General features: G+C 47.4%; 3 protein-coding genes and 31 non-coding genes across 34 annotated transcripts; 14 read left to right on the top strand and 20 right to left on the bottom strand.

The window, feature by feature from the left end:
- Positions 1 to 3530: 3530 nt before the first annotated feature.
- Positions 3531 to 25286, bottom strand: Krba1 (KRAB-A domain containing 1). Its single transcript, XM_048340422.1, has 18 exons — positions 25013 to 25286; positions 17827 to 17966; positions 17370 to 17486; positions 16675 to 16824; positions 15924 to 16079; positions 14151 to 14282; positions 13815 to 13985; positions 12904 to 13059; positions 11767 to 11970; positions 11132 to 11305; positions 10698 to 10853; positions 8810 to 8962; positions 8117 to 8299; positions 7283 to 7483; positions 7054 to 7194; positions 6529 to 6636; positions 6131 to 6241; positions 3531 to 4458 (listed from the first exon to the last, which is right to left on the bottom strand). The coding sequence occupies exons 1-18, from the start codon at positions 25279 to 25281 to the stop codon at positions 3719 to 3721; spliced, it is 3462 nt and encodes a 1153-aa protein (XP_048196379.1). The 5' UTR covers positions 25282 to 25286; the 3' UTR covers positions 3531 to 3718.
- A 6292-nt stretch (positions 25287 to 31578) lies between these two features.
- Positions 31579 to 31650, bottom strand: Trnac-gca. The gene has a single exon. It is a non-coding gene; the product is annotated as a tRNA-Cys (tRNA).
- Positions 31651 to 35858: 4208 nt separating this feature from the next.
- Positions 35859 to 35930, top strand: Trnac-gca. Its single transcript has one exon. It is a non-coding gene; the product is annotated as a tRNA-Cys (tRNA).
- A 4797-nt stretch (positions 35931 to 40727) lies between these two features.
- Positions 40728 to 40799, top strand: Trnac-gca. The gene has a single exon. It is a non-coding gene; the product is annotated as a tRNA-Cys (tRNA).
- An 871-nt stretch (positions 40800 to 41670) lies between these two features.
- Positions 41671 to 41742, top strand: Trnac-gca. The gene has a single exon. It is a non-coding gene; the product is annotated as a tRNA-Cys (tRNA).
- Positions 41743 to 46636: 4894 nt separating this feature from the next.
- Positions 46637 to 46708, top strand: Trnac-gca. Its single transcript has one exon. It is a non-coding gene; the product is annotated as a tRNA-Cys (tRNA).
- A 646-nt stretch (positions 46709 to 47354) lies between these two features.
- On the top strand, positions 47355 to 47426 carry Trnac-gca. The gene has a single exon. It is a non-coding gene; the product is annotated as a tRNA-Cys (tRNA).
- A 2313-nt stretch (positions 47427 to 49739) lies between these two features.
- Positions 49740 to 49811, top strand: Trnac-gca. The gene has a single exon. It is a non-coding gene; the product is annotated as a tRNA-Cys (tRNA).
- An 847-nt stretch (positions 49812 to 50658) lies between these two features.
- Positions 50659 to 50730, top strand: Trnac-gca. Its single transcript has one exon. It is a non-coding gene; the product is annotated as a tRNA-Cys (tRNA).
- Positions 50731 to 55281: 4551 nt separating this feature from the next.
- Positions 55282 to 55353, top strand: Trnac-gca. Its single transcript has one exon. It is a non-coding gene; the product is annotated as a tRNA-Cys (tRNA).
- A 2468-nt stretch (positions 55354 to 57821) lies between these two features.
- Trnac-gca lies at positions 57822 to 57893 on the top strand. Its single transcript has one exon. It is a non-coding gene; the product is annotated as a tRNA-Cys (tRNA).
- A 4839-nt stretch (positions 57894 to 62732) lies between these two features.
- On the top strand, positions 62733 to 62804 carry Trnac-gca. The gene has a single exon. It is a non-coding gene; the product is annotated as a tRNA-Cys (tRNA).
- Positions 62805 to 63624: 820 nt separating this feature from the next.
- On the top strand, positions 63625 to 63696 carry Trnac-gca. The gene has a single exon. It is a non-coding gene; the product is annotated as a tRNA-Cys (tRNA).
- Positions 63697 to 66053: 2357 nt separating this feature from the next.
- Trnac-gca lies at positions 66054 to 66125 on the top strand. Its single transcript has one exon. It is a non-coding gene; the product is annotated as a tRNA-Cys (tRNA).
- A 3468-nt stretch (positions 66126 to 69593) lies between these two features.
- Positions 69594 to 69665, top strand: Trnac-gca. The gene has a single exon. It is a non-coding gene; the product is annotated as a tRNA-Cys (tRNA).
- A 1704-nt stretch (positions 69666 to 71369) lies between these two features.
- Trnac-gca lies at positions 71370 to 71441 on the bottom strand. The gene has a single exon. It is a non-coding gene; the product is annotated as a tRNA-Cys (tRNA).
- Positions 71442 to 73236: 1795 nt separating this feature from the next.
- LOC125347306 (heat shock factor-binding protein 1-like) lies at positions 73237 to 73465 on the top strand. The gene has a single exon (XM_048340455.1). It carries the CDS (start codon positions 73238 to 73240, stop codon positions 73463 to 73465), a length of 228 nt encoding a protein of 75 aa, XP_048196412.1. The 5' UTR covers position 73237.
- A 3222-nt stretch (positions 73466 to 76687) lies between these two features.
- On the bottom strand, positions 76688 to 76759 carry Trnac-gca. Its single transcript has one exon. It is a non-coding gene; the product is annotated as a tRNA-Cys (tRNA).
- Positions 76760 to 77639: 880 nt separating this feature from the next.
- On the bottom strand, positions 77640 to 77711 carry Trnac-gca. Its single transcript has one exon. It is a non-coding gene; the product is annotated as a tRNA-Cys (tRNA).
- Positions 77712 to 85244: 7533 nt separating this feature from the next.
- On the bottom strand, positions 85245 to 85316 carry Trnac-gca. Its single transcript has one exon. It is a non-coding gene; the product is annotated as a tRNA-Cys (tRNA).
- A 4458-nt stretch (positions 85317 to 89774) lies between these two features.
- On the bottom strand, positions 89775 to 89846 carry Trnac-gca. Its single transcript has one exon. It is a non-coding gene; the product is annotated as a tRNA-Cys (tRNA).
- Positions 89847 to 96224: 6378 nt separating this feature from the next.
- Positions 96225 to 96296, bottom strand: Trnac-gca. The gene has a single exon. It is a non-coding gene; the product is annotated as a tRNA-Cys (tRNA).
- A 437-nt stretch (positions 96297 to 96733) lies between these two features.
- On the bottom strand, positions 96734 to 97362 carry LOC125347299 (fatty acid-binding protein 5-like). Its single transcript, XM_048340450.1, has one exon. The coding sequence runs from the start codon at positions 97315 to 97317 to the stop codon at positions 96910 to 96912; it is 408 nt and encodes a 135-aa protein (XP_048196407.1). The 5' UTR covers positions 97318 to 97362; the 3' UTR covers positions 96734 to 96909.
- Positions 97363 to 103568: 6206 nt separating this feature from the next.
- Positions 103569 to 103640, bottom strand: Trnac-gca. Its single transcript has one exon. It is a non-coding gene; the product is annotated as a tRNA-Cys (tRNA).
- Positions 103641 to 104504: 864 nt separating this feature from the next.
- Positions 104505 to 104576, bottom strand: Trnac-gca. Its single transcript has one exon. It is a non-coding gene; the product is annotated as a tRNA-Cys (tRNA).
- A 2072-nt stretch (positions 104577 to 106648) lies between these two features.
- On the bottom strand, positions 106649 to 106720 carry Trnac-gca. The gene has a single exon. It is a non-coding gene; the product is annotated as a tRNA-Cys (tRNA).
- A 3726-nt stretch (positions 106721 to 110446) lies between these two features.
- Trnac-gca lies at positions 110447 to 110517 on the bottom strand. Its single transcript has one exon. It is a non-coding gene; the product is annotated as a tRNA-Cys (tRNA).
- An 887-nt stretch (positions 110518 to 111404) lies between these two features.
- Positions 111405 to 111476, bottom strand: Trnac-gca. The gene has a single exon. It is a non-coding gene; the product is annotated as a tRNA-Cys (tRNA).
- Positions 111477 to 113595: 2119 nt separating this feature from the next.
- On the bottom strand, positions 113596 to 113667 carry Trnac-gca. The gene has a single exon. It is a non-coding gene; the product is annotated as a tRNA-Cys (tRNA).
- Positions 113668 to 117424: 3757 nt separating this feature from the next.
- Trnac-gca lies at positions 117425 to 117496 on the bottom strand. Its single transcript has one exon. It is a non-coding gene; the product is annotated as a tRNA-Cys (tRNA).
- Positions 117497 to 118382: 886 nt separating this feature from the next.
- Trnac-gca lies at positions 118383 to 118454 on the bottom strand. Its single transcript has one exon. It is a non-coding gene; the product is annotated as a tRNA-Cys (tRNA).
- Positions 118455 to 121063: 2609 nt separating this feature from the next.
- Trnac-gca lies at positions 121064 to 121135 on the bottom strand. Its single transcript has one exon. It is a non-coding gene; the product is annotated as a tRNA-Cys (tRNA).
- A 3995-nt stretch (positions 121136 to 125130) lies between these two features.
- On the bottom strand, positions 125131 to 125202 carry Trnac-gca. Its single transcript has one exon. It is a non-coding gene; the product is annotated as a tRNA-Cys (tRNA).
- Positions 125203 to 126416: 1214 nt separating this feature from the next.
- Trnac-gca lies at positions 126417 to 126488 on the bottom strand. Its single transcript has one exon. It is a non-coding gene; the product is annotated as a tRNA-Cys (tRNA).
- Between the last annotated feature and the right edge of the window lie 9963 nt (positions 126489 to 136451).

The following is a 136451-nucleotide window of genomic DNA, read 5'->3' as shown; positions in this document are numbered from 1 at the left end:
CAAGTTTGTTAACTGACTTGTTCAAACCTTCTATTCCTTTCCTGTCTTGTTCTCATCAATTCTGAGACAAGTATGCTAAAAATTTCGCAGATACGAGCGTGAACTTGGATGTTTCTCCTTTCAGCCTTCTAAATTTTGAGGCTAAAAGGGAAAAAAGAGAAAATGTGTGAATAAAAAACAAACTCCAGAACACTACCAATGCATAAGGCAGAGAGAGAGAGAGAGAGAGAGAGAGAGAGAGAGAGAGAGAGAGAGAGAGAGAGAGAGAGAGAGAGAGAGAGAATAACCCCAACCCACAAAAGAAACCCAACAATCTGGAGCAGGTGAGAAACATAAAACACAAGGTAAGATAGTATGTTTGTTCAAACCCAGACATATCAATAACCATGTCACTTTTTTTGTTAATCGTGGGGCTTAAACTCAGGGCCTGGGTACTGTCCCTAAGCTCTATTTTTGCTAAAGGCTAGCGCTCTGCAGCTTTAAGCCACAGCACCACTTCTGGATTTTGAGTGGGTAAGTGAACGTAAGAATCTCACAGGGCGGGTGGGTGGTAATGTGGCTTGGTGGTAGAGTGACCTAGTTTTGATTCCTCAGCACCACATAAACAGAAAAAGCCGGAAGTGGCGCTGTGGCTTAAGTGGTAGAGTGCTAGCCTTGAGCAAAAGAAGCTCAGGTACAATGCTCAGGCCCTGAGTTCAAGTCCCAAGACTGGCAAAATAAAAAACAACAACAGAATCTCACAGGGACTTTTCTGCCCAGGCTGGCTTTGAGCCACAATTCTCAGACCCGAGTGGCTAGGGGGCCACCAGTGCCTGGCCTAATCACATCACTTTTAAATGGGTTTAAATGCTTCAAGAACAAAATCTGTCAGGTGAATTGTGGGATAAATCCAACTGTGGGTATTTATAGGAGCAATGTCTAAAATATGAAGACAAGAGTAAGTGTACTTAAGGACTGGAGATGAGGCTTAGTCCAGCAAGCGTGGGGCTGGGTTCAAACCCCAGTACAAGAGAGAGAGCGCGAGAGAGAGCGAGAGAGCAAGAGCGAGCGAGAGAGAGAGAGACAGAGTGGGGGGAGGGGGGAGAACAAGCCTGGTCCAGGCCTAGCTCCTTTAGGAATAGAAGTTACTGGATGTAACAGTTCCTGCCACATCCCTGTGTCAGAAGCCTCAGTGGCGGCCTGGGAAGTCCATTCACGTGGGAAGCAGGGTTTGCGCGGGCCCATGTCCCGGCCGCATGGAGGACGCAGGCTGCCGAGGGCAGGTGGAATTGGTGGGGGACTCCTTGACACAAGCCAGGTAGGGATGGAGGGAAGACTGGCACCCCGGTCTGGCCTGTGGCCACTTTTCAGGAGGGTGGCAGGCAGACTCCCCCTTCTGGGCTCCCAAGTTCTAGGCCTCTGTTAACAAAGGCACAATGTGCCTTGGATGATATAAAATCATACTGAACTCTTAAGAAACAGAAGCAAGGTTTCTCTGTCCTTGGCTCCGTGGGGGGCACAGAAAGGAAGCAGCCGCAGGGCTCACTAGACACTAGGTGGCAAATAAACTCTGTAACTTGTGGGTGGGGCTGGGAAGGAGACACTGGGAGAGGGGGTGACATTGTTCAGAGAGATGTTCTCTTTCCCTGACTTACATAACTGTAAGCCCTCTGCACATCACCTTTATCATACCAATTTTAAAAGCTCAATAAAAAAGCATAGAAAGAATACTTCAGGAATTAAATGCGAAAAAGTGGAATCTGAAAGCAAGCAAGCTTCCCAATTAACCTCTTCCAAACAACCCTGTGCAGGAGCGGCCGCAGCAAAGCCTCCGGCTGCAGCCTCGGCGGGCGTGCCGGCTAGCCGTTGGGGTAGCGGAGGGCCTGGAGCACCAGTGAGGCCGGACGCCGATGGAGCTTGGGGCCATTTAGGTACTCGGGCTCCGTAGCCTCGAACTTGTGGGAACTTGTGGGATGCACTGCCCAGTCCGGGCGGGGTAAGGATGCGCTGCGCCCCCGTCCCAGGGACTCCGGCTACTTCCTAGCTCAGCGCTGGGTGAGGCTGGGCTTGTGGGGCACGCACCCACCATGGGTGACGCCCGGGGCACCACCACTTCGTCATACAATGGGAGTGGGGAACCCAGGCCCGGGGAACAGCGCTCTCCTCCCAGCTTGGCGCCCCGCGCCCCGAGGGTTCCTACGGTATGTATGGAAGGGAGCAAGCTCTGCCCCTGCTCATCTGGAAAAGGAGCTGGGCCCGCTCAAGCCTCCCGGGGTGGGAGAGCTTGGCCTTCTGTTCTTTCCCAGCCAGAGTCAGTCGGCGTCCTGCTCATCCCGTCGGCATTCGTAAGGGGCGGTGTGGCTCGAGTGGCGGAGCACCAGCCATGAGCAATGCCACCAAGGGAGAGTGCAAGGTCTGAGTTCAAGACCAAGTACCAGCATATCACACACACTCACACTGAATACCCATTTCCAGGCGGTCGCGGGCCCTTCTCTCTGCTCTAACCCTGGAGACACTCCGCCTGCCCGAGGGCGGGCTCCCGCCTCTCTGAGCTGCTTTGGAGGCGGCACTGGGCACTGGGCGAGGCAGCCATGGGGGCTGCTTGGGTGGTCCCGGGAGACAGACCCAGCGGTGCCCTGGGTCCCGAGGGCAAGGCTCACCGTGCCTTCTCAGGGGCTGTGCGCATGGGCACGGTTCCAGAAGCTCCTGATTAAACAGGGAACGCAATCCATCCGACAGGCTGAACTCCGGCTCCGGGAAGCACAAGTGAGTCAACAGGCCGGCCAGCCGCCGTGGGTACCGAACACGGGGCGCCGGGGCCGGCGGCAGGCGCGTCCCTGGCATGGATGTCATCAGGGCAGGGGCAGCCCGGGCGCCCCGTGTGTGGCTGTGCCAAAGCCCCCGCGCGGGTGCTTCCGTGTGGGGCGGGGCGGGGGTGTCACCGAGCTCACCCGTGGGCCCCACCCGATGACGCCCGCGTCCTGCTACCAGGGGCGCTGGGGGCAAGTGTGGACAGGAAGCCGGCCATCGACAGGCACGGGGGCACGGGGCGGACCCCCGCCCCCACCGGCCCGCAGGCAGAACCCCTACGGTCCCTTCCCTCGAGGCTTCTAGTTCACGCCACCCATGCCGGTCGAGTCTGTAGCACTTTATACACAGCTCTAGGAGACGAATACAACGAGAGCACCTCCACGCCAGCGCGTGGCCCTGGGCACCGCCGCCTCCTCTGGAGGGGGTGTGTGTGCGTGTGCGTGTGCGTGTGCGTGTGCGTGCGGCACACACGGCCCTGCTCCCGCGGTCCTGCGACAATCCCGCCGGCCACGCCCCCGGGCGCTCTTGGATGAGAGCCAAAGGCCTTTCTTTAGTAGCTCATGTTCTAGAATCCATGAGTAGATCTGTTTTAGACCGGACTGGTTCTTCCAAAAGGAGATCGGTGCCGTGTTTACTCCAGGCAGGCGAGGGCCAGCCCCCCCTCCCCCCCCCCCCCCCGCCGCGGTGCTGAGCTGGGGGGGGCTGGTGGAGAGGGGCGCCTCAGGCCACCCACCCACTGCGGCGGGGGGGGGGGGGGGGGATGGCTCTGGGGAGGGCGGGGGAGCATGGGCTTGAACCTGAGCCAAGAAACCCTGAGGTGAGGCTGGAGGCGCCACGGGCCGTGCGCGCGGACACCGCCGGGGCCTGCCGTTCCGGGAGCAGCGGCGGGGGGGGGGGGGGCCCCCGCAGAGGAGCCGACGGAGAGCGGTCAATGGGCCCCCCACCTTGGGTCCCTGTGCTCAGTACTCCACAGGTCCTCCCGGAGGCCGCCCCCCGCAAGGCTGCTGGGCTCCTTGGGCCGGTTTGGGACCCTGATCTGCGACACCCCTGCCGTCAGCAGCTCTGCGTCTGGGCCGGTGGCGGGGGAGGCCACCAGGGGGGACAAGGCAGCGGGTACTAAAGGTGGGGGAGGGCTCTGGTGGCGCCCAGCGTGTCCGAGGAGGGGGTGCCCCGTCGGCGCAGGGTGGCAGCTGGGTGCCGAGGAGGGGGGCGGCTGGGCCGGGCCGCAGCCGGGCCTGGAAGGTTCTGCGGGAGGAGTGGCGGGAGACAGCGGCGGCACGAGGTAGGCCTTCCCTCTGGGGAGGGCCTGGAGGTCACCGGCCCGGCCGCCTTCCGCCTGGGCCCGCAGGATCTTTGGTTTCGGCCTGGTGGGGCCCTTCCGTCTCCAGTAGGGCAGGTGTCTGTGACCCAGACCGCTGGCCCAGCGAGGTCCCCGAGGGAGGGCCCAGGGCTTGGGCCCGGGGCCCCGGGGCCGCCGCCCCAGCCGGTCCACCTGGGTCCTCACGGTGGCCACTTCCTGAGTCAGGCCCGCCAGGGCCGTGGCGAGCCGGTCCAGCTTCGCCTCGAGGGCGGCGCCGAGGCTGCGCAGCTCCCGCTGCAGGGCTCCCCCGCAGAGACACGGCGGCGGGGGAGACGGGCGGGGGGGCCCCAGCGGGTCCTGGGAGGCATCTGAAACCAGAGCGAGGGCCAGGGAGAGTGCTTAGGCTCCGGGGACCTCCTCTCCCCCAACCCTGCGGGAAGACCCCTCGGCGGGGGCGCTCCGTCTCCTGTCCCCGCCAGCCCGCGTCCACCGACGCTGAAGAACACCGCTCACCGCCCTGCTGACAGCAGGACGGGCTGGTTCCCACGTCCTCCACACCAACGGGCTCCTCCCCAGCGGGGATTTCCATGGGGACCCAGCTATCTTTCCCAAGATGGTGGCTTCCTACCTCCCAGGAAGAGTGACTGAGTGCCACGTTCGAGCCCTGGGATTGAAGAACCCCCCGAGTATCTGCCCAGAGCAGACGGCCTTACAAGGCCCAGGCTACGTACCTAGGTGACAAGCCACAAGTTTCTTTGCGACCCCCACTCTTGGCTACAATGAAGCCATAGGGTTCTACCTGTCCTGCTTCCCTCTTCTCTTGAGACAAGGTCTCATTAACCTTGTAGCTCAGGTTCTCAAAATCTCGCCCCTCTTGTCCCAGCTTCCTGAGTATTGGCGTACAAGCCTGACTAGACTTAGACATGTAAGTCACTTTAAAACGATCATTTACCTACTCACCCCCAAATTGTCTTAGAACTGATCTTACCACCAGGCAAGCCACCCAGGAAGGACTTGGCCCCCGGCAGTCAACTCAGATCCCAGACTGGGCAGAGAAATCTGTTCTCCCATTTCCCTGAGCCCAGCGGAGTTCTGCCCTTGTCTAGTTTAGCATCACCCCGGGGGATGCAGATGGGGGAGGAAAGGTAATGGCCTGAATGGTCCAGGGACCCCAGCTCTGTGTGGCCAATGCCTCCAATTAATCAACGATCTGAAGCTGATGCAGAGCATCACGAGTTCAAGGTCATCCTGAGCGAACACAGAAAGACCTTCTCTCAAAAAGAAAAAAACTGAAAGCCAAAATACAAAATAAAGCACCTAAGGGGTAAGGCTCACCCCAGATTAGAGGTCTTCACAGAAGCCTGAAGCTTGAGGGGAGCCAAAGCTCCTCAAGGCAAGGGACTCCACACACACACAGTCGCCGCTGTTGAGGCCTGGCACCGGGAGCACAAGGGCCCTGTCTCCCCTCTGCCCTTGCCCCCCACACCCCCGCCCCTGGCCTGTCTCCACTGTGGCACCATAGAACATGGCGTGGCATGGAACCAAAGTGCTCTGAGCACCCTTGGCCAGGTCACTCGCCTGTGCTGGGGTTGGATCACCTCGTATATTCTCTCTCTCTCTCTCTGTAGGTGTGGGTGGGCCTGGGCGCTGTCCCTGAGCTTCTTTTAATCGAGGCTAGCACTCTACCCCTTGAGCCACCGTTCCATTTCTAGCTTTTTGGCAGTTTATGGAGGTAAAGAGCCTCAAGAACTTTCCTGCCCGGGCTGGCTTAAACTGCCATCCTCAGATCTCAGCCTCCTTGAGAAGTTAGCATGACCGGCCCGAGCCACCGCTTATTCCCTAAAGCTCCTTCAAACCCCCAACTCGGATGTGGAGAAAGTTCCTGGGATTTCTGTGACAAGCATGGAAGTGAAGCATGGCCCCAGGCGGCGTCTGGCAGCGTCCCTGACCCAGATGGTGGGCTGAAGGGTGGGTGCTTCCCCACGAGGGCCCCCCAGCGCGGCCCGGCACGGCGGGCGGGCGGGGGCAGCCCCGGCTCACCTGCGGCACTGGGTCTTCCGTGTCCTGGTTCCAGGCCCTGGGGTTCTTCCTCGTCTCTGGGCACAGGATGCTCCTCTGGCCGTGGGGCGGGACGAGGATGCCCCGTGGCCTCTGTGGACAGAGCAGGGTGAGCCTGGGACAGGGGTGCACACTGCCTGGCAGAGCCCCGTGACGGGAGGTGGGTGGGTGTTCTTAACGCGCTCCGTGGCGCGCGTATTTATCTTCTCGTGGTTAAGCGGTGATTACACGAGAGGCCACGTGGAAGGAGCCTCGCTGCTCTGGTGCCGCCTGGGTGCCCTTTCCCACGAGGCCCAGGGGGCCGGGCAGGGCAGGGCCCAGCCTGGGGTCAAGGCCTGTGAATGGAGCCGCGCGCCCGCCGCCATTTCCCCGGCCCCTACCTACTTCTCCAGCACCCAACCGAGGGCCGGGATGGCCGGGGCTCTCCGCTCCCTCTTCTCCCCTGGGTGACAGGGACCTGACTTCCGTTGTGCCCTCTTCTGCTTTTCCTGTTGGGAGAAAACACTGGGTCTCAGCCTGAGGAGAAACGAGGCGGCTTGGGGTGGCGGGCCGTGGCCCCTGGTGTTGAGGATGGGACACCCTGAAGCCTGTGCATGCCAGACAAGTGCCCTGGTGCTGAGAATTACCACTTTCGATATTTCTTTTATCGACTCCCAAGCTTAAAAAATGTTATATAGCAACCCAGTACATATATATATATATACATACATACGTACAACATATTAATAAGCACGTATGGTGTATATATGATGAGGTTTGCCAAGATCTCCCCGTGGGGACGCTAACAAGCCCTGTTCTGAGCCCTTCCTTCGCCCAGGGACCCAGGCTTCTGGCTCAGCCGCCTTATGGCTGGAGAAGGTTTTCGGGGAGCGCGGGGTGGGGACTGGTGGCAGTGCCAGGTTCACCTGTCCTGAGGCTGCCGTCGTCCCTGGGCTGTGACCCCTCAGGGGGTGCCCCCACGCAGCTGCCGCCGCTGCCTCCAGGATACCCTCCAGGGGCGAGGGACGGGGAGAGAGGACGCTTGCAGCTGGGAGGGCGGTCTCTCTCTACGTCACAAACAAGCTGTCGTCAGCGTGCTGACTGGGGCTCTGGCAAGAGCTCACCACCCCACCCCCCCCTTTCCAGCAGGCTTACCCTGGAGGGGCGGCTGCCAGGGCTCCGGTTCCAGCCTCAGGTCTTCTCCATCGGAGCTACTGAGACTCAAACTAGAGCAGGGGCTGGGGCTGGGGCCGGGGCCGGGGCCGGCCAAGCAGGTGAAGCGCAAGGGCTTCGCCGGCAAGATCCCCTTCAGCGAGCTCTCCAGGCAGTGCAGCGGGGAGGGGGCGGTGGCTGTCCCTGTGTGAATGACAAGAGCCTCCGCCCATCACCCGAGGGCCACCGTCACCCCCAGCAGCCGCAGCCCGCGCAGGTCCTGGGAGCCCCAACAGCTCACTTTCTGGCCCCATAGAGAGAAGGAAAGTCAGAGCCCGGCTAAGTCCCCGGGCCGTCTGGAAGGTACGCTGAGGAACTTTCTGGAGGTCTCAAAACCCCAGTAGAGGTCAAGTCAGTGGCGAAGTGCTAGCCAAATCCTGATCTTCTAGGCAAAGCAGCAGCTCCCTCTACCCACCCCCTCTGAGGTATCATCTACCCCCCCCAGCAGCTCCCTCTACCTTACACCCCAGTCCCTCACCACGCCCCCCCCCCAGCACCATGCCGGGAGGAGCAGGTTGGTGAGGGCCGATTGTAGCCCCTGGATCACACAGCTAGAGCTGTCTGCAACTGCAAGGGGCAGGGTCTGCTCTGGAGAGAGCCAGTGGATAGACAGAGCAGGGCTCCTCCTCGTCTGACTTGATATTTTTAGCCTCCCGTGGCTCATCGGGTTCCGGGCTTTGGTCTTCTCTGCAAGTGGTGTGAGACAGGAACGGGGTGGAGGCACCCGGAGGAGGGGCAGGAGGAGGGAAGTGTCGGGAAATACCGAGGGCAGCTCACCGTCTTGCAGCCACCTCCAGGGTCCTGGCCTGGTGGCCCCTGCGTCTTTGGGCCTTCGCTGGGGGCAGGCGGTCATGCAGCCGGAGGTGGAGGCCTGCGGGCTGGCTAGACGGAGGCTTCTGGTGGGCACTTCTCCCCCACCCTGTCTGAGACGGGCTGGCTCGCAGACCTCACCCCTCAGCCCTGTTTCAGTGGGACACCAAGAGCTCGTCAGGCCTATGGGGCCTTGGGGGGCCACAGAAGAAGGGACAGAGAATTCCCGTCACTGTTCACTGGTCGGGGACAGGCAAACGTCAGGCGTGGGAATGGCCGGCTCCGCAGCTCAGATCCTCCGGGACCTCTGTTCCCGACCCGGGAGCTGTGCAGCTCGGGGTCTGAGGTCTCGCACGAGGGGCCGGCAGCCAGGATGAAGACACTTGGTAACGGGGCTCTACCCCAGGGCGCCGTGGTGGAGGGCAGGTGGTGGCGCTGGAGGGCCCGCCTCCCGGGCTCCGCCCCCCCCACTCGGTTGCCAGCAAGTCTAAATGTGTGCTCAAGAGTCTATCTGGCTCTCTGCCCGGTGCGGTTTCTGCAGCTCCTTCTTGGCTCCCGTACACATCAGGCCCGCGGGATGATGGGAGCACAGCAGTTCCCAGGGTGCAGAAGGGGAGCCACCCAGTCCAAACATGGGTGTCCGTGGCCCCCCGGAGTTACCTTCCTTGTCTGCCGTCCAGCTCCTGGGCTCCATTCTTCTCAGGCCCCTGTCCGCGGCAGAGGAGCAGGGCCAGGCGGGCTGCAGCCGGGGCATGGGGATCTCTCGGAGACAGTTCTCCAGGCTCTGCAGCGGGGAGCTTCCCGGCAGGTACCCTGCGAGGGTCACACGCGGTAGTCGTGGAAGGCTGCGGTGGGCCTTGGGAGCCTCGCGCTGCCAGGTCCAGGCAGCAGGAGGGGGCAGAGCACCGGGCCCGGCGCGGTGGCTCAGGGACACCCAGATGGAGGCCCGGGTCAAACGCCTGTCAGCTCTGACTCTCGCGTGGCCCTCCGTGGGCTGGACGGGGGAAGCGGGGCCTGTGCCGGCCACCTACAGAAATCTGCCTGGTGATCCGACGGGGGTCTCACGATAGGCGGGGGCCCTAGGCTCCCCCAGCCACGCAGCCGCCACTATGGTGAGGGTGACCGGGCTTGTGTAGCACACAGGATGGCCTAACAAGCAGATGCGCCCTTCACGGGGTGCACTACGACTGGCTTCCTCGCCCCCAGCAGGACGCCGGACCACACAAGTCCGGATAGAAAGACACCAACAGCAGGCACTGGCCAGGCTGCGCTGCCAGGGCAGAGCCCTTCCCAGGTGAGCAGGCAGCACTGGCCGCATTCCATCCTGGGGCGGCGGCTGGTAGCCAGAGACGGCCCCGGGGAGCGGGGAGCAGCCGGGCTCTGGGGGCCCACCCGGAAGCTTCTCAAGGCAGTGTGGAGTCTCCCACAGCTTGGGTCACTTGGAACACCACGCCCGTCCACAGAGGGCCTCCTAACACTGCGCCCCGGGGCGGCGCTGCCCGCAACGCTGGTGGCCCAGGACTGTGAGGACCACGGGTGGAAAGCGGGCAAGGGCAAAGGCTCAAGACAGAAAGCGAGGTGGGGGCGTGCGGCGGGGAGACAGGGCCTGAGCACAGGCAAGGGCGGAAGCGGCGGGGGCGGGGAGGACAGGGACGCCGGGAGGGGAAGGAAGGGGACCTCACGTAACCTCCTGTAGCTCTTGAACAAAGTCATGTGGTTACATGACGTATGAAAAGCTAGAAACTGGTCAGGAGCCAGAGCCTTGTGCCTACAATCCTAGCTGCTGAGGAGGTGAGATCTGGAGGATTTCAGTTCAAGGTCAGCCTGGATGGAAAAGTTCCAAAGGAACCCGCAGAGAGTAGGCCCGGAGGCATGCCTCAAGGGGTAGAGCACCAAGGATAGCAAGCACGAGGCTTTGAGTTCAAACTCTGGTACACCTAACCCTCCTCCTCCACTGAGATGTGTCGGCTGTATTGGGGGAGGGGCTCCCTGTGGGGAGGGCTCAGGCGGGAGGAAGCCCGGGGCTGGCTCTCTGGACCTCACCCGCCCAACGAGAGACCTGGCCGAGGCCCTAGACTTGCTGATCCCAACGGCTGTGACAGGACACAAAGGAAAGCAGGTGTGCAGGTGGGACAAGATGGACCAGATTGTTCTACTGGGGGGAAAAAAAGACAGAAGCCAGGCTCAAGAGTGTCCTATAAGGCCCCAAGATCCAAAGTCCCCAGGAACAGCACAGCTCCTGCCCCCATGCACACTGCGGAAGGGGGTCCGGGAACCTCGCCACGCTCTCACTAGGTCAGAGGTCAGGCTTGTGCTACAGGCACTTCTCTAGGGCTGGGACAATGCAAAAGGAAATGTTAAAAGACCTCAGACGACGTCCCTTCTGACGTCCCTTCTGAGCCGAGTCACCCTGCCCAAGGCAAACCCCGCGCCTGCCTCAGTATCCCCCCCCGCTCTCCTCCTGGTGATGGGCAGCGGCCTGCCTGGGCTGGACAAGGCTTCCCATCCTTTCCCAGGGGGACTCCAGCCTCAGGCCAGCCCAGCTTACCTTTACCAAACTGCAGTCCCTGGCTGCACCCGGGGCTCCCCAGGTCCAGGTCGCCGTCGGTGCTGCTGGTGGAGGAGAAGCTGGTGGGGGTGCCCTGGGGGCCCTCTCGCACACAGCCCCGCAGGCCCAGGGGTGGAAGGGGGTCCCTCGCGGCCTCTGCGGGGGGCAGCAGAGCTATGTCACAGGGAGCCCGCTGGGCCCCCAAGTGGATGACACCAGGAGACTCGGCCCCCAAGTTCTGGGGCTCTCCATGACGCTGGTGAACCCTCTTCCCCCGCAAGCCCCCACACCCTCTGAGATCTCAGAAAAGGGTAGAGGGTGGAAGGAAACACTGCCTTCATCAAACTCGGGGAGCCATTTGGGGGGAAGAAGCGCCCACATCCCAGGAGACCCGGCCGCTCCACTGTCTGCACAAAGACCAGAGGCTCACATACCTTCACTGTGCGACCCTTGAGGCTGCAGCTCGGGCTTGTGAGGACCAGCATCTCCTGGCTGGGGGCTCCGGGACCAAGAATTAGCCACCAGCTGGGGAGGCGACGGTCCCGCGGAGGGAATGCCCTTCAGGCAGGCCTCCAGGGCTTCCAGGGGTGAGCTTGAGGCCCTGCTGGCTGGGATAGGAGAAGTTGCCCTCCCTCTTACCCTCTCTTGCAGGACCCGGGCTGGCCTATCAGTCGCCAGCCTGACCGCCCCCCCCCCGCCCCGCCCCAGCCCTGCTCCGCTTGCTGGCTGGCCACAGCTTGCTTTCTACAGAGGTGCTAAGACCTGCATTACGCTGGCAGGGACCCCGCCGGCAGGAAGTCCTCCTGGGGGGCTTCCAAGGGTCAAAGAAAGCTGTCCCCAGACCCCAGGGAAGAGCTGGAGGGGACATGTACATGCAGCAGCCAACTTCCCCCACGAGCACCTCAACGCAAAGGAAGGTCCTCAAGCCAGAGGCGGCCTGGGCAGGGGCCAGGCCGAGGGCGACGGCAGCAGTCACTGCTCAAGGGCCAGGCAGGAGCCTCTTCTCTGTAGGGCCTCTCTCTAGGGCCTGGTTCCCCCAGAAAATGAGGATGAACAGCCCAGGACTCACCTTGACCCGTGGGGCCCCAGAGGGGCACTCGGCCCCTTCTGGCGTCGGCGGTGGTGGAGGAGGAACCGTAGCCTTGCCTGCCAAGCTGGCATGATGCCGGCCCCAGGGGGCTCGGGGTCCAGCTGTCCTCCACCTTCACCATGGCGAGGGCGCTGCCAGCGCCGGGACCGGGGCGCGGAGGAGGGGTGTGGAGGCGTCTGTGACCTAGGGGAAGTCAGCCCTCGGGAACTGGGAAGCCCAGGCCGCAGGCCTGCAGGCCTTCCAGCGTCCCTGTGCCTCTACGGCAGTCATCGGCTCCGGGCCCCGGGCCAGCAAGCCGCTCACGCGCGCTCTTTCAGGCCGTGTCCTGAGAGGCTCAGTGCTTTGGGGAGCTGACAGTAACGGCAATGTGAGCCCAGTATGAACACACCTGCTGGGAACCCAAGTCCTGGAGCCCCCACCCAGCCCCCACCCAGCGGGGGACCCCACAAGGAGACCTCACCCAGCCTCCACACAGCGGGGGACCCCACAAGGAGACCCCACCCAGCCCCCACACAGCGGGGGACCCCACAAGGAGACCCCACCCAGCCCCCACACAGCGGGGGACCCCACAAGGAGACCTCACCCAGCCCCCACCCAGCGGGGGACCCCACAAGGAGACCTCACCCAGCCCCCACACAGCGGGGGACCCCACAAGGAGACCCCACCCAGCGGGGGACCCCACAAGGAGACCCCACCCAGCCCCCACCCAGCAGGGGACCCCACAAGGAGACCCCACACAGCGGGGGACCCCACAAGGAGACCCCACACAGCGGGGGACCCCACAAGGAGACCCCACCCAGCCCCAACAAGGGGGGGGACCCCACATGGCAATTAGGGCTGAAGGGTCAACGGGGCTACAATCTTCTTTGATTTCTTGGTGTTTTCCCTCTCCAATATCCTTCCTTTCCTTCTAGAACTTTCTCCATCTACTCTAAGAGCTGATCTGGAAAATTATGAGGTACAACAGCAATCATCTCCAACACTTGGTTCCCCTGACCCATACCCGGGGGCCAAGGCTGGGAGGTCTGTCGCAAAAGGTCGCCGACAGCCCCGCTTGAAGCAGAGAAACCAAACGGAGGGTATGTGGGTGCTCTCGGCCCAACAAATGACCTTTACCTCCAGGATTCCTCTTCCAGGCCCCTGCCTCCTCTGGCGGCCATGGGTCCCCTGCTCCCGAGGGGCTGGGCCGCTGCTCCGGGGCCTCTGGGATGTCCTTCAGACAGTTGAGCAGACCCTTGAGGGGACACTCCTCCGCCGCCGCCTCGGTCTTCACTATGGGAAGAGGCACACATTTCCCACTGCGCCAGGGACAAGGGCCCGCCCGTCTGCAGTTCGGGGAGCACAGGGCCACAAGTGCAGACGGGTGAGCCGTCCCGCGCCCCTGCAGCCTGGTGTGAGCCACTGTGTGCTCGGCGCTCTGCTTCAAAATGCCTTCCGCGTACTTCCTGGAGCCCGGCAGGATGCCTGGCGGGGTGCCGAGTGCCCCTCCAGCGTGTGTGGGCACCGCCTGAGGGGTGCGGATGGGCTGGCCTCACTGCCCTGCGCAGCTCCCTGGTCCCGAGCAGAGCTGACCTTCCAGGAGGGTCTGGCCCCGCCCTCTACCTGGCGTGCGCACACCCGGTCGGGCTTACCCTAACCCTGAATGGGGGGGTCCACCGACCCCTCCACAGAGGCTGAAAACATGGCTCACAGCTGTAGCAGGCTTTAGCAACTTCAGATGATGTTCCTGCCCTGCTGCACTGGCTAAACCTGAGGGGCCACTCTTACACTTCACCCAACGTGCACAGGAAAGGACACCTGAGTGTCACGGCTCTTCTTCAAGTCCCATACCGGGAAGGGTAAAGAACACAGAGGAGACCGAGGCGCATCTGAGTTTTCCTTCCCTCTTTAAACGCAGGCTTTGTAAGAGTCACCAGAGTGCACGAGTGGCAATGGGCCCGAGGGAGGCAGCGAGGAGCAGAGAAAGAGCCACCTTCCCAGGGGCTCCTGAGCCTCGTCCTGAGGAGGACAGCTGCCCCGGGACTCACCTGGCCAGGGAGGGTACCCGGGCACCTCCACCTGTGTGTGCTTCGAAGCACTCTGGGGAGGGAGAGAAGGCTGCGAGCTCAGAGCGGCCTCCGTGCGCTGGGGTGCAGGGACAAGGATTTCCTTCAGGCAGTTGACGAGGCCTTGCAAGGGGCTGTTTCTGGGAGAGAGTCCTGCGCAAGATAAGGCCACGGAAGTCAGGGGAGTCCTAAGGAACAGCCCAAGCGTTCAGCAGCCCGATGGCTGCTGGGTTGTCAGGGGGTCCCTTGCATGAACTACCCTCCTCCTCTCCCAATCACAGCCCCGCCCAGCTCCAGGGCACCCTCAGGACAGCTCACCTGGCCCTGGGGCTCCCCTCTCCAGTCTTCGCTGGCCCTTCCTATGGCTAGGGCTACAGGTGGGAGGGCTGGGCTCCTCACCTGGGGCTCTTGGGCCTTCCTTTCCAGAAGGCTGCAGTTTGTCAGCAGTTCCTATTGTAGAGAACAAGGAAGGCTTGTCAGCCAGGGATTAGTGGCTCACGCCTGCAATCTTAGCTACTGGAGAGGCTGAGATCTGAGGATCACGGTTCAAAGTCAGCCTGAGCAGCAAGTCCCTGAGACTCTTATCTCCAATTAACTAGCAAAAAGCCAGAAGCGGAGCTGTGGCTCATGTGGTAGAATGCCAGCCTTGAGCAAAATAGCTAAGGAACAGGACTCAGGCCCCGAGTTTCAGTCCTAGGACCTACACCAAAAAAAGAAAAACGAGGAAGAAGGCCTTTCTAGCCTGGGCTCCAGACTCTGATCACCCTGGATCTGGTCTCCATGAGGATGGACCTCTCTGGTATCCCGACTTCTTCATGTGAAGACAGGTCCTCGGAACCTGGGCCTGTGTGCGGCTGGCTTCACAGGACTTCCCCTGGCTCTGTGTCCATCCAGTTTAACCGCAGACACAAGTGATGTCTGTGGCCTCAACCGCAATCTTACACTCACATTTCTCAAACCAATGTCCGTAGAACCCCGAGTGTAAGGACAAGACAACACATGAAGCCACGGGCTAAGGAGGGGCACGTTTTTGGGAATACCGATTTTAGGCCATATGGTACTGGAGTTTGGACTCATGGCCTTGAACTTGCTAGGCTGGTGCTCTACCACTTAAGCCACATCTCCAATCCTTCAGGCTATAGGTTGTTTTTCAGATAGGGTCTCTGAACCCAGGCAGGCTTCAGACCAACATCCTCCCACACAGCTAGGATTAAAGTCATGTGACACTATATCCAGCTTGTCTACGGGGAATGTTTCTGCCTGGGGTTGGTCTATGAACCACGATCCGCCCAGTCTCTCGGATAGCAAGGCTTACAGGTGTGAGCCATCGTGCCTCGCTCAAAGTATTTTTAGTAAAAATATATTTAGGCAAGTGTAAACTTTGCAGGAAATTTTCAAGATAAAATTGTAAGGTCCACCCCCAGGAGGGCTCCATGCAGATGCCCTGCACCTGTTCAAGTCTGCGCCCGTGCCTGAGTTACCTAGGTAACTGCCACACCTGGAGGCAGTTACCATCTCCTTCTGAGACCACATCCAATCCACCTGGCCATACTTCCCACCTTTCCCTATATAATCCAGCTCAACACAACCCCTGCTCTCTTTCCTTTTCTCTTACTCTGCCTTCCCTTCTTCCTTCCCCTCTGTCTCCCCACGCCTCCATCTTGTGTGGGCTGGCAGTTTGCTTTCCCCTCAATAAACTCCTTTCTGCCTGAACCACGTGGCGGGTTTCCTTTCCTTTCTGGTGAGCCTTACAAAAATGAAACCCCAGATAAATCCTCCTGGCTACCCTTGCCCCCCATGCGGCCCCAGCTGCTCTGAGGAGGCCTGAGGATGAGGCCAGGTGCGCCCAAGCAAGCGGCCTTCCGGGCCCCCATGTCAGAAATCCCCCAGCACTCCCGGAGCGAGGTGGGAGGCGCCCGGGGACTAAGCACCACACCTCTTTGGTCTGCAGACTTGAGGCCAGGCTTCTTGTCTCATCCCAGGGGCCAAGTGCTAGAAACCAAAACGGGGAGTGCACAGGTTCAAGACCTCCGATTCTAGGGCTGGAGCTTTACGATGCAAAGCGCTCCCGTTCAACTTAGTCAGACTCACTGAGGGGGAGGGGGCTCCCCTGCCCCCGCTCTCCGGGAGGGCCACTGGAGGACGAGCTGCCTGCAGGTGTGGTGGCCGGGTCCGCTTGGGTCGGGGGGCTCTCTGGAAGGCAGGTGAGCACGCCCGGAGGAGGGCAGGCCTCTGCCGCCACAGCTGCTGTTGGGGGAGGAAGACACCGACGCCGTCGCGGACTGGGTCCTTCCACAACACGTCTCACCTGCAGGGACTGCCCTCAGTGGCCTCTTGAGTGCCGCTGCAGAGCTCCCAAGCCCAGAGAGTCCTGCGTGTGTCCGATAAAGTACAGGGACGCAGCTCTAAAGCTGTGTGCGGCGGAGCCTCTGCCCCCTTCCTCTTTCAATTCAGTCTCCTGAGGGGGTCAAAAGGTGGACTCCAGGGGGAGATGGGATCTTGGCTGGGCGGAGCCTCTGCCCCCTTCCTCTTTCAATTCAGTCTCCTGAGGGGGTCAAAAGGCGGACTCCAGGGGGAGATGGGATCTTGGCTGAGCGGGGCCTGGGGAAGGATGCCCGCTTGTGAGGTGGGCAGAGTATGTGACGGCAGGGTGGCTGTTCCACGTAGAAGGCCCCCTGTCCCAGGAGCTAAGGAGGCAGGCCTATTACTGGGCATTGGCAACCACGAGCGACAGCCTCCCTTCCCGGGGTGGGGGTGGGGTGCTGTGGGCCAGACCTCCCCACGTGGGGGTGGGGGCAGGGAGGCTCTGTGGGCCCACAGGACACCCGCGTGTGTGACTCACCCCGGGGGCTCGCTCGCTCTCCGTCCAGGCTGGCTCCCCGACTCTCGGGGCCGTCTTCGGGGCCCCTGACTTCTCTGAACAGGAACTCTGGGATCTCCTTCACCAGCTGCACGAGGGCCGTGAGGTGCAGGCTGTGCTGGGGCTGTCCTCCTGTAGAGGGGCCGCCGTGAGCCCCGCGCCCCGCGCCCAGGCAGCCCTCCCGGGCACGGGAGGCACAGCCGACACCCTGGGACATCGGGGGACTCGGGCTCCGGCCAGGTGATCGGTCCAAGGGCACAGCCCGTGTGGGCTGGGCGGAAGGAAGGGGTTTCCCGCAGTGTCACCACGAGCCCCGGCTCTGGGCTCCTGTCCTCCAAGGGCAGAGGGCTGTCTCCCCCGCCTGCCGGGCCACCCACCTTTCCTGGAACGTCCCTTCACCCCCCACCACGTCCACCGGCTGAGGAGGGGGCAGGCTGGTTGTGCAGGGTGGCTGAGATGAGTTGGGTGGGCCGAAGGGAGGCCTGGGGCAAGGGATTCTCTCCAGTTATCTCAGCTCCTTCTGCGAACTGCGCTGGGAAACCGACACGCTACAGGCCCGCGGGCCATTGTCGGGACTGTGTCGGGGCGAGAGTCAGGAGGGAAGGGCGGAGGGGCAGAGCCTGCGAGCGAAGGACAGTGAGTGGGGGGGACTCCCAAGGCTTGCCGGGAGGACCTACCGAGGGGGCCGGCCCCTGCGGGAGGCCCCTGCCCCGCCGCGCAGCTCTCGGCCCCCGCGGCTCTTCCAGGCTCTGTGGGTGACAGGAAAGCGGAGAGGGGAAGCAGCTCCGCGGTCCCTGGGAAGGAACAGGGGACGTCACTCTGGAATCCGCCTTCCCAGTCGCGTGGCGTCCCGGGGTTCTGGCACATTCATCAGGTCACCCTGCGCGGAGAGCTGAAAAGGCCCCTACGGAACCCCACCAACCCATCCGCAGAGCCCTGCTCTGGATCACACAAATAGCAGCCGGGAAGCACGTGAGGCTGGGGCCGGACCAGGCCGCCCCCAACGCTCCAGAAACCGCTCATTCGCGAGCAGGAAGCCTGCGGCCTGCCGCGGGCCTGGGGTCCCACGGAGACTCGAGCCCCGGCCCCTCCACTCTCTCCCCAGCCTTGGCTCCGGAGGCCTGGGTCACTTACCCACGGAGACCAGCGTCTCGTAGTTCTCCCGCATCACGTCTCGGTAGAACTCCCTCTCGCCCTCCTGCAGGAGCCGCCACTCTTCCTCCGAGAACCGCACGGCCAGGTCCTTAAAGCTGATGGGCGCCTGTGGGCACAGTCTGTGGAGGCGGGCGGATCCCATGCCGGCCGGACCCGGCCCACCGCCCCTCAGCTCGGTGACTCACTCCTCTGTCGGGGGAGGAATGCGGGGGGGGGGGGGGACCTCGGCACAAGGAACAGCAGGAATCGGCTAAAGAGACCAGGCTGGGATCACCAGGAAGACAGGTGGAAGCCCTAACTCCTGACACCTGTGAATGTGACCGTTCTGAAAACAAGGTCACTGCAGGTGGGAGTAGATGAGACTACGTTCTTATGAAGGTACTGTGGTCAATAAATGCAGATGATTAGTGTCCTTATATGAAAAGGAGAGACAGGCAGGCAGACATGCCATGTGCGAGGGCGCGCACACGCAAGCACACACACACAGAGCCGAAGATGGAGAGCTTGGAGTGATGTCACCACAAGCCAAGGAAAGCTTGGGGCCCCCAAAAGTTGGAAGAGGCAGGAACACTGGATCCTTCAGAGGGAATGTGGCCTGCTGACACCTGGTGTTGGGCTTTGGGCCTCCAGAACTGTGAGAGTAAAATGTCTGTGTCTCTAAGCGCCTCGTTTGGGGTCCCGGATTGTGGCTGACTGAAGACGGTTTCAGGGCCACAGCGACGGGCTGAGCCAACATCAAACCTAGGATGGGAACCTCAACCAGCCTAAATTTACCGTTTCAGATTCACTTCAGTTACTAAGCAAACTTCCCCGTAAATGTGCAAAACCTGGAATCCTAACACTGTGGCATTAAGAAAGAGTTCACTAAGAAAGCCAATCCGTTACCATGCTTGAGGATTTCCTACCCCCAAATCCTTGGGACCACAAATATTTTGGATTTCTGATTTGGGAATGTGTGCATATACATCAGCTATTGGGGGGGAATGGGACTCAGTTCTAAACACAAAATTCGTGTGTATTTCATACTATTTACACCTGGTACTATTTTTAGTGCAACTGCCTTTAACCGCGACCCATCGTAAGAACTCAGGCGTGGCTTTTTCCACATACAGCATCATGATGCTCAAAAGTTCTAGATTGGGGGGCGTTTTAGAGCTCAGATGTTTAGACTAAAGGTGTTTAACCTATATAAAGAAAAAAGCCCCCGCATTTAAAAAAAATCAGGGATGATGTAGCAATAAGGAATTTAGGAAGTAAAACCTTTGTGTTGTGCCTCAGACACATCACAGAAAGACTCAGGGGATGGGGGATGCAAAATTCACCCGGTCCTGTAAGTCTAGGAGGCTGATTTTCCTCCGCCGGGCTCGCCCGCCAGCTGGGCAGAAGGTGAAGCAGAACTCACGAGCCTGGCCTGTGGTCTGAGCTCAGCCCTTGACCTTCAGACTCCCATCTTACAGCCAAGCGCTTCACACAGGTCCTCTGGCTTGCTGGGCTGGGTTGAGGTTCTCAGGGCGGGGGACCCCGGGCCTTTGCTGGGCAGAGTCCACTTTCAGTTTCCGGCCACTCAAAGGCCCACCTCTCTACTGCCCCTCCCCCCATGCCAGCGACGGTCATCTCGCTGCCGCTATGAGTTGTGGCGCCATCGCCGGCCTGGCTGCAGGGACCTGCCCTAGGCAGAAGGTGACCCGTGAGGTGAAAAGCCCTTCTAAGCGGCAGGCCGGCTGTCCCCACCCCGCCATGCTTCCTACCCAGCCCCTCCCCGGCCTCTACCACCCCTCCCTCAGAACTGCAAGCAGCCATATGCTGAACGAGTCTGAGACCTGTGTAGAAACCGTGAGAAACCTCAGGGGGCTTTGGAAACTGTTCAACTCTGTACTTTTGCTTTTATCTCCTATGCCCACATCCTGCTCCCCAGTAGGTCCTTCCCCCCCCCCACACTTTTTGTAAGATAAAAGCAGTATTTCTTTAAAAATCATCATTCAGTGAACTTTTCAGACAGCCATGAAATCCTAGAAAATGACCGACATCTGACAGGCATGAATTTAAAATTATAACATAAATTAACTTTGTGTGAATGAAGCAAATAGAATATTATGAAAAGGATCTTTCTGGATTAGAAATGAATTCTAATTATTTTAATAAAGAATTATAAGAAAAAAATGAGGACACTCCTAATAAAGCAAAGATGACACACTGCCTTGTTTCATTAATGCAGCCGGTGATAAACATCACTGTGCTAAGAGCTGGTGGCTCACGCCTGTAATCCCAGCCATTCAGGAGGCTGAGATCTGTGAATTGAGGCTCAAAGCCAGTGGGCAGCAAAGTCTGTGGATCTCTTCTAATTAGCCAGTAAAAAGTCAGAAGTAGAAGTGTGGTTCAAATGGTAGAGCATCAACCTTGAGTGAAAAAGTTAAGGCCCTGAAACCAAGTCCCAGTGCTGGCATGCACACACTGCAACTGGTAGCCTTGAAATGCACACAGTGCCATGCTCTTAGCTCGTCGCCTCTGACAGGGGGCAGCCAGCCCCGTGAGGGAGTGGCCCGGACCCTTTGCTGAGTTCGCAGTAGGCTCCATCCGCACGCCTGGCTAGGCGTTGGGTGATTGAGCCCCAGGGCTCAGAGCCTTTGCCTCATGGCTGTGTCTCTGAAGCTACCTTTATAGCCTGGTGAATGGCCAGGAGCCTGAGCTCTGGCCCGGTGTGGCCCCTTCCTCTCAGGAATGTCCCAGAAACCCTGGAAAACTTCCCTGAGAGCCATTTACATTTCTTCCTGGCCTTCTGAACAGATAAAATGTGGCTAACGCCAGCGCCCGTGCCCAAGAGCTAACAAAGCGGGCCTCAGACCGATGCCCTTAGAGAAGGCTTGGTGACCACGCAGTCGCCTAGGCCGACACATGGGAAGACGGACTTGGGGAGGGTCCCTGCCAGTCTCTAAATGACCAGAGTGTTCCGGGCAGATACTGTGTCAACAGTACAGTACAGCGGCCATACAGGATTCCCTGGACTGTGGCGTGTACAGGCAGACAGCGTCTGTGACAGACAGGCTCCAGGTAGCAACCCTCGTGTTGAGTTCCCAGCAGACATCTCACAAGGATCACTCTACTTCATGATGGGGAAGTAAATGTGTCCACAGTGAGGAGCCGGCCTCAGTTTCCCAAGCTTGCCCGGGGCCCATGGCATTTCCCTGGTGGACCCCCAATCTTGGATCACAGAGATGAGTGGGGCTACGTGCTCAGCTGAGTCCCCCTGGAGGCCCTGCGCTGCACCGCGCCTGCTCCCGGGGGCCCTGCCACGGACCCACGACGCTGCTCCGCCTTCTCTCCTGCCACGTTTGGCCCTTCTCTCTCCCGCCTCCTTCTTCGTATCACCCTGCCACAGCTCTGTCCTCTGGTCCTCTCTGCTTCTCCTGCTGCGCCTTCTTTCTTCCCTCCTTTCAGACTTTCTACCCCAGCCACGGCCCGGGAGCCACAGGGACTGGCAGGGTGGGAAGTACCCCGAGATCATCAAGGCTAGTGAGACCCCAGCTGTGGGCTGTAGACTCCAGACCCTGTACCCAGGGCCCAGATGGGCACAGGTGCCGCCTATGGACTGCATATGCACGTTTCGCTGACATGCTCTGATTACTCTGTTTAAATGTGCATGGGTGCTGTGTGATTAATATGCTGGTCCTTTGGTTATACAGAGTTACTTTAAAATGTATGAAAAACCTACAACCAAAAGCACTAAGTACACAGTCACACGGGGATTAGGGAGGAGTGATCACAGAGCCAAAAGGCCAGAAGCTCCCCACCTATAGTCTATCTGGCTCACTGCCTTACCTGAAGGAATATACGAATAACCAGCCACCCAAAAGAATAGCCAGAACGAGGGCAGACAGCCAAGTGGTCCCGCTGGTACATGTGTAGCTCTCGGGGACGAGAGGAACCTGAAAACCTGCAACTGATTCCGCTGTACACTATCTCACCCAAAAGACACATGCCACAAACCAAGGTAAACAAAAGGGACCAGGAGAGCAAGAACTGGTCTGCGCGTCCCTAGCCTTGAGCAGGCGACACGGTGCCCTATTCTAGATCACAGAGCGCTTCCGGGTTCAGGCCATCTTCACTCCACGCCACCAGCTGTCAGGCTTGTCCAGCAAACCTCCACCCCATGACTAGGCAGGCAGGTCCGGGTTCAGGAAGTACAGCAGCAGTGCGTTCAGGAGCTGGCAACTCAACCCCCAGTGACACAGCACTGAACCGGTGATTAGGTCATGAAGAGATCAATGCCACTACTGAGGAAGTAGCTTGTTATCTTGGGAGTGGTCCCAAGATAAAAAGGAAGGGTTCGGCTCCCTTCCTTTTCAAGAGATGACACCACAAGATGACCCTCACTAACTAGAAGCTAGCTGCTCAGCCTTAGACTTCTCATCTGTGAGAAATAAATCTGTCCTCTGTTAGTCTCAGATATTATGATGAAAAAGAATTAGCCACTGAAATGTTCCAGTTAGACTGTCAGCTCTACTTTCACCGTGAAAGAAGAAATGAGCTAGGCAGCAGTGGCTCATACTCAGGAGGCTGAGATCTGATGATTGCAGTTTGATGCCAATCTAGGCAGGAAAGTCTGTGAAACTCTTATCTCCATTAAACTACCAAAAAAGCCAGAACCAGAACTGTGCCTCAAGTGATAGAGAAGCTTAGGAACAGAGGCTGGTCCCTGAGTTCAAGCCCCAGGACTGGCGCGCGTGCGCACACACACACACACACACACACACACACACACAGAGTAAGCTATTGGCTTACTCTGTATCTTAAGTCCATTTTCTGTTGCCTTAACAGAATACTCAAGACTGGGTGATTTATAAAGAAAATAAAGCTGGGTGCTGGTGGGTCACACTGTAATCCTAGCTAGTGAGGAGGCTGTGATCTGAGGAGTGCAGTTCAAAGCCAGTCTGGGCAGGAAAGTCTGTGAGACTTTTATCTCCATTTAGCCACCAGAATACTGGAAGTGGATCTGTGGCTCAAGTGATTGAGAGAGCTAGCCTTGAGCAAAAGAGCTCAGGGACAGTGCCCAGCCCCTGAGTTCAAGCCAATGACCAACCAAGGAGAAAGAAAAGAAAGGAAAAGAACAGGAAGGAAGGAAGGAAGGAAGGAAATACATTTCTTAGAGTCCTAGAGGCTGGAAGTCCAAGGTTGATAGAACACATCTGTTGAGGACCTTCTGCCTGCATCATATGCAATGGGGAACCAGAACAAACAAGGCCACATCCTCAATAACCCATGAATGAAATAATCCATTCAGGAGGATAAGAATCCTCAAGTCCCAGACATCTCCCCAAGTTTCCATCTCTCAAGTAGCATTAACATATGGCCTTGGGAATTAAGTTCCCAGCACAGGAAATGATGACAGCACTGATGCTGATTGTGAGTTTGGTTAGTGGAAGCTGACTCTCCTGAGAACCATATATCCTAGAGGTAGGTACACTGAACACACCTATTAGTGATTGGGACTCAGCCAAACTAACTCAGCTAACACATCTGATGCCAACACTGGGATCATCTCTACCTCCCAGAGATGTTGTAAAGACAAAATAAATTAACATACAGAAATATACAAAAAGTGGCTAGAATAAATGCTAGGAGGAGGTCCAGCACTGGGGATCGTGGTTCAAAGCCAAGCCAGGTTAGGAAAGCCTCATCTCCAATTAAGCACCCAAAAAATGGCAAAGCAGAGCTGTGGCTCAAGTGGTAGAGCACTGGCATTGAGCAAAAGAGCTCAGGGACAGTGCCTAGGCCCCGAGTTCAAGCCCCACAACCTACAAAAAGAAAACAAAATGGTGAGAGGAGCAAAGTGCTAAGACTGGTACTATTGCCGCCAGATGGGCTGTAGAGTGCAGCCTGCCACCTTTGGGCTCTTCCATGAATGGCTCCTGACTTCTGGGGGTGGGGGGAAGGGCTCTTTATCTCCAGGCTAAATACAGCTGCCTCTTTTAGCCCTCTATGCTTGATGCTTTCCAGGCCTATCACCATCTTGGCCTCAAGATGAACTTTTCGGTGACAAAATTCTTATAAAATACGAATGAGAACAAGATGTGTCTGACAGAGGCCTCCCAGTGCACAGAAAAAGTGAAGCAAGAGTATGTGGCATGTGCACAAGGGAGCAAACAAGCAAGTGTGCAAACACTGATCTTCAGGAGGAAGAAAGCTACCGCTGGTTTGCCACCTGGACCATCTGCCATTTTGCCACCTGATCCAGGACCGCCATAGCTGGGCTCCCTCCTTACTAACGGCTGCCATGCTGAGCTTCCTAAAACACCACTTTACTGTGTCACTGTCCCTTTCAGTGCCCATAGACCCTATCCATCTCTCACAGTCCGTGGCCAGCCTTGTCCCCTGGACTATGAGATCAGATCCCGAATCAGGCCGTCACTCAGATGACCTTGGACCTCTGGGACACTGGACCAGGAAAGACCCCAGCCCTGCCCAAATCTGACCCTGACCTTGCTTGCACTCTCGAGGTCGCTCCCGTTCACCTTCTGAAAGCTAACGGTATCTGTGAGTGGGGTTGCCCCTGGGCCGCCTGTGGGCGAGACCCATCACGGGGATCGCCCAGTGCCGCGCCGGCCCACTGCCCTGGCTGCGATGTCAAGGTCCTGGCGCGGCGCCTGCCCTACCTGGCCACACACGGATCCAGCCGCCGCCTCGGCACCGCGGGGTGATCCTAGCCAGAGCCCGCGAGGGCCACCACTCCACGGCTGGCTGCCCCCCTGCCCGGCCGACTTCACACTCCACACCCCACGCTCGGCCCGGGCCGTGCCCGGGACACGCCGGCGGCGCCGGCTCTCGGACGAGCACGCTTTCACCCACATAAAACTTGTTTTGTGTCCCCACTGCCAGGATCCTACAAGAATAAAAGTAGGGGACTCGGCCATTCCCCCGAGGCCTTCGATCCCGCCACTCCCGGACAAGTTGTCTGGGGAAGGAGCCCCGCACGGCGAGGGCGGGCGGGCGGGCGGCCCCCAGGTGGAGAGGCCGGCGGGGCGGGGGCCGGGGCGGGGGGGAGGGGGCCTGGGGAGGCAGGGTCGGGGCGGACCCGGACGTCCGCGCAGGGAGCCGGACCACCGGGCTGGCCCCGACGGGGCGCTCCGGGCTCTGCCCGCCCGCCCGCCGGCCGGCGCGGCCCCCTTACCTGGCGCGCCATCCCGGACGCGAGCTCGCGACCCCCCGGGCTGACCCAGCTTCCGGCGCCGCTCCCGGCGGAGGCTGCGCGGCGACCCTCGGCGTCAGGGCTTCACGGGGGAGGAGGCGGGGCCCCGAGCCCCGGCCCGGGGGGGAACCGTGGAGGTGGGAGCGCCCGGGCCCGCCCCGCGCAGCGCATCCCCGGAGGGCAGGGGTGGTGGGAGGGAGGCCCCTCTTCCGCCCGCAGCGACCCCCGGCCTCACGGCCCGGGCGGCGCATGCGCGGACTACATCTCCCAGAGGGCTCTGTGGTACGGCGAGGGGAGGGGGGAGGCGGTGGGCGTGGTTGGCGGTGGGCGTGGCCAAAGCGGTGGGCGGGCCGCGGCCTGCTCGCTGCGCCCCGGCCAGCGCCCCGACCTCCGGCACTGTGGGGTCGCCGGGACCCGCCCGGCCCGGCTGCAGCCGTGCCCACCCGCGTGCCCGGGTCCGTCCGTCCGTCCGTCCATCCGTCCACGCACTCATTCCTACTGGCGGCCGACTTACCTAACAGGCGCCTCCCGTGCAGGTGCCGGCTGGGGCTGCTCGGAGGGAGAGGGTCCATCCTTCCCCCAGGCCGCCGCGGGGCGCACCGGACCCGGGGCCCCTGCGTGCGCCCCGGCCGCGCCGCCCACCCGCGTGCCGATAGGTTTTGTGTGGCTGCCAGTCTGTTCGGTTGATGGGAGCCCTCCGAGCAGCTTGCGGCAAGTGGTAGATCCTAAATAAATACCCCCGCCGTTCCTTGCCTCCCTTACCTGGGCCCCACCCCTAGCTTTCAGGTGGGGTGCCCTCCGGCTGGGGCTGGGGGGGGGGCATATTGAGCCCCTTTTCCATGTCTGGAGGAGGAGGTTTTCCTGGATGAAGGGGGCCTGTGGGCTAAGCCTGATTTTTGAGACAGGAGCTTAGAGAGGCTCTGGAAGCGGGGGTGGGGGGTGGGGGGGGCCCACAAAGGAGACGCACTGCTCTCATTGGGTCGCCAAGGCCTCAGGCCTGCAGCCTAGGTGGACCTCATCTGCCACGTCCTAGGAAAAGAAATTTCTCTCCAAGACTCCTGAGTGCTGGTCTTGTCTTATTAGCAGCGCTGGTCTGCATGGACTGGGCTGGGTTTGCTCCTGGCCTCCTCCTAAAACTCAGGGATGCTGCTTCTGAGGAAATCAGGGGACAGAGACCCATATCCAGCAACCCCCAGCACACACCCCGGCCAAGCCCCTCCATCCTACCCCAAGATACTGCTAGCCTACTGAATAGGAGTTGAAGATGTCACAAGGGGTTTACTACATGGGAAAGGCAAGCTCAACCTGTCTCCTTTTGCATCTCGAGGTAAGTCCCATGCCTGAAGTCAGGATCCCGCTGTAAGGCCTCCAGATTGCTACACTTCAAACTTCCTTCAATTCAGAAACAAAAATAAATAAATAAATAAAGGAATAACTCCACCCAAGAAACACACAACTTTATTTAAGCTTACACTCAAGCACCTGTACCTGCATCTGCTTCCCGGCCGGGTTTTGTGTAGCATTTGTCAGTTCACTAAAAACAGTTATCAACTTTATTGGATGTCCTACTCTTCAAATTGCGGAGAAACCTGTTGCTACTCTCCCACACCCAAAGTTTTAGTTGTGACCCAGCCCTTGAAGAATCTTCATCACAAAATTGTCATGGAGAACTGGCCTGTATGTTTGTTTGTTTGTTTTCCCGGTCATGGGTTTTGAACTCTGGGCTTGGGCGCTGTCCTTGGGCTCTTCAGCTGAAGGCTAGTGCTCTACCACTTGAGCCACAGAACCACTTCTGGGTTTCTGGTGGTTAATTGGAGATAAGAGTCTCACAGACTTTCCTGCCCAGGCTGGCTCTGAACTGTGATCCTCAGATCTCAGCTTCCTGAGTAGCTAGAATGACAGACGTGAGCCACTGGCAACCCAGCTCATATGGGGTTTCTTTGTGGGGTGTTGTTTTTTTTCCCCCAGCCTTATTATGAGTGGCAGAGAGAATAGCTCTCCAAAACAAAGATTTTACTGAGGATGACAGGGAATTGCAATCCATGATGTACCTGTCATGATGGAGGCAAAATAAGATGAACGTCTGTAAAGGACAAAATGAGCAAAGCTTGCAGAGTTGTTTTGAAACAATAACCCTTGGCTACAACAATCAATAGCAGTGATGCCCGTTCTTCTTAGGCAACCTTGCACAAGTAATTCTGTTTGCAAAGTTGCTGTGGTCTTTATGCAAGGTTGGCAATCAGTATTTGTGCAAGAACCGGAGTCTTGGTGAAGTGCACCCCTGGCCTCTTTTTTTTTTTTCCAGTCCTGGGCCTTGAACTCAGGGCCTGAGCACTGTCCCTGGCTTCTTTTTGCTCAAGGCTAGCACTCTACCACTTGAGCCACAGCGCCACCTCTGGCCATTTTCTATATATGTGGTGCTGGGGAATCGAACCCAGGGCCTCATGTATACGAGGCAAGCACTCTTGCCACTAGGCCATATTCCCAGCCCCGCACCCCTGGCCTCTTGATGCAAGGGGACTAGGGGATGATATTATGACTCAAATCTGAGTCCAAGAAACTTGTGCATCTTGGACCCAGCCAGACAAAGAACAAGTAGTGATGGAACACTTGTTAAAACGTTTTTACAAGAAAATCTCCATGATTCAGGTTGGTTGTTCAGGAGACTGATATTCAAGGGTTCAGCTTTCAGCACATTCGGCTTTTGGCTGTCTGACCATCCTGTAAATTGGCTCTTGGTGCACTAGCTAGCTATTTTTTTCCCTGATGAAACAGCCAGATTCATCCACTGGTAAATGTGCTGCTAACTCATCTGTGTGAAAATGCCTACAATTTAAAAAAAATGCTTTCTGGTTTTCATTATGATGGATGAAAAATCTATATGGATGGATATTTCCATCCATGAAGTTATTGAGAAGTACTTTAGAATTTCCCAGCATGAGTGTTTTGTTTTTTTTTAAGATAGTATCATTTTGGTTTTAAGTTTTGTCCAAGAGTCAGAGATAGTAATATGTGATGTTGACTCTAGAATTTTCTGAGACTTGTTTTGTAACCAGTTTTGCAAGAGATGTTTGGAAGGTTCCATGTTTGTTTCAAAGGAGTATGAATATTCTAATATATTGGTTGTTGCGGCCTGTAGATTGCTTGTGGTAGTCCAGCTATAGATATTAAATCAATCTTAATGATCATGCTATTTATGCCTTTTACATATCTTACCTCTTTATAACTTGGGGCTATTAGTTAATGAGATGTATTAAAATTTCATGTAAAGAGTATGCATTTGGGGAGGTGTGGCTCAGCCTTAGTAAAGCACCAGCCAAGCAAGCACAGAGCCCTGAATTCAAATCCCAGTACTACCAAAGACATATGCATTTGTCAGCATCTCCCATTGTAACATTTTTTACTCTCATATAGATATGGAGACTATGTACATACAAACTTAAAAGTCTAGTATTTTCCTGGAGAATTGTTCTTTTTACTAATAGGAAACAACACTATCCCTAACAGTACTCTTTTTCTGCAATCCAATTTGATACTGATATAGTTATGTTATCTTTTTTTTTTCAATCGTGGGGCTTGAACTCAGAGCCTAGGTACTGTCCCTGAGGTCTTTTGCTCAAGGCTAGAACACTACCACATTGAGCCATAGCTCTATTTCTGTTTTTCTGGTGGTTAGAAGGAGATACGAATCCCATGGACTTTCCTGCCTGGGCTAGCTTTGAATCTCACTTCTCAGATCTCAGTCTCCTGAGTAACTAGGATTATGGACGGGAGCCACCAATGTCCAGCTATGGTAATGATTTTTAGCTAGTTTTTACTTAGTATCTTTTCCCATCCATTTATTCAAACATTCTGTACATTTACATTCCAGGTGTGTTTTATAGAATATATAACAAGATTTTGTTGTTGTAATTGTTGAATTCAATCTGACAATCTTTTTATTAGTTGGTTGTGGGGCTTGAACTCTGGGCCTGGGTGCTGTACCTGAGCTCTTTTCCTCAAGACTAGCACTCTACTACTTTGAGACACAGCTCCACTTGCAGTTTTCTGGTGGTTAACTGGAGATAAGAGTCTTGCAGACTTTCCTGTCTGGGCTAGCTTTGAACCTTGATCCTCAGATCTCAGTCTCTTGAGTAGCTAGGATTATAGGTATGAGCCACCAGTGCCTGGCAAATATGAAAGTCTTAATTGGAAAATAGTTCATTTATGCTTATTTTTATTAATAGCATATTTTATTGACTTTACCCTCTTATTTGTGCTCTGTTTCTGATTTTTCTATGTATCTCCATTCTTTCTTTATATTAGATTGAGTATTTTTCTTAATTCATTGTTTTTTCTTTCTAATGATTAAAAGTGATGCCTTCCTTTCTTCTCCTTTTAAGAGTAACTCTTTACAATTTTACAGACATATTTGGTCTAACGTAGTGTTGTATTACTATTTCTATTTTCCTTGTATTCTTTACCTAAGCTGTATACTAGTTTAATCATACCATGCCCCTTCCATCCTGTGTATATGTAATAGCTCTTCTTTTCCACTGTATCTTGTTTTTAATTGCTTTCTCATCGAAAGTCATTGTTTTTGTTTTATACGCTTTACACTATTTAGACTTAGCATGTGCTTACCAATATTTCTGCTCTCTCTCTCTCTCTCTCTTTTCCTTATCTCTTTCTCTTCCTTCTGGGTTCAACCTTCTGCTTCCCAAAGTACAACTTTGGAAGATTCTTTCAGTAAAAGTACAAAGTAAATGAAGCAGTTAGAAGTAAATACTTTCAGTTATAATCATGTGTCTTTTCTGAATGATAGTTAAGTAAACATTTCTAGATTGAAGTTCTTATTTCATTCCATTGTCTCTAATTTTCGCTGTCACAGCTGAAAAGTCGCCCATACATTTAATTATTCCTTTGTAAATTAAATGATTTGTCTTTTTCTCTGGCTGTTTTCTTTTCTTTTCTTTTTACTCTCTCAGTACCAACTGAACTCTGTCATTTGGTTTTGCTCAGCTGTTCCTCTACAACTTGAGCCATGCTTCCACCCTAGTTTTTGTTGGTTATTTTGGAGATGGAGGGTTTTTTTTTTTTTTTTTTTTTACTTTTCTGCCTCAGTTGGCTATGAACCTCAATCCTTTGCATCGCAGCCTCCTGAGCAGCGAGAATTATAAAGATGAGCTGTCTGTATCTGGCACGGGAGGCCACAGTAAGCCAGGCTAGACCAGCAGGACTTGGGTGCAAATCCAGCTAAATGTCTGCCCTTCCGTCCTTGTGCTTCTCCAGAATTATTGACATCTGTCCACTTTTTATGTTAACTTTCAGATTGGGAAGTTTCTACGCCATGTAGGTAAAATAAACACAAAGCTGTCGTGTGTGTGAGAGAGTAGTTCTACAGTTATGAATTCTCAGAGGAAGAAAAAGACATCTTGTCCCCTGTACTAATAGCCACATCTTTTTCATTACTCTTTCACTATGACGTTCTAGCAGCATGCTTTTCTATGAGGCAGGGAACTCAAGGTCTAGTGCTTGGTCATGTCACTACCATCACATCAGGAATGTTGAGCTTTGGCTCTAATTCACTTCCTCCAGGTATTAATTTCTCCCTTAACCCCAGCTAAGCTACCTTTCCCTGTTGTAAGAACACTAGAAAGTAATAAATATTTGTATATTTCATCTTGCATTTCTGGGTATTTTTCTGCTCCTATTTATTTGCATACATTCTGCATACAAGGAGTGGGATTCACTGTGACAGTCACACATACAGACACACAGACACACACACAGACACACACACACACACACAGTATCTTCATCAATCACACTCCCTCAATCGCTCTTCCTTACCCCATACCCCTTCTTCATTTCTGGGTATTTTGAGGTAGGAAGAATATTAGATTGTTTAGTATATTTTGATAACAAAAATCTTTTCATTTAAAAATCACCCTTTGTTCTTTTGCTTGGTCCTATAATGTGGTTATTTTATACACCACAGACTGACCTTGTTTGACTCTATTACTGTGACTGGCAGTACTCTAATATGTTGAGTAGTAGTCTAAGATGTTTTGAATTAATGAGTGACTTCATGGATTAATGGATGGATAAGATAAGAAGCACTCGGAGATAGAACAAGCCCAAAGGCTATGCTTGTATAGGGAAGCTGGGTCAGGAACAGGAGGGTACTTGAGCTGCTTGGCAGCTTTGGCTTAGCTGAGTTCACTTGTCCTATCTTCTAGACTCTGTGGTCAGAGACCTCATGTTTGTAGGTTGAAATTGGCCAGAATGGGATTACACCAGACAGCTGGTTGTACATCATTTACTAGAACACTCTTGATTTGAGGATCATGAGAACACATAGAAAAAGTGCAACTAAACCAAGAAATGTAGAACAAAATCCTTGGTAAATGAATAAAAAGAGTCAGAGCAACTTTTCATTCTAGGGCTATGGTTCCCAGTTTTCCCTCATAACTGAGGAAGCTTCGTATCCTGAGATTTCAGACTGTATCTTCAACAGCAGCTGAGCTACTACTAACAACGAACATAGCAAAAAACCATAGGCCATTAGGGGGCACCTGGATTTGAACCAGGGACCTCTTGATCTGCAGTCAAATGCTCTACCCCTGAGCTATACCCCCTGATGTTGGAATGGATCTAAATAAGACCTTTTATCTACACAGCCATGCTTAGTATTCCTATAAAATGTTGCTATAGATGTTCATTCAGGCTGGGCATCTTAGAAGCTGCCAGGCCTGGTTTGCTACAATTTTATGTCTCTGGTGCAAACAAGCAACAAGTTTGCCTCCCTAGAACAGCGTTCTTGCCATTTCTGGGACAGGACTGCCGCTGCTGCTTATAGCTGGAAGGGCCTTTGGAGTCTCTACTGTGTGCCCTCACAGTGGGCATCTGACAATAGAGATTCAAGATGAATATTCTACACACACGCACACACGCACACGCACACACACACATGTCCCTACTCACAGCTTTAGAACCCGAGTCCATTCCTCCAGAGCCAGTTATAAACCAACGTTTTTCTTACTTTCCTCTTTTCCATAGCTTTTCTCAATTCAGTAAATGTAGAGACCTCCTACTAGAGCCGTCTAGTAGACTGCGTCCCCTCCCAAGCCATGGAGAAGGTGGACTGGGTAGAGCAGCAACTGTGTTAGCAGCCCAGGGCCCATGAGGAGAGCTGATGGCAGGTGTCCGTGATTTGAATTAGTGTGGGCTTGGAACCAGCTCCTTCTGGAAAGTCAGGGCCCCTCCTTGGAGAACTCCTGCTACGAGTCTTGTGCCCCCCTGCAGGAAGATATCGGTACTGCACCCTGAGAGAAATCCGGGTTTAGGACTCAACAGCCTGGACTGGTACCGACTGGTCAGGATTTAAACCCATAATGGTGGTCGCTTGGCTTAAGAACTCAGCATCCTGAGAGCAAAGGGAAGGAAAGAGAGTTTTTAAGAAATGAGAGATCAGAGCTGGGAATATGGCCTAGTGGCAAGAGTGCTCGCCTCGTATACCTGAAGCCCTGGGTTCGAATCCTCAGCACCGTATATATAGAAAATGGCCAGAAGTGGCGCTGTGGCTCAAGTGGCAGAGTGCTAGCCTTGAGCAAAAAGAAGCCAGGGACGGTGCTCAGGCCCTGAGTCCAAGCTCCAGGACTGGCAAAGAAAATTCAAAATAAATAAATAAAATTAAAAAGAGAGGAAAAAAAAGAAATGAGAGATCAGAGCCAATAATTTTAAAAATAAACAACTCATGCAGTGCATGCTGCAGTTCAGACTGGGTATATAAGAAGTCTGTTGTCTTGCCGGAAAGGCCGTGTGTGTGGGGGGGGGAAGGCCAGCTTGAGGGGGCCCGCGGGGAGCTGAGGAGAAAACAAGGGGTGAATTCAGAATGGCGTCCGCGCACTTCCTGTCAGGGGCCGGAGAGTGAGCGTTTCACATTCGCATCCCCACGGGTCTCTGTCACGGTGGCTCCGCTCTGCTCTCGTTGTGGGGAAGCAGCCAGGGATAGAAATGAACAAGTGTGGTTCTGAGCCAATACAACTTGAGTGTACAAAGACGGGAGCTGCAGGCAGGTTGGCACCCAGATATCCTTGGCTGACCCCTGCCATAGAACGTACCCTTGTGAGGATGGAAGAAAAGACAGGGGGAGAGGGAAGATAAGGTGTTAGAAAGAAGTGAACCAAAGGATAAGCCCCAGCAGAAAGGCCGAGTACAGCAAGGTTCCCAGAGCCCTCACTGAGGAACAGCAGTTGAGATCTCAGGTTCGTTTGTGCTCTTCTTACCGGATCGGTGATGGGTAATGTTCCAGGAAGGAGGTCTCCAAAAGAGAGGAGCCATTTTTATCAATTAGGCTCAGAAGACATTAAGACTGACCTGCTTGTTACCTTTTGGTCTGACCAAGAATGAACAGTTTATATAATGTCCTGGAGCCTTGACTGTAGCAGCAGGTTAAATAGACTAAGGGATTACTTCCTTCTGTCTAGGGGTATAGCTCAGGGATAAGAGCTTTGGACTACAGATCGAGACGTCCCTTGTTCAAATCCAGGTGTCCCCTGCTAGTAAATGTTTTCTTATGTCTTGGTTTAGTGCTCCCCTTACTAGAAATATCTTCAGTTACCATTATCCCTAAACCTTTTGATTGTGCTTTCTTGCCAGGCTTCCATCCACCCCGACAAGTCTCTGTCTAGTACTTGGATGGGTGTTTGGGTCTCACTGAGCCAGGAGAGAGAAACCACCCAGTAATTCAAGCAGAGGAAGTTTGGTAGCAAGAATTATGTTATGAAAAGACAGGTGTATCTTCAGTGGGTGAGGGACCCAGGCAAGGACAAGTATGGAAGGGGACCCACCCCAAAGTGAAGGTTCAGCCCTCATGTAACCCGCGTGTCTGGCGGGTCACAGTGGTCCCGTGGAGGTAGGGCACACCTGGGCAGCGCAGCAGCGGGTGTTTGTGTGCACCGCGGATCATCCAGCAGCAGGATCCAAGAAGACAAAGACCCTGGGAGAGAGCTCGCCCCAGCGCCCCCTGCTGACCGCAGTCGGTATCGCGCTCACAGGAAGGAGCCACTCGAAGAACACCAGCCAGCCGCTATGGCAGCACATTTACGGAAGGGTGTCTTGGAGCTGAACGTCAATAACCTGATCGTTGACACACTTAGAGTTTGTGTTTCCTTGGCCGATGGGATGCTAGCAGAAGTGAGGCAAGCAGGACCTGAGGTTTGACCCACCCACGGTTACCAGAAGCTGTGTTTATCCGGCAGCCTCTCTGTCCTGTCAGTCTTGGCCTAGAAGGAGCACGCGTGGCCGGAGGACCAATGCTTCAAGCTGTGAAAAGAGTTGCAACAAAATCAGAGTTACAGGCCTGGGGCTGTGGCATAGTGGCAGAGTGCTTGCCTAGCATGTACGAAGCCCTGGGTTCGATTCCTCCGCACCACATACACAGATAAGGCCAGAAGTGGCGCTGTGGCCCAAGTGGCAGAGTGCTAGCCTTGAACAAAAAAAAAAACAAGCCAGGGACAGTGCTCAGGCCCTGAGTCCAAGCCCCAGGACTGGCCAAAACCAAAACAAAAATCATAGTTACTACTACAAAATCCTAATGAAACCACATCAGGAGGTGATAAGGAACAAGCTGTAATTAAATTACAGTATGACCTTTCTGAAATCACAGCCATACACAAAGTAGTTCCTCAATATTATGCAAAATTGCTTCTGTGAGAACACCTGCCCAGGACCTGTTGAGCCTTGGACTGACCACACCCCAGTGTTAGCCCTTGTCCTTGACCCACGCACAGTCTCCGACGGGGTCACAAGGAGAAGGGAGTTTACAGCTGTTCACACGTGTTTTCTTATCTACAGAAGTTTCAGGTGACAATGGTAAATGGCACACTTCGACAAGCCCAGCTCTCGGTGGCAGATCTGGAAGCCCAGAGGGTGCAGTGAGGCGCCCGCCACCCCCCTGGCCCGAGCGCGGCCCCGCCCCCCACCTCTGCACCTGCGCCCCCAGGGTGGAGGGAAGGGCAGGAGCCGCGCCAGGCCCCCAGTGGCCCCTGGGAACACACCGGCACGCGCGCCAGGCACCGGCCCCAGACCTGCGACTTCCCAGCACTCGGGGCTCTGAACCCCAGCGGATCTTAGAACCCATTGTGTAGCTAAAAAGGATCTCAAGTTCATCAAAACAGCAGGATTCCAAACAGACCAGCCCGGTTCTTATGGATGAATAGCCCCGTTGTTAGCTTAGACTATTGAGATGAACTGGGCGCCGGTGGCTCAGGCCTGTCATCCTAGCTGCTCAGGAGGCTGGGATCTGAGGATCACAGTTTGAGGCCAGCCCAGGCAAGAAAATCCATGAGTCTCTTATCTCCAATTAAGCACCAAAAAAAAAAAAAAAAAAAGCTGGAAGTGGAGCTGTGACTCCAATGGTAGAGTGCTAGCTTTGAGCCATAAAACTCAGCGACAGGGCCTTCTTATCAGGGGCTGACGCCGACTCCAGGAAGATGAACCATGCAGACAGGAAATCTGGCGCGCTCACGTCGGCAGTACCGTTGGGGGCGACGCGGGGAGAGCAGGACGCCAGGTGACTGCTCCCTGGGCCTTTGTGACCTGAGGGCCACACCTCCCATGCGGCCTCACCAAGTCCAGCCGGGTGACAGCCTTGAGTAACAAACCCATCCGAGAAGAAGAGAGTCACAGGAGAAGAGATGGCAGGACAAGCTCGTGCCTGCCCTGCCACCATAAAGTCAGTCTCTAATGGAGTCAGCTTCCTGGTCCAACAGGAATAGCAAATGGATCCTTCAGAAGTAGGCTATAAAGATAAAAGGTGTTTATTCAAGCTGTTAGCAGCTGTGGGGATGTAGCTCAGGGGTAGAGCATTTGACTGCAGATCAAGAGGTCCCTGGTTCAAATCCAGGCATCCCCTCTATTCCATCCTTTTTTTCTTTATTTCGGCCTTTGCATCTTGCAGTGATTTCAATATAAGCTGTGACCAGAGCAAACTGACTCCCTGCCCAGGGCCCGCAGTACTGTGACCCAGGCAGAGCTTGACCCGCAGAGAAGATACCTCTGGTCCTTGCTTCTCCAGCTGTGCTCACGTTTTGTTTTTATGTTTTAATTATCTTTTAATTAGCATACATTAACAGTAGGAAGAGGTGTGTCCCTCCGGTCCTCTGAGGTCCTCTTGGACAGCTGGGACGGCTTCAGAACGGGGTGGTTGCAGGATGGGGGTCACGTCTCGAGAACCAAACCAATAAAGTGATATCTGGGATCCCTTGGCTTCCGTTAGGATCCCGCCCCAAACCAAGAAGCTGCCTAGAGGAGACTAAGGAAGGGCGGGGCGGGGGTAGAGATGGGCAGTAACTGCCCCCGCCCCAACCATGCAGTGGGGTGGGGTGAGAGTGGGAAGGAGAGAGAGAGAAAAGCAAAGGCAGAACGTGTGGGAAAGGAGTCGGAGTAATCCCCTGAAGTGGGGCAGTAGAAAGTTCTAGAACCAGAACGGTGGTTCTAGACATTACCAAGTCTTGTGTGGACTCTGCCGGACTTTTCAGTATAGGTGTCTTCTTTTCCCTTCCTTTCTGGCATGTACTGCCTGGTGCGCACTAAAATCAGAAGTTGCCGGACATGTCAAGCCGCAGGATAACCCGCACCGTGTTCAATGTGCACCTTTCTGGGGTCCCTCTCCGGGGATTCTGATGGGTTCCATTTGAGGTGAGGCTCTAGGGAGTTTCATTTTTCAATAGAACCTTTTTTCTTTCCGTTTCCCCACATCCCAGAGACACCAGGTAATCCTCCAGACCCCCAGACTTGGCACGCGCTTGTGCCGAGCCCACGGGTCGCCGTTATCAACAGCAGCCGCTTCCATGCGCGTGAGTCTGATGAGGCAGAATGCCCACGGCGAAGCGAGGCAGCCTCGTTCCGCACAGGCAGGCAGCGAGGGACAGCAGAAGACTACGAATCACGGTGGCCCGGGCCTCCCGGGCTCAGCAAAGCTACCCGGAGCAGATGGGGGTCTCATCTGTCCGTGCGTCCCCTCCCGCTGCGGTAGAGGGACCGCAGGGCCCCCTGGGGACCTGAGCTGCCTCCTGGGGCGGGATCGTGCCAGAAGACCTTCTGAGCTTCCCAAGCCGACGCCTTCGCCGTGGGAGAGGGGAGAGCCCGCGGGCCAGGGAGCTGCCAAGGTGGACGGAGGTTAGCACGTGGGGGTGGAGAGAAGAAGAGGGGCTTCACAGTGCAGTGCGACTGTCCCTACAGACCCACCAAAAGGAACAGGAACCGAGGACACCACCCACGAGCTCATTAGAAACAAGTGTGCAAGTGTGCAACGCAAGGGAGAGCTGTGCTCACAGGTCACAGGCTCAGGGACTTCCGTGGGTGCCACCTGTGTCCTTGTGGAACAAATGCCGTCGGACCTCTGGGTCCCGTGATACCGGAGTCTTCTTCCTGCCGGGAGAGGAGACTGGCGGTGCAGAGCGTGGCCGGAAAGTTCTCTAGATCCTGGTGGCCACCAGCAGGCTTGCGGGGCTGGCGCTGCCCTCCCGCTGGCGCTTGGAGCCTTCAGCATTGCCTTCTCCATGGGCAATCTCGAGGAGGAGGGGAGTCCCTGCTCCCAGGGTTATCCTGGGGCAGGGGTGTGCCTGGAACCAGCCACATGATTGCAGGAGCTGGGCTACTGGGCCTGGGCAGAGGGAAGGGACTAACGGAAGGGCCGAGCGGGGCTCCGGGGGGCAGTGCTATAATGGCTGGGAAATGGCTCTTCTCCACAGGAGCCCATGAATCATGCTCAGTCCGGGGGGTGTGGGGGGGGGCACGTGCTCACTTACACTTGGCTTCTCCAAAGACCTAAAGGTAACAACAGCTAAAAGCAAAGATCAGGACCCAGTTCTGCGTATCCCTGGCAGATTCCCCGGGTGTCCTCAACATGGGCCTAACAGCCATCCGTGGCGGTGGGGCTGGCTGTGGTCCCGCTGGGACGGGGTGCTGCGCTGGACACAGACCTCCTCAGGGGACAAGGCGCAGCGGGCAGTTCAGCGTTTCCATCCCGGGGCCAGCGGGATCCTGGGCGAGGAGGACTCGGCGGGCGTCTGGTAGAGGCGGGAGGCTCTGGCCTGGATTGGGTGAAAGCCCCCAGAGACCCCGACTTCACTCTCCCCAGGCTCTCTGGACCATCGGGGTGAGTGAACGTGAGACGCGCGGATTGGGAAGTGTGAGTTATCCTAGCAGTAGAGGCGCCAGAGCCTCACACCTATAATCCGAGCTCACCAGCAGGCTGAGATCTGAAGAGCACACGCAGAAACCAGCCTGGCCAGAGGAGTCTGTGAGACTTTATCTCCAGTAAACGTCTTAGAAAAAGCCAGGAATGGCGCTGTGGCTCAAATGGTAGAGCGCTAGCCTTGTGTACAAGATGCTCAGGGACAGAGCCCAAGCCCTGAGTTCAAGCCCTAGGACTAGGAAGGAGGAAGAGGAGGAGGAGGAGGAGGAGGGAGGAAGAGGAGGAGGAGGAGGAAGGAGGAAGAGGAGGAGGAAGAAGGAGGAAAAGGAGGAGGAGGAGAAGAGGAGAAAGAGAAGGAAGAAGGAGAAGGAGAAGAAGGAGAAGGAGAAGGAGGAGGAGCAGAAGGAGGAAGAGGAGGAGGAGGAGGAGGAAGGAGGAAGAGGAGGAGGAAGAAGGAGGAAAAGGAGGAGGAGGAGAAGGAAGAAAGAGAAGGAGAAGAAGGAGGAGGAGGAGGAGGAGGAGGAGGAGGAGGAGGAGGCTGACATTATGAAATTAATATCTTTTAAAACAATACGACTGGAGAGAAAATTCAGATTTCAGAAACAAGAATGACCGTGCTGAGACCCTGCGTGAGGCCCCTCTGAGCAGCCAGCCAGCCTCCCGCCAGTGGCCACGCCGATGGGTTTTAGGAGTGTAGCTTCTCAGACAGGGAGTGTGGTAAAAACAGGAACCTAGGGGAAAAAGGAAGAGAAACAACCAGGGCGTCTGTGTACCCTGGACGCTGGTTCTTGACATCACTAACAAAGCTTTTGGGGCCTTCTCCTCTTCAGTAACGCATCCATATCCTCCATCTACGACTTGATCATTCCTGTTCGCTATTCATTTTGATTTTTTTCTTTTTACTATTTATATGTATCTTTTCAGATTTATCCTGTCAAGCTCCTCTTCCTTTCTCTGTGTCTATCAAGTTCAGCATTTGGGAAGAGAGACTTGGAAAAGCTCATTATCTCTCTGTAAGTAAGACTTGTCCACCTGTTTATTGGCAAGATGTCAGGAAAATGTCAAAGAAACTAATATCTTGGGAGACAGAGAAAGAGAGGGAGGAAGAGGAAAGAGAACAAGAAAGTGAGGAGGGAGGGAGAGAGAAGTGTAATATTAAAGAAGACTCATGAAATATTCAAATTTTTAAGAATGAAAGAAAAAACCATACAATTAAAAAATTAAAGCTGAAGCAGTTTTCTACAAATAAAAAAAAAACCAATTGAATTAAATAAAGGAGGTAAAAGCAATGAAACTGCAGGTTGAAACCAGAATGTGTAAAAGTTTAGGAAATAGGAAATGATGGAGGGATATTATGCAGGCAGATTTTCCCCCCAAAGCAAGCAGATTTCCATTGGGAAAGGTTCTCCAGATGTTCAGCATAATGAATAAAAAGTAGTTCTCACCCATAATCACAGTGCAATTATAGAGTACCAAGACCAAAAGGAAGATCTCAAAAACAGAGAGAATGACTGAAAATGGAGAGAGCTACATACAGGTCAGGAGGTCCCGATGACATTTGAGTTCTCAGCAGCACTCCAGCCACCAAGAGACAAGATGAAACCTCTTTCACAAGATGAAGGACTGTGATTTGCACCGAAAACTCCATGCCCATCTACTACAGATCAAGAGTATGTTCAGAGCGCAGGCATTATTGGGCTTATGAGGTCATAGGAAATTTATCTCCACTGACTTTTCACAGAAAGAAGTGGGAGGAGATAATGCAATAAAATGAGGAAGTAAACTAAAAGACATTCAGGATTTAGAATTCAGGAATGAGTGTCTCCGATACAGGAGAGGAAAGAGGGGGGAAAACAGCCTGCCGAGGATAAAGGACGTCCCACAACACTGGCTGAGCAACAGGCTTTTAGGGGAACTGGAAGAAAGGGACCAGGAACCTGGGTGGCTACCATACAACAAGAAGTAGAAATGTGAATCTTCTAATGCTTTCACAGTGCGAAAATGTCATAGGATTTTTTTCTTTGCCAATCCTGGGACTTGAACTCAGGGCCTAGACACTGTCCCTGCTCAAGGCTAGTGCTCTACCACTTGAGCCACAGCACCACTACCGGCTTTTTCTGTTTATGTGGTGTTGAGGAATTGAACCCGCTCCCAGGGTTATCCTGGGGTGGGGCTGTGCCTGGAACCAGCCACATGATTGCAGGAGCTGGGCTACTGGGCCTGGGCAGAGGGAAGGGACTAACGGAAGGGCCGAGCGGGGCTCCGGGGGGCAGTGCTGTAATGGCTGGCAAATGGCTCTTCTCCACAGGAGCCCATGAATCGTGCTCAGTCCGGGGTGTGTGTGTGGGGGGGGCAAGTGCTCACTTACACTTGGCTTCTCCAAAGACCTAAGGGTAACAACAGCTAAAAGCAAAGATCAGGACCCAGTTCTGCGTATTGCCGGTAATTGGTAGGGCTGCTGGGTGTGACTGTGAAGATGAAAGTTGCTTATTAGACACTCAGGACAGGGGAGGGGGTATAGCTCAGGGGTAGAGCATTTGACTGCAGATCAAGAGGTCCCTGGTTCAAATCCAGGTGCCCCCTTCTCACTCTCTTTTTTACTTATGGAAACTATTGCTTATATTTTACTCTTTTTGCTTTCCCTTATCATAATTATGACTCCTGGAAGATACCGGTCAGCACTGCACAATGGCCATATCCGTCCCCACTTTCTTCCTGCAGCCTGGTATCCTTCAGATTCTTCATTTCAGGCTCCCCATCATATATCTAATGTCTCCAACTCTATTGTATTCTCCAAGAAAGGACATGAGCTGCGACGCAGGGTTATTCTGACCTTTTCCACAGCATAAGACAGCTACGGACTACAGTAGATTTCCCAGGAACGGACAGTAACAGCTAGCCCCAGGTCACTCCCCGCCCCTCTCCAGAGCAGTGGGGGGCCCTGGAGTGGTGGTCAGATCAAGAAGACAAATCACATCACCTGGTTGTGCATGTTGGGTGGGCGTTTCCGTCTGTGAGCAGCTTACATCTATGCCAGAGCCCACCGCACACCTGCCTCATCCTCAAAGATCAAAGCCTGGCTCAGCCGCTCTACCCGGAAGAAGAGGGGTTGTGTAGAGCTGTTGCTGCCGATGCCAATCCAGGGAACGGTGGGACTCTGGGAGTGACTGCCTTCTGTCTTCATGGGGGGAGGGGATGTGCGGGCTGGAAGCCCAGGGAGGAGAGAGTGGGCTAGACCAAAACCGCAACGGGAAATGGTGAGGAGAGGTACAGCAGCGTCTCCCCTTGTCGTTGGCTCACGGTCACAAGCCTGAAAGGATGACAAACTGAGGGAAGGACTTGCCTGTCAAGTCTGGTGGCTTCAGTAGAGTTGATTCCGAGCTGTAATTTAACTTTATAGGGCTGATGTTGCCTCATCAATAAAAAGGATTAACTAGGTAACTTAGTTACCATTGGGGGTATAGCTCAGGGGTAGAGCATTTGACTGCAGATCAAGAGGTCCCTGGTTCAAATCCAGGTGCCCCCTTATTTACATGACATTTTTGCAGCTAAGAAACTTACACTCACCTAGGGTGGGGCTGCTGAAGAGGATCACGGAGCCCAAGACTGCACTGCACTGTGCTAATCTGTATACAGTACTCTCTAAGCTCAACATCAGTATGGCGGCCGACTGGGAGCCGGGGACCACCAGGTTGCTTGAGGAGCAGAGAACTGGCCCAGCTCAAACAGGAGCAGGTCAAAACTCTTGTTGCTCAGAAGCGTGAATAGCCACGGCACTCCAGCCTGGGCAACGCAGTGAGCCTTCTCTTTTGCACACTTGTTGCCTCTAGTGTAGGCCCTGAAGGAAATTAGGTCTCCATTACTGGTGGCTTCCAGGGAGAGTCCTACAGCTTTCCTCCCAGGGATGCCTGACCTGGGCCACATTGGTGTCCTTCCATTGCTACCCCTTACCTCCTCCACTCTGCTATAATCATCCTCACGCCCGAAGGCCTCCTCGCCCGGCCCCCCTCCTCGGAGGTACCGCAGCACACGGTAGGGCTCATGGCTTCCCGCACACCCATCTCTTGGTTTACCCCTGCAGACCCCGCCTTTTGTTTCACCTTCGCTGGTGAAAGAGAAACGGTACTTGGTGTGGTCCCTACCTAGCAGGGTTGAGTGATGAGCTGCATCCCTGCCTTTCCAGATGCCTAACCGGCAGTACGTGTGGAGTCAGGCTCAGGCTGGACCAAGCGGGACGAGCATGACCTGGAAGCCAAGACCTGAGGGAGGTGGAGGTCAGGAAACTTCCCAGCCACCCAGAGGCACAGAGTTTCCAGTGACGTCTTCAGAGATCCCGGGGAGGAGGATGGGAGAGGAAGGGCCTCAGAGGAAGGAGCCCCGGGCTGTGCAGAACACGGCCTAGGAGTCCTTCCCGTAGAGCTGAGCCAGGGCTGAATCCATGAACATTCTGGAATCCTGGGGTGCTTCTGTGCTGGGTGGCTGAGTTTCATGTCATGTGGTTGCGAAAAGCCTGGAAATGATTGGGATCTAGAAGTGGGCTAGGTTGTGACGAAAGGAAAGGGCCACCATGAACACTTTCTCTTCTGTGGTCAGTTTCTGTGACCTCGTGCTCTTCCCCTTTGGCCCAATCTTGAAGCATAAATGTTTCCCACAATCAGTCAGTTCCTCTGGTTTCTCTGTTCTGGGGCTTCGGAGAGGACGGAAAACCTGTCTTGTAAGCTCATAAATCTCTGAATCAAGAGGCACCTTACCAGGTCTTTAATTTGGTCCACAGCGTCTTGGACTCCGATTGGACGAGACCCTGGGGGCTTTGGGTTAGCAGGAGAGTATTTTGGATGTGCCTCTGAACAGGAGGGAAGACCACGGGAGGGCGATGAAACTGCTGGCCACCGTCCTTTATCGATTCCTTTCAAGTCTTCGCATGGGAGGTGGAACCTGCTTGCCTGTCCCGGTGGTGGCTCAGTCATGTGACTTGCTTGACCCAATGAGAGGGCGGCCTAGGACACAGGGCTGCTTGCCTCGCTGGACTTGCCCCTTCGCATTTCTGTCACGGCCACGGAAGTGTCCCCTGCCACCTGTGACTCCTCCTGCGTAATGAATGCATGTGGAGCTGGCTTGAGCCAACCTTAAACAGAGACAAATCAAGCACAGATGGGCCCGCAGCTTGAAGGAGAGCCAGTGAAGCCCAGCTCAGACCTGCCGATGGTTCCTGCGCAGCTGACCTGTGAATAAGAGCTCCCTGCTACATGAGACTGCAATTTGGGAGGATTTGTTGAGAAGCATTTTTGGGGGGAAATGGCTCACACAGCATAGCCGTGATTCCTAGAGCCCTCTCCCCACCAATGCCCATCGGATATGGAATAAGGGGAAAGGAGGAGCTTTCTGTGTGTTGAAGGAATTCAGATCGTGGCTGCAGGGTGAAAAGGAGCCTCTCGGACAAGTGAGGGGCCTCCCGGGATGGAACCGTGAGCTCATGACTGGAAGAGCGTTCTCTACTGAGTATAAGGGTGTCTGCCTGTTTCCCCGGGCTAAGAACAATACATACACAGTACAGCGTGGAATCCTTTGGTGTGACAACACTAGTGAAATAAGGTAAAGGGGAAGCCCAGGCAGACGTGGAGCTACAGCTCACTGGTAGAGCACTCGGGTGCAGATCAAGAGGTCCCCAGTTCAAATATGAGACACCCCTGCCTGGGACTTTTCCCACACCTAAATGGCCTCAATTTGTCCTGCTTACCAGTCCCCCTTGAAACACCTCCTCAATTAAAAAGCTGTGAATCCGTTACCTGGCGTAACCCAGGGTACTTACTGGTTTCGGAGGTGCTTAATTAGCAGCTCTAATGAAGTTTGGATTACAGAGGGACCGCAGAATTAAAGGTTACCCAGGTGACGTGGCCTCAGAATCACTGGCTGGTCTTATCGGCGATACAGACCGCCCCTTGAAATTCAACTCGAGGACAACTTAGGGGGAATTTGGGGGCTTTTGTGGGCGACGGGCACAATCAACTGCTCATATCCAGGGATCCTCACCGTAGACGCAGTTCAGATTGCCCAGCTCTCTACAACCATAAGCAGTCAAACAGTGATTTTCCTTTTCAGCCCAGGATGAGTGAGGGTGGCGTGAGACTGGGATCGTCACAGACAAAGTCGGGGTGCACAGAGGTGAGGGAAAGCGAGAAGATGAGCCCGGTGAGCACAGAGCAGAGGACACGGCAGGCAGGTGACCGGACGGAGCGGCGTGTGGCTGGGAGGGGTAGTGGCAGGCCACGGTAATGTCTCCACTCCCTGCGTGACGATTTAGAAAGGAAATTGGCTTTTTAGGGCACGCGGGCTTCTGAGCAAAGCCTCTGACGGATGATCTCAGCTCGGGTGCTCCTGCGTCCACTGACTTTTGCTCACTGAAGGTAGCAGGAGGAAAGTTTCCTTTTGCCTCTTGAGTCCCAGAACGCCCTATGGTCAGTGGGAGGGTAAGGAGACCAGCTTGACCCTTCCCCCTCCCCACGGTCCTGTTGCACCATGGGACACCTCCTCCTCCCCCCCTCCTCCCTATTCCTCCAGTCCTGTTTGCTCCAGGCTCACTTTTCTTGGCTGGAAAATTCTCTTGGTCTGTTTTCTTATTTTTCCTCGTTTTGATGTATCCATACTGCAAGCTCTGCGCCCCCCGCCCCGGTCCCCGCAAGAGACTACACACACAGTGTGAGTTACAGAAAGATACGGAAAGGCTTTGCTGGTCAGATGCCACCTTCGTGACGCCCTGGGGAGCCTGGCTTGACCAAACGCCTCGGGCGCCCGAGGGCCCAACGTGCTCTTGAGACAGGGTCTTGTTGTGTAGCTAAAGCTGGCCTTGACTGGCGCCCCTCCTGCTGCAGTCTTTCAGGGGCTGCAACGGCGGTTGTGTGCCAATGCTCCAGCGCTCTCTCTTTTTCCGGTCTGTTCTTTTGAGGCGTTGTGAGCTCCACAAAACCCAAACCACCATAGCCTAGAGTTTCAGGGGAAAGCTATCGAGGCTGACAACATTCCGGGTGAACTGCAAGCAAAGGGCCCCAAAGACAATAGAGAATAGAGGACTGGTTTTCTGCCCTGGTTGGGATTGAAGAGAGGACAAACCCAGCTGCTCCGTCAGAGCTGCGGGCCTGGGAAGGCAGGTGTCAGGAGGAAAGGAGCCCAGGACTCAAGGCTGTCTGTTCAGAGCCAAGCAGAGAGAGGTTGTGTGGAAAGGGCTAGTCAGTTCCCACAAAGGCTCTAGAATTGAGGAGACCTACAGCACATACCCCATGCTCGAGGCAGCGGCGCAGGTGCTAGAATGTTCATTAGATAGGAGGGTAGAACTCAAGCCCCTCAAGCAGTTCCCAATGGACAGAAGAATGTCACAGTGAGAACCGGAGAGCTCTAAGGTCCTTGAATGACACGGGACAGCCATTACCAACAGGTAGCCGGCGTGGAGGGCAGAAGCAGCGGCAGGCTCTGTCTACACATTGGGAACTTTCTCCGGGTTCTATCTTTTGGCTGACGTGTTGAGCCATTATTCGAAGGGAGATTCAGAGAGGAAAAGGGCCAAGGGGACCGAAGACGCAGGTCACTCTGTCCCACAGAATTTCGTCTGGGTATGGCCCTTTGTTATAAATGCAGACTCCGTATGATTTGGTCACTCATCAGGCGTGTTTTGTTTGGGCACGACCTAACCACTGTCTGTCTGCTCTGTCTCACATGTATACCAGGGAAAGACACCGATTTCACGAGTCGCTTCAGGTTCTCTCCGGGTCGGAATTGTTCATACAGCGTCCCCGTGGCCCCTCTCAGAAAAATAAATGGAAGAGTTTTTTTTCTTTTCCTTTAAAAAAAAAAACATGTATATTTAGTATTTTAATTATTTTCCTTATGAAGAATTCTTTTCTTTGGTGCTGGCACTGGGGCCTCAAATTAGGGCCTTCCATTCTCACTTGACGCTCTACCTCTATCGAGACCCCTGGACTTTCCCGCTCTGACTGGCTTTCAGCCATACTGCACTGACCATAGCCTCCTGAGTGGCTGGGATTGCAGGCGTGAGCAACCCGTGCACCAGTGAGGTCGAGAAATTCTCATCCAGGAGCCCGCAGTTTCTGCTTTGGCTCAGCCCTGCTTTCCCCCATCTCCTCCAAAGGGTCTGCTGGGCAGTCAGGTCCTCGAGCCCGACTCCTCTCAAAGAGTCTGAAGCTGCTTTGGCTCGGAGCGCCATGATGCCGCTCCTTCTCACAAGGACCTAGTAAACGCGTGCTTGTCTTCGTGGAGGTGACAGTCACGGGTGCGGAGTGGTTCAGAGCTGGGCCCGGTAGGAAGAAGCAGATGATGGCAGAGCACTAGCAGGTGCTGATCTCAGCCTGGTGCCGGCCAGGGTGTGGCCCTGCAGGCTTAGAGTGTCTATTAGACATCTATAAACAAGAGGGGGTATAGCTCAGGGGTAGAGCATTTGACTGCAGATCAAGAGGTCCCTGGTTCAAATCCAGGTGCCCCCTTACGACACTCTTTTTGATTCCAGAGGGCAAAAGTCCTGAAGCAGTAACAAGGAGCCAAATAAAGGCCCTAACCCCCTTGCCTTGTCCCATGTGTGCGGTGCACTGTTCCCTTGTGCTCTGGATTCTCTTCCATCTCTGCTTCTGCACCCCCCCCCCCCCCAATCTCCAGAGGAGGATAGCGGAGCGCTGTCTGGGAAGCCATTCACGCATGCTGAGACACAGGATTAACTCAAGGCAGTGTCCAAGGGGCTCATTCACTGTGGGGGTGCAGCCCGCCAGGAGGTCCCTGGCCCTGAGGATTCTGGCTTCTTCTGGTGAATCTTCCTGGGTCTCTCTTCAGGAAACTCCTCCTGCCGGAGGGTGGGGAGAGGGTGGGGGGTCGGCAGGGTGCTTCTTGCTCTCCGTAGCAGTGACCTCTGCTCACCAGAGTCAGATGTATTTTTTTCAGGCCCAAGTTTGTTGCCTTTATCCCACCAAACAGTAGACAGGACTATGGTAAAGTTGGAGAGGAGAGGAAGGCAGAGTGCAATGTTGAAAGCTTGAGAGTTTCTAGAACAGACTGAAGCAACAGTAGGTTATAAGTAAGATGATAGCTTTGGTGTAGTGTCGCTGTTGAAAAGGTGCTAATGGGAGGTTATTTCTGAGTGGGGGTATAGCTCAGGGGTAGAGCATTTGACTGCAGATCAAGAGGTCCCTGGTTCAAATCCAGGTGCCCCCTTTTGATGGGCAATTTTGGTAGCTGACTTAGCCATATCCAGTTTAGCCTAGCCCTATGTCAAGTAAAGAGGTCTCCATTCATTGAGACTTCTAGAACCTTCCTGTCAGGGTTAGATGACCTGGAAAGACACGAGTTTCTTTCTTACGGACAGGGTTTAACTCCATCACACAACTATAGCTGCTCAAGTCATGTGAGCCACCTTTACCGGGCACACTACACCGGATTAATGCAGTGCACAAGCAGTAGGTCTCGGGAGCTGCTCTGGTGAGGCCTTCCACCTCCCTGTTGTCCTCTCGCTTTGGGCCCTGGAAAAAACCAAAGGCTGGCGTTGGACCTCAATCCTTCTACCTTTGCCTCCAAAGAAGATGGGATGCATAACCACTCACGATCTGTGGTTCATCTTTTTGGGGGATGTTGAATTATTGTCTACAGCAGACACAAGGTACCAGGACCCAATGCCCTGAGCAATATTGTCAAACCCAGCCTCCATTGCGGGTGGACCTGTGTCTGTATACAAGCAGTCCTTGGTTCAAGGCTCTGTGACTGCTGGGTCTCTATTGCATGACGGTCACAGATTGGCTTTCACTGGCCCACATCCTAACCCTGGGACAATTGATCTATCTGATTCCCATTTCATCGTGCTTCAGGTTTATATCTATCGGCACACTGGGGGATTCTGAACATAGAGAATAGGGAAAGCAGGAAAAGAGGAGGCCCCGGAGACAGGCTGCCAGATAGAATGCCAGATGCAAAGAGACTCTTCTGACAAGAAGTAAAGGAAACAAATATACTGAGAGGGAAAAGGGGGAGTATTCTATGCGTGAAACAAGAAAAACTCCTTATAAAACAAGGAACATCTCTTTAAAAAGAGAACAAAAAATAGAGGTAGGACTTGAAAGATAAAAGGAAGGCAGTGTCCTATAAAGCAAATAAAAAAAACAAAAACAAAAGAAGAGGTAATAAAAGATGTAAAACTAGTGAAATCAACTCACTTAAAGTTCAAGAGAGAGGAAATGACGGAAGGATTTTATGAAATAAAATTACCCATAATGAAAGACATAGATTCCCACGGGGGATGAATGGGGCTCAAGTGGTAGAACACCTGCCTCCCAAGCCCAAGGCCCTGAGTACAAACCCCTGTACTGCCCGCCCCCCACCAGCAAAAGACTGCCCAAGCCATCAACACCATGAATTAAAAGTGATCTGCACCATGGGATCATAGAATACCAGCACAAGATCTCAAAAAACCGTGAAGAGTGACAGAAAAGGTGACACGCACAGAGCAGGAGTCACCACGGCACCTGAGTCTTCAACAGCACGCTAGACGTGAGAAGACAAGCGTCGACATCTTTCTCAATGAGAAGGAGTAGGAATCACACCCCAAAAGATTACCCATCAAGTATGCGCGTAAACTTACAGACCTTCTTAGGCATGTGGGGTCTTAGGAGATTTACCTCCACTCACTTTCCACGGGAAGCAATTGGGAGATGTCGTCCGCCAAAATGGGGAAGTAAATGAAGAGACATGCAAGACTCGGGTTCCAAAAAAGAGAGCATCCCATGTAAGACAGAGAAGAACAGGAACAATGTCCGGGACTGAGTGGAGATGGTCCCTGAGACAGGCTGGGCAGCAGGCTTTCAGTGCAAACTGAAGAAAGGGACCAGGAGCCAGAATGGCCCTAGAATAGATCAGACACACACACACACACACACACACACACACACACACACACACACACACAGCAGCAGCCTTCCAACGAACCAACAGCACCAGTTAACCCTAAGTCATCTCTCTGTGCCTCCCTATCATAGCTATTGGGTGCACCTGGGGAGATAAATCACATCATGGGGATTATCTGGGTTGCGTGGACACTCACTTCTGTGAACTGCTTTCTACTGTTCCAGAGCCCACCGCACACTGGCTCTAACCTCAAAGGCCAAAGCCTGGCTCAGCTGTTCTGCCGGCGGGAAGAGGGGTTCTGTAGGGCTGTTGCTGCGGATGCCCAGGATTAGAACCGTGTGGCAGTGTGAGTGACAACCACTCTGTCATCTCTGGAGGAGACGTGCAGGCTAGGACCCTAGGGAGGGGAGAGTGGGCCACTTGTGAGGAAACCAGAATGGCAACAGGAAGTGGAGAGGGAGGTGGGTCTGATGGTCTCATTTACAGACAGGCTTTAGGAATGTAGAGCTGAGGTGTTTTTATAGTCATGTTTGGCCACTTCTACAAAGTTGCACCTGAACTATAATTTAACTTTGTGTCACTCAGTGTTACCACACGGAAGAAAGGGGTTGACTAGGCAGTGCTTAGTACATAGGGGGTATAGCTCAGGGGTAGAGCATTTGACTGCAGATCAAGAGGTCCCTGGTTCAAATCCAGGTGCTCCCTCTTTAAGTGTTTTTAAATCACAGGAACTATTGCTCATATTCTTTCATCCGTTTATATTATATCCTTAGAACATGGAAGCTACAGTTTAGCCTTAATAGTTGCTGCATCCCTCTCTCTGCTTTCCTGTAGCCTGGTGTCCTTCCGATTTTTTATTTCAGACCCCCCCCCTTCTCATGTATGTATCTAATTCCTTCACCTCTATTGGATTCACTAAGAGAAGGCAGGAACTGTGATTCAGAATTCTTCTAGGCTTTTCCCAGAGAAGAGCAGGCATACATAGCAGAATCCCCAGGAGCGGAAAGTCGGTCATCTCACTGTTCTTTACATCACAGCAGTGGGCTGCGCTGGGGTGGTGGTCAGACCAGAACGGCAAATCACACCACCTGGCTGTCCATGTTGGGTGGACATTCCCACTTGTGAACTGCTTTCTTCCGTGCCAGGGCCCACCGCACAGCTGCCTCATCCTCAAAGATCAAAGCCTGGCCCAGCCGCTCTACCCGGAAGAAGAGGGGTTGTGTAGAGCTGTTGCTGCCGATGCCAATCCAGGGAACGGTGGGACTCTGGGAGTGACTGCCCTTCTGTCTTCACCGGGGGAGATGCGCGGACTGGGAGCCCAGGGAGGAGAGAGCGAGCCACCTGTGACTGAAGCACAAAGCCAATGGAAATGAGCTCAGTCAACAGACCTTAACAAATGTAAAGATGAGGAGAGATGAGGAGATGATGTGTTTTTTTTTCAGTCAAGTCTGGCCACTTCTACAAAGTTGTTCCCGAGCTATAATTTAACTTTCCAGAACAGAGTGTTACTACATCAATAAAAGGGATTAACTAGGCCAATACTAGTACCACAGGGGGTATAGCTCAGGGGTAGAGCATTTGACTGCAGATCAAGAGGTCCCTGGTTCAAATCCAGGTGCCCCCTTGCTTATGTTTAATTTTGGTACCTATATTAACCACACTCATCTTAGGAATGCCCGCAATGAAATTCATAGGTTGCCATTAGTTTGGGTTTCTACAAACAACCTGTGAGTCTCTGTCTCATGAAGGAAGGGATGACAGGTGTCCATATTGTTGTCCCTCTTGTTTGTATTAACACTATAACCTGTGAGGAGCCCCCAGGCCACCTTGACCTGGAATATCCACACCTTTAGTAAAGTGCACACAATAGATCTCAAAGTTGCCTCATGAGAGACCCTGTTGATCCTCTGTTTGGTCTCCTCTCACTTTCAGCTCCGCATACCCCACTTTCACCATTGCTCCCTGCCAAGGAGAAATGATTCTTGGGGTGGTCCAGAGCTGGTCACTCAGTTCTGAGCTGCATTTGGAAACCACCAGGTTCCTGGGAGGCTGGGAGACCAGGGCTGACACTCTACTGAGAAGACAAGCTCAACATAGAGACGGAGACTTGAGGAAGCTGAAGATGTCAGAAAAGATATAGCTGCATTACAGTATTGACTCACTAAATGCTCTGTGATGAAGAGGTGTCAGTAGTATATCATGCTCTGAATTAGGAAGGTAATTTTTCCTTGTATGTATTTGCCTGCCAAAGGAAGACCTCGATTATCTTTATGAGTATTTGATTTTGATTCCAGGTGGTAGAAGTTTCAGGATTCTCCCTACTGTAAAAGATGAAAGAGAGGAGAAGGAGGAGGAGGGGGAAGTGGGGAAGGAGGAGGGGGAGGGGGAGGAGGGGGAGAAGAAGGAGAAGGAGGAGAAGAAGAAAAGAAGAAGGAGGAGGAGGAGGAAGAAGAGGAGGAGGAGGAGAAGGAGAAGGAGAAGAAGAAGAAGAAGAAGAAGAAGAAGAAGAAGAAGAAGAAGAAGAAGAAGAAGAAGAAGAAGAAGAAGAAGACAACTACATTTTTTTTCTTTTTAAGGACTCTACTATGGAAAGTTGGAAAAAATGTGACTCTGAAAATCTGGAAGTCAGAAAATATTCTTGAACCTGCAGAGGTAGTTAAGGGTATTTTAGGTAAAAATGTAGAAAGCAGGAGCTTTCTTTCCATCTGTCTTTCACAAGGTGCTACAAGAATATTTTGAAGTACAATGTCTGTGCTCTTCCTCTGTATGGGGGGGAGGGCGGTGCTCAAGTAAGAGGAATCTTGTCATTTAGGTTCGTAGACCTCTGGATCCAGAGAAACCTCACCAGGAGTTAATGTGGTTCACAAGGTCTTGAACTCTGATGAGACCCTGGGGCCAGGGGGAAAAACCTGTTGGTTCCAGTTCTTATTCTTTTTATTCATCTTCCAATAAGAGATGAAGCCTGATTCTCTGCCCTTGATTAGGACTGGTCCTGTGACTTACTTTACTCACCAAGATGGTAGCTTGTGACACAGCTGAGACTAAAAACCTATTGGTCAATTGGGCTTTTTCCCTTGGATTTCTACCTTGAAAGAGTCCACAGTTGGGTTTGTTTGCTTGATTGCTTTCTTGCTTGTTTCTTTGTTCTCTGATAGAGTACAGGATGTTATTTCAACTTTAAATATTTCCTAAGTCTTGCTTTGTGTCCTAAAATATGGTTTATATTGAGGAATTGCCATGGGATGATGCGAAGAGTTTGTATTGTGTAACTGTTGGGGAGAAATGTCTGTAGATATTTTTAAGTCCATTTGTTCTATGGTTTCATTTGTTCTGGGATTTCTTGATTGATTTTTTTTGGTCTCAGTAGCTTCTCTATCAGTAAATTTGTGGTATGGAAATTTTCCATTATTATATATGAGGGCCTATCAGTCCATGTAGGTCCAGAAGTATTTGAGTACCCAATATTTGGTAAATATATACTAATGATTATTATTCCTTTTTGCTCAATTTTTCCCTTTATAAGAAATATGAAGTGCCTTTCTTTGTCTCGTCTTACTAGATTAAGCATAAAGTGTGTTTCATTAGATGTAAGTATTCCTGTGTTTTTGGAGTCCATTTTCTTGGAAAATATTTTCCCATTCTTTCACCTTAGCCTATATTAGCTTTTGTCATTGAGATGTCATTCTTGTAAGGCAGCAAATGGTTGGGCCTTGTTGATTTTCTAATTTTTATTTTCTATTGTTATGAGTTTTATTTTTTAATCCAATTTTCCATTCACTGACTTTTAATTAGAGTGGCAATCATCAACATTCATTATTCATGCTGAAAGTACTATTCCATTTCCTGATCTTCCATAATCCCGCAAAGCTTTGTTAACATACTCATCTACTATGATTCTTTTCTTCTTCTTCTTGTTTGTCTTCCTTTTCTCCGTGCTGGATTCCTTCATGATCCCTTTGCAAAGACGAATAACTGATTAGGAATTCATCAATATTTTGTTTAATATGGAAAGTTTTTATTTCTCCCTCAATTATGGAAGACAGCTTTTTGGATACCCTCATCTGAGTTGACCTCTATAATTTTTCAGGGCTTGTCTCTGACCTTCTATGCCCTGCTTGTACTTAGAGTTTGTTCTGATAAATCTACTGTTATTTTTGGCCGCTTTCAATATTTTTCTTTTTTGGTATATTGAGTGTTGTAATTATATGTCCGTGGTGATGTGTTCTCTGATGATGCTTGCTTGATGTTCTGTCAATGACTCCACTGTGATAACAGTCGATTCTCAAGGTCAGGAAGTTTTCTGCTATTATATTACTGAATGGGTTATCTAGTTTCTATTATTTCTTCTTCTTATTGTATGCTCATGATTCATAGGTTTTTGTCTTTTGATGGTGACCCCAGGACTGGTGTGCTTGATTCACTTCTTAGTGTTGCTTTTTTGCCCAATAACTTTGACTGTTCTAATTCCTCTTCTTTATCTTTAGTCTCTGGTACCCTATTTTCAATTTGTCTGGTTGGTTGGCTCTTTTCCCCCAGTCCTGGGGTTTGAACTCAGGGCCTGAGCACTGTCCCTGGCTTCTTTTTTATTCAAGGCTAGCACTCTATGACTTGAGCTACAGCACCCTTTCTGGCTTTTTCTGTTTATGTGGTGCTGAGGAATCGAACCCAGGGCTTCATGCATGCTAGGCAAGCGCTCTACCGCTAAGCCACGTTCCCAGGCCCTGTTTGGTTCTTTCAACTGGGATTTCTGTTGAGTTGTTTTATTGAGCTCTTCATTTCCAATATTTTGAGTTGATTTTTTTTAAATAGCTATCTTTATTGAATTCTTATTTCAAATGTTATATCCTTTTGCCTCAGCTGTTTGTTTGAATTTTCTTTTTTGTCAATGACTTGTTTCTCTGTGGGCTTTTTGTAGTATGTGTTAGTATTGGGGCTTTGTTCAGGACCCCATGTTTTCATCAAGCTTTTCTGCTGGTGCCTGTCGCTGTATCACATCAGCAATGCTTCCAGGCCACTTTTTTTTTTTTGCCAGTTGGTTGGAGATAGACTTTTGAGGACTTTTCTGACTTGGCTGGCTTTAAATAGTAATCCTCTGATCTTGGCCCCCTGAGTGGCTTGGATTACTGACATGAGCCTTCAACACCCACCCAGTTTCTCTCTGAATTTGATATTAAGGTTGTACCAACTCACAGAATAAATTGAGAAGAGTTGTCTCCCCCCCCCACCCGCCCCGCTGGCTATTTTTTTGAAATAACTTGCATCAACTTGATGACATTTGGATAAGTATTGGGAAAAATTTACCAAAGAACATACCAGTGAGTCTTTTGAGCCTGTTGTTGTCATTCTTGTGTTATTACTACTAATGGAAGTTTGCAATTTTTAAAAATTATTAAACTATTATTCCACTTACCAGGCAGAAGTTCTCCTAGTTAAGTGATACATCCAGGCCTGGGCAGTTTTCAACTTTGGATAGAATACCTACCAGAAGTATTTCTTAGCTAATAAAAAATAAATAAATTGTTGTCCTAAGAAGAAAACACTGTCATCACCATGATCAACTTGATCTTCTGCCTTTCTAGCATCCTAGCTTGAGACTTTGCCTCAGAATGCTGAGCCCCTGGGGGTCACGGTGCTTTCACGTACTCCTGGGAAATCTATGTAATTTGATGGCCTCATAGTGGTGGCTTCTAGGGGAAAAGTCGACAAAGAAGAGACACCTCCTCCCACCTCAGAGCATCCAGAGGCCTTACCTCTGGCTGCTCAAAAAGTCAGCCTTCTTATCTAGTCCTCATTGTCCCAGAGAGGCTGAGCTGATCCTTTGTCATGTGCCCAGCTGACTTGCTGTCATGCTTCTTTCATAGGCTGGCATTGCGTCAGAACCTCCGGGTTTGGGTTATTTCCTTTTAAACCCCTCCCAAGTGTTTGTTCCATCACCGACTCTGAACCACACGCTTGTCGCTGTGTCTGAACGATGCTCTTATAGCCAGCCTCTACGACACAATGCCGCTGCCTCTCTGCAAAGTGGGCATCGTTGTTAGAGTGTCGAGTGCTTCAGAATTGGGTGTAGTGGGAGAAGCCTGCGATGGCAACACTGGCAGGTACCCATTCAGGATAATGATAGCCAGTGTGTGGCCATTTGGGATTAGAGTGCCTATTAGACACCCATAGGCAAGTGGGGGGTATAGCTCAGGGGTAGAGCATTTGACTGCAGATCAAGAGGTCCCTGGTTCAAATCCAGGTGCCCCCTTGCTAATCTCTTTTAGTTGCCATAGAGAAGTCCCCTTGTACAATTAATTCTACTCAGGCTCTGCTTGTGACTTGTCTCTGGGAGATTGGGTTTGTCTCCAATCGAAGATACTTTGCGGGACAAGGACAAAGTCTTACCTGTTTCTGTATTCTCGATGTAGATGATAGGTCCTGAAAACTAACAAGTGTCTTGAGTATTAGTTGAGCAAATAAACGAGGAAATGAAATAATGAGCACTCTGTTGGGGCCTTGGAATATGAGCTGTTGCTTTGGGCTGTATGTGAACTTCATCAAAGGCTCAGAACTAGCAGCTCTTGTCATCACTGTGTGGACTTAGAAGAAACACTAGGCAACATTTCCAGGTTAAAGGCTGGTACCTTCCCTGTTTCTCAGTAGAAACAGGGGGCCAGGGGAGTCTTGTTGAAGTTGCAGGGGAATAGAAGGCAGGGCAGAAGGTGATGGGAAAGCTTGCCAGTTTCTGGGAAATGCCCATCAATAACAGGTTATGAGTAGAAAAAAGACTGGAGGTGAGACCACTATTGAAGGGATGATGTTAATGGGAGGTTGTATATAAGTTGGGGTATAACTCAAAGGTAGAATATTTGACTAAGGATCAAGTGGTCTCTGGATCGAACCTGGGTTCTCCCTTATAATCTCAGAAGTTCCTCATGGTAAGCCATTCCTCATCTTCCTGCACCCCATTTTACTTGTACCCTTCACCTCATACTTTCAACGAAGTAACAATGGCACTGAGTGGTGAGCTGCATTTCTGAAATGCTAAATTTTTCTTTGGAAGTTACATGGGGGGTGCGGGGACTGAGATCACGCTAACAAAGATGAGCTAACCTGGAGATGAATACTTAAAGGAGGCTGATGTCCAGAGAAATATGGTCAAATTACAGTCATCTGACTCACATGTTGAAGGCAGGCCATGCTTGGAGTTAGCATCGCTTGCTTTGTGCTTACAACTAACAGCAACCACAAAACATCACAAAACACAGTTCTGGTGGGATGTCTGAGCTTGTCTGTGTGGCAGAGCCTCCAGGATGCTTGGTGGGCTAGAAGAGATCGATGCCTCCTCTGAGAACTTGTCCACCTTTGGTTGTATCTCAGTTTTTGCAGCTGTAAAGTAGGAAATAATAACTCTGCCATCTTGTGGGATTTTGCATACATTAAAAAAAACAAACGAACAATGCCAAGGACATCCATGTCTGTTTTTACCTAGGCCAGTGCACTGGTTGCTCCTTCTTTGGAACTGTCTGTTTTGGAGAGATGGGCTAAATACTAAATGTTTCCTAGTGGGTTTTTTTTCTTCTGGTTTTGCGGCATAAATTTAGAGCCCGACAGGCAAGCACCCCTACCACTTCAGCAATGTCCTCAGTCTTTTTACTTTCAAAGTTTTTAAAAGTAGCATCTAAATATGTTGATGGGCCTGGCCTTGAATCTCGGTCCTCATACTTCTGCCTCCTAATAGCTGGGATTATAGGTGTGAACCACTATGCTGATTTCTTTGGTCTTGTTTGGTGGGATATTGAATTGCTGTTCATAGCAGGCAGGTCACACCAGGACCTATGTGTAAGAAGACCTGGAAGCTCATAAGAGCAGGCCTCCACTGAGGCAGGGTGCTTATCATGGGCAGAGGAGCAGTGCTAAGGTATAGGTGGTTACCAAGTACGAAAGAAGTCCATGGGTCTTCTTATATTTACTGCTTAATTTTCTGACCCTGAGTCTTTAAGGAAGTATGTTAGTCAGCCTTCCTTGTATAAAAAGTATGTGAGTTAACTCTGTTGGAAATGATGTTAGTTCAGCTCATAGTATTAGAGATTATGGTCCACGGAACAGGCTATATAAACAGTCCTTGGATTCTGACTGTCACCTGAGGCCCTTACTCTACTCTAAAGACCACATGCAAACAGTCACCGTTCTATGTCATGCCCCAGGGAGCATGGATCTATCTGCTCGACACACATCTGCTTTCCCAGTGTAGTAGTCCTCATTCTATTGTATGTTTCCTAGCATTTGTTCAGGATCCTAGGAAACCTACTACCTTACCAAACCACCATCCTTAACGTCTAACACACAGATCCACAGCCCGCAGACATGTCTTTAGATACAAGGGCTGCAGGTTTCTCAAGATAAATGAGGCTGGTTCTCTTCAGATGAGGTTTTGTAATATATAACATAAAGAAATCAGATAGTTAAATCCTAAAGGGACCAGTGTACTACAGACCAGTGCTTTCTAGCTATGCTGCTCTTACAACTGAGAATGGCGCATGTGCAGACATGTGAGCAGGGTCCAATTTGGGAGGACCATGGGGGCTAAAGAAGGACCCTTTTCAGCTGAGGTTGTGGAGGAATCAGCGATGATCTTCCAACTCTAGAGAAAAGCACAAACTTTCAATATGTAGAAGGAATGCTGGATGTGACTGGGAAGGTGAGAAGTACTTATGAGACACTCTGAGTAGGAAAGGGGGTATAGCTCAGGGGTAGAGCATTTGACTGCAGATCAAGAGGTCCCTGGTTCAAATCCAGGTGCCCCCTTCCACATCTTATTTTCCCCATAGGAATTATAGCTCACATTTTACTCTTTCTTCATCCATTACAGTTACCATCACTAAAGCAGGTAGCTTTATACAGCCTTCATGTCCATTTCTGCTTTCTTCCTTTAAGTCTGGTGTCCTTTAGATTCTCATTTCTGGGTCCCCCTCCTGTGCAAATAACAACTCGAACTCAAGGGTCTGGCTCACTCGCTCCACCATGGAGAAGAGGGATTCTGTAGTGCTGTTGCTGCAAATGCCAACTATGGAAGGTCTCTGTTAACTTCTGAATGGCCACTATTCTGTTTTCTCTAAAGGATATGTGTGGCTGGTGGTCTAGGGAGGAGAGATTTAGCCATTTATGGTATAACCAGCCTGCAATGGTAAATGGTCAGGGGATGTAGGCAGCTTCTCTCTTTTTGTTTGGCTGATGGCCCCACTCAGGGACAGCTTCCAATGACTGTAAAGCTGAGGGAAGGTGTTTTTTCAGTCAAGTGTGTCCACATCTATAAAGTTGTTCCCAAGCTGTCATTCTACTTTGTATTACTGAACGTTACAACATAGATAAAAGGGATTTCCTAGGCATCTTCTGAGACCACAGGGATGTATGCCATGGAAAAAAGCATTTGACCACAGAATAAGAAGTCCCTGTTTCAAGTCCAGATTACCCCTTTCCTTGTTGGGAGCCTCTTTGTTATTGTTTTAGTCTCATTGCTTGCTATAAATCTGGTTAAGTGATTAGGTACTCCTAATTGACTTTTGGTAGGTTAAATGAATCTAGAAATTTGCCTCATTTATTTTAAATTTCCCAATTTATTTGAATGTAGATTTTTAGAATATTCCCTCATGGTACTGAAGATTTCAGTGGTATATTATTTTATATCCCCCTTCTAATTTTGAAGTTGTTATTTTTCCATCCTCTGGTTAGACTGGCTAGGCATTTGTCAATGTTATTTATTTTCTCAAAGATCCAAATTTTTGTTTCATTGGGGGGGGGGGTGTTGTATATTTTTTCTACATTTACTTTAAAAAATTTTTGCCCTAACTTTTATTATTTATTTCCACTTTAATTTTATTTTTGCCAGTCATAGGGCTTGGACTCAGGGCCTGAGCACTGTCCCTGCCTTCTTTTTTGCTCAAAGCTAGCACTCTACCACTTGAGCCACAGCACCACTCCAGCTTTATCTGTTTATGTGGTAATGAGGAATCGAACCCAGGGCTTCATACATGCTAGGTGAGCACTCTACAGCTAAGCCACATCCCCAGCTCCCACTTTAAAATTTTTATTTAGCCTGTTCTTGTTTTTCTAGAAGTTTGCGGTGCATCACTGTGCTATTTGCTTGAGACCTTTCTGGGGGTTTTGGCAGTTGTTTTGCTTTTATTTTTTGGTGCCAGTTCTGGAGCTTGAACTCAGGACCTGGGTGTTGTCCCTGAGAATTTGTGTGTAAGAATAGTGTTCTACAATTTGACCACAGCTCCACTTCCAGCTTTTCTTTGGTTAACTGGAGATAGGACTGTAACAAACTTTCCTGCCCAGGCTGGCTTTAAAATGCAATTCTTAGGGGGGCTGGGAATGTGGCTCAGTGGTACAGTGCTTGCCTAGCATGCATGAAGTCCTGGGTTTGATTCCTTAGTACCGCATAAACAGAAAAAGCCAGAAATGGTGCTATGTCTCAAGTCGTAGAGTGCTAGCCTTGAGCAAAAAGAAGCTCAGGAACAGTGCCCAGGCCCTGAGTTCAAGCCCCAGGACTGGCAAAAAAAATGTAATCCTTAGGTCTCAACCTCTTAAGTAGCTAGGATTACAGGTGTGAGCCACAAGCACTGGACAATTTTTGTTTTGACATAAGGTTGCATATCTATAAACTTTATTGGGGGCCACGATTTTACTGTATCGCAAACATTCTGGTAAGCTGTGCTTTAATTTTAACTGGATTTTAGGAACTTTTATTTCTTCCATGATCCATTGGCCAACAACTTTTGGTTCTATCTCTGTGTGTTGTAATACATTCTGTAAATTTTTGCGCTGTTCAGTTCTAGTCAAATTACATTTTCTGATAGAGTACAAGAGTTATTTCAATTTTAAAGTATGGTCTTAGGTCCTATTTTAGAAAATAGCCATCTAATTTGAAGAAAGATCCATAAGCTTCCAAGAAGAATGTGAATTGTGCAGGTGTTGGTGAAATATTCTACAGATGTCTATTAAATCAGTGTGTTCTATAGGACCATTTAATTCTGTAGTTGTTATTTTTAATCTGTGTAAGTAATGTGAGGGTATTATATAAGTATTAAGCTGTATTAAGCTGTCCTTGAGTGAGGCCATCAGCCAAAGAAAAAGAGAGAAGCTGCCTACATCTCCTGGGCATTTACCAGTGCATTATTATAGTGCTAGGGTCTGTAAACGCTTGTCAGTTCAGAACTATTTGCTTAAAGACATTGGGCACAGAAACTTTTAGGTTATATCAGCTAATGACTGTTATTTCTTCTTGATGCCCTTTATTCATTTGAAGTTACTTTCATTGTCTCTTCTTACTAGTTTCAGTTTAAAGTATGTTTTACCATATATAACTACTTCTACTTAAATTAAGCCAATGTTTGTTTTTCTCAGATGTGTTTCTTCTAGGCAATAATGGTTGGGTCTTATGTTTTAATCTAACTTGCCATTTTTTATTTATTCTACAGTTGAGACCAGGCGAGTACTCACATTAAAATTATGTTGGATCCAGGTGCCAGTGGCTCATATCTGTAATCCCAGCTACTAGGGGATATGGTATCTGAGGATTGCGGTTCAAAGCCAACCTGAGCAGGAAAATTCATTTGACTCTTATCTCCAATAAAAACAACTTTAAAAAACAACAACAAACAGAAGTTAGCTTTAAACAAAAGAAACTAAGGAACAGAGCCCAGGACCTGAGCTCAAGCCCCAGGACAAGTACAAAAACAAAACAAAACAAATACATTGGATTTCCTGTCATTTCATTATTTTGATAATGCTTCCTTCCTACTTCTCTTTTGTTAGTCTATTCATCTAGTAGTACTCTTTCCTGTATTTTTTCTCTGTGTGTTACCTTCTTTTTTGTGTGTAGAATTCCTTAAGTATCTTCTTTTCTGCTGGTGTAGTGTTCATGTATTCTTTTATCTTTTACTTATCATGAAAGTGTTTTTTCTCCTTATTTATGAATGACAATTCAATGGATACAGTAAAGTGAGTAAACAATAAGTATTTTTTCTGGGTTTGTATTATGTCCTTCTATTCCCTCCTTGTGTTTACAATTAGAGATGAGAAATTGGCTTCTATGATAATGAGGTTGCTTTTATATGTGTCTTGTTGATTTTCCTTTGCAGCTTTCAATGAGCTTTCTTTGTTTTGTATTTGTTTAAGAATCTTTCTTCTCTGATCTTTCCTGTTCCGTGTTCAGTAAACCCTCTGCCCTGTTATGGCACAGATCTGCTATTATTCATTGACTAGATTTTCTTCTTGCATCTCTTCTCTTTCTATGCCTATGATTCGTAAGTTTGGTCTTTTGATGGTTACCCAGAGGATTTTCATATTCCCTTCACATTTTCTTAGCTTTTTTTCAATGTCTTTGACTAATTGATATGATTCTTATGCTTTATTTTCCATTTCTATACTATACTTCCAACTTGTCTTATTAACTGTGCTATCAATTGAGAATTTATTTGGGCTATTAAGATCTCCATTTTCAGTATTTCAATTGGATGTTTTCAAGATTTATCTTCATTGACTTTCTCTTTGATGTTGTGCACCATCTTTATTTCATTCAGGTGTTGGGGATTGTTATGGCCTTGGTGGAAGGCTGCCCTTCCACCAGCCTTGGGACAATGGGAGGGAGTCCTTCCCACCTTCTGGCCTCAACCGGAAAAGAAAGTCTCCGCCCCTGGGAGGTGAACACGTGCATGCCACCATGATGGGGTTGTCCCGCCCACAAAGGAAGTTTCGTGATATCACTTGATGGACATGGTCCTTAGCCTATGACTGGCCCTTTGGCCAGCCCCCTTTCTTTCCCGCCATTACCTCTATACAAGTACCTTTCCCTATTAAAGTTTTTGAGACGAATCCCACCATAGCAGCGTGTCCCTGATGCCTTCTTTTCCACCCCCGCTCCTGGTAACATGTGAGGGGACTTGGGGGAGGGGAGGCTTCAGCAACCTTTCCTCAACTTAGCGCAAGTCCATGAGAGTACGCCTTTGGCCTTCTGCCGGTGGAAGGCAAGGCCGAGTGCTCTTTCATAGATTTTGGGGTTCAGGCATTCTCCCCTGGAGTTTGGGGAGAAAGGGATCGTTCAGATCCCAACAATTCAGTCATTTTGAACTCTTTGTGCTCAGTCAATTGTTATATTCCTCTATAAATAATGATATGATGTATACCATGGAGAGGAAAAGTTTATATCATTAGCTCTAAACTCTCTGGGGATCTGAATGTCCACAGAGCTCATCAGAGACAACCTTCATCCTAGGTTTCTTCCCAGAGAGCCTGCTGAAGGGATTCTGAATTGGGATCCTCCAACTTTTCCTTTGGGCTCTATTTCACTCCTCACCTCCAAAACTTTGTTGTGGAGCCAACTCTCTGGGTCACTCATCTAGGTGAATCTCAAAGACATGCTAACAGCAGGCCCCATGATTTAATGCTTCTGCCATGCCAGGAACTAGGAAGGAATGTTCTGGATATCATAGAGGTGACAGTCAGAAGTGCAGAGTAGTCCAGGGCTGGGCCTAGTAGGAGACAGCACATGATGACAGAGAACCTGCCAATGATAATCTCAGGTTGGCAACTAGGATGTGATCATGTAGTCTTAGTGTGCTTATTAGACATACTTAAGTAGATGGGGGTATAGCTCAGGGGTAGAGCATTTGACTGCAGATCAAGAGGTCCCTGGTTCAAATCCAGGTGCCCCCTTTCTAGAATCTTTTTTAGATGCCAGAGAGGAAAAATGCCCAAGATAATTGTTATATTATTATTATTATTATTGTTCAAATAAAGGCCCTTGCCACTCATATTGTCCCTTATGCTCCAATGTTGTTCCAGAATGCCCTGTACTATGTCCTCCTGTGTTCTGTGTTCTCCTCAGGCCTTAGTTACACTAAGGTACAAACTTTGCTTAAGGTAAAGTCTTTGCCAGTCACTGTGGGAAACCTGTGAGTTCATAGGCTTGAGGAATCTGGACTCTTCCTGGGGAAGATTTTGTCAACTACATGGGAAGCCCACAGGCCTCTGCTTAGCTTCCTGACACTTCTGCAGAAACGTCTTTACATATAGGTTTGTTTGGATTAAACCTTTTTGAAGGCTGGGGACAATGTTTTATCTGTCACTATGTGCTTGACATGGATTATAGGACCTGTCTTCCAAAAATCTAGATTTTTCTTGAGTGGATGAGTCATGCAGTGAAATAATTTTCTTTCTCTTGAGTCCTTAGAGCATGGGACTCTCCTTGGGTGATGAGGTCCTTGATTTAGGATCAAATCCCTGCGTTTGGATTTAGGGTGAATATCAGAATCAGCTGTCCTTTTCAGGTCACAGGTGGTCCCTCACCACAACTCAAGAGAAGATGCTGGAGGGTTAGTTAAGTTAGGAGAGGGGAAATGCATGAGGACAGACTTCAGTGAGAAAAGCTTGTGAGTTTCTTGAACATGTAAAGGTGATACTGGTAATAAACGTGTTGGCAGTCTGGGTATGGTGTCATAGTTGAAGAAGTGCTAATGAAAGTTTGCATGTAACTGGGGGTATAGCTCAGGGGTAGAGCATTTGACTGCAGATCAAGAGGCCCCTGGTTCAAATCCAGGTGCCCCCTATTTTTAATTAAGGAGATGTGTATATAACAGCTTTCTTTCACTTCAGTAAATATCAGAGGGAAATTTTTTTTTCTGGAGCCAGTAAATTGGGAGGCTTTTCTATGTTGGTTCTTGACCCTAAATATAAATTAGAATCATTTTAAGAGTCTATAAAAAGTATCATTCTCAGGCTCCACCCCAGACCAATTAAATCAGGACATGTACAGTAAAGAGCTCCCTGGTGGCTTCTAGACTGTAGCTGAGGTAAGAACCAGTTGGGCAGGAGTTCTGGGAAGTCTTTCCTGCCTGAAGCTTCCTCGTTCCAACTATGTCTATCATGTGTGTCCTGGCCCTTCTGTCAATGGCATCTCCTTGTGTCCTGTGCATCCTCACCATGCATAATGCCTTATGTGTACAAAGTCCTTATCTGCACAACACTGACAACTGGATTGAACAGCATCTTCCACGGACAACTGCTTTTTCAGTACTTCTTAGTTTCCATACTTTCCCCCCTTTCTCCACACGTTCTCTCTTGGGTGGAGTAAAATTAGTCTTCTTTCCATAGCCATCAGCATCTATGGCCATGAGAGGGCCCTCCTCAGTCTTAGAGAGTTTGCAGAGAGTGAAGCATCAACATGTTAAATTCTTGGTGTGCTTAGCCTTGTGGACCAGTTCAAGGATACATTATGTCTTATTCAAGCTGTAAAGAAAAACTCTATAGAAGGGATCAGTATGTTTTATCACCCATCTCAAATCTAAAGACTGTAGTGGCTTTCCATGTTTTTTGTAAAATGAATTACTTTCTTTGGTAGACGATCTCAGAAGTTGTTGCGGGCTCACATATGTAGCTTATAATATAGAGGTACAGTTCATGGTTTTTATTATATTTCACATTAGTCACCTTTCACTACTTCTTTTCATAACTAACTGAAGGACGTTTCATGACTCGTCAGATTTATATAATCAACAGAAGTTGATTTCTTAGATGAATTACAAATATATTCTTATAGTAAAACTATTTTGAAGGAACAAAGTAGTAATTTCTACACTGAATGGCAGAGAAATAACCATTTAAGATGGAGGCTGGTCAAACAAGGCTTACTTTGGCTTTTGTGTGAAGCAAGTAGGGCTTTATTTTACTCTTGAATTGTAAGTAACCTGTGCCCTCCAATCTCTCTTATCAGTGGATAACACAAGTGCCTGAAACCACAAATCTTGCTCTGTGGTGTGCTTTACAGGTTCCTTCATAAAAATGGGCACTTTTTGCTAACAAAAGACACCATTTTACTTAGCACTTTTTGTTCTTTAAAACTTGTCAATATTCCAGTTTTGTGACTACTCAGAACTTATCCCAGTACTCCTCATCCTCACTCAGGTCTTCGTGTATATTTCATACTCTTTGACTTTCATGGACCATTTCAGAACCAGGGAAACAACCATATTTCCCTCCCCTTACTCTGTTGTCCTTCCTGAGAGTGTCAAGACTTTAATGTTTAGGCCAGGTGGCGTTTGATAAGCCTAAATAAATAAGAACCAGTCAGCGAAACTCTAAAGACAAAAAGTATTTCTTACTGAAGACACCTATTGCAGCATCTGTCTGTGTTAGCAGTCTGGACATGTTTCATCTTCTATGCCTGCATTGTATTCCATCTTGTCAATCTACCATCATGTTTCAATCACTATTTTGATGGCTACCTTTAATCTGTATTTAGATGGCTGTGAATCTTCTACAAATTCAAAAGCCATGCAATGAATCTCCACAGATCCATGTCTGTGCACACTTGCATGAGTGTTTCTGAAAAATAAAATCCTAAAAATGAGCTCTCTACCATGTCATTTTTTCCCAAGTAACATCTTTAACAGAAGAAATAAGTTTGATGTGGAACTGTTGGAGATAAACAACAGCATTTTAAAAAGCTGAAGTCATCTATACTTCCACTCAGATAACATTGTGTTTCCTTTTTTGCCTGACATATTATAATAAATATTATTCTATAATTAAACAACCTTCCAGACATAGGCTCTGAACTTTCTTCCATGCAGGAGAAGGTACTGTGACATAGTAATACTTATATCCCCAATTAAGTGTAGTGATTGTAGATGTAAATACTGTAGCTTACAACATTGTAGATACTCAATAATTGTTGTTGTTGGAAATTATCTAGATGATTTGAAGATCTCAGTTGCACGAGTCAACAAAGCCACAAAGGTACATACAGATATGAGGGTGAAAGAAGAGAAAGAAGTTTGTTAAGGAGCTGAGGATCCAGAGTTCACAACCATAGAGCCGACCAGGACATCCAAACCAGAAAGACTGCCTCGCTCTGATGTCCTTGACTCGTACAAAGGAGAACAATTATACCCTTTCCTCAGATCAGGGGGTATAGCTCAGGGGTAGAGCATTTGACTGCAGATCAAGAGGTCCCTGGTTCAAATCCAGGTGCCCCCTGTTTTGCACCCCTCCTTTCTTGATTTAATGTCCTCCATAACAGACATACCTTCAATTGTTCCTCCTCTGGAAAAATGATAATTTTCCCATTATGTCATCTCTGTGCCCTTAACTATGCTTGGTGACACTTCAGATGGGTCCCCATGGCTGAAGCACTACTTCTCTACAACTTTTGCCCTGTGTTTTGCTTCATGTCATTTGTAGACAAAGAGGAGACAGAAACTACCCAGTTGTTTAAACAGAGAAAGTTTTGAGAGAAATATTACTATGCTATGAAAAGAGAGTAACTACACAGATTCAATAGAGCCAGGTGCTGAGTAGCTCACACTTGTAAATCCTAGCTGCTCCAGAGGCTGAGATCTGAGGATCACAGTTCAAAGCCAGCCCAGGCAGTAAAGTTCATGAGATCTTTATCTCCAATTAACCACCAGAAACAATCTCCTGCTGACACCTCTCCCCATTCAGGACTCAGTTGGGGACAACCTCCCATTAGAGCATCATAGGAATATGAACCCACCCCCAGGGCTCAAATGAGATCTGGATGCTGGGACGCTATGCCCAGCCCCTCTGGAAATAGACCAGAACAAGACTCCCACTATGCCTGCGGAAGGCCACTTTCCCCAGACACAAAAATGGGGCCAGGACATTCAGCTGCTGTGTGCTGCACCAGCAGGCCTAAACCTAGGCCAGAACACCAGACGCCCCCGCCCCCCACACACCACAGAACTCCCACAACCGACCAGGACACATTACACTATCTGCGCCCAGAGCTGACAATTGCCAAACGCAAATACGACAGAGATCTGCCCAGGGCATCACACAACACTTCACCACAGCCTGACGACCTCAACGACACCTGAACCCAAATGTGTGAGTCACCACGATACATGGCAAAACTCATGAACAATCAAGACAACACACCAAATCCAAAAGCCAACAACAGTCCAGGGAAGGAACCCTAGTGAGAGGGAAGCAGGACAGATGGAGGACCAAAGGACCATCAAAGAAACGATGAGGGAACTGACTGATGAAATAAAAGGGATAGCCAAAGACAAATGGAGGTGCAATGAGGAAACCCAAAGAACATGCAGGTCACGCAAAAAGGATAGGGAAAGAAAAATGTAAACACTATACACCCCATTAAAAGATTATATTAACACCATGAGAACTGACCTCAGTAAAGAGGCATAAAAAGTTTAATTCCCCTATTGCAAACCACAGTTGGGTGCCTAGGTGACAGAATAAGTGAAATGAAAAACGCAGAGTATCGGGAATTGAGGATAAAACAGAGGGATTAAAATTTTTAAAAAGGGGGGCTGGGGATATGGCCTAGTGGCAAGAGTGCCTGCCTCGTATACATGAGGCCCTGGGTTCGATTCCTCAGCACCACATATACAGAAAATGGCCAGAAGTGGCGCTGCGGCTCAAGTGGCAGAGTGCTAGCCTTGAGCAAAAAGAAGCCAGGGACAGTGCTCAGGCCCTGAGTCCAAACCCCAGGACTGGCCAAAAAAAAAAAAAAAATTTAAAAGGCATGGAAAAAAACACTCCGAACATTTCAACAGAAATTCTAAGTACTGGCCAACTCAGCCAAAAGGCCAAATTTACACATCGTCAGGCTCAATGAGGGGGAAGAAATAAAAACTAAATGCATTGAAAACCTATTCAATAAAATAATATAATAACAGGAAACTTCCCCAACATTAAGAGAGAAAATCTCACCCACCTGATGGAAGCATACAGTACTCCCAGTAGACAGGATCTGAGGAGAAATGCTTTTAGATACACCATAGTGAAAATGGCAGGAAACATGGCACATCTCTCTATAGTAACCTTAAACATTAACGACTCAATTCCCCAACCAAAAGAAGTAGAAGTAGAGCAGCAGAATGGATCAATAAACAAGATCCATCCACTTGTTGTCTCCAAGAGACCTATCTCACAGTCAAAGATAAAAACAAGTGGAGGGGTAGAAAAAGACCTTTCATGCAAATGCATCCTGCAAGAAGGCAGGACTGGTATCTAATAAAATAGATTTTTCATTAAAATCAGAATGAAGAGAAAATGAAGGTTAATATATATTAATAAAGGGGATGATCCATGAAGAGTAAATCACAGTGTTCAATACTTATGCACCAAACAATGGAGCACCTAAACACATTAAGCAAACACTTTTGCACTTACAGAACATGATAGGCCCCAACACAAAAACAATAGTGGGAGATTTTAATACTCCACTCTCACCAAAGGACAGGTCAACCAAACAAAAGAAAAGCAAAGAAACTCTGGATTAAATGACACCAGAACTCAAATGGATTTAACATATCTACAAAGTATTCCACCCAACAATGACCCAATTCACATTCTTCTCAGTAGCCCATGGAACATTCTCCAAAACTGATTACACACACACACACACACACACACACACACACACACACACACACACACACAGAACCTAAGCAAATACAAAAGGACTGAGATAACTCCTTGTGTTCTTTCTGACCACAGTGGAATGAAACCTGTTCTCAACAACAAAGCCAGTTGCAGAAAACACTCAAACTCATGACTGAGTGACACTCTTATGAATAACACTTGAGTCACAGAAGAAGTTAAGGAAGAAATTGGTAAGTTCTTAACAATTCAATGAAAACGAAGACACATCACACAGAACCTCTGGGATACAGCAAGGCAGTGCCGAGGGAAACTTCATCCCTCTCAGCGCACACATCAAGAAAACAGAAAGTGCTCTGGGTTTTGAAAAAAAAAATCTACAAAATTGACAGAAACCTAGTGAGGTTGACAAAAGAAGTGATGAGATTCAAATCAATAAAATCAGAGGTGTCACAGGAAACCTTACAACAAACATCCAAGAAATCCAAATGATTATAAAGGACTACTTTCAAAACCTATACTCAGAAGAGAAGGAAAACCTAGCAGAGATGGACACATTTCTAGAGACATGCAAACTGCCTAAGCTGAACCAGGAAGATGAAAACAAGTTAAACCAGTCAAGAATATGCAACAAGATTAAGTCACCAGAAGTCTTCCAACAAGGCCTGGATTTACTGCTGAATTCTTTAAGACTTTTAAACACAAACTAACACGAATACTCCTCAAGCCTTTCTGTGAAATAGAAACAGAGGGAGCAATTTCCAAATTCACTCTATAAAGCCACGATCACACTTGTGCAAGTCGTGAACTATAAAACTGGTGGGTGGAGATGGAAGGGAGGGACTGGGGAATGAGGGAACAGAAAACACTGTTCAAAAGGAAATGTACTCATTACCTGACTCCTGTCATTGTCATCCCTCTGTACATCACCTCTATAATAACAATAAAGTAAATTAATTAAAAAGAAAGAACAAGCACAAGATGGCAGAGCAGTAGGAAGTATGACAGGATGGCAAGGTGACAGCCAGGGTATGGCCATGCAGATCTAGAGTGTGTATTAGACATGCATAAGCAGGTGGGGGTATAGCTCAGGGGTAGAGCATTTGACTGCAGATCAAGAGGTCCCTGGTTCAAATCCAGGTGCCCCCTGCCTTTTCTCTGTAATAAAATATTCCCCTTCCACTTTTCTCATCACCTCGATTTATCCTTCCAGGTGGATGGAGGAGAGGTAGGTTAAAGGTGCTAACAGAAATCCTTCCTGACACCTGCTGCTCCAGACAAACCCACCTTCCTCAAGGCTGAATTGTAATCATGGGGCCCCAGGACACATTTCTCATCGTCTTATTTCTGTTGGAGATGGGGCTTTGTCTCTTGTTAAGAAAAACATTGAACGTCTTGCAATGTTGTCTAGAGAGAACAGTTGATATGGTTTGTGTGTGAATGTGTGTGTGTGTGTGTGTGTAGGGAAATTTTAAGAAGGTCTCACACAGTTGTGTATACACAAGTCTGATTCTTGTTGGGCAGCCCCACAAGCTAGAGACCTGGGATGTGGCAGCTCTGGTCTGAGGCCACTCTGGGGATAGAGTTCCTCTTCCTCGGAACACCGGTCTTGTCTTCTGAGACTTCAGCCAAATCAGGAGGCCCCCTCACGTTGGGGCAGGGGACAGGCTTTACTCGGTCTCCTGATTGGAAGGTGGTCACATCCAAGAACTGCCTTCACAGCCAACACAGGTGTGTTTGACCAAATATCTGTGCACCACATCCATCAAATTAACCATCCTAAGAGACGTTGCCTTAAGCTGGTCTCTTCCATTTCCCACTGCCTGTCCTTGCTTCTTCTCACAGCCTAGGCTTTGCTCTGATAGGAGCCTCTAGGGGCTGACAGCAGGAAGGCATCTGAAGAGGATGTAGTCCTCGTTTCCCTGGGGATCATTGGCTGGTCCCAGCAGCCCAAGTGTAAGAACAACTGGTGAATAGGCTTTTATTCCGGGTATTAGGCACCAACTTAAATGGTTTTCTACTTCATAACAGGGAGCAAAGTATCTCGCTGTTCACTAGTAACGAGGTCATCACTGTCTTCAGACCCCATCAAGTGGCCTTATAAATTCCTGAGTCCCTGAGACTCTAGCTCCTGGAATCGCTTCAGAAGCACTCTATCCATCAGGCTAAACGTTGGGATACAGAAGCAGGGGCATCCTACAGCATCTCTACCTGACAGCAGCCTGTGAGCCCCAAGAGAGTAGCTTTCTGTTAGTACCTGACACATCGCTCTTCCATCTACCATGAAGGCTGAATTGAGGTGGTGAAACATTTGGAAAGGAGCCTGATGTGGGTAGTCCATGTCTGTAATTGTAGCCTGCCAGGAGGCTGAGATCTGAGGGTCGAGGTTTGAAATCAGCCTCTGGAGCAGACAAATTCATGGCGCTTTTTTTTTTTTGCCAGCCCTGGGGCTTGAACTCATGGTCTAGGCACTGTCCCTGGGCTTCTTTTGCACAAGGCTGGCACTCTACTACTTGAGCCACAGCACCACTCTGGCTTTTTTTTTGTTTATGTGGTACTGAGGAATTGAACTCAGGGCTTCATGCGTGCTAGGAAAGCACTCTACCACTAAGTCCTATTCCCAGCCCTCATGACTCTCTTAACCCCAATTAACCAGCAAGAAAAAAGGTGGAAGTGGAGGTGTGACTCATATGGTACAGCACTAGCCCTGAGTGGAAAAGGCTAAGCAAAAGCATGAGGTGCTGATGTCAAACCCCAATACCAACAAACAACACACACACACACACACACACACACACACACACACACACGGTAGAAAAGAAACATCATATCCCTTGGGGTGGGAAAAGGGGAAGGGGGCACCTGGATTTGAACCAGGGACCTCTTGATCTGCAGTCAAATGCTCTACCCCTGAGCTATACCCCCAGCTGCTTATGGATGTCTAATAAGTACACTAAACCTTCATGGCCACACCCCTGGCTGTCACCATTCTGAGATGTGTACCTGCGGGTATCCTCCCATCGTACGCTTCCTGCCAGCCCAGGTCTGACCCACTCTGTACCCTGACTGCCACCTCCTAGGTCCCAGTGAGGCATGGGTGTCAATCAGGGAGCTCTGCATCCAGGAAAGCCTTCAGTCTCACCAAGATTCAAGGCGTTGACCACAGCACCACAGTGAGAAAGTGAGTGGGGGAGCAGGACTGAGCGCGCGTTAAAGCTCTACCCTCCCACTTGAGAATGCCTGAAGCCAACCCTCTGGGGAGCGGCCTGGGGGTACCGGTGTCTCTCACAAATGGGAGTCAAAGTCAGTTAAAGATTGTTGGTTTCCTCCGTGCCTTCCCATGTTACAGAGGTGAAGATGAATGCATGACAATGGTTAAAACCATACCAAAATAAACTACTGCTGACTATCCATCAAATCATAACCAGAATCCACACTGATGCTCAATGGCTTCCGTGTCCAGGAAGCTCATGCATTTCTTTGCAGTGGGGAATCACTTGATAGGTGGTCGGTGCAGGGCTGACTGGAGCTACAAGTGTGTTGTGTGTGTGTGTGCGCGCACGCGCGTGCACAGGGAACTAGTAACCTTGTCCACTCCTGAGGGCAACCTAGACTCCCCCAGCCCGTGGGAGGGCGCGGCCCTTGGCACTTCCCTGTGCTGATGTAGGTGGGTGCCTGGTGTATGGCATTCTCAGTGCCCACAGGAGGTGGGCCTGGGAGACAAGCAGACCTCCATCCCCGCTCTGATTGCTCAGGTTGCAAACTCATGGAGGAGGACCTGCCTTCTTCCTACTTGGGTCCTTACCTTCACCACAGATGTTTCTTTTTCCCCCCCTACTCTCATCCAGCCTAAAACCACGAGTGTGCCTCTTAGGCGGGTGAGCTCGACACACAGACTCGGTTCCTTGGTGGGGGGGTTGAGTCCTTGCTTGCAGGCTGGCAGTTCTGTGCCCCCCCCCTCCCCGGGGCTGGGGCGAGCTCCCTCCCAGGTGCCCAGCTCACCTTCCCATCCCTTTCTGACCTTGGCCTCAGTCACTGCTGTTGACAGCAGAATGCCCATCGTCATCACAGAGCACCGTAAGCGTTTGCAAGTGAGGCCCAGTTGATGGGAAGTGGGGGGGGGTGGGGTGGGTGGTATCCACCAACAACCAGAAGTTCCCGGACCCGCCCTGAGTTTTGCTAGGGATGGTCTGCCCTTGTGCAATCCTGAGGTGAGGTCCTGTCAGCCTGGGTGAGCTCTGGCTGAGCACGCCCCCCTTCCCCCCATCATGTCAACGTTATAGAACCAAGTTATCCAGAGCTCCTGACATGGGGAAAAGGTCATTTGCAATAAAAACGACCCCAAGTCTGAGGCAGGGCAGTGAAGAGAGCGACTAGTAAACGCAACCCTGGCTACAGAAAAGACGTAGCCACGGCTTGGGGCACGCGACGCACGGGCGAGGCACCATGGAATTGAACCGGGGACCGTGTGGCTCACAGTCGGGCGCTCTTCCCCAGCGCTATAACGACTCAGCCTTCAGCAGTTCCGACTCAGGCTATTTCACCAGACCGAGCAACGCCTGTACCATCGCGAGAAGTGGGGCCGGGGGCGGGGCCGGGGCGGGGGCGGGGCCGGGGGCGGGCGCATGCGCAGACAACCGAAGTGCCGCTGACGGTTCCAGACCTTCGCCGGCACCGCCGCCGAGCTGGTGGTGGGGCCCCGGGGGGCGGGGTGCGGGGAGATGACCACCACCAACCCCAAGAACGTGCAGGACTTCATCTCGGCGGTGCAGACGCTGCTGCAACACATGCAGGACAAGTTCCAGATCCTGTCGGAGCAGATCACCGGGAAGATCAACGACATGAGCAGCCGCGTCGACGACTTGGAGAGGAACATCGCCGACCTCATGAGCCAGGCCGGCGTGGAGGAGCAGGAAGGCGAGGGCCAGGCCTCCACGCACAAGGGCTGACGGCCCCCCGGGCCTCGCCCACGGAGTCGGCCGAGGACACCCGCGCGGCCCCGCACCCCCCCCACCCCACCCCAGCCCACCCCCGCCCCGCAAAGTCCGCCCCCAGAGCCGTCTCCCCGCACGCCCCCCCCCCACCCCCCCCCACCCCACCCCGCACCCCGTTGATGATTAAACACGGAAACGCCGGGAGGGCCCTGCGTGAGGTTCCCCGGGTGTGTGCGTGCATCCTGTGTGCCCCGTGGCTCTTCATTGGCTCGTGGTGTGGGGACATGGGCCAGGCCCCACCACCACCACCACCACCACCACCACCGGCCGGCCGGCCCCTTCTTCGGGCCTAAAGCACGTGGCCGGCCGTGGATCCAGCCCTCCACCCTCGTGGTGCGCTTTTCCACGTCTGTATTCCTCAGTGCAGTGAAGTAGCCTCCTCCCCTCCCCTACCTGACATGGTGGGGGGGGGGGCGCGAATGTAGGAATCGTGGCCGTGTGAGCTAGCGACTCCCACAGCGGTGGCGCTTCCAGACTGCAGCCCCGTGCAAAACACGAGTTTGCAAGCTCTTGCCCAAGGCATGAGTCATCGTGGTCACAGATGGGCAATGTGGACCTGAGTGGCCCTGCTTCGTTCAGGCTGATGGTCCATCTCTGCTGGGTTCTCCCTGTGAGATGGACTCCTCTACTCCCAGTATGTCATCCTGGGCCCCTGATGGCAGAGAACCTTTCATGGCAATGCTACAACAGCAACAGAGTGAGCCCAACGGAGCTACTCAAGGGCCAGGGAGGGTATGAAAAGGAGTAAGTGAAGAACTAGAATCAACAGTTTTGTGTTTTTTTCTTCTACCATACTCTACCTACCTGGTCAGAGCCACATGCAAAAAATACTTGTTTATGCCAAGACTCCCTAATGCCCCATCCAATCAGAATCCAAATCCTGATGAACTACATTTAAGTCCTAGTGAGGCTCCCTGACCCTAATCAGACAAGACTTCTGTCTCTTCTATGCCCTCTCATACGAAAGACGTGCACAGGCTTACTGCAGTGGGCACTTATGTTCAAAGTTGGACCCAACGGGAAGTGCACACAGTCATGGAAACTGGCTCATGGACCTTCAAACACAAAGGAAAGGGGCATGCACCTTGATTCACTTGCCTCCAGCTGAGTCCACTTCTGGACACCAGTTTCTCTATTTTCCTGCCTTTTCAAAATCACTGGGCATAACCACCAAAACCTCAGTGACACAGGTGAAAAAACAAAAACACCATTCCACGTGCAGAGAACATTCCTCCATTAAACCCAGTGCTGCTACCCAGGTGTGGCTCTCAGACCTTTGAGCTGTCTAACACTGAGCCTCCACCTCTTAAGAACCATTCCTTTTTCATCATTGTCCTTCAGAGTTCCTGAAGAGGTCCCTGGAAAATATATGGTCATCCCCACAGTTTCGTCCTACCTGCTAGCGGATGGATGCTAGAAAGCGAGGGGAGACGGCATCCCACTACATAAGCATGTTATAAGTCCCTTTTACTCCACACCGAGAATGCTTTTGTCACTACCATTCTCTTAGGAAAGCTGGTGGGTTTCCTTTGTATTCTCTTTTGTTTTCTAAAGCATGATCAAAAACTTCCTGTGTGTGCCAGTACTAGGGCTTGAACTTAGGGCCTCACACTCTCACGCTGCTTTGTATACTCTCGTTTGGTGCTCTACTACTTGAAACACACCTCAGTATTCAACTATCTGTTGACCATTTGGAGTTACAAGTCTTTCGAATTTGTCAGGTCGATTTGAAGCACAATTGTCAAATCTCAACCTCCTGAGTAGCTAGAGTTATGGGCTCAAATTTCTTTTTGATAATGCTTTTCATCTAATTTACATATTTTAGATAATCAGGCTTTCCGGGACCCATGCTTTCATTTTCCTGAGAACTCTTTTTTTTTTTCATCTGAGAGGATATGCTTAGCAAATAATTATTGCTTAATTTAGTGGATCTAATAAAAGGTGTCTAATCCACATGCTCCTTTTTGTTGTTTGCTAACACTTTCCTGCTAACAGGACACATTTTTCTCTTTTTTCCTAGAATAATGTATCAATGACATCCTCTTTGTTTTGGAGAGACCACTTTCATTTTTCCAACCATGCAATTTCTGGACTATTTCTGTTGCCTCTGAATTCCAGTTACATACAAACAAGTCAGCTCTTATTACACTTCAAAACATTCTTGTAGCACCTTGTCAAAGGCAGCTTATAACAAACGGTTCATGTAATCTACATTTTTAACCTAAAATATCCTTTGCCAATTCAATAAGTTCAAGAATATTTTCTGCCTTCCAGGTTATCAGAGTCACATTTTTCTACTTTCAACAGTAGTTTCCTCAAGAAGTTTCTGTTTTATTGTTCTTTTTGTTTTCTTTTCTGTCTTGTTTGTACATTTATTTGTCTTCAGGAGGACAAGAGAGGCACAGAAATGGAGGGACAACGAGTGAACAAATGCAGCAGTGGTACTCAGCTCTGATATCACCTTTATAATAAAAAAATTTTTAATGAGAAAAAATAATAGTTTCCTTAGTTTTCTCCGGCAGAGGACTTTCTGGAAGTTGTGCTATGTGGAATAAAAATCAGACTTTCATTAGAACTACGTAGGTCTTCTTATGGCTGCCAGAAGTATTCAAGGAACAAATTGTCTTGCTGACTGAAAGAACAGCTTACTGCTGGCATCTCTTCAACACAGGTTGTATATTAACTATAACTTGACAGCACCTCTCCTGGCATCTTCAGCCTTCTTCTGAAGTCTTACCTTCCATGTTGTGCTTGTGATCATAACAAAGCTTCAGCCCTTGCATCCCAAACACAGCCTCCTAGGTAGGAGTCTGGGAATACACAGATGCAGCTCACCACTCAGTGACTGGCTCTGGATCATGTCAGGAAACATGTCTTACCTGTGAGCATGGGATAAAAGCTGATTGGGCAGGTGCTTCAAGAGGGCAAATTGGAGACCCACTATATGCATTTTACTAACAGGGCAGAGGATTCCAGGTCAACGGGGCCTGCAAGCTGTTGACTTGTTATAGTGAGAGTACAAATAAAAGGTATATGAGTGCAATCTTTCATGAAGTCCTGAGGGGGAAGTATTAAGGTAGTTTCTAGAAACTTAAACTAATGGTAACTTCTGAAATTCATTGAGGACCTATCTAAGATGAATGTCTCTAAGGTAGGTACAAAAATTAAATGTAAATAAGGGGGCACCTGGATTTGAACCAGGGACCTCTTGATCTGCAGTCAAATGCTCTACCCCTGAGCTATACCCCCTATGTACTAAGCACTGCCTAGTTAACCCCTTTCATCCATGTGGTAACACAAAGTGACACAAAGTTAAATTATAGTTCAGGTGCAACTTTATAGAAGTGGCCAAACATGACTATAAAAACACCTCAGCTCTATATTCCTAAAGCCTATCTATAAATGAGACCATCAGACCCACCTACCTCTCCACTTCCTGTTGCCATTCTGGTTTCATCATAAGTGGCCCACTCTCCCCTCCCTAGGGCCCTAGCTTGCGCGTCTCCACCAGAGATGACAGAGTGGTTGTCACTCACACTGCCACATGGTTCTAATCCTGGGCATCCACAGCAACAACCCTACAGAACCCCTCTTCTTCCTGGCAGAACAGCTGATACAGGCTTTGGCCTAGAGCCACTGTGTGGTGGGCTCCAGCACAGAAGAAAGCAGTTCACACACAGCCCAGATAATCTTGATGATGTGATTTGTCTCCCAAGGTGCACCCAATAACTATGATAGGGAGGCACAGAGAGATGACATAGGGTTAATTGGTGATGTTGGTTCGTTGGAAGGCTGCCGTGTGTGTGTGTGTGTGTGTGTGTGTGTGTGTGTGTGTGTGTGTGTGTGTGTGTGTGATCTATTCTGGAAAAGCCAAGAGTATTGTGCATCACAGAAAATAGAGATGGAGTTATTAGATTATATGCACAGGGAGGGGAGCCAGAAATGAAAAAATAATTCTGAAAGACACCAGAATTCAAAAAGAAAATGGAGGAAAGCAAATATGACAGGTGTACAGGGTTGAACTGTATCTTTCAGCTCAAGGGATCCTAACTACTGTCATGAGTGGAAGAAATAACATATAGAATATAAAGGGTAGCTCCAATGAGATAAAAAAAAAAAAGGTCACAGAAGGGGGCACCTGGATTTGAACCAGGGACCTCTTGATCTGCAGTCAAATGCTCTACCCCTGAGCTATACCCCCTTCTCCATCTTTGGTGTCTCATAAGTACTTTGTACCTTCCCAATCACACTCAGCATTCCTTCCATATATTGGCAGTTTCTCCTTTTCTCTGCAGAGTTGGCAGACCATCACTGGTTCCTCCAGAACCTCACCTGAACAGGTCCTTCGGTAGTCCCCATAGTCCTCCTCAATAGGCCCCTGCACGCATGTCTGCACATTTCCCGCCATTTGTTAAAGTCTATGAGAGTAGTGTAGCTGGGATAATCACTGACATATATTATGCAAATTTCATCAGGGTTTCCATGTCAGGTTTCTTTGTGTTGTACATTATAAAACCTCATTCTGTAAAGACCCAGCCTCACTTTTTTTTTTTCCAATGGGGCTTGAACTCTGGGCCCGGGTGTTGTCTTCAGCTCAAGGCTCTACCATTTTCAGCCACAGCACCACTTCCAATTTTCTGGTAGTTAACTGGAGATAAGAGTCTCATGGACTTACCTACCCTGGCTGCTTTTGAACTGGAATCCTCAGATCTCAGCCTCTTGAGTCGCTAGGATTACAGACGTGAACCACCTGTGCCTGGCCTCACCTTTTTTTTATTGAGTTTAACAAAAATGTAATGAGAAGACTTTGAAAACAACTGAGAACAGGACTTTTCAAAGCATGTTCTCTTATGCTTTATTTAATGTATGTTGTATAAAAATAAAAGACTAATATAAGTAAGCTAGATTTACTCCATACCAAACTCTGTTTGTCCCCCTTCCACAGAGCGGAAATTTTGATTAAATTGCTGTTCATCTGCAGACCATGTTGGATGGAGAAAACCCATGGGCCCACAAACACGCATAGTGGAACAGTTCATAGGGAGCCAATAGTCTCATGATGTCACAGGCACACCGAGGGAGTTCAACTTCATTTCTATGACCTGTCAAATAGCCTGGTTAGAACCACAGTCCTGCCATTTTTGAGTCCAAAAATGGAAGCCATGTAGTATATCCTGTAGCATTTTCATTCTGGCTGACTGATTGTGTGGACTTTTTGTTACCAATGGGTATAGAGAAAGTTGGTGTTACTTAGGGAAAATGTCTTGGATATCAGAACACAAAGAACACAATTCAGCAATTTGGGTAACTTCCCCTCCCCTGTTGGGGATTATTATGGCCTGGGAAAGACTGCCCTTCCACCAGCCTTGGGACAATAGAAGTCCCTCCCACCTTCTGACCTCGCCACCATGATGGGGTTGTCCCGCCCACAAAGGGAAGTTTCGTGATGTCACTTGATGAGCGTGACCCCTAGCCTATGACTGACCCTTTGGCCAGCCCCCTTTCCTTCCCGCCATTACTTCTATATAAGTGCCCTTCCATATTAAAGTCTTTGAGACGCATTCCACCACCGCAGCGTGTCCCTGATGCCTTCCTTTCGCCTCCGCCCTCGGTAACATGTGGGGGGAACTGGGGGGAGGGGAAGCTTCTGCAACCCGTCCTCAACTTAGCGTTTGCCCATGTGAGCACGCCTTTGGCCTTCCGCTGGCGGAGGGCCAGGCTGGGTGCTCTTTCATAGAGTTTGTGGTTACCATTCTCCCCGTGGGGGGAGAAAGGGGGTGTCCAGAACCCCAACATAAATGGCGCCCGAACGGGGACCGAATTGTACGGCCGAGAAGTTCGGGGTACAGTATCCCCACAGATTTTGCTAAGTAGGGTTTTAGAGGAGGGTCCTGCCCATCCAGATGGGGCAGAAGCATGGAGACAAGACAGGCTCGCGGGACGCGGCGCCAGAGAGTTGCCCCGCCGTGGCGATTTGGCGCCGGGCGGCGGAGGGAGCGGGGCGCGCTTCCCGCGGAAGCATGTCAGTGGAGCAGTGGGGCCGGAGCAAGAGGAATGCGACCCCGGGCTGGGGTCGGTTAGTTCTGCTCTGTGCGCCCCGGGCCAGACGGCGGTCCCGGCACCCGCAGCGGCGCTTGAGAAGCAGTGGGTGGCCGAGCGCCGGAGCGATTTGGCTTGCGCGGGCTGAGCTGAGTACACTGGGCTCTGCGCGGCCCGGGTTCGCGAGCTGCGTGCGCTGGGGCCCGCGTGGCACCAGGCGTCTTTTGCGGTAACATTTCGGCGGCCGAGCACGGCGTGGCGGAAGCGCGGTTCCGCCATGTGGGAAGCTGTGGCATGGCGGCGGCAGAGCGTTGGGGATGGCTGCTGCTTTGGCCAGACTTGTATTTACAATGGCTGGGCTGGAGCCAGTGCGGCCCCAGCCCGCGGATGGATTAAAAAAAAAAAAAAAAAAAAAAAAAAAAAAAAAAGCGTGGCGTGCAGTTTAGACCATGGGACGATGTCCCAGTTGGGGTGCGTGGGCTGCTGCAGCCCGGCAAACTGCTTTATGCCCGCCGATGGTCGTTAAGCTCAGAAATTCGGGTGAGTTGGTTGAATCCTGATTTCTCTGACTTAACACACACGTGGAGCACAATGGGGCGCGCCATATTGGAGGCGGGGCCCCACCCATTCCCCCCAGGTGAGGGGCGTGCCCAGGCTCGCCTGGGCTGGCCGATTGCGCTGCAGCTGAGAGAGGCAAGCACCCCGCTGTGCTTGCCTGCACTTTTCTCTCTGTGTCAGCTGCAGACGGGGTTGGAGACAGGAAAGCCTCAAATTATAAACTAAAATGGAATATTGAAAGGAAAACAAAGAGTTTTGATACAGCAATAGGTAATTTGATTGAACTTCCATGTTTACCAGTTCAAAGAGATAAAATCAACTGGAGTTTTCTAGATGGATAAAAGGGTTTGCTTGTCCACTGTGATTTAAAAATTGTCATGTTGGGAGTGTGTAATTAACAGGTTTCCCTTTTGTTTTTTATTCAACCACGTGGTTCTATTATGGGCAAATTAATATCATTTGCCGCTGGAATTCCAGAAAATTTAAATGGCCAATCAAAGCAATTTTAAAGAGCGCTCAGGTATTTTTGTGTGTGTGTGTGTGTGTGTGCGCGCGCGCACGCGTGTGGTTGTTGGTAAGATTTAAAAGCATAACAATAGGTTTCCATCCCGGTGTTCGATGGAGATAAAGGTGCCTATAAAAATTTCCATAAGGTTCAAATATGCAACATGTGGTAAAAGTTCACCAGTATGTTATTTTATATTCAGTGTGTTTCCATAAGGTTCAAATATGCAACATGTAGTAAAAGCACAATGGTATAAAATCAGCATGTTATTTTATACTCAGTGTGTTAAAAGTTAAGTGTGCATGTAGCCTTAACAACTCTTTGGCATAAATTAAGATTTTACCTTCCCATTTTCTCTCCTGTGTTCTCATAAACTCTCAAGATCAAGAAATTGAGATTGCTTCATACAAATGTGACTATTAACCTCAATTTTCCTGACCCAGGATTAATATACTGCTTTATAGGATACAGGTGGACAGATGTTCTAGCCGCATGGACGGTCGCAGCTCCTGGATAGGAAGATGCCACCACATTCTGTTCCCAAACTGCCTTGTTTCACTACTAATGATTCTTTGCTCTCTCTCCCATTGGAAGCTGCTCGAATGATTTATGAGCCTTGAGTAGGATGTGAATAGTTCCATCTTAACAGTTACTCCAGGTTAAATCACCATAGTTATGTTAGTGGTCACAGCAAGCCAGGTAAAATTTTGGGATTAAGAAAGTCTTTGAATTTTGTGATTAAGAAAGTCTTTTCACCCTGCTTAAACCAGAAGGGCATCGATATGCCAGAGCCAGAAGTGCTGAAAAATTTTGAACACCCTAACCAATCTATATAGAAATTTTGCAGGCAACCCAGAGCAAGATGTGAGCAAGAGATACCACTACAGCTTTGCCTCGAGTTCCCCATCGCATGGCATGGAACTTGCCAAATGGGGATGAGGGACGCAGCCACTTCCGAGACTGAGGATTCCACAATGCTTTAACCCTTTGCCCTTGGTTGTCATTTATCTGTGTTCTCTTTCACTTGCCAGTGGGATTCAATGGCGTGATTCAAGTTGATGGCATGTAAATCTCATGTTTTCTAAGTGTTATAGCCAAACCTTCACAAGCAGTTTTTGGTCAGTTCTCAACGGGTTACAAATGGATTATCTCTGTGTTTTTTCCTTGTTGCTCAATTGGGAATAAAAAGGGCTTGTAGGACTATGACTCCCTGGATAGTTCAAAGCCAGCCCGGGCAAAAGGAAAAAATCTCTCCAAAATCCCACCTCCCAGTTAACAGCAAAGAGCCAGATTGAGAGCTCAACCACAGAGAGCGAGCAAAAGGCTGAAGCAGCACCGTGACTCAAGTGGTAGAGCACTAGCCTTGAGCGAAAGTGCTCATGGACAGTGCTCAGGCCCCGAGTTCAAACGCGGATGGGAAAATGCAATTCCAGCCACAAACGTTAAAATTCCTGGGACTTAGCCAGTCCAGGAGATGGAAAGGTGGAGTGGAGTGAGAGGAGAATGGTGCCATATTATCCTAAAGGGAGATGCCTTGTTTCACCCTTTCAAAATGGATCAGAGCCGGGAAATCGAGAGAGATAATTCCTGTCCATTTTCTTCTTTTTTGCCAGTTGTATATAGGTGTGTATATATATATTTATTTATTTTGCCTCTGACTGGCTATGCCAAACCAGTTTTCTATCATTAACCACTTCTTTCAGTCGTTTCTCCTTACTCGTTCACTTTACAATTGGGTTTATGCTCCAAAAGGGAACTGTTCCTGGCTTATGCCCAGGGTGTGTTCTATGCCATTCATGCCAACCAGCTCTGAGAACTTGTCGATACTTTGCCTGACCTTTTCAAAAGTGTCTTTTGACAGAATAACATCTCTTGCTGAGATCACCAATGGGGAATTTGCCGTTCACAGTCGTCACCCTAACACAGGCCTGAACCCTGGAGGCACCAGCCTTGGAAACTTCTGGGTATGCCCAAAGACTCAGGGGGGGCTGGAGAAAACCATAGCGCTCTCTGGCCCTAGTGACCATACTCATGGTAATGATGGGGACTTTTTGCCAGCCACACCGGACTGCCAGGCTGACCAGGGGCCCTTGATTTACGTCGCCCCCTTGACAGCAGGAAGTAGCTACAGAAGACGAGACCTCCATCCATACTCCCTGCCTGGTGGCCGCCGGTGTCATAATTTTAAAAAAAAAAAAACAAAAGGGGGAGGTATTCCCCAGGATTAATTAAGGATTCCCTAGGATTAATTAAGGATTAGTTATGCTTATGTTAATTATCCAGAAATTTTAAATCATCCCGAATCAGTGTGGGATGGAGTACAGTATATGTGTTTTTCCAGATTGGAAAATTAAACCCAGAGCACCCACTCTGGAGAAATGTTTTCTTGTTTTCTCCAGGAAAAGGAGGACCGTGTTGGACTTCTGCTCTCCCATGAAAATATGGAAAGTAGGACTGCCTACGGTAGGAGGCAACCAAGCTTCCTTTCCTTGTCTGCTTTCTAGATTCCTTCTTGAGCATCTCATGGCTCATGGAAAGTAGGACTGCCTACGGTAGGAGGCAACCAAGCTTCCTTTCCTTGTCTGCTTTCTAGATTCCTTCTTGAGCATCTCATGGCTCATGGAAAGTAGGACTGCCTACGGTAGGAAGCAACCAAGCTTCCTTTCCTTGTTTGCTTTCTAGATTCCTTCTTGAGCATCTCATGGCTCAATGTTTTGCTGTGGCAATACTGCCTACAGCGTCACAAAAAGAAACCAAAGGAATTTTGCACCATGCTTCTTCCTTTCCTCTCCCCCTGCTGCTAGACTTGGGGAGTCCCGTTGGAAAGAAAATAGGAGCTGAGGGTATTGACACTCAACCCCAATGTTTTATGATAGAAATGTTTAAAAGGGTAAATGCAAAGGTTTAACACCTTGGCTTCAATGTTTATATAAAAGAATGTTCTACTAATCACTTATGTTTGAGTTATCAGCTACTGTGAACTGCCGGGAATGCCAGAGTTTCAGCTTCTACCTCACCAACAAAAGAGGGCTGCTGTCTGCACCTTCCTGCACTTGGCAGAAACCAGCTGAGGATTCTGACTTCTGGACATAGCCAGATGGATGGACCCTTACCTACCCCTCACCCCAGTTTTGTGGAAGGGGCCCCACAGATCTTATGTCAGCATTTGCCTTATGCCCACACATGCCATGTGTTTACAGCATCCCCTGCTTATTGAAAAAAACAAAAAGGGGGAGATGTTGGGGATTATTATGGCCTGGGAAAGACTGCCCTTCCACCAGCCTTGGGACAATAGAAGTCCCTCCCACCTTCTGACCTCGCCACCATGATGGGGTTGTCCCGCCCACAAAGGGAAGTTTCGTGATGTCACTTGATGAGCGTGACCCCTAGCCTATGACTGACCCTTTGGCCAGCCCCCTTTCCTTCCCGCCATTACTTCTATATAAGTGCCCTTCCATATTAAAGTCTTTGAGACGCATTCCACCACCGCAGCGTGTCCCTGATGCCTTCCTTTCGCCTCCGCCCTCGGTAACATGTGGGGGGAACTGGGGGGAGGGGAAGCTTCTGCAACCCGTCCTCAACTTAGCGTTTGCCCATGTGAGCACGCCTTTGGCCTTCCGCTGGCGGAGGGCCAGGCTGGGTGCTCTTTCATAGAGTTTGTGGTTACCATTCTCCCCGTGGGGGGAGAAAGGGGGTGTCCAGAACCCCAACATCCCCGGCCCCCCAGTGCTGGGATCGAGCCCAGAGCTAGCAGAGCTTAAACATACTCTGCAAATTCTGTGTTATTGCCAGCCTCACTTCTTTTGAGAAACACTCAGTATCTGCATCTGCAGATGTCTTTCCAGCCTGTTCCTCAGACCTGAACAGATGCTAGAAAATACCATGAAGATACCATAGAATGAGGACTACACTGGGAAAGGAGATGTGTGGCAATCAGATACATCCATGGAACTTGGGGTGTTACAAAGGACAGTGAATGTTAAAGAAGGTCCATAAGCCAGGTGTTGGTGCCTCATGACGATAATCCTAGCTACTCAGTAGGATGGGTCAGAAGATCTCTGTTCAAAGCCAACCAGGGCAGGAAAGTCCATGAAATTCAAATCTCCAATTAAACATCAGAAAACCAGAAGTGGAGTTGTGACTGAAAATGGTAGAGCACTAAAAGCTTGAACGCAAAAGCTCAAGGATAACACCCAGGCCCTGAGTCCAAGCACCATGACTAACAAAAAATAATGTGGTCCATATAGTAGTAAGAGTCTCAGGTGGCAGCTGCAATCCAAGGATTGTTTTTACAGGCAGTTGTAAGACTCCTGAATTACACCCTCATGTGTGATTGACACTGTCACACTTGTTACTGCACTCAAAGACTGATTTCTCCTCATTTCAACTGCTTTACATAATAGGAGCTGACTGACTTCTCTCACATAGACTTCCATTAGGCTTTGAAATTTCTGTGTCTTTTCCTAATACTCTTGGCATCAGAAAAGTGAGATCACAAAGTTTCTTCATGCCAGACTTCAGCCTTGACATCTTGTTTGACTTGGAGGCCTTTTTATACATAAGGTTTACCCCCAGGACATGGACAGTTTTTCTGCCCTGACAGGGTGGTTCTGGGCTACCAAAATTGTTTTAAGGGGGCACCTGGATTTGAACCAGGGACCTCTTGATCTGCAGTCAAATGTTCTACCCCTGAGCTATACCCCCACCTTCTTGTGTGTGTCTAATAAACATTCTAAACATTCATTGCCACATGCTATCTGTGTTCATCCTACAGGGGCACTTGCTAAGTTTGCCATCATCTGTTTCTCCCTCTTGGCCCAATACTGAAGCACTCTTCTCCCCTGGCTTACTCCTATTCTTTTTTCTGTAGTTTCTGGTCAAGCACGGGCATTACATCATTAAGGTCTTCTTAGTGAATGTTTTTCTAGTTCACCTAAAAGTTTGAGATATCAGAGAGTGATCGTCTTATCAGATACTATGGAGGGATTTGAAAAGAATAATCCAAAGTAGAGAGGTTCTGATCCCATGCTAGTTAATGGAGTGTGGTTTAAAATGGCAATTGGCTGGAGTCCCAGCAATTCCATGTTTATTGTGGCACAATTCACAATAGCCAAAATATTGAATCAACCCAGATGCCCCTCCACAGACGAATGGATCCAAAAAAAAAAGGTACTTAAACACAATGGAATACTACATAGAATTAGGAGTCGTGAAATATTGTTATTCGCAGGGAAAGGTCAGAACTCGAACAAATAATGTTGAGAGAGACAAGCCTAGAACACAGAAAACAAAGGGGCATGATATCCCTGATATATGACTGTTAACAATGGGAGACAGAGAGACAGTAGAGAGCAAGTCTGTGAAACCAAAAACTGCTTGTCAAATAGTATTCCCCACAGGATTGGGGCAGTGACCCAACAGTATGTAACTAAAATCAAACAATTACTCAACATATAAAGGTCAAAAATTGACCTCTCAGGGGAATACTATAGCTCAAAAGCTATGTATGCACGTTCATATAAGACTGCTGTTGACACATTGTCTAATATAGACATTACATTTAAAGCCCTAGGCGAACTTTCTTGGGCATGGCCACGTGGCTACTGTATATGTTCTTGATACATTATATATTGTATATATGTCTACCTGACCTAGAGAAGGGATAGAAAAACAGGGCATAAGATATCACAAGAAATGTACACACTGCCCTACTATGTAACTGTACCCTTTTTGCACAACACCTTGTCAAAAAATTTGTGTTCAATTAATAAATAAATAAAATAAAAATAAATAAATAAATAAAAATAAAATGGCATTCACCTGGAGTCCCAGAAATTCATCAGATCAGCCTTGTTGGAACAATGAGGACCAAGCAAGAAGACATGCCTCAACAGTCCACAGGAGTATGGATGCTCTGATATTAAGTGAGGGATCTTTATAAAGTTTGTGCAAGCATTTTCTGAAAATAGGAAGAAGGCAATTCTTCTGCATTTTCTCTTCCAGTTGGCATAAGTTTTGTTCTCATATTTAGAGAGAAGTTAGTAACTAATGGTGTTCAAAGGGAATTTAAATATCTCAATGAAATAAAACACTGCAGGATATGAAATAGGAATTTAATAAAGATAAAAACATTGAAAAGGAATCAAATTAAAAATCTTTGCTGACAGAGATAGCAGAAAACTTCTGTCAAAGGCATTGAAAAGCAACTAAGAAACTAAGGGAATGGGATATGCAAGTCCTTTGGATTTCCATCAAAAGACCAAACATATGAATCAGGAGTAGAGATGAAGGGGTAGGAAAACAAACTAAAGGCTAACATGAAGTATTCAATAAAATCATAGAAAGCTTTCCCAACTTGAGGAAGAGAGTATTATAACAGTGACGCTTAAAGAACCCCAAACAAAAAGATTCAGAGACGAAACAATCTTGGACATATTATAGTTCAAGCACTCAATATACCCAGCAAAGAATATTGGAAGCTTCAAAGAGAAGCAACTAAACATATAAAAACATAAGGCCATGAGATTAACAGCAGAATACTCAAAATACAGTCTACATATGAGCAGGGAATAGAATTATGTAATCAAATCCACGGAAGATAATAGTTTCTCAACTTAGATTAGTGGATTTGGTCAAAGCTGTTCTTCATTCTTAAGGCAAAATTTAAAACTTACCACAGTAAATGAAAGCTAAAAGAATTCATGGCCAAGAAATCAGCAGTACAGGATATACTTAAGGGAATTCTACACACAGAATAGAAAGACAAACGAAAGAAAATACAGTAAGGTAAATATCAGGGATTGGGGATTTCATTCAGTGGAAGAGCATTTGCCTGTCAAATCCAAAGCCTTCAGTTTGGTCCTTAGCTCTGGAGGAAAAAAGAAAAGCTATAAAACCATAAATACCAGAAGAAGAATGGCTTAACAAAGGAAGACCAGGAAAGAAGTACCAAAAATACTAACTCTAAATGTTAATGGTCTCAATTCTCAAATCATGGACATAGAAACACAAATTGAATTGAGCATGACTCAACTGCTTGCTGCCCACCAGAAACACACCGGACTGTCAAAGACAAATGTAGGCTTAATGTGAAAGGATAGAAACAAGATATCCAAATAAATGGACTATAAAAGCATGTAGGGCCTGGGAATGTGGCCTAGTAATATAGCACTTGCCTCGTATACATGAGGCCCTGGTTCGATTCCTCAGCACTATGTATATAGAAAAGACCAGAAGTTGCGCTGTGGCTCAAGTGGTAGAGTGCTAGTCTTGAGTAGAAAGAAACTAGGGACAGTGCTCAGGCCCTGAGTTCAACAACAACAAAAAAATGCATGTAGGAATAGTTGATAAAACAGACTTTAAATTTAAACTACCTAGAAGAGGAAAAAGTCAGTGAGCAAGAATAAGAGTAGGTAGAGTGCATCTAAATTTACATCACCCACCTGTGATTATCACGAACAATTAATAATGCCTAGTAGGCAACATTTAAGCTTCAATGCAGGGAATTGCATCCTTTCTTCTAGCCTGATGCCACTCTAGCAGTCATGTACCACAACCTGGTCACCCTCCTATAATGCTAAGAGCTCATGGTGTTCACCCTCTCACAGCCCCCATATGGTATATGCTAATGAACCCTGGAGATTGTCCAGTAGTTTTCTCAGTCATAGACTGAGAGAAACAACCTGTATACCACTGGTGTTTAACACTGAATATTGTTTACAATTACAAGGTAACGCACCTGCAAAGCAAAAGTACAATTGCAAAGTAAAATAATACAATTGCAAAGAAATAACACAGTTGCAAAGTCACTGAGAATTATTGGATTTTGGGTTAATATTAGTAGGAAACCAAAGTCCCCAAACTCAGCAGAAGTGGTGCTAAAGAAGAATATTTAGGGGTTCCCTGTATTTCTTTCTTTTAAAAATCAGATTAGACAGTAGTTGTGGTGCCCTGTCAGCCTGGCAAATTTCTGTTTGTGCTCTAATGGAGAAGCTTCCGTTGTATAAACTTTATACCACAATTCAGTCAGTGATCCTAAAATGGGCACAGGTCATTTACAACAGGACCCTGACTGATGTCAGATAAGTGTATCACCAGATCAAAGAATGACTCAAACCCAAGGAAGGATGGAGATGATGGTGATTAGTAAGTAGAATGCTAACTAGAGACGAAAATTTGAAATCTGAGCAGTAATACATGGATGTAATCCCAGGACGTCATTGAAGCTAAAAATATTCTTGTAGCATCTTATTAAAGACAACCTGTAAGAAACAGCTCCTGCTTTCAACATTTTCCCCCTAAAATACCCTTAACTGACTCAGCAAGTTTTCTGCCTTACAGGTTTTCAGAGTTAAAGTTTTCCAGCTATCAATAGTACATTACTTAAAATAAAAATAAAATAAAATAAATTTTAAAAATAGTAGATTTCAATTTTTTTCTAGGAGGAGTCATTCTGGAAGTTCCATCAGTTGGAATCAAAATCAAACACCCACAGGCACTAGCGAGGTTTTCCTTTTGCTGCCAAACAGAAGCAAGGGAAAAACAAATAGCCATCCTAATTTAGTGCATGGTGTTGTGTTGACATCTCTTCCACACACTGCATTTAGTGGATTTATACTGTACCGGACTATACTTCTCCTGACATCTTCAGCCTCCTTCCAGTCTTCACCTCCAAGTTGAACTTGTCTTTTCAGAAGAGCTTCAGCTCCTTCCTCCCAGGCAGGAACCTGGCAATTCCTAAATGCAGCTCCCTACTAGGTCAACAGCCAGTTCAACTGTGTGGTCCACTAGTGAGTGGATCATGCCAAGAACAAATTTGTCTTCAACAAGGAGCAATGCTAAAAGTGGGCTGTGCAGGAGTAGAAAACAAGAAGGGAGAAATAAAGAAACAGCGAGGTCTCTCTTATAGGAATCTCTGAGACTTATAGTGTGCACTTTATTGAAGGGGCAGGGAACTCTCAGGCAAGGTGGCCTGAAGGCCCTTCACTGGTTGTAGTGACAGTACATATGAAAGGAAAACCAATGTAACTCTACCTCATACAGTCCTGAGAAAGAGTCCATAAGGTTGTTTCTAGAAGCCCCAACCATGGGTAAACTCCGAACTCCATTGAAGGCCTCTGAAGATGAATGCGGTTAACATATGTTTCAAAATAAGTGTAAATAAGGGGGCACCTGGATTTGAACCAGGGACCTCTTGATCTGCAGTCAAATGCTCTACCCCTGAGCTATACCCCCTATGTACTAAGCACTGCCTAGTTAATCCCTTTCTTCCATGTGGTAACACTCAGTGACACAAAGTTAAATTATAGTTCAGGTGCAACTTTATAGAAGTGGCCAAACATGACTATAAAAACACTTCAGCTCTATATTCCTAAAGCCTGTCTATAAGTGAGACTGTCAGACCCACCTCCCTCTCCACTTCCTGTTGCCATTCTGGTTTCATCACAAGTGGCCCACTCTCGCCTCCCTAGGTTCCTAGCCTGCACGTCTACTCCAGTGATGACAGAGTGGTTTTCACTCACACTGCCACATGGTTCTAATCCTGGGCATCCGCAGCAACAGCCCTACAGAACCCCTCTTCTTCCTGGCAGAACAGCTGAGCCAGGCTTTGGCCTTTGAGGTTAGAGCCAGTGTGTGGTGGGCTCCAGCACAGAAGAAAGTGGTTCACAGAAGGGTGCTGGCCTCGGGTCGCCTCCCCTGGCGTGGGGATTCAGGCTCTGCTCTATTTTAACCGCTCTCCCTTTCTCACCCTCTCCCCTGGTCACCCGACCTGCAGGTAAGGCCAGAGTGGAGTGGGGGGCTCAGGAAAGACCTCAGGTGCACTCAGCCATACGAGATCGCTTTACCTCCCTCCTGACCCGTGAAGAAAGCCAGGCGTATGCGGATCTTGGAGACGCTTCAAGAGCAAATCTGATCTAATAAGGGAGGGGCTAGCAGCTGATACAGTAGATGGCGACGAGAAAAGGGGTCATAGACCAGAGAGCTGGCGATAGGCTGGCGAGCTTGTCATAGGACCCCCTCATGAGCTAACGTCACTTGGATAGCACCACCCCAGGGGTGAAAATCCCGCGAACGGGGAGCACATGGGCTGGCGAGAAGGTTTGGGGGCTGGTTGCAAAGCCAGTTCTTCTGGTTCCGGACCCAGAGAATTGTGGCCTGCTTCCGCATTCCCCCAGGGCTGGGGGAAGGGCAGTGTCTTGGGCGCGCTCTCCATTGCCCTTCCCCCTCAAGGCCAAAGCTGGACCCCAACAGAAGTGAGTGTACACGCAACCCAGATAACCTACATGATGTCATTTGTCTCTCGAGGTGCACCCAATAGCTATGATAGGGAGGCCCCAGTGATCACTTAGGGTTAACTGGTGATGTTGGTTCATTGGAAGGCTGCTCTGTGTGTGTGTGTGTGTGTGTGTGTGTGTGTGTGTGTGTGTGTGTGTGATCTATTCTGGAAAAGCCAGGAGTATTGTGCATCACAGACAATAGTGTTGGAGTTATTAGATGTATGCACAGGGAGTTGTGGGCTCAAATTCCCCATCCCCCTGCTTTACCCAGGGAGATGCCAAATCCCAAATTTTGAAAGACACTTGGCTCTACTCCTCTTGCCTGCAGAAGGTGCAAAACTTGTCTTTATCAGACTAAGCTGAGTTGAGAAAGGATGCCGAAACCTCCCCCCGTCCCCCTCACATGTCAGGAGTAGATGCAGGGCAGAGATTTCAGGGAGCCGGTTTGGATGTTCCACCAGTCTCAAAGACCTTTAATCAGGGAGGGGTTTATATAGCAGCAATGGCGCCCAAGAAGAGGCGGGACTACTGAATATTAGCGATTGGCTAATTGGGCTGTCCCTCAGGTGCTGTCACGGAACTTCCTCTATGGGCGGAGACCACAGCCCCCCAAGGACTGGGCCTCCGCCATTACTCACATGGCCGAGCCAAGGGGTGGCAGCCGCTTTACTTCTCTTCCGGCAGAACCTGGAAGATGGGAGTGGCTAGCTTTTACACTGTCCCAGGGCTGGGGGAAGGGCAGCGTCTTGGGAGCCCTCGTCGCCCTTCCCACATAAAGGACAAAACTGAATCCCCAACATCTGCCCTTTTTTGTTTTTTAAATTAGCAGGGGATGCAGTAAACATATGGCATATGTAGGCATAAGGCAAATGCTGACATAGGACATATATATATGGCCTCTTCCACAAAGGGAAGGGGCCATCCATTTGGCTCAGTCCAGAGAAGTTGGAATGCTTAGCCTGTTGCCGCGCCACTCAGGATAAGTGCAGACATCATTCCTCTTTTGGCGGTGAGGTAGAAGTAGGTCTAAATTCTGGCGACTCTGGTAGTCCACTGCTGGTAACTTAAACACATGTGGTTAGTAAAATATTCTTTTTTTATACGTATATATACACATTGAGGCGAAGGTGCTAAACCTTTGCGCTTACTTTTTAAAACATTTTTATAATGAAACCCTGAGGTCGAGTGTCAAAACCTTCAGCTCCTATTTCCCTCCAACAGGGACTCCCTAACAGCAGGGTGAAAGGCAAAAGGGAGAAACAGTATAATTCCCTATTTTAGCCCCTGTGCAAAGCCGTGGGCAATATCGCCATGGCAAAAAAATCACGTCACGAGAGACGCTCAAGAAGCGTTTAGAAGGCAGACAGGGAAAGGAAACTGGCTACCTCCTACAGCTATCGCCATCGTGTGCAGGCAGGCTTTCCATCTTCCCATGGAAGAGCAGAAGAAATCCAGTATGGTCCTTGTTTTCCTAGAGAAGGCAACAAGACATTTCTCCAGAGCAAGTGTTCTGGGTTTAGTTTTCCAATCTGGAAAGGCACATACAATATTCCATCCCACACTGATTTGGGATGATTTAAAATTTTTTAAGATATTTCTTAAGATATTTAATATAAGTATAATTATTCTTAATTAATCATGGGGGCTGCTCCCCCTCTTTTGTTTTTTAAAATTATGACACAGGCGGGCACCAGGCAGGGAGTATTGGTGAAGGTCTTTTCTCCTGGAGCTACTTCCTGCTGAAAGGGGGTGATGTAATCAAGGGCCCCTGGTCAGCCTGGCACTGTCCAGTGTGGTTTGCAAAGGTTCCCATCATTACCACGAGAATGGTCACTACGGCCAGAGGGTGCCATGGTGTCCTCTGGCCAACTCCTGCATCTTGGGCATACCCAGAAGTTTCTAGGGCTGGGGACTCCAGGGTTCAGATCTGTGTTATGGTGACGGCTATGAACAGCAAGTTCCCAGGTGGTGATCTCAGCAAGAGATGTTATTCTGCTATTCTTTTGAAAAGGTCAGGCAAAAGACTGATAAGTTTATAGGGCTAGGAAACATGAACAGCATAGAACATACCCTGGGCATAAGCCAGAAAAGTTCCATTGGGAGCATAAACCCAATTGTGAAATGAACAGGTAAGGAGGAATGACTGAAAGAAGTGTTTAGTGATAGAAAACCGGTTTGGCATAGCCAGTCAGAGGCAAAAATAAGTATATATACATATATACAACTGGCAGAAAAAAGGAAAATGGACAGGTATTATTTCTCTCGATTTCCCAGCTCTGATCAATTTTGAAAGGGCGAGACAAGGCAAGTCTGTTTAGGATGTGACACCAGTCTCCTCTCATTCCACTCCACATTCCTGTCTTCCTGGACTGGGTGAGTCCCAGGAGTTCCAGCGCTTGTTGCTGGGGTGGCATGCTCCCATCCGCATTTACCGGTTTTGAACTCGGGGCCTGACCACTGTCCCTGAGTACTTCTGCTAGAGGCTAGTGCTCTACCTCTTTAGCCACGGTGCAACTTTCAGCATTTTGCTGGTTCTCTTGAGCCAAGCTCTCAATCTGGCTCTTCGCTGGTTATCTGGGAGGTGGCGTTTTAGAGCGATTTTTTCTTTTACCCGGGCTGGTTTGAATTGCATCCAAGGAGTTTTAGATATAAAAGCCCTTTTTATTCCCAATGGCGCAACAGGAGAACAACAGAAATAATCTATCTGTAACCTATTGAGAACTGACCAAAAATCATTTGTCAAAGTTTTGCTATAACTTTTAGAGAACATGGCTAACTCTGTGACCACCAACATAACTATGATGTTTTTTAACCTGGAGTAACTGTTAGGATAGGACTATTATGAACCCAACTCTAATCTTGGGAGAAGATCGTTAGTAGTGCAACCAGGCAGTTTGGGAACAGACTGTGGTGGCTTTTTGCCACAGTCCATGAAGCTAATACACACGTTGGACCTGTATCCTAGGAAACAAAATGTTAATTTTAGGTCAGGAAAATTTAGGTTAATAGTCACATTTGTATGAAACGATTCCGATTCCTTGACCTTAAGAGCTTATGAGAGCACAGGAGAGAAAAATGGGAAGGTAAAATTTTAATTTATACCAAAGAATTGTCAGGACTAGATGTACACTTGACTTTTAACACACTGGACATAAAGAATAACACACTGGTTTTATATCATTGTACTTATACCACATGCTGTATATTGGAACCTTTTGGAGTTTTTCTTAGACACATTTGCTTGCACCCGAACATGACTGGTTTGAAAATAGGTTGAAAACCTATTTTTGTTCTGCTTTTAAGTTTTACCAACAGACAGACAGACATACAGACAATGTATATGAACTTTGAACGCTCTTAAAATTGCTTTTCTGATTGGCCATTTAAGTTTTCTGGAATTCCAGTGGCAAATGGTATTATTTTGCCCATAATAGAACCACGTGGTTGATAAAAAAAACAAAAAGAAACCTCTCCTAGTTAGGATCTCAAGACAACTCTGTGTCTCCCAAAAGCTCTGGTGCCTTTGACCTGGCAAATGTTAGCACTCTGGTTGTTAAAATTTTCAATTAGGAATGTAATTTAAGCTTTTATCCCGGCCTTATTTGTGTCCGAAAGACTCTGAATTTAAATAACAATTTTTTTAAAATCACATCAGATAAGCAAACTTTCCATCCATCCAGAAAAACTCCTCCAATTTTTAGTATCTTTGAAGTGGTAGTCTTAAAAATTCCAGTCGCATCACTTATTGCTGCATTAAAACTCTTTGTTTCCCTTTTTAATATTCTGTTTTAGTTGGAAATTTGAGGCTTTTCCTTGTTCTAATTTCACCTGTATGCTGTATGTCAGGAAAGCTTAACACAGAGAGAAACGCCGCAGCTGCACAGTGGGGGGGTTCCTTTACAAACCGGCAGTAGGCGCTAGCCCCGCTCAGGTGCAGCGGCGGGAAAACTTAACACAAAGCTAACAAAATACAGACCACCTGCTGCCACCGCCACCATGTCCCCGGAGCCCAACGCAAGCTGCCGCTCGTGAAGCCGAGCAAAGCCCCCAGCACAAGGCCGCGCGGAGCCCAAATTGCTCTCCCCGCACGCCCCGCAATTGGTTCGCAGATCGGGACCTGAAAACGCCAGGTGGACAGGGGCTCCCGGGCAGGACGGCGACATCGCTCCGGGCACCACAGCATGCAGTCGCTGCTGCCACCACGGACACCAACATCCCCAGCGCTCCCCTGCCGGCTGCGGAACCTGGATTGTCTGCCTGTCTTTTGTGCCCTCTGTGCTTTCTACCACGCAGGCACCACGACGGATTTCCCACGGGAGGGGCAAAGCCGTGCGGTCCTGCCCCGCCCAGCGCCATCGGCCCTCGGCCTGAACATCCCAAAAGTCCAATCCGGTATTTTGGAGCATGAACCATCATATCTTAACAGTTGGTTCGCTCCACTGACTATGCGTTTGCCCCATCTGGAGGGGCACTCCTTCACCTGAAACACAATTACTCAGTGTAGCCTGTGGGGTTATTAAACCCCGAAATCGTCGGCCGTGCGTTCGTTTGCCTGCCCCGCGCTGGGCGCCATTGTGGGCTCAAATTCCCCATCCCCCCGCTTTATCCAGGGAGATGCCAAATCCCAAATTATGAAAGGCACTCGGCTCTACTCCTCCCGCCTGCAGAAGGAGCAGAACGTGTCTTTATCAGACTAAGCTGAGTTGAGAAAGGATGCCGAAACCTCCCCCACGCCCCCCTCACGTGTCAGGAGCCAACGCAGGACAAAGATTTCGGGGAGCAGGTTTGGATGTTCCACCAGTCTCAAATCAGGGAGGGGTTTATATAGCAGCAATGGCACCCAGGAAGAGGAGGGACTACTGAATATTAGCGATTGGCTAATGGGGCTGTCCGTCAGGTGATGTCACAGGACTTCCTCTATGGGCGGATACCACAGCCCCCCAAGGACCGGGCCTCCGCCATGACCCACGTGGCAGAGCCGAGGGGTGGGGACTGCTTTACTTCTCTTCCGGCAGAACCTGGAAGATGGGAGTGGCGAGCTTTTACACTGTCCCAGGGCAGTGGGGAGGGCAGTGTCTCAGGAGCTCTCGTTGCCCTTCCCCCATTAAGGCCAAAACTGAATCCCCAACAGAAAGGTGAGCCAGAAATGAAAAAAAAAATGGTAAAGACACCAGACTTCAGGAAGAAAATGGAAGAAAGCAAATATGACAGGTGTACAGGGTTGAACTGTATCTCCCAGCTCAAGGGATCATAACTACTGTCATGAGTGGAAGAAATAAAGAATAGAATATGAAGGGTAGCTCCTATGTGTTAAAAAAAAAAAAAAGGTCACAGAAGGGGGCACCTGGATTTGAACCAGGGACCTCTTGATCTGCAGTCAAATGCTCTACCCCTGAGCTATACCCCCTTCTCCATCTTTGGTGTCTCATAAGTACTTTGTACCTTCCCAATCACACTCAGCATTCCTTCCATATATTGGCAGTTTCTCCTTTTCTCTGCAGAGTTGGCAGACCATCACTGGTTCTTCCAGAACCTCACCTGAACAGGTCCTTCGGTAGTCCCCATAGTCCTCCTCAATAGGCCCCTGCTTGCATGTCTGAACATTTCCCGACATTTGTTAAAGTCGGTGACAGTAGTGTAGCTGGGATAATCACTGACATATATTATGCAAATTTCTTCAGGGTTTCCATGTCAGATTTCTGTGTGTTGTACATTATAAAACCTCATTCTGAAGAGACCCAGCCTCACTTTTTTTTCCCCATGGGGCTTGAACACTGGGCCTGGGTGTTGTCTTCAGCTCAAGGCTCTACCATTTTCTTTTCTTTTCTTTTTTTTTTTTTTGTATTAGCACAAACACATTTATTTGCTAACCAAAGGGAAGAGGCCAGTTAAACCATCACTTTGAAACTGTTGCACTTAAAATGTCTGGAAAAAAAAAAGTAGTTGTATGGAGAGTTGCTCATTGAACTGAGCTTTTTCATTCTTCCAGCTAATTCCTGCCCAAAATGATGATGGCATTTTTATTCTACTTTCTCATAGACCCGAGTACAGGTGACATTGTTCATGACACATTCCACCACCAACTTCCCATCTTTCAGTTTCCTTGTTATTGTGCTTTCCTTCCAGTCCCACGCCTGATGCTGAACCAATGCACCATCAGTGAAGTTACAGACCGTCTGAGTTTTCCAGACATCAGCTGTAGTTTCTTCAAACTGCTCTCCCAGGACACAAGAAAACTGTGTTGTTTTCAGAATGCTCTCAGTTTTTATGTCAACCTTGTTGCCGTCACAAGTGATAACACAGTTTGGCTTGGCCATTGCACCCATTTTGCGCGGAGCAAGTCCCACTCCTATTTCCTTCATGTACTCGTCAAAGCCTTGGCTGTCCACCAGTCGCCATCTTCCTTCTAATTGCTTAAGCATGGCCATGGTGGGCGCTGGAGGCGGACTTGCGCGGTGAGCAGCGTAGGTCGGGTGCGGATGGCGTGCTGTGCAGGCTCTACCATTTTCAGCCACAGCACCACTTCTGGTTTTCTGGTAGTTAACTGGAGATGAGAATCTTATACACTTTCCTGCCCTGGCTGCCTTTGAACTGGAATCGTCAGACCTCAGCCTCCTGAGTCGCTGGGATTACAGACGTGAGCCACCTGTGCCTAGCCTCACCTTTCTTTTTCATCTTTTTTTTTATTTTTTTGAGTTTAAAAAAATTTAATGAGAAGACATTGAAGTCAACTTAGAACAGGCCTTTTCAAAGTATGCTCCCTTATGTTTTATTTAATGTATGTTGTATAAAAATAAAAGACTAATATAATTAAGCAAGATTTACACCATACCAAACTCTGTTTGTCCCCCTTCCACAAAGCGGATAATTTGATTAAATTGCTGTTCATCTGCAGACCATGTTGGATGGAGAAAACCCATGGGCCCACAAAGACACTTAGTGGAGCAGTTCATAGGGAGCCAATAGTCTCATGATGTCACAGGCACACCGAGGGAGTTCTGCATTTTCAACTTCATTTCTATGCCCTGTCAAATACCTTGGTTAGAACCACTGTCCTGCCATTTTTTTAGTCCAAAATGGAAGTCATATAGTGTGTCCTGTAGCATTTTCATTCTGGCTGACTGATTGTGTGGGCAAGACTTTTTTCTACTAATGGGTATAGAGAAAGTTGGTGTTACTTAGGGAAAATGTCTTGGATATAAGAACACAAAGAACACAATTCAGCAATTTGGGTAACTTCCCCCCCCCCCCGGTCCCCCAGTGCTGGGATCCAGCCCAGAGCTTGCAGGGCTTACACAAACTCTGTAAATGCTGTGTTACTGCCAGCCTCACTTCTTTTGAGAAACACTCAGTATCTGCATCTGCAGACATCTTTCCAGCCTGTCCCTCAGCCCTGAACAGATGCTAGAAAATACCATGAAGATACCATAGAATGAGGACTACACTGAGAAAGGAGATGTGTGACAATCAGATACATAAATGGTCCTTGAGGTGTGACATAGGAGAGTGAATGTTAAAGATGGTCCACAAGCCAGGTGTTGGTGGCTAGTGACGATAATCCTAGCTACTCAGGAGGGTGGGTCTGAAGATATCTGTTCAAAACCAACCAGGGCAGGAAAGTCCATGAAACTCAAATCTCCAATTAAACATAAGAAAACCAGAAGTGCAGTTGTGATTCAAGATGGTAGAGCACTAAAAGCTTGAACGCAAAAGCTCAAGGACAACACCCAGGCCCTGAGTCCAAGCATCATGACTAAAAAAACAAAAACTTTGGTCCATTTAGTAGTAAGAGTCTCAAGTGGCAGCTGCAATCCAACGACTGTTTATACAGGCAGTTGTAAGACTCCTGAATTACACCCTCACGGGTGATTGACACTGTCACACTTGTTACTGCACTCGAAGACTGTGATTTCTCCTCATTTCCACTGCTTTACATAATAGGAGCTGACTGACTTCTCTCACAAAGACTTCTATTTGGCTTTGAAATTTCTGTGTCTTTTCCTAATACCCTTGGCATCAGACAAGTGAGTAGGGAGAGAAATCACAAAGTTTCTGGATACCAGACTTCAGTCCTGACATCTTGTTTGACTTGGAGGCATATATATATATGGTTTACCCCCAGGACATGGACAGTTTTTCTTCCCTGAAAGGGCGGTTCAAGGCTACCAAAATTGTTTTAAGGGGGCACCTGGATTTGAACCAGGGACCTCTTGATATGCTCCTGAGCTATACCCCCACCTTCTTGTGTGTGTCTAATAAACATTCTAAACATTCATTACCACATGCTATCTGTGTTCATCCTACAGGGGCACTTGCTAAGTTTGACATCATCTGTTTCTCCCTCTTGGCCCAAGACTGAAGCACTCTTCAACCCTGGCTTCCTCCTATTCTTTCTTCTGTAGTTTCTGCTCAAGCACAGGCATTACATCATTGAAGTCTTCATACTGAATGTTATTCCAGTTCACCTAAAAGTTTGAGATTTCAGAGAGTGATCTTCTTATCATATACTATGGAGGGATTTGAAAAGAATAATCCAAAGCAGAGAGGTTCTGATCCCATGCTAGTAAATGGAGTGTGGTTTAAAATGGCAATCAGCTGGAGTCCCAGCCATTCATCAGATCAGCCTTGCTGGAACAATGAGGACCAAGCAAGAATACATACCTCAACAGTCCACAGGCCTATGGATGCTCTGATATCAAGTGAGGGATCTTTATAAAGTTTGTGCAAGCATTTTCTGAAAATAGGAAGAAGGCAATTCTTCTGTATTTCTCTGCCAGTTGGCATAAGTTTGTTCTCATATTTAGAGAGAAGTTAGTAACTAATGGTGTTCAAAGGGAATTTAAATATCTCAATGAAATAAAACAATGCAGGATATGAAATAGGAATTTAATAAAGATAAAAACATAGAAAAGGAATCAAATTAAAATTTTTGCTGACAGAGAAAGAAGAAAACCTCAATCAGTCAAAGGCATTGAAAAGCAACTAAGAAACTAAGGGAATGGGATATCCAAGTCCTTTGGATTTCCATCAAAAGACCATACATATGAATCAGGAGTAGAGAAGAAGAGGCAGGAAAACAAAGTAAAGGCTAACATAATCTATTCAATAAAGCTTTCTCAACTTTAGGAAGAAAGCATTACCACAGTGACGCTTAAAGAACCCCAAACAGAAAGATTCAGAGACGAAACCATCTTGGACATATTATAGTTCAAGCACTCAATATACCCAGCAAAGAATACTGGAAGCTGCAAAGAGAAGCACCTAAACATATAAAAACATAAGGCCATGAGATTAACAGCAGAATACTCAAAATACTGTCTACATATGAGCAGGAAATAGAATTATGTAATCAAATCCACGGAAGATAGTAGTTTCAAAACTTAGATTAGTGGTTTTGATGAAAGCTGTTGTTCATTCTTAAGGCAAAATTTAAAACTTACCTGTGGGATCTCTTTCTTTCGACTTCCCCTCACTTGGGGGGGGGGAAGGGGGCTTTTCCGCCCCTTCCTGGGTGGCCCTTTATCACTCTCACGTGGGAGCGATGGCCACAGGTAGCCTCGTCTCTCTCTGTCGAATTCCCCTCGCTTGGGGTGGAAGGAGCTTTATCCGCCCCTTCCTGGGTGGTCCATTATCACTCATGAGGGAGCGATGGCCACGGGTAGCCTTGGTGGCGTGTGGTCGCAGGGTGCCCCAAAGCCGCCAAGAACGACACGGATGCATAGGCTCCTGGAGAAAGCCTCTAGGGCTTCTGTTTATTCAAATGAGGAGCCTCCCAGATATAGCCTAAAGGCGGGCACAAGAGAGGGGCCACTGATTGGTCCCAAGGAGCTGTCCCTCAAGTGATGTCAGACTTCCTTCTCTTCCTGTTAAAGACAGGAAGGGGAGGGACAGGCTGAGGTCAGCTGTGGCCCCTTAAAAGTGCAGCTGACCCCAACACTTACCACAGTAAATGAAAGCTAAAAGAATTCATGGCCAAGAAATCAGCAGTACAGGGTATACTTAAGGGAATTCTACACACAGAAAAGAAAGACAAACATAAGAAAGAAAATACAGTAAGGAGGGCTGGGAATATGACCTAGTGGTAGAGCGCTTGCCTCGTATACATGAAGCCCTGGTTCGATTCCTCAGCACTACATGTATAGAAAAGGCCAGAAGTCGTGCTGTGGCTCAAGTGGCTGAGTGTTAGCCTTGAGCAAAAAGAAGCCAGGGACAGTGCTCAGGCCCTGAATAAAAGGCCCAGGACTGGCAAAAAAAAAATACAGTAAGGAATAAATATCAGGAATTGGAGATTTCGTTCAGTGGAAGAGCATTTGCATGGCAAATGCAAGGCTTTGAGTTTGGTCCTCAGCTCTGGAGGAAAAAAGAAAAGCTATAAAAGGATAAATACCAGAAGAGGAGTGGCGTAACAAAGGAAGAACAGGAAAGAAGTACCAAAAATATTAACTCTAAATGTTAATGGTTTAATGGTCACAATTCTCAAATCATGGACATAGAATCACAAATTGAATTGAGCATGACCCAACTACTTGCTACCCAACAGAAACACATTGGACTGTCAAAGACAAATGTAGGCTTAAGGTGAAAGGAGAGAAAAAAGATATCCACACATATGGACGGTAAAAGCATGTAGGGCCTGGGAATGTGGCCTAGTGATAGAGCACTTGCTTCGTATACATGAAGCCCTGGTTTGATTCCTCAGCACTACATGTATAGAAAAGGCCAGAAGTGGTGCTGTGGCTCAAGAGGTAGAGTGCTAGTCTTGAGTAAAAAGAAACCAGGGACAGTGCTCAGGCCCTGAGTTCAAGCCCCAGGACTGGCTCAACAACAACAACAAAAAAGCATGTAGGAATAGTTGATAAAAGACTTTAAATTTAAACTACTTAGAAGAGGAAAGTCAGTGAGCAAAAATAATAGGTAGAGAGCATCAAAATTTACATCACTCACCTGTGCTTATCACGAACAATTAATAATGCCTAGTAAGCAGCATTTAAGCTTCAATGCAGGGAATTGCATCCTTTCTTCTGGCCTGATGTCACTCTAGCAGTCATGTAGCACAACCTGGTCACCTTCCTACAATGCTAAGAGCTCATCGTGTTCACCCTCTCACAGCCCCTCTGCGGTATATGCTCATGACCCCTGGAGATTTTCTAGCGGTTTTCTCAGTCATAGACTGAGAGAAACAGCCTGTATACCACTGGTGTTTAACACTGAATATTGTTTACAATTACAAGGTATTATGAGTTCTCAAATAACACACCTGAAAAGCAACAAAATAATTGCAAAGTAAAATAATACAATTGAAAGAAATAATACAGTTGCAAAGTAACTGAGAAATATTGGATTTTAGGGTGAATATTAGCAGGAGACCAACGTTCCCAAACTCATCTTAAGTGGTGCTAAGCCAGAATTTCTAGGGGTGCCCTGTATTTCTTTCTTTTTTAAATCAGATTAGACAGTAGTTGTGATGCCCTGTCAGCCTGGCAAATTTCTGTTTGTCCTCTAATGGAGAAGCTTCCGTTGTAGAAACTTTATACCACAATTCAGTCAGTGATCCTAAAATGGGCACAGGTCATTTACAACAGTACCCTGACTGATGTCAGATAAGTGTATCACCAGAAGAAAGAATGACTCAAACCAAAGGAAGGAGAGTGATGATTGTGATTAGTAAGTAGAATGCTAGATAGAGAAGAAAATTTGAAATCTGAGAAGTAATACTTGAATGTAAACGCAGGACCTCATTGTAGGTCAAAGTGTTCTTGTAGCATCTAATTAAAGAAAGCCTGTAAGAAACAGCTCCTGCTTTCAACATTTCCCCCCTAAAATACCCTTAACTGACTCAGCAAGTTTTCTGCCTTCCAGGATTTCAGAGTCACAGTTTTCCAGCTCTCAATAGTACATTACTTAAAATAAAAATAAAATAAAATAAAATTTAAAAGTAGGAGATTTAAATTTTTTTCTAGGAGGAGGCATCCTGGAAGTTCCATCAGTTGGAATCAAAATCAAACACCCACAGGCAGTAGCGAGGTTTTCCTTTTGCTGCCAAACAGAAGCAAGGGAAAAACAAATCGCCATCCTAATTCAGTGCATGGTGTTGTGTTGATATCTCTTCCACACACTGCATTTAGTAGATCTATACTGTACTGGACTATACTTCTCCTGACATCTTCGGCCTCCTTCCATCCTTCACCTCCAAATTGAGCTTGTCTTCTCAGAAGAGCTTCAGCTCCTTCCTCCCAGGCAGGAACCTGGCAATTCCTAAATGCAGCTCCCTACTAGGTCAACAGCCAGTTCACCTGTGTGGTCCACTACTGAGTGGACCATGCCAAGAACAAATTTGTCTTCAACAAGGAGCAATGCTAAAAGTGGGCTGTGCAGGAGTAGAAAACAAGAAGGGAGAAATAAAGAAACAGCGAGGTCTCTCATATGGGCATCTCTGAGACCTACTATGCACACTTTATTGAAGGGGCAGGGGACTCTCAGTCAAGGTGTCCTGAGGGCCCTTCATGGTTGTAGTGACAGTACAGATGAAAGGAATATCAAATAATGCTACCTCATACATTCCTGAGAAGGAGTCTTCAAGGTTGTTTCTGGAAGCACGAACCATTGGTAACCTCCGAACTCCATTGAAGGCCTCTGAAGATGAATGTGGTTAACATATGTTTCAAAATAAGTGTAAATAAGGGGGCACCTGGATTTGAACCAGGGACCTCTTGATCTGCAGTCAAATGCTCTACCCCTGAGCTATACCCCCTATGTACTAAGCACTGCCAGGTTAATCCCTTTCTTCCATGTGGTAACACTCAGTGACACAAAGTTAAATTATAGTTCAGGTGCAACTTTATAGAAGTGGCCAAACAGGACTATAAAAACACCTCAGCTCTGTATTACTAAAGCCTATCTATAAATGAGACCATCAGACCCACCTACCAATCCACTTCCTGTTGCCATTCTGGTTTCCTCACAAGTAGCCCACTCTCCCCTCCCTAGGGTCCTAGCCTGCATGTCTCCTCCAGAGATGACAGAGTGGTTGTCACTCACACTGCCACATGGTTCTAATCCTGGGCATCCACCGCAACAGCCCTACAGAACCCCTCTTCTTCCTGGCAGAACAGCTGAGCCAGGCTTTGGCCTTTGAGGTTAGAGCCACTGTGTGGTGGGCTCCAGCACAGAAGAAAGCAGTTCACAGAAAGGAGTGTCCAGGCAACCCAGATAACCTTGATGATGTCATTTGTCTCCCGAGGTGCACCCAATAGCTATGATAGGGAGGCACAGAGTGATGACTTACAGTTAACTGGTAATGTTTGCTCGTTGGAAGGCTGCTCTGTGTGTGTGTGTGTGGGGGGGTGATCTGTTCTGGAAAGCCAGGAGTATTGCGCATCACAGACAGTACAGTTGGAGTTATTAGGTATATGCACAGAGATGGGAACCGGAAATCAAAAAAAATGGTAAAGACACCAGACTTAAGGAAGAAAATGGAAGAAAGCAAATATGACAGGTGTACAGGGTTGAACTGTATCTCCCAGCTCAAGGGATCCTAACTACTTTCATGAGTGAAAGAAATAAAGAATAGAATATAAAGGGTAGCTCCTATGAGTTAAAATAAATAGGTCATGGAAGGGGGCACCTGGATTTGAACCAGGGACCTCTTGATCTGCAGTCAAATGCTCTACCCCTGAGCTATACCCCCTTCTCCATCTTTGGTGTCTCCTAAGTACTTTGTACCTTCCCAATCACACTCAGCATTCCTTCCATATATTGGCAGTTTCTGCTTTTCTCTGGAGAATTGGCAGACCATCACTGGTTCCTGTAGAACCTCATCTGAACAGGTCCTTCGGTAGTCCCCATAGTCCTCCTCAGTAGGTCCCTGCTTGCAAGTCTGCGCATTTCCCGCCGTTCTTTAAAGTCTATGAGAGTAGTGTAGCTGGGATAACCACTGACATATATTATGCAAATTTCTTCAGGGTTTCCATGTCAGATTTTCTTGTGTTGTACACTATAAAACCTCATTCTGGAGAGACCCAGCCTCACTTTTTTTCCCATGGGGCTTGAACTCTGGGCCTGGGTGTTGTCTTCAGCTCAAGGCTCTACCATTTCAGCCACAGCACCACTTCCGATTTTCTGGTAGTTTACTGGGGATAAGAGTCTCATGGACTTTCCTGCCCTGGCTGCGTTTGAACTGGAATCCTCAGATCTCAGCCTCCTGAGTTGCTAGGATTACAGACGTGAGCCACCTGTGCCTGGCCTCACATTTCTTTTTCTTCTATTTTTTTTTTGAGTTTAGAAAATTTTAATGAGAAGACATTGAAGTGAACTGAGAACAGACCTTTTCAAAGTATGTTCTCTTATGCTTTATTTAATGTATATTGTACAAAAATAAAAGATTAATATAAGTAAGCTAGATTTACTCCATACCAAAATCTGTTTTTCCCCCTTACACACAGCAGAAAATTTGATTAAATTGCTGTACATCTGCAGAACATGTTGGGTGGAGAAAACCCATGGGCCCACAAAGACGCTTAGTGGAGCAGTTCATAGGGAGCCAATAGTCTCATGATGTCACAGGCACACCGAGGGAGTTCTGCATTTTCAACTTCATTTCTATGCCCTGTCAAATAACCTGGTTAGAACCACTGTCCTGCCATTTTTTAGTCCAAAAATGGAAGCCATGTAGTGTGTCCCGTAGCATTTTCATTCTGGCTGACTCATTGTGTGGGCATGACTTTTTGCTACTAATGGGTATAGAGAAAGTTGGTGTTACTTAGGGAAAATGTCTTGGATATCAGACCAGAAAGAACACAATTCAGCAATCTGGGGAACCCCCCTCCCCAATGCTGGGATGGAGCCCAGAGCTTGCAGGGCTTACACATACTCTGCAAATGCTGTGTTACTGTCAGCCTCACTTCTTTTGAGAAACACTCAGTATCTGCATCTGCAGACATCTCTCCAGCCTTATTGTCAGCCCTGAACAGATGCTAGAAAGTACCATGAAGATACCATGGAATGGGGACTACACTGGGAAAGGGGATGGGTGACAATCAGATACATCCATGGTCCTTGCTGTGTGACATAGGACAGTGAATGTGAAAGATGGTCCAGAAGCCAGGTGTTGGTGGCTTATGAGTATAATCATAGCTACTCAGGAGGATGGGTCTGAAGATCTCTGTTCAAAGCCAACCAGGGCAGGAAAGTCCATGAAACTCAAATCTCCAATTAACCATCAGAAAACCAGAAGTGGGGCTGTGGCTCAAAATGGTAAATCACTAAAAGTTTGAACGCAAAAGCTCAAGGACAACACCCAAGCCCTGAATCCAAGCCCCTTGACTAACAAAAAAAAATGTGGTCCATATACTATTAAGAGTCTCAGGTGGCAGCTGCAATCCAACGACTGTTTATACAGGCAGTTTTAAGGCAGTTGTAAGACTCCTGAAATACACCCTCATGCGTGATTGACACTGTCACACTTGCTACTGCACTCAAAGACTTTTATTTCTCCTCATTTCCACTGCTTTACATAATAGGAGCTGACTGAATTCTCTCACACAGACTTCTATTTGACGTTGAAATTTCTGTGTCTTTTTCTAATACCATTGGCATCAGACAAGTGAGTAAGAACAGAGATCACAAAGTTTCTGTATGCCAGACTTCAGTCCTGACATATTGTTTGACTTGGAGGCCTTTTTATATATAAGGTTTACCCCCAAGACATGGAAGGTGTTTCTGCCATGACAGAGGGGTTCTAGACTACCAAAATTGTTTTTAAGGGGGCACCTGGATTTGAACCAAGTACCTGTTGATCTGCAGTCAAATGCTCTACCCCTGAGCTATACCCCCACCTTCTTGTGTGTGTCTAATAAACATTCTAAACCTTCATAGCCACATGCTATCTGTGTTCATCCTGCAGGGGCACTTGATAATTTTGTCATCATCTGTTTGTCCCTCTTGGCCCAATACTGAAGCACTCTTCACCCCTGGCTTCCTCCTATTCTTTCTTCTGTAGTTTCTGGTCAAGCACGGGCATTACATCATTAAGGTCTTCTTAGTGAATGTTATTCCAGTTCACCTAACAGTTTGAGATTTCAGAGAGTGCTCTTCTTATCAGATACTATGGAGGGATTTGAAAAGAATAATCCAAAGCAGAGAGGTTCTGATGCCATGCTAGTAAATGGAATGTGGTTTAAAATGGCAATCAGCTGGAGCCCCAGCAACTCATCAGATCAGCCTCGACGGAACAATGAGGACCAAGCAAGAAGACATACCTCAACAGTCCACAGGCCTATGGATGCTCTGATATCAAGTGAGGGATCTTTATAAAGTTTGTGCAAGCATTTTCTGAAAATAGGAAGAAGGCAATTCTTCTGCATTTTCTCTTCCAGTTGGCATAAGTTTGTTCTCATATTTAGAGAGAAGTTAGTAACTAATGGTGTTCAAAGGGAATTTAAATATCTCAATGAAATAAAACAATGCAGGATATAAAATAGGAATTTAATATAGATGTAAACATTGAAAAGGAATCAAATTAAAATCTTTGCTGACAGAGAAAGAAGAAAACCTCAATCAGTCAAAGGCATTGAAAAGCAACTAAGAAACTAAGGGAATGGGATATCCAAGTCCTTTGGATTTCCATCAAAAGACCAAACATATGATCAGGAGTAGAGATGAAGGGGCAGGAAAACAAACTAAAGGCTAACATAATCTATTCAATGTAATCATAGAAAGCTTTCTCAACTTGAGAAAGAAAGCATTACCACAGTGACGCTTAAAGAACCCCCAAAAAAGAATTCACAGACGAAACAATCTTGGACATATTATAGTTCAAGCACTCAATATTCCCAGCAAAGAATACTGGAAGCTGCAACGAGAAGCAACTAAACACATACAAACATAATAACAGCAGACTTCGCAAATACCCTCTTTATATTAGCAGGGAATAGAATTATGTAATCAAATTCACGGAAGATAATAGTCTCTCAACTTAGATTAGTGGTTTTGAGCAAAGTTGTTCTTCATTCTTAAGGCAAAATTTTAAACTTACCACAGTAAATGAAAGCTAAAAGAATTCATGGCCAAGAAATCAGCACTCGAGGGTATACTTAAGGGAATTCTACACACAGAATAGAAAGACAAACATAAGAAAGAAAATACAGTAAGGAATAAATATCAGGGATTGGGGATTTCGTTCAGCGAAAGAGCATTTGCCTGGCAAATGCAAGGCATTAGGTCTGGTCCTCACCTCTGGGGGGAAAACAGAAAAGCTATAAAAGCATAAATACCAGAAGAGAAGTGGATTAACAAAGGAAGAACAGGAAAGAAGTACCAAAAAATATTAACTCTAAATGTTAATGGTTTAATGGTCTCAATTCCCAAATCATGGACATAGAATCACAAATTGAATTGAGCATAACCCAACTACTTGCTGCCTACCAGAAACACATCGGACTGTCAAAGACAAATGTAGGCTTAAGGTGAAAAAACAGAAACAAGATATCCAAACAAATGGACTATATCATGCAGGGCCTGGAAATGTGGCCTAGTGATAGAGCACTTGCCACATATACATGAAGCCCTGGTTCGATTCCTCAACACTACATATATAGAAAAGGCCAGAAGTGGTGCTGTGGCTCAAGAGGTAGAGTGCTAGTCTTGAGTAAAAAGAAACCAAGGACAGTGATCAGGACCTGAGTTCAAGTCCCAAGACAGGCAAAAAAAAAAAAAGAAACATGTAGGAACGGTTGATAAAATAGACTTTAAATTTAAACTACTTAGAAGAGGAAAAAGTAAGTGAGCAAAAACAAGAGTAGGTTTTAGAGCATCTGAATTTACATCACTCACCTGTGATTATCATGAACAATTAATTATGCCTAGTAAGCAGCATTTAAGCTTCAATGCAGGGAATTCCATCGTTTCTTCTGGCCTGATGCCACTTTAGCAGTCATGTACCACAACCTGGTCAACCTCCTACAATGCTAAGAGCTCATCGTGTTCACCCTCTCACCGCCCCAATATGGTATATGCTCATGACCCCTGGAGATTGTCTAGCAGTTATCTCGGTCATAAACTGAGAGAAACAGCCTGTATACCACTGGTGTTTAACACTGAATATTGTTTACAATTACAAGGTATTATAAGTTCTCTCATAACACAACTGAAAAGCAACAATACAATTGGAAAGTAAAATAATACAATTGCAAAGAAATAATACAGTTGCAAAGTGAGAATTATTGGATTTTAGGGTGAATATTAGCAGGAAACCAAAGTCCCCAAACTCATCTTAAGTGGTGCTATACCAGAATTTCTAGGGGTGCCCTGTATTTCTTTCTTTTTAAAATCAGATTAGACAGTATTTGTGATGCCCTGTCAGCCTGGCAAATTTCTGTTTGTGCTCTAATGGTGAAGTATCAGTCGTATAAACTTTGTACCACAGTTCAGTCAGTGATCTTAAAATGGGCACAGGTCATTTACAACAAGACCCAGACTGATGTCAGATAAGTGTATCACCAGATCAAAGAATGACTCAAAACTAAGGGAGGATAGACATGATGGTGATTAGTAAGTAGAATGCTAGATATAGACGAAAATTTGAAATCTGAGCAGTAATACTTGGATGTAAACCCATGACGACATTGTAGCTCAAAATGTTCTTGTAGCATCTAATTAAAGACAGCCTGTAAGAAACAGCTCCTGCCTTCAAAACTTTCCCTCTAAAATACCCTTAACTGACTCAGCAAGTTTTCTGCCTTCCAGGATTTCAGAGTCACAGTTTTCCAGCTCTCAATATTACATTACTTAAAATTAAAATAAAATAAAATTTAAAAATAGTACAGTTCAATTTTTTTTTTCTAGTAGGAGGCATCCTGGAAGTTCCATCAGTTGGAATCAAAATCAAACACCCACAGGCACTAGCGAGGTTTTCCTTTTGCTGCCAAACAGAAGCAAGGGAAAAACAAATCACCATCCTAATTCAGAGCATGGTGTTGTGTTGATATCTCTTCCACACACTGCATTTAGTAGATCTATACTGTACTGGACTATACTTCTCCTGACATCTTCGGCCTCCTTCCATCCTTCACCTCCATGTTGAGCTTGTCTTCTCAGAAGAGATTCAGCTTCTCACTGGGAGGAAGGAGCCTGGCAATTTCTAAATGCAGCTCCCTACTAGGTCAACAGCCAGTCGACCTGTGTTCCACTACTGAGTGGACCATGCCAAGAACAAATTTGTCTTCAACAAGGAGCAATGTTAAAAGGGGGCTGTGCAGGAGTAGAAAACAAAAAGTGAGAAATAAAAAAACAAGGAGGTCTCTCATAGGGGCATCTCTGAGACCCACTGTGTGTACTTTACTGAAGGGGCAGGGGACTAACGGTCAAGGTATCCAGAGGGCCCTTCACTGGTTGTTGTGATAGTACAGATAAAAGAAACATCAATTTAGTGCTACCTCATACAGTCCTGAGAAAGAGTCTGTAAGGTTGTTTCTCGAAGCCCAACCATGGGTAATCTCGAACTCCATTGAAGGCCGCTGAAGATGAATGCGGTTAACATATGTTCCAAAATAAGTGTAAGTAAGGGGGCACCTGGATTTGAACCAGGGACCTCTTGATCTGCAGTCAAATGCTCTACCCTGAGCTATAACCCCTATGTACTAAGCACTGCCTAGTTAATCCCTTTCTTCCATGTGGTAACACTGAGTGACACAAAGTTAAATTATAGTTCAGGTGCAACTTTATAGAAGTGGCCAAACAGGACTATAAAAACACCTCAGCTCTGTATTACTAAAGCCTGTCTGTAAATGAGACCATCAGACCCATCTACCTCTCCACTTCCTGTTGCCATTCTGGTTTCATCACAAGTGGTCTACTCTCCCCTCCCTAGGGTCCTAGCCTGAACGTCTACTCCAGTGATGACAGAGTGGTTGTCACTGACACTGCCTCATGGTTCTAATCCTGGGCATCCGCAGCAACAGCCCTACAGGACCCCTCTTCTTCCTGGCAGAACAGCTGAGCCAGGCTTTGGCCTTTGAGGTTAGAGCCAGTGTGCGGTGGGCTCTGGCACAGTAGAAAGCAGTTCACAGAAGGGAGTGTCCACGCAACCCAGATAACCTACATGATGTCATTTGTCTCCCGATGTGTACCCAATAGCTATGATAGGGAGGCACAGAGTGATGACTTATAGTTAACTGGTAATGTTTGTTCGTTGGAAGGCTGCTCAGTGTGTGTGTGTGTGTGTGTGTGTGTGTGTGTGTGTGTGTCTCATCTATTCTGGGAAAGCCAAGAATATACTGCATCACAGACAGTAGAGTTGGAGTTATTAGATATATGCACAGGGAGGGGAGCCAGAAATGAAAAAAAATCTGAAAGACACCAGAATTCAGGAAGAAAATGAAAGAAAGCTAATATGACAGGTGTACAGGGTTGAACTGTATCTCCCAGCTCAAGGGATCCTAACTACTGTCATGAGTGGAAGAAATAACATATTGAATATAAAGGGTAGCTCCAATGAGTTAAAAAAAAAAAAGGTCACAGAAGGGGGCACCTGGATTTGAACCAGGGACCTCTTGATCTGCAGTCAAATGCTCTACCCCTGAGCTATACCCCCTTCTCCATCTTTGGTGTCTCATAAGTACTTTGTACCTTCCCAATCACACTCAGCATTCCTTCCATATATGGGCAGTTTCTGCTTTTCTCTGGAGAGTTGGCAGACCATCACTGGTTCCTCCAGAACCTCACCTGAACAGGTCTTTCGGTAGTCCCCATAGTCCTCCTCAATAGGCCCCTGCAAGCATGTCTGCACATTACCCACCATTCTCTAAAGTCTGTGAGAGTAGTGTAGCTGGGATAACCACTGACATATATTATGCAAAATTTTTTTAGGATTTCCATGTCAGATTTCTTTGTGTTGTACATTATAAAACCTCATTCTGACAAAATCCAGCCTCACTTTTTTCCCATGGGGCTTGAACTCTGGGCCTGGGTGTTGTCTTCAGCTCAAGGCTCTACCATTTTCAGCCACAGCACCACTTCCGATTTTCTGGTAGTTTACTGGTGATAAGAGGCTCATGGACTTTCCTGACCTGGCTGCGTTTCAACTGGAATCCTCAAATCTCAGCCTCCTGAGTTGCTAGGATTACAGACGTGAGCCACCTGTGCCTGGCCTCACTTTTTTTTTTCTTTTTTAGTTTAACAAAAATTTAGTGAGAAGACATTGAAAACAACTGAGAACAAGACTTTTCAAAGTATGTTCTCTTATGCTTTATTTAATGAATGTTGTATAAAAATAGAAGAATATTATAATTAAGCAAGATTTACTCCATACCTAAACTCTGTTTGTCCCCCTTCTACAGAGCGGAAAATTTTATTAAACTGCTGTTCATCTGCAGACCATGTTGGATGGAGAAAACCCATAGGCCCACAAAGATGCTTAGTGGAGCAGTTCATAGGGAGCCAATAGTCTCATGATGTCACAGGCACACCGAGGGAGTTCTGCATTTTTCAACTTCATTTCTATGCCCTGTCAAATAGCCTGGGTAGAACCACTGTCCTGCCAATTTTTAGTCCAAAAATGGAAGTCATATAATGTGTCCTGTAGCATTTTCATTCTGGCTGACTCATTGTGTGGGCATGACTTTTTGCTACTAATTGGTATAGAGAAAGTTGCTGTTACTTAGGGAAAATGTCTTGGATATCAGAACAAAAAAACACAATTGAGCAATTTGGATAACATCCGGCCCCTGCCCCCCAGCCCCACAGTGCTGAGATCGAGCCCAGAGCTTCCAGAGCTTATACAAACACTGCAAATGCTGTGTTACTGCCAGCCTCACTTCTTTGGAGGAACACTCAATATCTGCATCTGCAGACATCTCTCCAGACTGTGGATCTGTATATTAGATCTAAAGGTGGTGATTTGGAAAACTAGTAAGTTTCCTAGGCCCTGAAAAGATGCTAAAAGGACCATGAAGATACCATAGAATGAGGACTACACTGGGAAAGGAGAGGTGTGGCAATCAGATACATCCATGGTCCTTGCTGTGTGACATAGGAGAATGAATGTTTAAGAAGGTCCACAAGCCAGGTGTTGGTGGCTCATGACTATAATACTCGCTACTCAGGAGGATGGGTCTGAAGATCTCTGTTCAAAGCCCATCAGGGCAGAAAAATCCATGAATTTCAAATCTCCAATTAATCATCAGAAAACCAGAAGTGGGGCTGTGGCTCAAAATGGTAGAGCACTAAAAGCTTGAACATAAAAGCTCAAGGACAACACCCAGGCCCTGAGTCCAAGCCCCATGAATAACAACAAAAAAAATGTGGTCCATATAGTAGTAAGAGTCCCAAGTGGCAGCTGCAATCCAACGACTGTTTATACAGGCAGTTGTAAGACTCCTGAATTACACCCTCACGGGTGATTGACACCGTCACACTTGTTACTGCACTTGAAGACTGTGATTTCTCCTCATTTCCACTGCTTTACATAATAGAAGCTGACTGACTTCTCTCACACAGACTTCTATTTGGCTTTGAAATTTCTGTGTCTTTTCCTAATACCCTTGGCATCAGACAAGTGAGTAGGAAGAGAGATCACAAAGTTTCTCCATGCCAGACTTCAGTCCTGACATCTTGTTTGACTTGGAGGCCTTTTTACATATAAGGTTTACCCCCAGGACGTGGACAGTGTTTCTGCCCTGACAGAGGGGTTCTAGGCTACCAAAATTGTTGTAAGGGGGCACCTGGATTTGAACCAGGGACCTCTTGATCTGCAGTCAAATGCTCTACCCCTGAGCTATACCCCCACCTTCTTGTGTGTGTCTAATAAACATTCTAAACCTTCATTGCCACATGCTATCTGTGTTCATCCTACAGGGGCACTTGCTAATGTTGTCATCATCTGTTTGTCCCTCTTGGCCCAATACTGAAGCACTCTTCACCCCTGGCTTCCTCCTATTCTTTCTTCTGTAGTTTCTGGTCAAGCACGGGCATTACATCATTAAGGTCTTCCTACGGAATGTTTTTCCAGTTCACCTAAAAGTTTGAGATTTCAGAGAGTGCTCTTCTTATCAGATACTATGGAGGGATTTGAAAAGAATAATTCAAAGCAGAGAGGTTCTGATCCCATGCTAGTAAATGGAGTGTGGTTTAAAATGTCAGTCAGCTGGAGTCCCAGGAATTCATCAGATCAGCCTCTCTGGAACAATAGGGACCAAGCAAGAAGATATATCTCAACAGTCCACAGGCCTATGGATGCTCTGATATCAAGTGAGGGACCTTTATAAAGTTGGTGAAAGCATTTTCTGAAAATAGGAAGAAGGCAAATTCTGCGTTTTCTCTACCAGTTGGCATAAGTTTGTTCTCATATTTAGAGAGAAGTTAGTAACTAATGGTGTTCAAAGGGAATTTAAATATCTCCACGAAATAAAACAATGCAGGATATGAAATAGAAATTTAATACAGATAAAAACTTTGAAAAGGAATCAAATTAAAATCTTCGCTGACAGAGATAGCAGAAAACCTCAATCAGTCAAAGGCATTGAAAAGCAACTAAGAAACTAAGGGAATGGGCTATCCAAGTCCTTTGGATTTCCATCAACAGACCAAACATATGAATCAGGAGTAGAGATGAAGGGGTAGGAAAACAAACTAAAGGCTAACATAAAGTATTCAATAAAATCGTAGAGAGCTTTCTCAACTTTAGGAAGAAAGCATTACCACAGTGACGCTTAAAGAACCCCAAACAAAAAGATTCAGAGACAAAACAATCTTGGACATATTATAGTTCAAGCACTCAATATACCCAGCAAAGAATATTGGAAGCTTCAAAGAGAAGCAACTAAACACATAAAAAGGTAAGGCCATGAGAATAACATCAGATTTCTCAAAATAAACTCTACATATGAGCAAGGAATAGAATAATGGAATCAAATCCACAGAAGATAATAGTTTTTCAACTTAGATTAGTGGTTTTGAGCAAAGTTGTTCTTCTTTCTTAAGGCAAAATTTAAATCTTGCCACAGTAAATGAAAGCTAAAAGAATTCATGGCCAATAAATCAGCACTCGAGGGTATACTTAAGAGAATTCTACACACAAAAAAGAAAGACAATGATAAGAAAGAAAATACAGTAAGGAATAAATATCAGGGATTGGGGATTTCTTTCAGTGGAAGAGCATTTGCATGGCAAATGCAAGGCTTTGGGTTTGGTCCTCACTTCTGGGGGAAAAACAGAAAAGCTATAAAAGCATATATACCAGAAGTGGAGTGGCTTAACAAAGGAAGAACAAGAAAGAATTACCAAAAACATTAACTCTAAATGTTAATTGTTTAATGGTCTCAATTCTCGAATCATGGACATAGAATTACAAATTGAATTGAGCATGACCCAACTACTTGCTGCCCACCAGAAACACAGCAGACTGTCAAAGACAAATGTAGGCTTAAGGTGAAAGGATAGAAACAAGATATCCAAATAAATGGACTATAAAAGAATGCAGGGCCTGGAAATGTGGCCTAGTGATAGAGCGCTTGCCACGTATATATGAAGCCCTGGTTCGATTCCTCAGCACTACATATATAGAAAAGTCCAGAAGTCGCGCTGTGGCTCAAGTGGTAGAGTGCTAGTCTTGAGTAGAAAGAAACCAGGGACAGTACTCAGGACCTGAGTTCAACCCCCAGGACTGGCTCAACAACAACAAAAAAACAAAAACATGTCGGAATAGTTGATAAAACAGAATTTAAATTTAAACCACTTAGAAGAGGAAAAAGTCAGTGAGCAAAAATAAGAGTAGGTAGAGAGCATCTAAATTTACATCACCCACCTGTCATTATCACGAACAATTAATAATGCCTAGTAAGCAGTATTTAAGCTTCAATGCAGGGAATTGCGTCCTTTCTTCTGGCCTGATGCCACTCTACCAGTCATGTAGCACAAGCCTGGTCACCCTCCTACAATGCTAAGAGGGCAACGTGTTCACCCTCTCACAGCCCCTCTACGGTATATGCTAAAGACCCCTGGAGATTGTCTATCAGTTTTCTCAGTCATAGACTGAGAGAAACAGCCTGTATACCACTGGTGTTTAACACTGAATATTACAAGGTATTACAAGGTATTACAAGTTCTCAAATAAAGCACCTGAAAAGCAACAGTACAATTGCAAAGTAAAATAATACAATTGCAAATAAATGATACAGTTGCAAAGAAAGTGAGAATTATTGGATTTTAGGGTGAATATTAGCAGGAGACCAAAATTCCCACACTTACCTTATGTGTTGCTAAACCAGAATTTCTAGGGGTGCCCTCTATTTCTCTTTTTTTCAAATCAGATTAGACAGTAGGTGTGATGCCTTTTCAGCCGAGCAAATTTCTGTTTGTCCTCTAATGGAGAAGCTTTCGTTGTATAAACTTTATACCACAATTCAGTCAGTGTTTCTAAAATGGGCACAGGTCGTTTACAACAGTACCCTGACTGATGTCAGATAAGTGTATCACCAGATCAAAGAATGACTCAAACCCAAGGAAGGAGAGTGATGATGGTGATTAGTAAGTAGAATGTTAGATAGAGAAGAAAATTTGACATCTGAGCAGTAATACTTTGATGTAATCCCAGGACCTCATTGTTGCTCAAAATATTCTTGTAGCATCTTATTAAAGACGGCCTGTAAGAAACAGCTCCTGCTTTCAACATTTTCCCCCTAAAATACCCTTAACTGACTCAGCAAGTTTTCTGCCTTCCAGGATTTCAGAGTCACAGTTTTCCAGCTCTCAATAGTACATTACTTAAAATTAAAATAAAATAAAATAAATTTTAAAAATAGTAGATTTCAATTTTTTTCTAGGAGGAGTCATTCTGGAAGTTCCATCAGTTGGAATCAAAATCAAACACCCACAGGCAGTAGCGAGGTTTTCCTTTTGCTGCCAAACAGAAGCAAGGAAAAAACAAATCGCCATCCTAATTCAGTGCATGGTGCTGTGTTGACATCTCTTCCACACACAGCATTTAGTGGATCTACACTGTACTGGGCTATACTTCTCCTGACATCTTTGGCCTCCTTCCAGCCTTCACCTCCAAATTGAGCTTGTCTTCTCAGAAGAGCTTCAGCTCCTTCCTCCCAGGCAGGAACCTGGCAATTCCTAAATGCAGCTCCCTACTAGGTCAACAGCCAGTTCACCTGTGTGGTCTACTGCTGAGTGGGCCATGCCAAGAACAAATTTGTCTTCAACAAGGAGCAATGTTAAAAGTGGGCTGTGCAGGAGTAGAAAACAAGAAGGGAGAAATAAAGAAACAGGGAGGTCTCGTATATGGGCATCTCTGAGACCTACTGTGTGAACTTTATTGAAGGGGCAGGGGACTCTCAGGCAAGGTGGCCTGAGGGCCCTTCACTGGTTGTAGTGATAGTACAGACGAAAGGAACATCAATATAACTCTACCTCATACAGTCCTGAGAAAGAGTCCGTAAGGTTGTTTCTAGAAGCCCCAACCATGGGTAAACTCCGAACTCCATTGAAGGCCTCTGAAGATGAATGTGGTTAACATATGATCCAAAATAAGTGTAAATAAGGGGGCACCTGGATTTGAACCAGGGACCTCTTGATCTGCAGTCAAATGCTCTACCCCTGAGCTATACCCCCTACGTACTAAGCACTGCGTAGTTAATGCCTTTCTTCCATGTGGTAACACTCAGTGACACAAAGTTAAATTATAGCTCAGGTGCAACTTTATAGATGTGGCCAAACATGACTATAAAAACACCTCAGCTCTATATTCCTAAAGCCTGTCTATAAATGAGACCATCAGACACACCTCCCTCTCCACTTCTTGTTGCCATCTGGTTTCCTCACAAGTGGTCCACTCTACCCTCCCTAGGGTCCTAGCCTGCACGTCTTCTCCAGTGATGACAGAGTGGTTGTCACTCACACTGCCACATGGTTCTAATCCTGGGCATCCGCAGCAACAGCCCTACAGAACCTCTCTTCTTCCTGCCGGCAGGACAGCTGAGCCAGGCTTTGGCCTTTGAGGTTAGAGCCAGTGTGTGGTGGGCTCTGGCACAGTAGAAAGCAGTTCACAGAAGGGAGTGTCCACGCAACCCAGATAACCTACATGATGTCATTTGTCTCCCGATGTGCACCCAATAGCTATGATAGGGAGGCACAGAGTGATGACTTATAGTTAACTGGTAATGTTTGTTCATTGGAAGGCTGCTCTGTGTGTGTGTGTGTGTGTGTGTGTGTGTGTGTGTGTCTTCTGTTCTGGAAAAGCCAGGAATATTGTGCATCACAGACAATAGAGTTGGAGTTATTAGATTATATGCCCAGGGAGGGGAGCCAGAAATGAAAAAAAATTCTGAAAGCCATCAGAATTCAGGAAGAAAATGGAAGAACGCTAATATGACAGGTGTACAGGGTTGAACTGTATCTTTCAGCTCAAGGGATCCTAACTACTGTCATGACTGGAAGAAATAAAGTGTAGAATATAAAGGATAGCTCCTATGAGTTAAAAAAAGAAAAAAGTCATGGGAGGGGGCACCTGGATTTGAACCAGGGACCTCTTGATCTGCAGTCAAATGCTCTACCCCTGAGCTATACCCCCTTCTCTGACTTTGATGTCTCATAAGTACTTTGTACCTTCCCAATCACACTAAGCATTCCTTCCATATATTGGCAGTTTCTGCTTTTCTATGGAGAGTTGGCAGTCCATCACTGGTTCCTCCAGAACCTCACCTGAACAGGTCCTTCGGTAGTCCCCATTGTCTTCCTCAATAGGCCCCTGCACACATGTCTGCACATTACCCATCATTCTCTAAAGTCTGTGAGAGTAGTGTAGCTGGGATAACCACTGACATATATTATGCAAAATTTTTTGGGATTTCCATGTTGTATTTCCTTGTGTTGTACATTATAAAACCTCATTCGGAAAAGACCCAGCCTCACTGTTTTTCTTTTTTGTCATGGGGCTTGAATTCTGGGCCTGGGTGCTGTCTTCAGCTCAAGGCGCTACTATTTTGATCCACAGCACCACTTCTGGTTTTCTGATAGTTAACTGGAGATAAGAGTCTCATGGACTTTCCTCCCCTGGCTGCCTTTGAACTGGAATCCTCAGATCTCAGCCTCCTGAGTCGCTAGGATTACAGACGTGAGCCACCTGTGCCTGGCCTCACCTTTTTTTTTTTTTTTTTTTGACTTAACAAAAATTTAATGAGAAGACATTGAAGACAACTTAGAACAGTGTTGGGGTCAGCTGTGCCTTTAAGGGGCCACAGCTGACCTTGGCCTGCCCCTGCCCTCCTGCCTTTAACAGGAAGAGAAGCACTGCTCCTGGGGCCAGCACGTGTAAAATGGAGGGGTACCCCAGGGGCCCATCCTTGGGGGGCTGGGCCTCTGCTCCCAAAGGAGGTCCCCTGACATCGCAATCCCTCTCTTGTGCCCGCCCTTGGGGTTATATCTGGGGGGCTCCTCATTTGAATAAAAAGAAGCCCTAGAGGTTTTCTCCAAGAACCCACGCGCCCGTGTCTTCCTTTGGCTGGCGGGCAAGGGGTTCTCGCACCCACACGCGAACCGAGGCACCCGGGACCCCACTCCCGCGTCAGAACCCTACCGGCCGGGGGGGGGGCATGAGAGAGTGAGTATGGATCCCACATGGAAGAGTTAGATAAGCCAAGGACCCCTCGCCACGTGTTCGAGAGGGATAGAGCTAAGCCCGGCAATTTAAAGCCCAACAGAACAGGCCTTTTCAAAGTATTTTCTCTTATGCTTTATTTAATGTATGTTGTATAAAAACTAATGACTAATATACGTAAGCTAGATTTAGTTCATACCAACTATGTTTTCCCCCCTTACACAGAGCGGAAAATTTGATTAAATTGCTGTTCATCTGCAGACCATGTTGGGTGGAGAAAACCCATGGTCCCACAAAGATGCTTAGTGGAGCAGTTCATAGGGAGCCAATAGTCTCATGATGTCACAGGCACACCGAGGGAGTTCTGCATTTTGGACGTCATTTGTATGCCCTGTCACAAAGCCTGGTTAGAACCACTGTCCTGCCATTTTTTAGTCCAAAAATGGAAGCCATTTAGTGTGTCCTGTAGCATTTTCATTCTGGCTGACTCATTGTGTGGGCATGACGTTTTGCTACTAATGGGTATAGAGAAAGTTTGTGTTACTTAGGTAAAATGTCTTGGATATAAGAACAAAAAGAACACAATTCACCAATTTGGGTAACTTCCCACCCCCCGCACCCCCGTGCTGTGATCCAGCCCAGAGATTGCAGAGCTTATATATACTCGGCAAATTCATTGTTACTGACAGCCTCACTTCTTTTGAGAAACACTCAGTATCTGCATCTGCAGACATCTCTCCCGCCTGTGGATGGGTACATTAGATCTAAAGGTGGTGATTTGGAAAAGTAGTAAGTTTCCTAGGCCCTGAACAGATGCTAGAAAGTACCATGAAGATATCATGGAATGAGGACTACACTGAGAAAGGAGAGGTGTGGCAATCAGATACATCCATGTTCTTTGCTGTGTGACATAGGACAGTGAATGTTAAAGATGGTCCATAAGCCAGGTGTTGGTGGCTCATGACTATAAACCTATCTGCTCAGGAGGATGGGTCTGAAGATCTCTGTTCAAAGCCAACCAGGGCAGGAAAGCCCATGAAACTCAAATCTCCAATTAACCATCAGAAAACCAGAAGTGGGGCTGTGGCTCAAAATGGTAGAGCACTAAAAGCTTGAACGTAAAAGCTCAAGGAAAACACCCAGGCCCTGAGTCCAAGCCCCATGACTAACAACAACAACAAAAATATGTAAGAGTCTCAGGTGGCAGCTGCAATCCAACGACTGTTTATACAGCCAGTTGTAAGACTCCTGAATTACACCCTCACGGGTGATTGACACTGTCACACTTGTTACTGCACTCGAAGACTGTGATTTTTCCTCATTTCCACTGCTTTACATAATAGAAGCTGACTGACTTCTCTCACACAGACTTCTATTTGGCTTTGAAATTTCTGTGTCTTTTCCTAATACCCTTGGCATCAGACAAGTGAGTAGGAAGAGAGATCACAAAGTTTCTCCATGCCAAACTTCAGTCCTGACATCTTGTTTGACTTGGAGGCCTTTTTATATATAAGGTTTATCCCCAGGACATGGACAGTGTTTCTGCCCTGACAGAGGGGTTCTAGGCTACCAAAATTGTTGTAAGGGGGCACCTGGATTTGAACCAGGGACCTCTTGATCTGCAGTCAAATGCTCTACCCCTGAGCTATACCCCCACCTTCTTGTGTGTGTCTAATAAACATTCTAAACCTTCATTGCCACATGCTATCTGTGTTCATCCTACAGGGGCACTTGCTAATGTTGTCATCATCTGTTTCTCCCTCTTGGCCAAGACTGAAGCCCTCTTCACCCCTGGCTTCTTCCTATTCTTTTTTCTGTAGTTTCTGGTCATGCACAGGCATGACTTCATTAAGGTCTTCTTACTGAACATTTTTCCAGTTCACCTAAAAGTTTGAGATTTCAGACAGTGATCATCGTATCAGATACTATGGAGAGATTTGAAAAGAATAATCCAAAGCAGAGAGGTTCTGATCCCATGCTAGTAAATGGAGTGTGGTTTAAAATGGCAATCAGCCATTCATCAGATCAGCCTCACTGGAACAATGAGGACCAAGCAAGAAGACATACCTCAACAGTCCACATTCCTATGGATGCTCTGATATCAAGTGATGGATCTTTATAAAGTTGGTGAAGGCATTTTCTGAAAATAGGAAGAAGGCAATTCTTCTGCATTTTCTCTGCCAGTTGGCATAAGTTTGTTCTCACATTTAGAGAGAAGTTAGTAACTAATGGTGTTCAAAGGGAATTTAAATACCTCAATGAAATAAAACAATGCAGGATATGAAATAGGAATTTAATAAAGATAAAAAAAACACTGAAAAGGAATCAAATTACAATCTTTGCTGACAGAGATAGCAGAAAACCTCAATCAGTCAAAGGCATTGAAAAGCAACTAAGAAACTAAGGGAATGGGATATCCAAGTCCTTTGGATTTCCATTTAAAAGACCAAACTTATGAATCAGGAGTAGAGATGAAGGTGCAGGAAAACAAACTAAAGGCTAACATAATCTATTCAATAAAATCATAGAAAGCTTTCTTAACTTGAGGAAGAAAGCATTACCACAGTGACGCTTAAAGAACCCCAAACAAAAAGATTCAGAGATGAAACAATCTTGGACATATGATAGTTCAAGCACTCAATATACCCAGCAAAGAATATTGGAAGCTGCAAAGAGAAGCAACTAAACACATACAAACATAAGGCCATGAGAATAACATCAGATTTCTCAAAATACACTCTACATATAAGCAGGGAATAGAATTATGTAATCAAATCCACGGAAGATAATAGTTTTTCAACTTAGATTAGTGGTTTGAGCAAAGTTGTTCTTCATTCTTAAGGCAAAATTTAAAACTTGCTACAGTAAATGAAAGCTAAAAGAATTTATGGCCAAGAATCAGCACTACAGGGTATACTTAAGGGAATTCTACACATAGAAAAGAAAGACAAACATAAGAAAGAGAATACAGTAAGGAATAAATATCAGGGATTGGGGATTTCTTTCAGTGGAAGAGCATTTGCATGGCAAATGCAAGGCTTTGAATTTGGTCCTCACCTCTGGGGGAAAAAAGAAAAGCTATAAAAGCAAAAATACCAGAAGAGGAGTGGCTTAACAAAGGAAGAACAGGAAAGAATTACCAAAAATATTAACTCTAAATGTTAATGGTCTCAATTCTCAAATCAAGGACAAAGAATCACAAATTGAATTGAGCATGACCCAACTACTTGCTGCCCACCAGAAACACATCGGACTGTCAAAGACAAATGTAAGCTTAAGGTGAAAGGATAGAAACAATATATCCAAACAAATGGACGATAAAAGCATGTAGGGCCTGGGAATGTGGCCTAGTTATATAGCACTTGCCTCATATACATGAAGCCCTGGTTCGATTCCTCAGCACTACATGTATAGAAAAGTCCAGAAGTGGTGCTGTGACTCAAGCAGTAGAGTGCTAGTCTTGAGTAGAAAGAAACCAGGGACAGTGCTCAGGCCCTGAGTTCAAACCCCAGGACTGGTGCCAAAAAAAACACAAAACAGCATGTAGGAATAGTTGATAAAACAGAATTTAAATTAAACTACTTAGAAGAGGAAAAAGTCAGTGAGCAAAAATGAGAGTAGGTAGAGAGCGTCTAAATTTAAATCACCCACCTGTGATTATCACGAACAATTAATAATGCCTAGTAAGCATTATTTAAGCTTCAATGCAGGGAATTGCATCCTTTCTTCTGGCCTGATGCCACTCTAGCAGTCATGTACCACAACCTGTTCACCCTCCTACAATGCTTAGAGCTCATGGTGTTCATCCTCTCACAGCCCCCATACGGTATATGCTCATGACCCCTGGAGATTTTCTAGCAGTTTTCTCAGTCATAGACTGAGAGAAACAGCCTGTATACCACTGGTGTTTAACACTGAATATTGTTTAAAATTACACGTTATTACAAGTTCTCAATAACGCAACTGCAAAGCAACAATACAATGGTAAAGTAAAATAATACAATTGCAAAGAAATAATACAGTTGCAAAGCAACTGAGAATTATTGGATTTTAGGGTGAATATTAGCAGGAGACCAATGTTCCCAAACTCATCTTAAGTGGTGCTAAACCAGAATTTCTAGGGGTGCCCTGTATTTCTTTCTTTTTAAAATCAGATTAGACAGTAATTGTGATGCCCTGTCAGCCTGGCAAATTTCTGTTTGTGCTCTAATGGAGAAGCTTCCATTGTATAGACTTTATAGCACAATTCAGTCAGTGTTTCTAAAATGGGCACATGTCATTTACAACAGGACCCTGACTGATGTCAGATAAATGTATCACCAGATCAAAAATGACTCAAACCAAAGGAAGGATAGTGATGATGGTGATTAGTAAGTAGAATGCTAGATAGAGAAGAAAATTTGAAATCTCGAAGTAATACACATGAGCAGTAATACTTGGATGTAATCCCAGGACCTCATTGTAGCTCAAAATATTCTTGTAGCATCTTACTAAAGACAGTCTGTAAGAAACGGCTCCTTGGGCTGAGAATATGGCCTAGTGGTAAGAGTGCTTGCTTTTTATACATGAAGCAATGGGTTCGATTCCCCAGCACCACAGATATAGAAAAAGGCCAGAAGTGGTGCTGTGACTCAAGGGCTGAGTGCTAGCCTTGAGAAAAAAAAAAAAGAAGAAGCCAGGGACAGTGATCAGGCCCTGAGTCGAAGGCCCAGGACTGGCAAAAAAAAAAAAAAAAAAGAAAAAGAAACAGCTCCTGCTTTCAACATTTTCCTCCTAAAATACTCTTAACTGGCTCAGCAAGTTAAATAATATTTTCTGCCATCCAGGTTTTCAGAGTCACAGTTTTCCAGCTCTCAATAGTACATTACTTAAAATAAAAATAAAATAAAATAAATTTTAAAAATAGTACATTTCAATTTTTTTTTTCTGGGAGGAGGCATCCTGGAAGTTCCACCAGTTGAATCAAAATCAAACACCCACAGGCACTAGCGAGGTTTTCCTTTTGCTGCCAAACAGAAGCAAGGGAAAAACAAATCGCCATCCTAATTCAGTGCATAGTGCTGTGTTGACATCTCTTCCACAAACTGCATTTAGTAGATCTATACTGTACTGGACTATACTTCTCCTGACATCTTCGGCCTCCTTCCAGTCTTCACCTCCATGTTGAGCTTGTCTTCTCAGAAGAGCTTCAGCTCCTTCCTCCCAGGCAGGAACCTGGCAATTCCTAAATGCAGCTCCCTACTAGGTCAACAGCCAGTTCACCTGTGTGTTCCACTACTGAGTGGACCATGCCAAGAACAAATTTGTCTTCAACCAGGAGCAATGTTAAAAGTGGGCTGTGCAGGAGTAGAAAACAAGAAGGGAGAAATAAAGAAACAGGGAGGTCTCGTATATGGGCATCTCTGAGACCTACTGTGTGAACTTTATTGAAGGGGCAGGGGACTCTCAGGCAAGTTGGCCTGAGGGCCCTTCACTGGTTGTAGTGATAGTACAGACGAAAGGAACATCAATATAACTCTACCTCATACAGTCCTGAGAAAGAGTCCGTAAGGTTGTTTCTAGAAGCCCCAACCATGGGTAAACTCCGAACTCCATTGAAGGCCTCTGAAGATGAATGTGGTTAACATATGTTTCAAAATAAGTGTAAATAAGGGGGCACCTGGATTTGAACCAGGGACCTCTTGATCTGCAGTCAAATGCTCTACCCCTGAGCTATACCCCCAGTTACATATAACCTTTCATTAGCACTTCTTCAACTATGACCACAACCCAGACTACCAACACATTTATTACCAGTGGCACAAGTAGTCACCTAGTTAATCTCTGTCACATGTGTAGTAACACTTAACTCTGTAAACTTAAATTATACCTCCAGAACAATTTTATAGAAGTGCCCAGGTTTGACTGCATTACCATCTTTCCTCACGTCTCTATTCATTCTATATTCAGACATGGCCTTGAGTGGATCCATTTCCCATTGCCATACTGGTTCAGTCACAAGTGGCCCCACTCTCTCCTGCCTGGGCTTCTAGCCTTCACATCTCTTCCAGTGAAGACAGAATGGTTTCACTCACAGGGCCACACAGCTCACACATGGGCATCCACAGCAACAGTCCTACAGAATCCCTTTTCTTCCTGGTAGAAGGGCTGAGCGAGGCTCAGACCTTTGAAGCTGAGGCATGTTGGGGATTCATCTTTGCCTTAAGGGGGGAAGGGCGAGGAGAGCGCTCCTGAGACGCTGCCCTTCCCCCAGCCCTGGGGCAGTGTGGAAGTGAGCCACACCTATCTCCTTCTGGGTCCGGAACCAGAAGGGGTAGCTTTGAGACCATCCCCCACCTTGCACCAGCAAGCATGTGTGCTCCTTTTTGCGCGGGCTTTGCCCACAGGGCGGTATTATGGGAAGTGACGTTAGTCCATGAGGGAGGTCCTTGGGAGCTGCTCTTCGATGGACAAGCTCGCCAGCCTATCGCCAGCTCATGCTCAATCCTCGTCATCACAACTATATTACTGTGAGTACCTCCCGATTAAACCGGATTGCTCTCCGAAGCGTCTCCGAGATCCGTCTGCGCCTGGCTTCCTTGGTGGGTAAGGAGGGAGGAAAAGGGGATCTCGTTCAGCCACGTGCACTTTACGCTTGCCTGTGTCCCTTCATACCACCTTGGCCGCCTGCTGGTCAGGTGCCCAGGGGAGAGGGTGAAAAGGGGAGCACTGATAAGGGAGTAAGCTTAGCATACCCGCACTGGGGGAGGTAAATCTAGCCCAGCAGAGGCAACTGTGCTCTGGCATAGAAGAAAGCAGTTCACAGAAAGAAATGTCCACCCAACACACACCGGCTCACCTGACACTTTCCTGCTCTACGAATCATAATTTTAATGAGTGAAAGAAAAATAGACTAGAATATCAACAATAGTTCCTGCAAATGAAAGAAACACAAAAAGGGGGCACCTGGATTTGAACCAGGGACCTCTTGATCTGCAGTCAAATGCTCTACCCCTGAGCTATACCCCCATGACCCCAATAACTACCTAGCAAATCCCTTTTGTCTGTGCTAATTTAATCCCCTTTATCTGAGCCTCTGCATCAAACACTTCACCATATGATGACTTGTCTCTTTGGCTTCCTCTCTTCCTGCTCCCCATATTCTCTATATTCAGAATCCTCCAATGTGGCAGTAGGTAAGCTGAACAGGCATGTAGATTTGGGTGTAAATTATAGTCCTTCTTATCGATAAAGATGCTTGAAAACTCAAGCGCTGCTGTGACTCTGTCTTGTGTCTGTCACCTTTTTCTGTCACTCTTGAAGTTCCAAGGACCTTCCATTTGGTGCTGGTATTTTGGAATTGCACTCTGATTACTTGGTGAGGATCACCTTTCATTCTTGTTTGTTTGTTTGTTTGGGTGGCCCTGGAGTTTTCCCTGGGGGCCTGGAGCTTGGGAGGCAGGTGTCTTCACTGAAGCCACACTTACAGACCTTGCAGGTTCCCTTCTCATGGAAATCTATCTTTCATTATGAGTGATTTCCTTAGATACTACCCCACCCTCATCCCGTTCACTCCAGTTTGCTTTTGCATAGCTTTGTTTCAACCTCTGATTCCATTATTTTTGCCTCTTTGGTTATCCTTCCTTTGATCTATTCTCAATGTTTTAATTTCTGGAAAACTGCCTCCACTGTATCTTTTAAATTTTTTTTTATTTAATATTTCTGCTACAAAGCCACATTCCCAGCCTGTCATGTATTTTTAAGTTCAACTTTAAAAACACGTGGCTCTATGGATTTCCTATTTCTTCTTTCTTTCTTTCTTTTTCTTTCTTTCTTTCTTTCTTTCTTTCTTTCTTTCTTTCTTTCTTTCTTTCTTGTCAAAGTGATGTACAGAGGGGTCACATTTTCATACGTAACTATTTCTTCTTTTATCAGCTTTAGAAAGTTGCACCTTTCAAGAAATGGGTACATTTTGGTATAAGCTGTTGAATCTATGGACATTGAGGTAATTGTAATGTCTCCTAAATTTGCTTCTGCACGTCTTTGGAACTAGTGGGAATTTTTCCCAGTACTTTGAACTTTTCTGTTTTCTTTTCTTTTTTTCTTCTTATACATCAATCTTTCAAGTAGTTTCTAAACTTTGTGGGTCTTCACAACAATCAACTTTTGGGTCAATCATTTTATCTACTGTTTGTTTCTTTTTTTCTGAATAATTACTTATTTATTGTCAAAGTGATGTACAGAGGGGTTACAGTTCCATACATAAGGTCTACTGTTTATTTCTTATTTCATTAATTGATTTAATTCTTCTTATTATCTTGGGCCAAATTACCCTTTTTGTAGCTGCTTAACATAGAAATTTAGATCTTTGACTTTAAATTTCTCCACTTTTCTATCATAAGCATGGGAGACAATAAAATAATTCCTCTCAGTGTTTTAACTTTGTCTGCTTTAAAATTTTCCATACTTTCATTACCATTTGGTCCAAAATTTCCTTTATGATTTCTTCTTTTGACGCTAAATAAATTGTAAGTGTGCTTTGTTGTCGCAGCAGCCACAACTCTGTTGTTACATTAGTATTGTTTTATGGTTTACAGAGTACATCTTTAACTTATCTCAGGCAGGATGCCGGTTTCTACAAGAGCCAAATTCACATTTGGAGGGTGAGTGCTTCCAGTCCCAGCCCCCTGCTTCCGAGGGAAGAGAGAGAAGCTGAAAGTTGAGTGGATCGTGGCCAGTGATTTAATTAACCATGATTATGTAAGTAAACTTCCACGTAAACCAAAAATGGAATTCATGGTGTGGCAATCTGACTGGTCTGCCCTGTGGTGCATTAGAGAGGCTGGTTATTGACACTTCTTTGGTCCTCCAACTCCCCCTTCTGGACTACCAGTTTTTCTCATTCATCCACCATTGTACAAGGTCATATGCCTACAATAACGCCTTCATTCAATACTTATAATGATTCTATGTTCCTGATTAAACACTGGCACGGCTCTCTGGGAAGACTCTTTCAATTCTTTTTCATTCAAATAGGAAACATATGAAAGTGCCCAGTCATAAATATTGAGCCTTACAAATAATTTAAAAAAATCATTCATGTAGCAGAGTACCAGTGGCCCATGCTTGTAATCCTAGCTTCCCAAGAGGATGAAATCTGAGCATGGTAGTTTGAAGCTAGCTGGGGCAGCAAAGACCGTGAGACTCTTATCTCCAACTAACCATCAAAGAGCTAGAAGTGGAGCTATGGCTCAAGTGGTAGAGCACTAGCGTTGATCAGAAGGAGCTCAAGGACAGTGCCTGGGCCCTGAGTTCAAGCCACAGGACTGACACCAAAAAAAAAAAAATCACTTATAGCACCGCATATCCAAATCAAGAGACAGAATAATATACAGGAACATATAGAAATAATGTGGAAGAGACTGATGGAACAGGTGCATTTACATTTTTATATAGCCTCAACTTTTAAATCGTTTTGGTATTTTACATAACCAGCAACTACAGCCTTAAATATAAGGAGCTAAACCTTAAAAAAATCAAATGTAAATCATATACCTAATAGCACATTTCACTGATAAGAGGACCTCATCGGGAAAAGCTCTAAGTGATACAAAACGTTATCTAAGGAAATAGGAGAGATACTGCAGTAAGATATTGAACGCTATGCAGATAGTTCTCTTGGTATAATTTTAAAAAACAATATATTAGTATTTTCTGGATCTGGAGTTCTAGTTGTAGGAGACAGGACAATTGAGAAAGGCTGCAAATATTGTATAATGGGTACTTATATCATTTATTAACTTCCTGATTCTCTTGTGGATATATAGGAGAAAGCCATTGTTCTTAGAAAATACATGCTCAGGGGCTGAGAATGTGGCTTAGCTGTAGAGTGCTTGCCTAGCATTCATGAAGCCCTGGTTTTGATTCCTCAGTACCATATACACAGAAAAATCTGGAAGTGGCACTGTGGCTCAAGTGGTAGAGTGATAACCTTAAGCAAAAAGAAGCCAGGGACAATGCACAGGCCCCTGAGTCAAGGCCCAGGACTTGCAAAAAACAAAAACAGAAAATATATGCTCAAATACTTACTTGTATCAAATGTCTTCAACTAACATTCTAATGATTTAGAAAACATACACTTATATGGTGTGTGTGTGTGTGTGTGTGTGTGTGTGTGTGTGTGTAGCAAATGAAGCAGAATGGTAGCAACTGGTAAACCAGAGAGACTCTAAGAATTTTCCTGTGTTTTATTGTTTGGTTCCTTGGATCTCTTTATTGGAGAGAGAGGACTGAGATAGGTTTTACTATGTAGCCCACACTGCCCTCTAACTTGCAATCCTGAATGCCAGAAAGTAATTGTTGTTGTTTTTTAAGTTAACTTAAAAACACAAAAAGAAGCATTACTATCCCCCCAGGAGCCATTTTGTACTTTCTCCTACACAGATCTCTTTGCTCCAAAAGTACGACTCTTTTAACCTCTTAAAAGATACTGGCCTACTTTTGAAACTTACATATCTTTGTCCCATCATTGTGTCCATGATATCTGGCCATACTATTATTGTACCTAAGAATGGTTAGTTCATTTTCATTGCTCTGTAGTATTCTACTTTACAAATTTTTGTTTACTTATCTGGCCTGCTCTGAAGGAATATTCTGGGTTTTGCCAGATTAGGGCTGTTAGAAATAAGTAGCTATGAATATTCAAATATGTGACAAATGCACATGTAGATCACATTTTTTTCTATACACAGAGAGAGACAGAGTAGATTTTTTGGATCATTCTTATGCATTTGTTCTGTCTGAGGAGTTAATAGCATATGATTTTTCAAAGTGGTTTTGTGCCACAATTGATTAGCCACTTGGGTATCATGTGTGAAGTGTCTGCTCCAGCCAGCATCATTGACTACAAAGACCCTTCTTCTTTCTCTGTAGTCCCAAGTTCATCAGAATCCACTGTTCACACAGGTTTGGCTCTGTTCTGGACATTTTATTCTGTTCCATTGACCTATATATTTTCTTAAGCACCAATATCACATCAATTATTACTGCCTTAATTACCATATAAGTATATGTTATAAATTCCTCCAGCTTGATTGTCCTTCATGAGTTTGTTTCTATTCTTGACTTTTAAGTGTTCATAAAAAAATTTAAATCAGCATGTCAATATCTACTAAAATATTATATAATTTTTTGTTTTAGAATCTATAGGTAAAGTTGAAGGAAAATTTAATAGTGTTACTATATCTAGTCCTGTAAACCACTGTCTTAATATATTTCTTTATTTTTTAGGTCTTTTTATAATGTTCTAGTTTTTCATGTAGAGATTGTAGATAGTTTCGTTTTTATCTGTCCACATTCAGTTTCCCATGTTGTAAACAGAATTGTTTTCCATGGTTTTGTGGTTGTTGGTGGTGTTAGTTTTTGCTTTTTTTTTTTTTGTAAGCGGGCCAAGGGGGTACAGAAGGGGAGAGAGAAGGTGTATAAATGCAATCATGCTTTTCAGTATACACTATGTGGAAAATGAACTATGTAACTTGTGGGCAAAGACGGGAAGAGGAAACGGAAAAAGAGAAGAAAGGGGAGACATTGTCTGAACGAGAAATGTACACATCACCTGACTTATAAAATGTTAACCACTCTGTATAACACCTTAATAATAACAATAAAATTATATTTTAAAAATAGAATTGTTTTCTGTTTCATAAAACTTCTTTCTAGCCAGGCACTCGTGATTCATGCCTGCAATCCTAGCTACTCATGAGGCTGAGATCTGAGGATTGTGGGGGTTTTTGGTTGGTCCTGGGGCTTGAATTCTGGGCCTGGGCGCTGTCTCTGAGCTCCTCAGCTCAAGGCTAGTGCTCTACCACTTGAGCCAGAGAGCCACTTCCAGAGGTTTGAGGTTTGAAGCAAGCCTAGGCAGGAAATTTCATCTGTTATCTCCAGCCAACCACTAAAAAGCCAGAAGTAGAGTTGTGATTCAAGTGGTAGAACACCAGCCTTAAGTAGAAAAAGCTGAAGGAGAACACAAGGCCCTGAGTTTAAGCCCAGTACCAGCATGATGCATGTGCATGTGTATACACTCACACACACACACACACACACACACACCTTTCCTAACTTTTATAATATAGAAATATAATTGAGGGGCTGGGAATATGGCCTAGTGGTAGAGTGCTCGCCTTGTATACATGAAGCCTTGGGTTCAATTCCTCAGCACCATACACAGAAAATGGCCAGAAGTGGCACTGTGGCTCAAGTGGTAGAGTGCTAACCTTGAGCAAAAAGAAACCGGGGACAGTGCTCAGGCCGTGAGTTCAAGCCTCAGGACTGGCAAAAAAAAAAAAAATTTATATATATATATATATATATATATATATATATATATATATATATATTTGATTTCTGTGGTTTTTATTTTGTATTTAATGACTTGTTAAATTCACTTATCAGTTCTAACATTGGATATTCCGTATATAGTGGTATATTATCATATCCTGTAAATATGATAGTCTTATTTCCTCTATTGCTATCACTAGTGTTTTTTATTCTTTTTTGTTTCCTTTCTACTAGCCAAGACTTTGAGAACATAGTTGAAGACAAGTAGTAACGCTGGACATCGCTTGCCTTTTCCTGATCTAAGGAAACTATTCTGAATTATCTAGATTCTGAATTATTCTGAATTATCTAGGGCCATAAATGTTATGTTATCCTTATACCAGACAAGAAATGAGATCTAACACAGAGAAGGCAATATGCTCACAGAGGCTAAGATTGGAATGATGATACCCACAGCCAACAAATGCTGGCAGCTACCAGAAACCAGAAGAGACAACTCTTGGCTGATATGCCACCACCTGAGCCTCCGTCCAGTTCTCACCTTTAAATGGTTAGCTGTAGATAAGAGTTTTGCAGGTTTGTCTGCCTGGGCTAGCTTCAAACCACAATTCTCAGATCTCAGCCTCCTGATTATAATGTGTGTCACTGTTGCCTGGTCAGTCATGATTTTTAAAATATTATTTCTGCCTCTTTCTCTTTCTCCTGTCTCTCTGGGATTCCAATTGCATGTATTTTGGTCCATATCAGCATGCTCATATTCTCTTTTAGGTATTCTATAGTTTCCATTAACTCTCTCTCTCTCTCTCTCTCTCTCTCTCTCTCTCACACACACACACACACACACACACACACACACACACACACACACACACACACACTTGGATATTTTCCTCTGACTCTTCTTCCAGTTTACTAATGCTTGCTTTGGCCATGTCTACTCTGCTGCTAAACCTATCTGCAGGGTTCTTTACATTAGAGAAATAACTATTTTCTTTCTTGCATTCAGTTCTCTGGAAATTATCCATCCTGTCATTCATTAATTGTATTTCAACTTACAACACACAGTTAGCTTAAAGTCAATGCCTGATAACGTGATGCTTTGGCTTTCCTGTAGATGTGAATGCATCATCTGTAGTTCACTCCAATTTATCTTTTAGGATGGATGATATTTTGAGACTCTGCAACATGTTATCTTCTTCCAGAGTGGTAGAAAATGAGGGTAGGAGGAGAATACCATAAATCAATCTGGGAATGTTATGAATCCAAATTAGATGTCCCTGTCCTTGAAGATGATCCCAGCATGCTGCTAGCATGCTTATTCAAGTTTGTCTTTCTTCCACTATATTGCACCTGGACCTTGTGTTTTCAACCTTGACATCTGCTACTCTTTCTTAAAGCAACTTTTATATAAGCTTAAGAGTAATTTTTCCAAATGTCTATTTCATTTCTTATCTGTTAATTTTTTTAGGATCTATCTCAATTTTGTTCCAAATACTAAGGCTTATACTCAGGGCTTGGGTATTGTCCCTGAGCTTTTTTTGCTCAAGGCTGACATTCTACCATTTGAACCGCACCTCCATTTTATGGTGTTTTGGTTGAGATTAAAGTCTCACAAACTTTTCTTCCCATGCTGGATTTGAACCATGGTCCTCAAATCTCAACTCCTGAGTAGCTAAGATTATAGGTGTGAGTCACTGGTATCCAGCTCCATCCCAATTCTTAAATTAAGGTTTGTTTTTTTTAAATGTACTGTGGAATATAGATATACACAATGAGACCCAAAGGGGGGACTGTTAGGAGAGAAACACAAAGAACACATGACTAAGTGCCTCTTTTCATGTTTGTGTAAAATAATATACTTACTGAAACAAACTTCAAGATATAGAAACAAAGGGTGTTTTTTTTAGTTTATTATGATCCTGTCTACTTTACCTTATGTATGATGTATTCACGTGTATCTCTTTGGGAGGGTGGGTGGGAGGACACAAAACTCGAGGGGAAAAGGACGAAAAAGTGCGGCAGTGGAGCTCACTGGACACTGATGAAAGTGAACTGTACCACTTGTGGGTGGAGACGGGAGGGAGGGACTGGGAGAGAATGAGGGAACAGAAAACACTGTTCAAAAGGAAGTGTACTCATTACCTGACATCCTGTCATTGTCATCCCTCTGTTCATCACCTCTATAACAACAATAAAGTAAGTTAATTTTAATGTACTGTGGAGAGTCTTCTTAGCTTTCTAGTGAAGAGGGAACGAGGTTAAGTCATGGAGGAGCTTGTGAGTCCCTTCCCCTACCGACGAGACCTCACTGGCCTGATTTTTATACTGCTCTTCCCAAGTTTTCATCTGAAGAAATGTGTTTGTCACTAACATGGTTTAACCACCCTTAGCTTAGAAAATAGCATCTAAGTTTCAAACTTAGAACAGAATTACTGGAGATCCGACCGCCTTGTATCTCACCCCTCACTCTGTCCTACAATCAATCACCGCTCTAATCACACTGAATTTTCTTGTCCTCATCTGTGCACATCCTCATCTCCCATGTGTTTTACATTTTATCTCCTGTCTGGAATATTCCTTGGCCACCTTAACGGTCCAAATAACTCCCACCGGTTTGAGAAGCCTTTGCTGACTCCCAGGCAAGCCTTGGTTTTCCCTATTCACCCCACTGAACTTTGATTTCACATTCATCCTCTTGTTACCGATTTGCATGGCCATCTCCCACTGGATGGTAAGCTCCCTGAGGTAGAAACCGCAGCTTTCATTATTGTACTGAACCTTCAGTAGTTGGTGTTGGACAAATGACCATGCATACCTGCTTTCCTAGTCATTCATAATTGCAGATAACCTTTGTCCAGATGGATGTATAAACTATTCCAATATTTTTTCTTTATTTGGAGTTCATATTACATCTTCCAGATCATGTCTAAGCACCAGTAAGTGGCATAAAAATCTTTTTCAATACCCCAAAACCCTGAGTTTTTATCTAGGAAATACGGTCACCTTGACTATGTACCCTTCACGCCCAATACCAGACTAAGGACTCAGTAAGTACTCAATATAGATTTGACTAACTCCTACTGAGTAGGTTTTGTCCCTAGCCAAGCTAGAGATGACTCAGTGTTCCTAGGAAATATCCCTAATTTTGTCTGACTAGCCTTTGATGTGACATCTTTCCTCCACTCTGAAAGCTGTAAGGGAATATTGTATTCATTATGAGGTCATCAAATATTGATGACTCAAGGGTCAGCCTTATAAAGCTTCAAAATACCTTGTAAATCTGAGTCAGAATCTGAATAATAAGCTTGTTTCTATTATAATTACTAATGTCACTGCTAGGGTAGCCTGTGTTCTGCACAGTTAATGTTCCTGAGTTACATGGTGGGAAGCCTAATTTTTGTAACTAGAACACTATTTTCAAAAGCTATTGAGAACTTAGAATTGAATTTCAATAACTTCTGTTATTAAGCTTTTTTCTGTTTAAATCACTCTTATTAGCGTATATGAACTGCGCAAAGTGAGGGGCTTCGTTGTGCTATTTCCGTACACGAATACAATGTGTGCCGATCACATTTACCCCTCTGTCACTCCTTCCTGTCCCCTTTCTCTCCTCTTTCCTTCTTTTAACTTACATTTTCCCCCCTTTTTTAACTAGCATCTATTCATTTCCCAAGGAGGTTTCATTTTGACATAACTATATTTGCTTATGATACAGCCTGGTCACATTCATAACTTCTTTTCCCCCCCCCCAATTCATAAAACAATAGCAACAGGGGTCATTTTGTTCTACTTTCAAACACGTATATAAAGTACCGGGACCGTTATTAAATTATTTTTTAGTGCAAATAGTTTAATCTGTACTCCAGAAATTCTATTGTACCAGTTATTAAATTTTTAAACATACGTTCTGGATTTTTTTTTTCTATTTTGAGAGTTTGCCTCAAGAGAGTCTTCTTTCACGGCACTCTCCACCCTCAGCCGATGGGAGGAGAACTCCGGCCGAGGTGAGTTCAAGCCCACGGTCTTTCACTCTGCTAGGGAAGCCTGGTCTGCCCTGGTGTTCAGTCCTTCATTCCTACAGCTCAGCACTCTGACCTCTAAGAGGACAGATCACCCACATGGTCGCTGTGGCCAGCTAGCAACTCTCTTTAGGTAAGGCAGATTTCGACATCGGCTTATCAGAGTAACTGTGCCTAAAGAAAGTTCTAGAAAACCCAAAGGCATGTCAGGATGGATGTCAGGGCACTGAAATGTCTTCCACCCACGTATCACGTGCCCATCCTCATCCCTGGCTGTACACCACACCTCCAACTTCTCTGAAGCACCTCGGAGTTAGGCTTCTTAGACTGAGGCCTGACCCTTCTAGAAAGAGGCACGGAGCAACCAGCTAAACCACTAAACCACCGGCCTTTTCCAGTGGCCAGTCAATCAAGATGGTCCTTTAAAACTTCTGCTAGCGTGGAAGTTTTATGAAGGTGACTGACTACAAGGTTTGCGTGAATTGTTAAACAACACATCCCAGCATCCGGCTTGCTGAGGGCCACTGTAGGACCCATGCTCACGTCTCCCTCCTTGAGTGAGCTGGTGTAGAATGTTCCCAGACTCTGGTCCACAGCCGGCCCGTCCTCATGGCAGGCAAGCCCAGCTCTCAGCAGA

Source organism: Perognathus longimembris, chromosome 2 (assembly GCF_023159225.1).
Source record: "Perognathus longimembris pacificus isolate PPM17 chromosome 2, ASM2315922v1, whole genome shotgun sequence".
Classification (NCBI taxonomy): domain Eukaryota; kingdom Metazoa; phylum Chordata; class Mammalia; order Rodentia; family Heteromyidae; genus Perognathus; species Perognathus longimembris.
This window is presented reverse-complemented; position numbering and strand designations above follow the sequence as displayed.

What these genes read in the sequence shown, in the direction of transcription:
- LOC125347299 (XM_048340450.1), bottom strand. Translation starts at nt 97,317, where the DNA reads ATGGCCATGCTTAAGCAATTAGAAGGAAGATGGCGACTGGTGGACAGC.
- Krba1 (XM_048340422.1), bottom strand. Translation starts at nt 25,281, where the DNA reads ATGCGCCGCCCGGGCCGTGAGGCCGGGGGTCGCTGCGGGCGGAAGAGG. An exon ending in GGGGAGCCCCCTCCCCCTCA is followed by an intron (nt 14,283 to 15,923) that starts GTGAGTCTGACT and finishes TCTCTACAATAG; the next exon opens with GAACTGCTGACAAACTGCAG. An exon ending in CTGGGGCCCCACGGGTCAAG is followed by an intron (nt 11,306 to 11,766) that starts GTGAGTCCTGGG and finishes CTCCTATCCCAG; the next exon opens with CCAGCAGGGCCTCAAGCTCA.
- LOC125347306 (XM_048340455.1), top strand. Translation starts at nt 73,238, where the DNA reads ATGACCACCACCAACCCCAAGAACGTGCAGGACTTCATCTCGGCGGTG.